This window comes from Bufo gargarizans, chromosome 2, assembly GCF_014858855.1.
Source record: "Bufo gargarizans isolate SCDJY-AF-19 chromosome 2, ASM1485885v1, whole genome shotgun sequence".
NCBI lineage: Eukaryota > Metazoa > Chordata > Amphibia > Anura > Bufonidae > Bufo > Bufo gargarizans.
Window position 1 is genome coordinate 398,311,845 of NC_058081.1, and position 144,179 is coordinate 398,456,023.

The following is a 144,179-nucleotide window of genomic DNA, read 5'->3' on the forward strand; positions in this document are numbered from 1 at the left end:
TGCGACCGGGCCCCTAAGTCAGGGGGGCCCACAGGGCCCCCCAGGAGAGACGGAGTAGAGCCCTGACTCATGGAGTGCTCGCCTCTGACGGGGCCGGGCAGGAAGTACAGTGACAATGCCGGGCCCCGTCTGAGCGCTCTTCAAACAAGTACTGTATAATATGAGCGGGGGAGGGGAGCGCAGAGGCAAAGGGGGGTGCGCACACTCACACAGACACCCGGCAGTTCTTGTCACTGCCGGCCGGGCTGTATCCAGAGTGAAGCAGGGCTCCAGCACTCCCCCTGCTGGCCGCACATCGCGCTGCTGGCTGTGGGAGGAGCGCTGAAAGACCGGGAATGAGTGTGGGAGCACGTCATCAAGTACTCAGGTAAGCATTTGTTTTTTTTTTGTTTTTTTCCCCCTAAAGCTGCAGACTGGGGGAGGGGGGAAGGAAGAAAGGCACAGATGATGATGCCCCCTGCTCAGTGTGTGGTTCCCTCCCTAGTGCTGATGATAATGATGATGGTGCCCCCTGTGCAGTGTGTGACTCCCTTTCTGGCACTGATGATGGTGGGCTTCTCTAATCTGGCATAACTGCTGTTAGGTGGCACATATCTGGGCATCACTACTATGAAGGGACACATATCTGGTATAACTACTGTAAGGGGCACATATCTGGGCATAACTACTGTGAGGGGGCACATATCTGGCTACAACTACTGTGAGGGGCACATATCTGGGCATCGCTACTATAAAGGGACACATATCTGGTATAACTACTGTGAAGGGCACATATCTGGGCATAACTACTGTGAGGGGGCACATATCTGGGCATAACTACTGTGAGGGGGCACATATCTGGGCATAACTACTGTGAGGGGCACATATCTGGGCATAACTACTGTGAGGGGGCACATATCTGGGCATAATTACTGTGAGGGGGCACATATCTGGGCATAACTACTGTGAGGGGGCACATATCTGGGCATAACTACTGTGAGGGGGCACATATCTGGGCATAACTACTGTGAGGGGGCACATATCTGGGCATAACTACTGTGAGGGGGCACATATCTGGGCATAACTACTGTGAGGGGCACATATCTGGGCATAACTACTGTGAGGGGGCACATATCTGGGCATAACTACTGTGAGGGGGCACATATCTGGGCATCGCTACTATGAAGGGACACATATCTGGAATAACTACTGTGAGGGGCACATATCGGAATATCTTCAGTGAGGGGGCACATATCTGGCTACAACTACTGTGAGGGGGCACATATTTGGGCATCGCTACTATGAAGGGGAACATATCTGGGCATAACTACTGTGAGGGGGCACATATCTTGGCATAACTACTGTGAGGGGACACATATCTGGGCATAACTACTGTGAGGGGGCACATATCTGGGCATAATTACTGTGAGGGGGCACATATCTGGGCATCGCTACTATGAAGGGACACATATCTGGTATAACTACTGTGAGGGGGCACATATCTGGATATAACTACTGTGAGGGGGGCACATATCTGGGCATAACTGCTGTGAGGGGCCACAAGAAGGACATAACTTTTGTGAAGGGGCCACAAGGTGGGCATTAGTACTGTGAGTGGCCACAATGTGGGCATTAGTACTATGTAGCAGCATTTAGGGGAAATGTCCTAGATTACCCTACTATACATTGGCATGGCTCAGTCTACCAGGCGAGCACACCGCCCACTGCTGGTTATTTCACAGGGGCAGTCACCATCCCTTCCTTATGTGATTATTCTTTTTTTCTCTATCACCGCAGGGACCTTGTTTTGGATCCAGTGGACATCACGCCGACGCCAGCGACACCCTGGATGAGGTAGGACCAGATTTTATTAGGACTGGGTGAGTGTAGCCTTGCATTGGGCTTAGTGTAAAAAAAAATTGCAGCCTCTTTGTAAAAATTGGGGGGGCCCGATTCAAGTTTTGCACTGGGGCCCATAACAGTCTAGTTACGCCCCTGGGAGGACATCAAACCTATTGCAAAACACTTTAGTAATTGTCATGCATGTAAGCCTAGACTTTTGAAGGTGAGGGGAATTGACTGTATTAGAACGGATCTCCGTGCAAGGGATATATCCTAAAGACTGGCCCAGTTTCTCTGCGTTTCTATGACCATCTGGACCACCTACTGTGGCTCCATTGTTTTTAATGTTATGACTATTTTTAACGTTTATTCTTCTTTTCTTCTCTTTCCTTCCTTTTACAGGTTGCATTAGGCCTGGTATCATCAGGCCCTTCCCTGAAAAGACCATCCTGTCATCATGGCACAGTTTTATCAGTGGGGATTCTCTCAAGTGGGCACATTCCATGTCATTTTTAATTGATGTCTGTATATTATGCTTCGGCTATATAAGACAGGGGGACATGTTGATTGAGTGGCAATCTGCATCCCTGTAGAGCCTTATTGGGCGAGGTTTCTTGTACTCGCATGGATCATTATTCACCCCCTTTCCTTTTTTTTCTTCTTTTCTCACATTCAACATCAGTCCCCCATCTTCCTCTACACCTTCATGGTTTGGACTTTGGCCCACGATTTACTTATGTTAGTATGTACACGTTATCACACTTATGAGGGTATATATTCATCACATTCATTATATTTATTTTGCGTGTTTTTTTGTAGTCCTTTATTAGTCATATTATTTCTCTATTTTTTTCACTCACACACTTTTCATGCACATCACTTTTTTCACTTATTATCACTTTTGTGGTGGTGAAATAATATATATATTTCATACACAGACATTTTATTCCCCATCACTATTTAGTCAACATATCTTATTAACTGATATCCTTCTCATTTATTCATTTTTCATTAATCATTACTTATTTTAATCTACCCATTTTTCATCAATTATGCAGCTTTTTCACTCCTCACTGGCCCTAGAATATATAATTAGAGTACTATTACCAGTTTTAGAACTATTTATTGAAGTATGGAGAACTTATTATCCATGTCCTTTTACACTAATAACTATATTTCTTGTGTTCTACCATGAAATACAGCTCCATGTGCACTATGTATTTAATTATTTATTATTATTCTGTATTCATGTATTATGATTTCTATTTATTTATTATGTATTGTGAGATTTTGTACAGCGTATTCATTGTATATATTTTAATAGTAATTGATGTGCACAATGAACATGTATATACCCTGTAAACATTGTCACTCTCTATAGGCGATGTCCAGGAGAGGGGGTAAAATATGTTAAGAAGACTTATACGTGAAGACAGGTGGAATGGTATCAGTAGAGAGCGCTTGCTCGCTCGTATTTTCTTCCCCTGTGATGTGTGCACATGATGTACGAGATGATGCGTGGCACCTCCCACCTGGCGTCTTGACATGAGACGTGACATGTCATGGGCGGTAGGGGATGACGCCGGCTGGGGGCAGGATCATGTGCCGGATCGCGTCCATCAGGTCCTTGCCGCCGAACATCCAGGTGATTAAAATACTATAATGAATGAGAGATTGGTAATGCAACCTGATTGGAGGGTCGACTTTTATAATCACATGATCCAGGGTGATGGCGCTACCCCCTGACGAAGGCACGCCGAAACGTGCGTTGGGGTAACGCTATCCTGGTCTGTATACACTAGCTCCTCTGGTGAGTCTCTTCTGTACACGGCTACTACTATTCCTATATGGTTAGCGGTCTGTAGATGGTATGTTCCCGCTTTGGGCTCTACATGCTACTGTGTAATTGCAGTCTAGACTGCTGCTGTTATTTTTTGGCAGTGACTTTACCGTCTTACACAGAGATATTTATTTCTGTGTATTATATGAGACTCGGCCATATCTATACAGATTTTATAAGTGTTGATGATTACACTAAGTGTACCACTGGGATGGTGATTTTCTTGCTGCTACCTTTTTAAATATAACGTCCTTTATGTATGTATTTATGTCACTTAATAAAGCATATATTTTTTTCATTTGTACCTGTGGGCTTCAGTTTTTGTAGGTCTTTGTTTTGTATAGGAGCTGGTTCTCTTCTATATTTTCTAAATGTTGGCCCCCTTATTTTGCTGCAGCATTTGTTGCACGTACTTACTGTAGTTTGGGCATGGGGACCAGCGTTGGTCTTACATCGGTATTAATTTGTTGTTAACAGTGCAGTGTGCTGTGTATATAGTGTATACAGTGCAGTGAGCTGTGTATACAGTGCAATGAACTGTGTATATAGTGTTGCATACCATGCAGTGAGCTGTGTATATACTGTTGTACACTGTGCAGCGAACTGTGTATATAATGTTGTATACTGTGCAGTAAGCTGTCTATATAGTGTATACAGTGCAGTGAACTGTGTACATAATGTTGTATACTGTGCAGTGAGCTGTCTATATAGTGTATACTGTGCAGCAAACTGTGTATATAATGTTGTATACTGTGCAGTAAGCTGTCTATATAGTGTATACAGTGCAGTGAACTGTGTATATAATGTATACTGTGCAGTAAGCTGTCTATATAGTGTATACAGTGCAGTGAACTGTGTATATAATGTTGTATACTGTGCAGTGAGCTGTCTATATAGTGTATACTGTGCAGCAAACTGTGTATATAATGTTGTATACTGTGCAGTAAGCTGTCTATATAGTGTATACTGTGCAGCAAACTGTGTATATAATGTTGTATACTGTGCAGTAAGCTGTCTATATAGTGTATACAGTGCAGTGAACTGTGTATATAATGTTGTATACTGTGCAGTAAGCTGTCTATATAGTGTATACAGTGCAGTGAACTGTGTATATAATGTTGTATACTGTGCAGTGAGCTGTCTATATAGTGTATACTGTGCAGCAAACTGTGTATATAATGTTGTATACTGTGCAGTAAGCTGTCTATATAGTGTATACAGTGCAGTGAACTGTGTATATAATGTTGTATACTGTGCAGTGAGCTGTCTATATAGTGTATACTGTGCAGCAAACTGTGTATATAATGTTGTATACTGTGCAGTGAGCTGTCTATATAGTGTTGTATACAGTGCAGTGGGCTGTGTATAGTGTAGTGTACTTGTGTACAGTGTTGTGTGCATACTTATTGTGTGCAGTACAGCTGTGTATAGTGTGTGCACTGTACATAGTTTTGTTTACAGTGTAGTGTTGTATACAGTAGCATTGTATGCACTAGGCTATCTGTGTACAGTGTGTATAGTGTTTTATGCAGTAGTGTGTGGCCACTTTAAGTTCCCAGTCTGCCCCTGGCAGTGTATATAGTATTGTATACAGTAGTGTTATGTGCAGTACAGCTAGCTGTGTAGAGTGTATATAGTGTTGTGTACTGTGTATATAGTGTTGCATACAGTCGTGCTGTGTAGTGTATATAGTGTTGTACACAGTAGTGTTGTATGCAGTGCAGCTAGCTGTGTACAGTGTATATAGTGTTGTGTATAGTGCTGTATACAGTAGTGGTGTGTATATAGTGTTGTGTACAGTATATATAGTGTTATGTGTATAGTGTTGTATACTGTAGTGTCGTGTGCAGTGCAGCTAACTTTGTACAGTGTTGTATACAGTAGTGTGCAGTACAGCTAGCAGTGTACATAGTGTTGTGTGCAGTGTGTATGGTGCTGTATACAGTAGTGTTGTATACAGTAGTGTGTGCAGTACAGCTGTGTACAGTGTATATATTGTTGTGTACTGTATATATAGTGTTGTGTATAGTGTTGTATATAGTAGTGCTGTGTGCAGTGTATATAGTGTTGTGTACAGTAGTGTACAGTGCAGCTAGCTGTGTACAGTATATAGTGTTGTATACAGTAGTGTGCAGTACAGCTAGCTGTGTACAGTGTATATAGTGTTGTGTACTGTGTATAGTGCTGTATACAGTAGTGCTGTGTATATAGTGGTGTATATAGTGTTGTATACAGTAGTGTGCAGTTCAGCTAGCTGTGTACAGTATATAGTGCTGTGTGTGTATAGTGTTGTATACAGTAGTGTTGTGTGGAGTGCAGCTAGCATTGTACAGTGTGTATAGTGTTGTATAGAATAGTGTGCAGCACAGCTAGCAGTATACAGTGTGTATAGTGTTGTATACAGTAGTGTTGTGTGCAGTACAGCTAGCTGTGTACAGTGCATATTGTGTTGTGTACTGTGTATATAGTGTTGTATACAGTAGTGCTGTGTATATATAGTGTTGTGTACAGTAGTGTGCAGTGCAGCTAGCTGTGTACAGTATTTAGTGTTGTATACAGTACTGTGCAGTGCATCTAGCTGTGTACAGTATATAGTGTTGTATACAGTAGTTCTGTGTATATAGTGTTGTATACTATAGTGTGCAGTGCAGCTAGCTGTGTACAGTGTATATAGTGCTATGTACAGTGTGTATAGTGTTGTATACAGTAGTGTGCATTCAAGCTAGCTGTGTACAGTGTACATAGTGTTATGTGCAGTGTGTACAGTGTTGTATACTATAATGTGCAGTGCAGCTAGCTGTGTACAGTGTATATAGTGTTGTGTACTGTGTATATAGTGTTGTATACAGTAGCGCTGTGTACAGTGTATATAGTGTTGTATACTATAGTGTGCAGTGCAGCTAGCTGTGCACAGTGTATATAGTGTTGTGAACAGTGTGTATACAGTAGAGTGCATTCAAGCTAGTTGTGTACAGTGTACATAGTGTTATGTGTAGTGTGTACGGTGTTGTATACTATAGTGTGCAGTGTAGCTAGCTGTGCAAAGTGTATATAGTGTTGTGTACAGTGTGTATACTGTAGTGCTGTGTACAGTGTATATAGTGTTGTATACTATAGTGTGCAGTGCAGCTAGCTGTGTACAGTGTATATAGTGTTGTGTACAGTGTATATAGTGTTGTGTACTGTGTATATAGTGTTGTATACAGTAGTGCTGTGTACAGTGTATATAGTGTTGTATACTATAGTGTGCAGTGCAGCTGGCTGTGTACAGTGTATATAGTGTTGTGTGCAGTGTGTTGTATACAGTAGTGTGCATTCAAGCTAGCTGTGTACAGTGTACATAGTGTTGTATACTATAGTGTGCAGTGCAGCTAGCTGTGTACAGTGTACATAGTGTTATGTGCAGTGTGTACGGTGTTGTATACTATAGTGTGCAGTGAAGCTAGCTGTGTACATAGTGTTATGTGCAGTGTGTATGGTGTTGTATACTATAGTGTGCAGTGCAGCTAGCTGTGTACATAGTGTTATGTGCAGTGTGTACAGTGTTGTATACTATAGTGTGCAGTGCAGCTAGCTGTGTACAGTGTACATAGTGTTGTATACTATAGTGTGCAGTGCAGCTAGCTGTGTACATAGTGTTATGTGCAGTGTGTTGTATACTATAGTGTGCAGTGCAGCTAGCTGTGTACAGTGTACATAGTGTTATGTGCAGTGTGTACGGTGTTGTATACTATAGTGTGCAGTGCAGCTAGCTGTGTACAGTGTACAAAGTGTTGTATACTATAGTGTGCAGTGCAGCTAGCTGTGTACGGTGTACATAGTGTTATGTGCAGTGTGTACGGTGTTGTATACTATAGTGTGCAGTGCAGCTAGCTGTGTACAGTGTACAAAGTGTTGTATACTATAGTGTGCAGTGCAGCTAGCTGTGTACAGTGTACATAGTGTTGTATACTATAGTGTGCAGTGCAGCTAGCTGTGTACAGTGTACATAGTGTTGTATACTATAGTGTGCAGTGCAGCTAGCTGTTTACAGTGTACATAGTGTTGTATACTATAGTGTGCAGTGCAGCTAGCTGTGTACAGTGTACATAGTGTTGTATACTATAGTGTGCAGTGCAGCTAGCTGTGTACAGTGTACATAGTGTTGTATACTATAGTGTGCAGTGCAGCTAGCTGTGTACAGTGTACATAGTGTTGTATACTATAGTGTGCAGTGCAGCTAGCTGTGCAGTTTCCAGGCCAGTCAGCCGTCGGTCAGTCTCCTCCTCGCTGAGCTCTCTCCGCCCTCCACAGGGCAGTGTTTTCATCTCTCTGTATCATTCTCGCCATCTGCTCTCCTCAGCCGTCGCCGCTGTGCTCTCTCCGTTCTCGGCTTTCCTCTTGGCCTCTGTCCGGGTCCAGCAGACATGTCCGAGCAGAGCAGCAGTCGATACCAGCAGGTATGCATGCGGAGGGGCGGGAGGTCGCTAGGCGAGCCTCGGGGATGAGCCGCCACGTACTAGGCCTCAGCGCTGTGAGTGCAGCCTGACTCCCGGAAACCAAGGGACGCGTTCTGCCCCGTCTGCGGGGACAGCACCGTGCCCCGTGCCCCGTGCCCCGTGCCATATGTGTGTATATACGGAGGCCTGAGTGCAGTCCTCATATACCCAGAGCCTTCATGTTCTATGTGTACACCATAGGTGCTGCTGATCATGTGTCCATGACCTGACGGGGATCCCCATAGACCACACGTTGTGGTGCCTGCTCCCATCCGTCACATGCTGCCTGCTACGTGTGGTGGTCTGTAGTGACAGTATGTATGTGGAGAGCTATGTATGCTGCCTGCTACGTGTGGTGGTCTGTAGTGACAGTATGTATGTGGAGAGCTATGTATGCTGCCTGCTACGTGTGGTGGTCTGTAGTGACAGTATGTATGTGGAGAGCTATGTATGCTGCCTGCTACGTGTGGTGGTCTGTAGTGACAGTATGTATGTGGAGAGCTATGTATGCTGCCTGCTACGTGTGGTGGTCTGTAGTGACAGTATGTATGTGGAGAGCTATGTATGCTGACTGCTACGTGTGGTGGTCTGTAGTGACAGTATGTATGTGGAGAGCTATGTATGCTGCCTGCTACGTGTGGTGGTCTGTAGTGACAGTATGTATGTGGAGAGCTATGTATGCTGCCTGCTACGTGTGGTGGTCTGTAGTGACAGTATGTATGCTGCCTGCTACGTGTGGTGGTCTGTAGTGACAGTATGTATGTGGAGAGCTATGTATGCTGCCTGCTACGTGTGGTGGTCTCTAGTGACAGTATGTATGCTGCCTGCTACGTGTGGTGGTCTGTAGTGACAGTATGTATGTGGAGAGCTATGTATGCTGCCTGCTACGTGTGGTGGTCTGTAGTGACAGTATGTATGTGGAGAGCTATGTATGCTGCCTGCTACGTGTGGTGGTCTGTAGTGACAGTATGTATGTGGAGAGCTATGCATGCTGCCTGCTACGTGTGGTGGTCTGTAGTGACAGTATGTATGTGGAGAGCTATGCATGCTGCCTGCTACGTGTGGTGGTCTGTAGTGACAGTATGTATGTGGAGAGCTATGCATGCTGCCTGCTACGTGTGGTGGTCTGTAGTGACAGTATGTATGTGGAGAGCTATGTATGCTGCCTGCTACGTGTGGTGGTCTGTAGTGACAGTATGTATGTGGAGAGCTATGCATGCTGCCTGCTACGTGTGGTGGTCTGTAGTGACAGTATGTATGTGGAGAGCTATGCATGCTGCCTGCTACGTGTGGTGGTCTGTAGTGACAGTATGTATGTGGAGAGCTATGCATGCTGCCTGCTACGTGTGGTGGTCTGTAGTGACAGTATGTATGTGGAGAGCTATGTATGCTGCCTGCTACGTGTGGTGGTCTGTAGTGACAGTATGTATGCTGCCTGCTACGTGTGGTGGTCTGTAGTGACAGTATGTATGTGGAGAGCTATGTATGCTGCCTGCTACGTGTGGTGGTCTCTAGTGACAGTATGTATGCTGCCTGCTACGTGTGGTGGTCTGTAGTGACAGTATGTATGTGGAGAGCTATGTATGCTGCCTGCTACGTGTGGTGGTCTGTAGTGACAGTATGTATGTGGAGAGCTATGCATGCTGCCTGCTACGTGTGGTGGTCTGTAGTGACAGTATGTATGTGGAGAGCTATGTATGCTGCCTGCTACGTGTGGTGGTCTGTAGTGACAGTATGTATGTGGAGAGCTATGTATGCTGCCTGCTACGTGTGGTGGTCTGTAGTGACAGTATGTATGTGGAGAGCTATGTATGCTGCCTGCTACGTGTGGTGGTCTGTAGTGACAGTATGTATGTGGAGAGCTATGTATGCTGCCTGCTACGTGTGGTGGTCTGTAGTGACAGTATGTATGCTGCCTGCTACGTGTGGTGGTCTGTAGTGACAGTATGTATGCTGCCTGCTACGTGTGGTGGTCTGTAGTGACAGTATGTATGTGGAGAGCTATGTATGCTGCCTGCTACGTGTGGTGGTCTCTAGTGACAGTATGTATGCTGCCTGCTACGTGTGGTGGTCTGTAGTGACAGTATGTATGTGGAGAGCTATGTATGCTGCCTGCTACGTGTGGTGGTCTGTAGTGACAGTATGTATGTGGAGAGCTATGCATGCTGCCTGCTACGTGTGGTGGTCTGTAGTGACAGTATGTATGTGGAGAGCTATGCATGCTGCCTGCTACGTGTGGTGGTCTGTAGTGACAGTATGTATGTGGAGAGCTATGTATGCTGCCTGCTACGTGTGGTGGTCTGTAGTGACAGTATGTATGTGGAGAGCTATGCATGCTGCCTGCTACGTGTGGTGGTCTGTAGTGACAGTATGTATGTGGAGAGCTATGTATGCTGCCTGCTACGTGTGGTGGTCTGTAGTGACAGTATGTATGTGGAGAGCTATGTATGCTGCCTGCTACGTGTGGTGGTCTGTAGTGACAGTATGTATGTGGAGAGCTATGTATGCTGACTGCTACGTGTGGTGGTCTGTAGTGACAGTATGTATGTGGAGAGCTATGTATGCTGCCTGCTACGTGTGGTGGTCTGTAGTGACAGTATGTATGTGGAGAGCTATGTATGCTGCCTGCTACGTGTGGTGGTCTGTAGTGACAGTATGTATGCTGCCTGCTACGTGTGGTGGTCTGTAGTGACAGTATGTATGTGGAGAGCTATGTATGCTGCCTGCTACGTGTGGTGGTCTCTAGTGACAGTATGTATGCTGCCTGCTACGTGTGGTGGTCTGTAGTGACAGTATGTATGTGGAGAGCTATGTATGCTGCCTGCTACGTGTGGTGGTCTGTAGTGACAGTATGTATGTGGAGAGCTATGTATGCTGCCTGCTACGTGTGGTGGTCTGTAGTGACAGTATGTATGTGGAGAGCTATGCATGCTGCCTGCTACGTGTGGTGGTCTGTAGTGACAGTATGTATGTGGAGAGCTATGCATGCTGCCTGCTACGTGTGGTGGTCTGTAGTGACAGTATGTATGTGGAGAGCTATGCATGCTGCCTGCTACGTGTGGTGGTCTGTAGTGACAGTATGTATGTGGAGAGCTATGTATGCTGCCTGCTACGTGTGGTGGTCTGTAGTGACAGTATGTATGTGGAGAGCTATGCATGCTGCCTGCTACGTGTGGTGGTCTGTAGTGACAGTATGTATGTGGAGAGCTATGCATGCTGCCTGCTACGTGTGGTGGTCTGTAGTGACAGTATGTATGTGGAGAGCTATGCATGCTGCCTGCTACGTGTGGTGGTCTGTAGTGACAGTATGTATGTGGAGAGCTATGTATGCTGCCTGCTACGTGTGGTGGTCTGTAGTGACAGTATGTATGCTGCCTGCTACGTGTGGTGGTCTGTAGTGACAGTATGTATGTGGAGAGCTATGTATGCTGCCTGCTACGTGTGGTGGTCTCTAGTGACAGTATGTATGCTGCCTGCTACGTGTGGTGGTCTGTAGTGACAGTATGTATGTGGAGAGCTATGTATGCTGCCTGCTACGTGTGGTGGTCTGTAGTGACAGTATGTATGTGGAGAGCTATGCATGCTGCCTGCTACGTGTGGTGGTCTGTAGTGACAGTATGTATGTGGAGAGCTATGAATGCTGCCTGCTACGTGTGGTGGTCTGTAGTGACAGTATGTATGTGGAGAGCTATGTATGCTGCCTGCTACGTGTGGTGGTCTGTAGTGACAGTATGTATGTGGAGAGCTATGCATGCTGCCTGCTACGTGTGGTGGTCTGTAGTGACAGTATGTATGTGGAGAGCTATGCATGCTGCCTGCTACGTGTGGTGGTCTGTAGTGACAGTATGTATGTGGAGAGCTATGTATGCTGCCTGCTACGTGTGGTGGTCTGTAGTGACAGTATGTATGTGGAGAGCTATGTATGTTGCCTGCTACGTGTGGTGGTCTCTAGTGACAGTATGTATGTGGAGAGCTATGTATGCTGCCTGCTATGTGTGGTGGTCTGTAGTGACAGTATGTATGCTGCCCGCTATGTGTGGTGGTCTGTAGTGACAGTATGTATGTGGAGAGCTATGTATGCTGCCTGCTACGTGTGGTGGTCTGTAGTGACAGTATGTATGTGGAGAGCTATGTATGCTGCCTGCTACGTGTGGTGGTCTGTAGTGACAGTATGTATGCTGCCTGCTAGGTGTGGTGGTCTGTAGTGACAGTATGTATGTGGAGAGCTATGTATGCTGCCTGCTACGTGTGGTGGTCTCTAGTGACAGTATGTATGCTGCCTGCTACGTGTGGTGGTCTGTAGTGACAGTATGTATGTGGAGAGCTATGTATGCTGCCTGCTACGTGTGGTGGTCTGTAGTGACAGTATGTATGTGGAGAGCTATGTATGCTGCCTGCTACGTGTGGTGGTCTGTAGTGACAGTATGTATGCTGCCTGCTAGGTGTGGTGGTCTGTAGTGACAGTATGTATGTGGAGAGCTATGTATGCTGCCTGCTACGTGTGGTGGTCTCTAGTGACAGTATGTATGCTGCCTGCTACGTGTGGTGGTCTGTAGTGACAGTATGTATGTGGAGAGCTATGTATGCTGCCTGCTACGTGTGGTGGTCTGTAGTGACAGTATGTATGTGGAGAGCTATGTATGCTGCCTGCTACGTGTGGTGGTCTGTAGTGACAGTATGTATGCTGCCTGCTACGTGTGGTGGTCTGTAGTGACAGTATGTATGTGGAGAGCTATGTATGCTGCCTGCTACGTGTGGTGGTCTCTAGTGACAGTATGTATGCTGCCTGCTACGTGTGGTGGTCTGTAGTGACAGTATGTATGTGGAGAGCTATGTATGCTGCCTGCTACGTGTGGTGGTCTGTAGTGACAGTATGTATGTGGAGAGCTATGTATGCTGCCTGCTACGTGTGGTGGTCTGTAGTGACAGTATGTATGTGGAGAGCTATGTATGCTGCCTGCTACGTGTGGTGGTCTGTAGTGACAGTATGTATGCTGCCTGCTACGTGTGGTGGTCTGTAGTGACAGTATGTATGTGGAGAGCTATGTATGCTGCCTGCTACGTGTGGTGGTCTCTAGTGACAGTATGTATGCTGCCTGCTACGTGTGGTGGTCTGTAGTGACAGTATGTATGTGGAGAGCTATGTATGCTGCCTAGCTACTAAATAAAACGCTATTGACTGAAGTGCTGTGGATTTCTCTACATTGCTGTTTCTTGTGGCAAGGTCACAGCCCATATATCAGCCATCAGTCATTGTATAGGCCCTGACTGCACACAGGACTGATAATATCCTATATGTACCCCATATATCAACCATCAGTCATTGTATGGTACCCAGCTATGAGCTAGATAAGGGTAGGTTCACATGCAGGATTATGTCTGCATATTCCATAGCAGAAAGCACTGTGCTGTGGGTTTCCATGCGGAACTGCTCTAGTTTTAGCTCAAATGAATGGCGTTAAACCGGGGTCAGGGTCCCTCTACGGTCTTGCAAGGGGTCCTGTACCTTCTTGGTGCGGTCTTGAAAACTGCGTGGCAAAAACATTTGGGCGCATGAACTGTGGTTTTAGTGCAGATTCAGCCAGTTTTTTTCCCACTGATTCCGTGCTGAAATCCACAAACCCCAAATTCTCCGTAAAACCTACCCTAAGGGCTCCGTGCCTGTATTGTGGACTGCCAACGACGAGTCCGCAATATACGGGCACCCCGTGGTGCAGATGTGGAAGCACTGACTTGAATGAGTCTGTGATCCACAAGATATGGCTGAAGATAGGGCACATATCTTTTGCTGAGTGGAGGCGTTCAGTATTGTCCTAACAGTATCTGATTATTGAGGGGTCCGAGTCCAGGCACCCCCGGCAATCAGCTGTGTCACAGCATACCAAGCACAGTGCCACTGCCATACATTATTATGGCACTGGGCTGCAAATAGGTCATGTGACTAACGAACGTGACATCAGTGGCCTATGAAGAGACTGCACTGAAATACCATTGCCTCTCCAAACAGCTGATTGGTGGGGGTGCTGGCAGTCGGAGCCCCACCAATCAAATATTGATGGCCTGTTCTGAGTATAGACTGGACAGCCCCTTTAAGGACGAAGACTGGTTGAAGTTGAACATTATACCCGCGTTACGTTCTCCATGATGGATACACCTTGTATGTGGCGTCGGAGGTTTATATAGTGCCAGCTTATTCTCTTTAGCCTCATGTTTTCCTCGTGATCTCTAGGGATTTTTTTCCTATAAATAATTAATATCACTTTGCTTATACTGATGGCCATTATTATGACCACCCTAGTAATATGAGATTTAGCCTGCATATCTCTTCCAAGGCTATTATTTTCCCCGTAATTTGTGACAATTAGTAGATTTTGTCTCGGTAAGAGTATTCAGACTACATCTGGCCACGAGAACACCGCGCTCCCACCGTAATTATATAATTTGTCCATGCTTGATTGCAGATGCATTAACCGTCCATATGCATTGCCCTGTATTGTGGTACAGAGTTGCCATTTTTAGTCACCTTGTCCCCCAAAAGATGTCACTGGATGTGAGAGGTATGTGGTGCAGTATTCACCTATATGTAGTGCTGGCTCACTACTGTGGCCTGCGTCTCATCTTCTCTGTCAAGTCCTTTTTTTAATTATATGCATTTTAAATTTGGCGACTAAATGTTTTAGTTTAGGAGCAATGGAAATACAGAACTTAAGGCATACGGAGTACCTTCCGTTTTTTTTTTGGCGGATCCATTGAAATGAATGGTTCCGTATACGGAACGCAAAAAACACAACGTCTACGGGGGGTAAAAAAAGTTTTTGTGCAAGAGACCTTTTCCTGACGTTCATCAGGCAGTGCAGCAATGCTTTATTAGTGGCTCTGAGAGGGCAGCTGGAGCATTTGGCGTACTGCTGTGAAGATGCGGATGACGGGGGGGCTCCTGCAGTGGGTCTCGATCTTCACACTGAGGAGCCTGGCAGGGTAAGTGGCCTTGCTGGGCAGTGGGGTCCCTGATGTTGCAGTGGTTGGCAGTGGGCTTTAGCGGAGGTCCCAGTGCTGAGACCCCCCCCCCCCCCCCCGCTTATATCTATAGCAAGCAGTCTGAAGTGCTCAGCAGGGCGCTGCTTCTCTCTGCCGAGCACTGTACTGGAGTCTCAAGTCTATGGGGATTTCTTCATCATCTCAGCAGTGAGGAGAAGTAGCGCTCTGTTGAGCACTTCAGACTGCTTGCTATAGAGATCAGCGGGGGTCTCGGTGCTAAGACCCCTTCTATCAACACTTTTTTGATATGCATATAAAGTGTCAAAAAGCGTAGTAATAGTAAATGTATAATGATGGACAGGAGGCCGTGGGGGTGGGGGGTCTGGATTGAATGTAGGCAGGCTATTATAGCTAAATGATAAAGTGCATGGAAGATATATACTATATTGGACTGTAGTATTCAGGGCAACTTGCCGTGTTGGCACTTTGTGATAAATAAGTGGGATTTGGGTTACAGATTGGGCACTTGGTCTCTATAAGGTACACCATCACTGATATAGGACATAACATACTGGGCAGTATAGATGTGAATAAAGCATTTGAGGTGAGATAGAGGAATCATTCCTGTGCTGTCTGGTCTCTACTCTTCCTGTCTCCCCCTCATCTCATCATAGACTTCAATAGGAAAGTGCCATCTAATTCTTCAGTGAGCAAGCAGCCTATCTTAGGATCCTTTCACACATCAGTGTTTGGTCAGTGATTGTGAGCCAAAACCAGGTGCGGCTCTAAACACAGAACAGGTACAAATATTTTCATTGTACCTTATCGCTGTCTAGCTTCCTCTCCTGGTTTTGGCTCACAATTACTGATCAAACACTCATGGACCCCTTTATAAATGAAGCTGAGAATCAATAGATCAGTGCATGGCGTGTGGATATGTGATCCATGGATTTTTTTTCTCCAGTTTGGCACTGTTAAACTAATGTGTGAAAAAACGGACAAAACATACCTGGTCCTGAAGACCGAAATTACCCTGGTCCTGAACCGGATAAGAATGTGAGGGGCTCCACGTGGCTCTGCGATTGGGTCTGACTGTATTTTAGTGGCTTGGTTAAATTGTAATGGCCTTGGCTGCCAGGCAGTCTTCTGGTGGGTGCAGGGTTTATCATATCCCGTACTGCAGTCCGGGAAGCTATCTTCTCTGCTGCTGTGACTATGTAGTCGTGGAAGCTGATTTTAATTGGAATTGTAATGATCTCATAGACCTATAATTACAGCAAACAGCAGGGATCGCCTCATAACCTCAGCAGCAGTCAGTGCTGTGAGGAAATGGTTGGTGACTTATCTGCATGAAATAAATTCCATATCTGGAAATTACCTTTCACTAATAAAAAAATAAAAAAAAGTAAGGGAACCCTTTGAACTAACTGGTTGTCTGCATTGATTACTAATAGGAGGGTGCAGTGATCTCCTCCACAGTATGAGGACAAGGGATGGCTATTGCGATCATGGATTTGCATTGTTTGTGGGTAGCAGATCGCTGTTTAGACAGCACAATCTGCCGACCAGAAACAATAATTTATGTGCCTGCACGAACTACAGGATCACCCGATGAACAAGCGTTTCGCTCGTTCATCTGGTGGTTGGCGGAACATTTAGGGTCCATTCACACATCAGCAAAATTAGTCCGGATCCGTTCTGCAACTTTGCGCAACCGATCCGGGCCCATTCGTTTTCAATGGGCACCCAAATCGCAAAGCGAATAAACGCCCCCGGTATTGTTGCTGTCCAAACTAACTACAAGTATTTACCCAAAACTAGACTCAGAACAGCATAAATAATAGAAACACAAAATCTTTTATTGGACATACACTTGTATAAAATGTAGACATCCGTATTAGGGCTGCAGCTAACGATTTTTTGAATAATCGATTAGTTGCCGATTAATTTCTACGATTAATCGGGAAAAACCACAAAATTACAAAACAGAGAGGTTTATATGATCTTACTTGAAAAATTATGTTCAAAGGCCATATTAAAACAAATTGTGGACGACACTATTATGGGGGATCTGTGGACGACACTATTATGGGGGATCTGTGGACGACACTATTATGGGGGATCTGTGGACGACACTATTATGGGGGATCTGTGGACGACACTATTATGGGGGATCTGTGGACGACACTATTATGGGGGATCTGTGGACGACACTGTTATGGGGGATCTGTGGACGACACTGTTATGGGGGATCTGTGGACGACACTGTTATGGGGGATCTGTGGACGACACTGTTATGGGGGATCTGTGGACGACACTGTTATGGGGGATCTGTGGACGACACTGTTATGGGGGATCTGTGGACGACACGGTTATGGGGGATCTGTGGACGACACTGTTATGGGGGATCTGTGGACGACACTGTTATGGGGGATCTGTGGACGGCGCAGTTATGGAGAGGGGGATCTGTGGACGGCGCAGTTATGGAGAGGGGGATCTGTGGACGGCGCAGTTATGGAGAGGGGGATCTGTGGACGGCGCAGTTATGGAGAGGGGGATCTGTAGGTGCCGCTGTTATGGAGAGGGGGATCTGTAGGTGCCGCTGTTATGGAGAGGTGGAACTGTGGATGGCGCTGTTATGGAGAGGGGGATATGTGCACTGTTATGGGCATAACAGTGCACAGATCCCCCTTCCCATAGCAGTGCCATACACAGACCCCCCCTCCTCCCCATAACAGTGCTATACACAGACCCCCCTCCCCATAGCAGTGCCATAGACAGATCCTCCCCACTCCCCATAGCAGTGCTATACACAGACCCCCCTCCCCATAGCAGTGCCATAGACAGATCCTCCCCCCTCCCCATAGCAGTGCTATACACAGACCCCCCTCCCCATAGCAGTGCCATAGACAGATCCTCCCCCCCCCCTCCCCATAACAGCCCCGGCCCCGATGCTTGCATCTTTATTTTACCTTTTTACAATGACGCTCCTGTAACAGCCAGGCAGAGCGGACGGCGGCGTAACGTCACTCAATCACGTGACGCACCTGCTCCGCCCACTTCATGAATGAAGGAGGCGGAGCAGGCGTGTCACGTGAGTGAGTGACGTTACGCCGCCGTCCGCTCTGCCTGGCTGTTACAGGAGCGTCATTGTAAAAAGGTAAAATAAAGATGCAGCGACCGCCCGCCCGCCCGAATAGCAACGAATCGGCGATTATTCGATAACTGGATTCGTCGACAACGAATCCAGTTATCGAATATAATCGATTACATCGATTAATCGTTGCAGCCCTAATCCGTATACATAAGCAACATTAAATCACACAGGATGATCTCCACAGGTCTGTCACATTATATTACATATAGCTTTGCAATGAGAATTCCCAAGCTATGAGGAAAGGTAATCAATCACAGCCCTCAGTCAATATATATACATATAAAGTGCATAGTGCCTCAGCTAAAAAATGACATAGAGGAAATACATGCAGTAAAGGTAAATACAGACCAAACAGTCCTGGATCCCAACAGGTGTTTCACGGTCGCTTTCTCAAGGCCATAATCAACAACCTGATCAACTCTATGTGACAGAGATGTGTTGCACTGCGTGAGGCAAATGGTGGCCACACCAGATACTAGGATTCGATCTATATTGTTCTTTTTAGAGCCGATACTGATAATCTGTGAACTTTCAGGCCGATAGTCGATAATTTATGATATTCTGTGAATTTTCATTTTTGGAAAAAAAAAAATCCTACACAAATCGGCTGAAAATTTAGGTTTATTGTTATATGTTTTTCATTATACTTAATATTTTTTTTTATTTTTTTTATACTAACTTTTAGCCCCCTTAGGGACTAGAACCCTTGTCCTATTCACCCTGATAGAGCTCTATCAGGGTGAAAAGGACTTCACACTCTCCCTGCTGCTCTGTGTAGCCGACTATAGCAGCCAGGGCTTCAGTAGCGTCCTGGCTGCCATGGTAACCGATCGGAGCCCCAGGATTACACTGCTGGGGCTCCGATGGGAACTGCCACTGAAGAGGAGGGGACCCTGTGGCCACTGCCACCAATGATTAATACTGGGGGGCTTGGGGGGGGGGGGGGGAAAGGTTTCACGCACAGCGCCACCAATGTTTTTAATACTGGGGTTGGGGAGGGGGGCGCACTGCACCACCAGTGAAGATAACTCTCTCATTAATTCATATACAGGAGGCGGGAGCTGGCTGCAGAATCACATAGAGGTTAACTACGGCAGATCGCAGCTACTTGTCATGGAGGTCGGGAGCCGGCTATGTGATTCTGCAGCCAGCTCCTGCCTGTTTCAGATCTTTGATTTCAGCTCATGCAAAATGGGAGCAAAACCGAAAGTGTTGCGTTTATATTTTTGTTCAGTGTATGTAACTGGGTGGGAGGAGCTATGAACTAACTGGGTGCTGGAGTAGTGGCAGAGGAAGGAGAATTGCATCTTCCTAAGCCATGAGATGTCACCGTGCAGCGGTCACATGGCCTAGTTGCTGTTCAGCCATATTGAAGTGAATGGGGCTGAGCTGCAATACCAGGCACAGCAATTATACAAAAAATATTATAGTGCTAATGCTACGCTTATTTATAAAGTGAGATGCTTGGCAAATGCATTTTGTTAGGACCCGTCTAACAGAGATCGCCTTGACGTTCGGCAGACGGGCTCAGATGGTTTTGTACAAAATGCATTTGCCAAGCATCTCACTTTATAAATAAGCGTAGCATTAGCACTATAATATTTCTTGTGACTATGGCATTATTGCATTGTTGTACTTTATCTGGTATGCAGGTTGCTGTTGCATTGTCTTTTTTTTTTCTATATCCTGAGGATAGGTCATTAATACTAATTCCTGAATAACCCCTTTAAGGCTAAGTCTACACGACGACATTTGTCGCGCGACAGATAGGGCGCAACATTTGTTGCACTAATGTCGCGTGACAATTTTTATAATGGCAGTCTATGGTGTCGCACTGCAACATGCGACATGCTGCGACATACTGCGACGCAACAGTCGCAGAAAATCCCTTTGAGATGGTGTTTTCTGCGACTGTTGCGTCGCAGTCGCAGCATGTTGCATGTTGCAGTGCGACACCATAGACTGCCATTATAAAAATTGTCACGCGACATTAGTGCAACAAAATTTGTTGCGCGACAAATGTCGTTGTGTAGACCTAGCCTAAAGTCTGGATGCTGATCTGACCCTTTCAAAACACAAATGTTCTTCTTTTTCAAACATTGGTTGATTTATTTGTGTGTTTTGGCTCCTTGTTTTGTTGCATCACCCAAAATCTTCAGCTTGAGGTCATGGCCTGCTGCCATTACATTCTCCTGTAAAATGTTTTGATCCACCTTAGAATTCATTCTTCTCTCTGATCATATGGTGTCCAGACGTGGAGGCAGCAAAATGGCTTCAAACCACGATGCTCCCTCCACCATCGTGCTTTACAGTTGGGATGAGGTTTTGGATGTTGCCAGTCTTCTTTTTCATCCAAACCTTGTTTTGTGCAGTTGTGCTAAAAAGTTCCATTTTTGTTTCATCTGTTCTTAGAACATTTCCGAGAAGCATTGTCTCGTGGTCTTAGGCAAACTTGAGACAGGCAACAATGTTTTTTTTTGGACAACAGCAGCGTCTTTTCACAACCACCATTCTTGTTCACTGTTTTTCTAATAGTGGGCATATGACGAGAGGTTTTTGCTAGTGATGAGTGAACTTCATGTTTTGAAGTTGGATTTTCTGGCAATTCCATTATGGATTCCGTTACCACGGACCATAAGGGAGTTCTCTGAGTGAAGCCTTTAGAGGCATTCAGTCATAATATAAGTCTATGGGCAGCATAACGGATCCGTCTGGTTTCTGTTATGCAGGACAGGACGCCGAACTAGTACTTCAAAACATGAAGTCGCTCATCCATAATTTTTGCAGGTTGCCAAGGCCTCTGTAGGTCCTGTTACCTTTGGGTTCTTTCTCACTTTTTCAGGATTGCCTGTTGTGATCTTACTAGTACACCCACTCCTAGAGAGGAGCAACAGTCATCGGTTTATAGATAATTTGTCTAACTGCCGATTTTATGTACGTCCTGGTCTTTAGCAATTCTTTCATAGCCTTATCCACTTCTATCCATCACCTCTTTTGAAATATGTTTTGCATCTAGTATTTTGCGGACAAGGATAGGCATTGTTACAATGGATCCGCCAAAAAAACTGATGCCATACGGATGTCATCTATTTTTTTATTTGCGGTCTGCAAAACACATATGGTCGTGTGCATGTAGGCTAGGGCTGCACGATAAAGGAATTTTGTGTGATTGCGATTAGGGCCCTAAAAATTGCGATACGATATGCAATGCGATATTTTAAAGGAATTGTGCTAGAGGTCTATTTGCTTGGATTTTCCCATATGAGCCGCTGACGCGGCTGGGTATGATATAGTTGTGGGGGATCTGTGGAGGACGCCGTGTTCTGGGGGATCTGTGGAGGGCGCCGTGTTCTGGGGGATCTGTGGAGGGCGCCGTGTTGTGGGGGATCTGTGGAGGACGCTGTGTTGTGGAGGACGCCGTGTTGTGGGGGATCTGTGGAGGACGCCGTGTTGTGGAGGACGCCGTGTTGTGGGGGATCTGTGGAGGACGCCGTGTTGTGGGGGATCTGTGGAGGACGCCGTGTTGTGGGGGATCTGTGGAGGACGCCGTGTTGTGGGGGATCTGTGGAGGACGCCGTGTTGTGGGGGATCTGTGGAGGACGCCGTGTTGTGGGGGATCTGTGGAGGACGCCGTGTTGTGGGGGATCTGTGGAGGACGCCGTGTTGTGGGGGATCTGTGGAGGACGCCGTGTTGTGGGGGATCTGTGGAGGACGCCGTGTTGTGGGGGATCTGTGGAGGACGCCGTGTTGTGGGGGATCTGTGGAGGACGCCGTGTTGTGGGGGATCTGTGGAGGACGCCGTGTTGTGGGGGATCTGTGGAGGACGCCGTGTTGTGGGGGATCTGTGGAGGACGCCGTGTTGTGGGGGATCTGTGGAGGACGCCGTGTTGTGGGGGATCTGTGGAGGACGCCGTGTTGTGGGGGATCTGTGGAGGACGCCGTGTTGTGGGGGATCTGTGGAGGACGCCGTGTTGTGGGGGATCTGTGGAGGACGCCGTGTTGTGGGGGATCTGTGGAGGACGCCGTGTTGTGGGGGATCTGTGGAGGACGCCGTGTTGTGGGGGATCTGTGGAGGACGCCGTGTTGTGGGGGATCTGTGGAGGACGCCGTGTTGTGGGGGATCTGTGGAGGACGCCGTGTTGTGGGGGATCTGTGGAGGACGCCGTGTTGTGGGGATCTGTGGAGGACGCCGTGTTGTGGGGGATCTGTGGAGGACGCCGTGTTGTGGGGGATCTGTGGAGGACGCCGTGTTGTGGGGGATCTGTGGAGGACGCCGTGTTGTGGGGGATCTGTGGAGGACGCCGTGTTGTGGGGGATCTGTGGAGGACGCCGTGTTGTGGGGGATCTGTGGAGGACGCCGTGTTGTGGGGGATCTGTGGAGGACGCCGTGTTGTGGGGGATCTGTGGAGGACGCCGTGTTGTGGGGGATCTGTGGAGGACGCCGTGTTGTGGGGGATCTGTGGAGGACGCCGTGTTGTGGGGGATCTGTGGAGGACGCCGTGTTGTGGGGGATCTGTGGAGGACGCCGTGTTGTGGGGGATCTGTGGAGGACGCCGTGTTGTGGGGGATCTGTGGAGGACGCCGTGTTGTGGGGGATCTGTGGAGGACGCCGTGTTGTGGGGGATCTGTGGAGGACGCCGTGTTGTGGGGGATCTGTGGAGGACGCCGTGTTGTGGGGGATCTGTGGAGGACGCCGTGTTGTGGGGGATCTGTGGAGGACGCCGTGTTGTGGGGGATCTGTGGAGGACGCCGTGTTGTGGGGGATCTGTGGAGGACGCCGTGTTGTGGGGGATCTGTGGAGGACGCCGTGTTGTGGGGGATCTGTGGAGGACGCCGTGTTGTGGGGGATCTGTGGAGGACGCCGTGTTGTGGGGGATCTGTGGAGGACGCCGTGTTGTGGGGGATCTGTGGAGGACGCCGTGTTGTGGGGGATCTGTGGAGGACGCCGTGTTGTGGGGGATCTGTGGAGGACGCCGTGTTGTGGGGGATCTGTGGAGGACGCCGTGTTGTGGGGGATCTGTGGAGGACGCCGTGTTGTGGGGGATCTGTGGAGGACGCCGTGTTGTGGGGGATCTGTGGAGGACGCCGTGTTGTGGGGGATCTGTGGAGGACGCCGTGTTGTGGGGGATCTGTGGAGGACGCCGTGTTGTGGGGGATCTGTGGAGGACGCCGTGTTGTGGGGGATCTGTGGAGGACGCCGTGTTGTGGGGGATCTGTGGAGGACGCCGTGTTGTGGGGGATCTGTGGAGGACGCCGTGTTGTGGGGGATCTGTGGAGGACGCCGTGTTGTGGGGGATCTGTGGAGGACGCCGTGTTGTGGGGGATCTGTGGAGGACGCCGTGTCTGTGGGCCTGTGGGGGATCTGTGGAGGACGCCGTGTTGTGGGGGATCTGTGGAGGACGCCGTGTTGTGGGGGATCTGTGGAGGACGCCGTGTTGTGGGGGATCTGTGGAGGACGCCGTGTTGTGGGGGATCTGTGGAGGACGCCGTGTTGTGGGGGATCTGTGGAGGACGCCGTGTTGTGGGGGATCTGTGGAGGACGCCGTGTTGTGGGGGATCTGTGGAGGACGCCGTGTTGTGGGGGATCTGTGGAGGACGCCGTGTTGTGGGGGATCTGTGGAGGACGCCGTGTTGTGGGGGATCTGTGGAGGACGCCGTGTTGTGGGGGATCTGTGGAGGACGCCGTGTTGTGGGGGATCTGTGGAGGACGCCGTGTTGGGGATTGTGGGACCGGTGGGGATCTGTGGAGGACGCCGTGTTGTGGGGGATCTGTGGAGGACGCCGTGTTGTGGGGGATCTGTGGAGGACGCCGTGTTGTGGGGGATCTGTGGAGGACGCCGTGTTGTGGGGGATCTGTGGAGGACGCCGTGTTGTGGGGGATCTGTGGAGGACGCCGTGTTGTGGGGGATCTGTGGAGGACGCCGTGTTGTGGGGGATCTGTGGAGGACGCCGTGTTGTGGGGGATCTGTGGAGGACGCCGTGTTGTGGGGGATCTGTGGAGGACGCCGTGTTGTGGGGGATCTGTGGAGGACGCCGTGTTGTGGGGGATCTGTGGAGGACGCCGTGTTGTGGGGGATCTGTGGAGGACGCCGTGTTGTGGGGGATCTGTGGAGGACGCCGTGTTGTGGGGGATCTGTGGAGGACGCCGTGTTGTGGGGGATCTGTGGAGGACGCCGTGTTGTGGGGGATCTGTGGAGGACGCCGTGTTGTGGGGGATCTGTGGAGGACGCCGTGTTGTGGGGGATCTGTGGAGGACGCCGTGTTGTGGGGGATCTGTGGAGGACGCCGTGTTGTGGGGGATCTGTGGAGGACGCCGTGTTGTGGGGGATCTGTGGAGGACGCCGTGTTGTGGGGGATCTGTGGAGGACGCCGTGTTTGTGGGGGATCTGTGGAGGACGCCGTGTTGTGGGGGATCTGTGGAGGACGCCGTGTTGTGGGGGATCTGTGGAGGACGCCGTGTTGTGGGGGATCTGTGGAGGACGCCGTGTTGTGGGGGGATCTGTGGAGGACGCCGTGTTGTGGGGGATCTGTGGAGGACGCCGTGTTGTGGGGGATCTGTGGAGGACGCCGTGTTGTGGGGGATCTGTGGAGGACGCCGTGTTGTGGGGGATCTGTGGAGGACGCCGTGTTGTGGGGGATCTGTGGAGGACGCCGTGTTGTGGGGGATCTGTGGAGGACGCCGTGTTGTGGGGGATCTGTGGAGGACGCCGTGTTGTGGGGGATCTGTGGAGGACGCCGTGTTGTGGGGGATCTGTGGAGGACGCCGTGTTGTGGGGGATCTGTGGAGGACGCCGTGTTGTGGGGGATCTGTGGAGGACGCCGTGTTGTGGGGGATCTGTGGAGGACGCCGTGTTGTGGGGGATCTGTGGAGGACGCCGTGTTGTGGGGGATCTGTGGAGGACGCCGTGTTGTGGGGGATCTGTGGAGGACGCCGTGTTGTGGGGGATCTGTGGAGGACGCCGTGTTGTGGGGGATCTGTGGAGGACGCCGTGTTGTGGGGGATCTGTGGAGGACGCCGTGTTGTGGGGGATCTGTGGAGGACGCCGTGTTGTGGGGGATCTGTGGAGGACGCCGTGTTGTGGGGGATCTGTGGAGGACGCCGTGTTGTGGGGGATCTGTGGAGGACGCCGTGTTGTGGGGGATCTGTGGAGGACGCCGTGTTGTGGGGGATCTGTGGAGGACGCCGTGTTGTGGGGGATCTGTGGAGGACGCCGTGTTATAGGGGTTGTGTGGAGGACACATAGGGCCATGAGGGGGGCCAGCTTAAGACATATAGCATCTTATGCTGGTCCCCCTCATGTGTCCTAAACTGGGCACATAACTGCCTTTTGCGTGTAAGGTGTTTTACTAGTGTGTGTGTGGGTGAAACAATCTCTCTCCTAACAGGTCCGGCCTCTGTACTCACTATGAATGCACTGCTCTGCAGCGAGCGGCAGCGAGGTGGCCGGCCGGCGCGTGACTGACGTCACTTAGTAACGCTCCTGCTTCCTGAAGTGGGAGGAGCGTTACTAAGTGACGTCAGTCACGCGCCGGCCGGCCACCTCGCTGCCGCTCGCTGCAGAGCATTGCATTCATAGTGAGTACAGAGGCCGGACACACACACTAGTAAAACACTTTACATGCAAAGGGCAGTTATGTGCGCGGGGCCCCTTTTATATATAATCGCGGCATTTTCAGGTCGGCCAAATCGCCATATCGCATTTGCCGAATATCGCGATTCGATTATTTTTTCGATTTATCGTGCAGCCCTAATGTTCAGCAACATCAATACAGAAGCTGACACAGCAATATCAAGACATGTGAGACAGTATCACGCGGGTGACCCCAAATGCTTATTTTTTTTGGGTGTCTGTAAGAAAACACTTGGCCTGAGAAGAGGTAAACTTGATAAGACTCCTCCTGCAAGAAGAAACTAAGTGGATTTACAGACTAGATAGTCTGAGACTGAAAGGGCTAAATGAAGGTTTTACATTTTCTCCCTATTTATAGATTATTTCACTTAGTGCGTCAGTAGCCATTATGCTTGTATTCCATTATTCTGTTTACCTATTCCTCATATATGCAAGTGAGCCCTTTGAAACCAGTAGCATGAGGTTTGGTGATAAGAAGAGGCGTATATATGTGTGTGTATGTAATATATATGCGCAGTGGGGATCCCTCAGTCTCGTCAATTCCTAAGTCAGTGCGTATTGCATTCTCACGCTGCGCCTGACCAGAGTACCTCCCCCTCCGCTCTGTGATTGGAGGTGTTCCATATGCCAGTAAGAACGCTCCAGTGCACGCCTCCTCTGTCAATACTGGAGCGCTATTAATGGTCATCTCGTTTATCGATCAGGATTAAGTGGATATTTATAGGGCGTCAGTGTCGTTTGTGCCAGCGATGCTAGTCAGTCAGAAAGTTTAATACCGAGCTAACAAGTGTGATTCTGATAATCAGTCCCTGCATGACCAGTCAGATAGTCAGTCTCCACACTAACCAGTATGAGCCAGGAAGATATGGCTCTCAGCGGTCAGAAAAATAACTGATCACGAGTATAGTTACATCTGTGCAACAATACAGCCTGGACCGCAGTGGCTCCCTGTGACGACCGGCCGTCTGCGATGATACGCTGGCTTGCGTTCCAGCGTGGAACGCAGCGACCGCCTGTGTTACACTGGCTTGCGCTCCAGCGTGGAACGCAGTGGCCGCCGGGCCTTCTGTGACTCCGCCCACTTACCGCCCGGGCCTTAAATAGTAGACAGGTGCTAAGCAGGGTGTTCCACTAATGGAGTGCGCACCCTGCTAGCTCCATTGCATCTGAGGACTCTGTCCACATATCCAAATCTGGATACCTAACAACATCGTGAAGGACTGTCTACCTTCTTGCCACAGGCTTCTAGCCAGGACCAACTAACCGCAAGTATATGGCTGTTACCTGCTCTAATTAATGTCCTGGAACTCAGAGTGGGGTGGTTACTGCTGGTGTGAGGCTATACTCCCAATTCAACTCTAAACCGTGGACATGCTATACTAACTCTGAACCTATGGCATACTATATACTAAACTGAGGACATGCTATACTAACTGAACCTACTGCATAGTATATACTAAACTGTGGACATGCTATACTAACTCTGAACCTACTGCATAGTATATACCAAACTGAGGACATGCTATACTAACTCTGAACCTACTGCATAGTGTATACTAAACTGTGGACATGCTATACTAACTCTGAACCTATGGCATACTATATACTAAACTGAGGACATGCTATACTAACTGAACCTACTGCATAGTATATACTAAACTGTGGACATGCTATACTAACTCTGAACCTACTGCATAGTATATACCAAACTGAGGACATGCTATACTAACTCTGAACCTACTGCATAGTGTATACTAAACTGTGGACATGCTATACTAACTCTGAACCTATGGCATACTATATACTAAACTGAGGACATGCTATACTAACTGAACCTACTGCATAGTATATACTAAACTGTGGACATGCTATACTAACTCTGAACCTACTGCATAGTATATACTAAACTGAGGACATGCTATACTAACTCTGAACCTACTGCATACTATATACTAAACTGAGGACATGCTATACTAACTCTGAACCTACTGCATAGTATATACTAAACTGTGGACATGCTATACTAACTCTGAACCTACTGCATAGTATATACTAAACTGAGGACATGCTATACTAACTCTGAACCTACTGCATAGTATATACTAACTGAGGACATGCTATACTAACTGAACCTACTGCATAGTATATACTAAACTGAGGACATGCTATACTAACTGAACCTACTGCATAGTATATACTAAACTGTGGACATGCTATACTAACTCTGAACCTACTGCATAGTATATACTAAACTGTGGACATGCTATACTAACTCTGAACCTACTGCATAGTATATACTAAACTGAGGACATGCTATACTAACTCTGAACCTACTGCATAGTATATACTAAACTGAGGACATGCTATACTAACTCTGAACCTACTGCATACTATATACTAAACTGAGGACATGCTATACTAACTGAACCTACTGCATAGTATATACTAAACTGTGGACATGCTATACTAACTCTGAACCTACTGCATAGTATATACCAAACTGAGGACATGCTATACTAACTGAACCTACTGCATAGTATATACTAAACTGTGGACATGCTATACTAACTCTGAACCTACTGCATAGTATATACTAAACTGAGGACATGCTATACTAACTCTGAACCTATGGCATACTATATACTAAACTGAGGACATGCTATACTAACTCTGAACCTACTGCATACTATATACTAAACTGAGGACATGCTATACTAACTCTGAACCTACTGCATAGTATATACTAAACTGTGGACATGCTATACTAACTCTGAACCTACTGCATAGTATATACTAAACTGAGGACATGCTATACTAACTCTGAACCTATGGCATACTATATACTAAACTGTGGACATGCTATATACTAACTCTGAACCTACTGCATACTATATACTAAACTGTGGACATGCTATATACTAACTCTGAACCTACTGCATACTATATACTAAACTGAGGACATGCTATATACTAACTCTGAACCTACTGCATAGTATATACTAAACTGTGGACATGCTATACTAACTCTGAACCTACTGCATAGTATATACTAAACTGAGGACATGCTATACTAACTCTGAACCTATGGCATACTATATACTAAACTGAGGACATGCTATACTAACTCTGAACCTACTGCATAGTATATACTAAACTGAGGACATGCTATACTAACTGAACCTATGGCATACTATATACTAAACTGAGGACATGCTATACTAACTCTGAACCTACTGCATAGTATATACTAAACTGAGGACATGCTATACTAACTCTGAACCTATGGCATACTATATACTAAACTGAGGACATGCTATACTAACTCTGAACCTACTGCATAGTATATACTAAACTGAGGACATGCTATACTAACTGAACCTATGGCATACTATATACTAAACTGAGGACATGCTATACTAACTCTGAACCTACTGCATAGTATATACTAAACTGAGGACATGCTATACTAACTCTGAACCTACTGCATAGTATATACTAAACTGTGGACATGCTATACTAACTCTGAACCTACTGCATAGTATATACTAAACTGAGGACATGCTATACTAACTCTGAACCTATGGCATACTATATACTAAACTGAGGACATGCTATACTAACTCTGAACCTACTGCATAGTATATACTAAACTGTGGACATGCTATACTAACTCTGAACCTACTGCATAGTATATACTAAACTGTGGACATGCTATACTAACTCTGAACCTACTGCATAGTATATACCAAACTGTGGACATGCTATACTAACTCTTAACCTACTGCATAGTATATACTAAACTGTGGACATGCTATACTAACTCTGAACCTATGGCATACTATATACTAAACTGAGGACATGCTATACTAACCCTGAACCTACTGCATAGTATATACCAAACTGAGGACATGCTATACTAACTCTGAACCTATGGCATACTATATACTAAACTGAGGACATGCTATACTAACTCTGAACCTACTGCATAGTATATACCAAACTGAGGACATGCTATACTAACTCTGAACCTACTGCATAGTGTATACTAAACTGTGGACATGCTATACTAACTCTGAACCTATGGCATACTATATACTAAACTGAGGACATGCTATACTAACTGAACCTACTGCATAGTATATACTAAACTGTGGACATGCTATACTAACTCTGAACCTACTGCATAGTATATACTAAACTGAGGACATGCTATACTAACTCTGAACCTACTGCATACTATATACTAAACTGAGGACATGCTATACTAACTGAACCTACTGCATAGTATATACTAAACTGTGGACATGCTATACTAACTCTGAACCTACTGCATAGTATATACTAAACTGTGGACATGCTATACTAACTCTGAACCTACTGCATAGTATATACTAAACTGAGGACATGCTATACTAACTCTGAACCTACTGCATACTATATACTAAACTGAGGACATGCTATACTAACTGAACCTACTGCATAGTATATACTAAACTGTGGACATGCTATACTAACTCTGAACCTACTGCATAGTATATACCAAACTGAGGACATGCTATACTAACTGAACCTACTGCATAGTATATACTAAACTGTGGACATGCTATACTAACTCTGAACCTACTGCATAGTATATACCAAACTGAGGACATGCTATACTAACTGAACCTACTGCATAGTATATACTAAACTGTGGACATGCTATACTAACTCTGAACCTACTGCATGGTATATACTAAACTGAGGACATGCTATACTAACTCTGAACCTATGGCATACTATATACTAAACTGAGGACATGCTATACTAACTCTGAACCTACTGCATACTATATACTAAACTGAGGACATGCTATACTAACTCTGAACCTACTGCATAGTATATACTAAACTGTGGACATGCTATACTAACTCTGAACCTACTGCATAGTATATACTAAACTGAGGACATGCTATACTAACTCTGAACCTATGGCATACTATATACTAAACTGTGGACATGCTATACTAACTCTGAACCTACTGCATACTATATACTAAACTGAGGACATGCTATACTAAGGCCCCTTTCACACGGGCGAGATTTCCGTGCGGGTGCGATGCGTGAGTTGAACGCATTGCACCCGCACTGAATCCTGACCCATTCATTTCTATGGGGCTGTTCACATGAGCGGTGATTTTCACGCAACACTTATGCGTTGCGTGAAAATCGCAGCATGTTCTATATTCTGCGTTTTTCACGTAACGCAGGTCCCATAGAAATGAATGGGGTTGCGTGAAAATCGCAAGCATCCGCAAGCAAGTGCGGATGCGGTGCGATTTTCACGCATGGGTTCTAGGTGACAGTCTATTCACTGTATTATTTTCCCTTATAACATGGTTATAAGGGAAAATAATAGCATTCTGACTACAGAATGCTTAGTATAATAGTGCTGGGAGGGTTAAAAAAAATAAAAAAGTTAACTCACCTTATCCCCATGATCGCCTAGTTCCCGGTCGGTCTCTTCTTTAGCTGTGACTAAAGGACCTGTGGTGATGTCAGATCACATGCTCCATCACCATGGTGATGGACCATGTGATTGGAGCATGTGATCTGACATCACCAAAGGTCATTCAGCCCAAGCCCACAGCTAAAGAAGAGACCGACCGGGAACTACACGATCATGGGGATAAGGTGAGTTAACGTTTTTATTTTTTTTTAACCCTTCCAGCGCTATTATACTAAGCATTCTGTATTCAGAATGCTATTATTTTCCCTTATAACCATGTTATAAGGGAAAATAATAGAATCTTCAGAACATCAATCCCAAGCCCGAACTTCTGTGAAGAAGTTCGGGTTTGGGTACCAAACATGCGCGATTTTTCTCACGCGAGTGCAAAACGCATTACAATGTTTTGCACTCGCGCGGAAAAATCGCGGGTGTTTCCGCAACGCACCCGCACATTTTTCCGCAACGCCCGTGTGAAACCAGCCTAACTCTGAACCTACTGCATAGTATATACTAAACTGTGGACATGCTATACTAACTCTGAACCTACTGCATAGTATATACTAAACTGAGGACATGCTATACTAACTCTGAACCTATGGCATACTATATACTAAACTGAGGACATGCTATACTAACTCTGAACCTACTGCATAGTATATACTAAACTGTGGACATGCTATACTAACTCTGAACCTACTGCATAGTATATACTAAACTGAGGACATGCTATACTAACTGAACCTATGGCATACTATATACTAAACTGAGGACATGCTATACTAACTCTGAACCTACTGCATAGTATATACTAAACTGAGGACATGCTATACTAACTCTGAACCTACTGCATAGTATATACTAAACTGTGGACATGCTATACTAACTCTGAACCTACTGCATAGTATATACTAAACTGAGGACATGCTATACTAACTCTGAACCTATGGCATACTATATACTAAACTGAGGACATGCTATACTAACCCTGAACCTACTGCATAGTATATACCAAACTGAGGACATGCTATACTAACTCTGAACCTATGGCATACTATATACTAAACTGAGGACATGCTATACTAACTCTGAACCTACTGCATAGTATATACCAAACTGTGGACATGCTATACTAACTCTGAACCTACTGCATAGTATATACCAAACTGTGGACATGCTATACTAACTCTGAACCTACTGCATAGTATATACTAAACTGTGGACATGCTATACTTTTTTTTTTTTTTTTTTTAAATTTTATTGGGAAAACTACAAAACATTTACAATAAAAAATTTATTACAGTCTCTCAATTCTTAGTAACCCAAGTGATTATATGTGCGTATATTCCACTCATCTTTTCAAAATATTTAGAAAACCCTCCCCTCCCTCCCTCCCAGTTTGTGGTGCGTCAAAGTAGGACCCTTATATATAAAACAACTTGATCTCAGCTAACCAGACCTCCAACCACCCCATATCCTGGTCCATTGATATTCATTTTCCCTCCGTCTGTATAAAATTTTTTCGTAGTTCATTACCTTATCAATTAAATTTATCCATGTGTTTTTGTTTGGAGTAGATCGGGCAAACCAGGTGCGGCTGATCAAAACTCTAGCCAACATCAATACTCTACTCAAAAAAAATCTTTTGATACTTATGATTTTTTAATTTGGAGAGATCATTGAGAATAAATACTTGTGGTTCAAAAGGAATTCGAATTTTTAGTTTACACATAATATAGTTATTGATACCGTTCCAGTAGTTTATAAGTTCTGGACAGGTCCATATCATATGGAGAAAGTCTGCTCCTACAGTGTCACATTTGGGACAGTTGGACGTGTCTCTTAACCCACATTTGTTCATCCACAATGGAGTAATATATAATCTGTGGCAGATATAAAATTGTATCAGGACATGGTTAAAGTTCTGGGATAGTGAAGATAGATTCCCAAAAATATTATCCCACCCTTCTATTTGTACATTCGGACAGTCCACCTCCCACGCTTTTTGTCCTGGTGAGTGTATGTCACTAAACCGTGCTTTAAGTAATAACTTATATATATTTGAAATTTTTATTCTGGAATGTGTACCTCCTACCCAATCATTCAGAAAGGATACATTATCTATATCCAACAGCCGCTTATCATCCAAGCTGGATAACACAGAACGCAATTGGAAATACCTAAACCATGAAAGATTTTTTAAATTTTGTATCATTTCTATATAGGATTTAATTTCTCTATCTTTAACTACCTGTGAGATATATAAAATTTTATTCTTCTGCCAAAATGTGTCAGCTGCAATTTCATCCAGCCTTTGTAAATACAAATTATGCCAAAGAGGCGTAAATGTAAGTGAACCCTTAACTTTCAACCATGTCCTAGTTGTAGCCCACACCTTAAGGAGTAGTTTTATAGTCTCTCTGTAGCCTTGCTCATAGCTCTTCAATAGGCCAGATTCCAACAAGGAAAAAATATTATTGTGGGCATGACTATTTACCAACTTCCCCAGTAGTGCGCTATGCTCTGATTCATAGCACCTCAATAGCTGGGCTGCAATAAAGTATCCCTTAAAGTAGGGGAGATTTAAACCCCCGCACTCCACTGATCTATACAAATACTCCAACTTAATTCGAACTCGCTTTCTTCCCCATATTAAATCATTAATTAGTCTCTCTATAAGTTTAAAATGTTTGTCTTGTATCCAAATAGGTGTATTCCTGAGCACATAGAGCAATTGTGGTAATATCACCATTTTGACTAGTGAAACTCGATCAGCTCTAGATAGGGGAAGTTTCAGCCAAATTCCTATTTTAGCTCTGATCTTTACTATTATGGGGATCAAATTAAGTTCTACAAAATTTTCGACCCGAGGCGATATCGTCAAACCCAAATATTGAAAAGTATCAACAATATCCAACTGTGTAACAGGAATCTCTTTCTGTGGTAGGGGGTCTATTGGAAGCAGACTAGTCTTGGTCCAGTTTATAAGAAGACCAGAAACCTCACCAAATAATTTAACCATTTGAATAATCCTAGGGAGAGTGGTTTCCGTATGATCTATAAAAAACAGAACATCGTCTGCATATAGTGAGATACGATCTTGTGTTCCTAGCGTACCAAATCCTTTGATCTGATCGTCCTGCCTAATGGCCATCGCAAGGGGTTCGATATATATATCAAATAATAAGGGAGATAGTGGGCAACCCTGACGGGTGCCTCTGTTTAACTCGATACTGCTACTCAAAATTCCATTAAGACTCAATTTAGCCCTTGGAGATCCATACAATAGCCTAAGAGTACGTATAAACCTCTCTCCAAAGCCCATCCTAGCAAGAACCTTCCAGAGGAAACGCCACTCCACCCTGTCAAAGGCCTTAGAGGCATCTAATGACAGGATGGAGCGGGCGGTCCCCCCAGGGGCCTGGATATTAGAAAAGAGCCGGTGTAGATTATAATGTGTACCCTTATTTTTAATGAAACCGCTCTGATCCGGATGGACTATGGAGGAGATGACCCCAGAGAGCCTTGTAGCAAGGACCCTCGCCAAAAGCTTTACATCTGCATTAAGCAGTGAAATTGGTCTGTAAGATTCTAAATCTAGAGGGTCCTTGCCTTTTTTTGGAATTAGTATCACTGTAGCCTCCATCATTGAATCTGGCAACCTCCCATCCTCCATTGATTCAGTAAAGACCTCCAGTAATCTAGGAAAAATACAGTCCCCATATTTGCTATAAAATTCATATGGAAGCCCGTCTGAACCAGGAGTAGAATTAGGTGAACATAATTTAATAGCTCCCTCAAGTTCCTTAATTGAGACCTCCAGTTCTAATGCTTTCTTTTGGTTCTCAGTAATAGTTGAAAAGTTAATCCTATCTAGGTAGAGATCTATCTTATCGTCTGTAATATTAGAATCAGCCTTATACATATCAAGAAAATAATCAAAAAAGGCCTTCTCCACCGGACCCTGACCAGTAACTGTTCTACCATCCCTCACTCGAACCTTCTCTATATGTTTTTTAGGTTGTTGATTGGAGATTACTCTGGAGAGTAGCCTACCGGGTCGCCCAGAATCAGTAAAATATTTTTGCCCTTTAAAGAAAAGATTCTGTTGAGCTTTATCCAGTAAAAAATTAGCATATATTTGTGTGGCTTTTTGCATATTTTCCCTATTTTTCTCAATCTTATTTATATGGAAGGATTCTGTCGCTAAGATCACATGTTTCTCTAGATTTTTCTGTTTTTTTCCATATTCTCTTCTAAGATTCGTGATATTACTAACCATCAATCCCCTCATGTACGCCTTAAAGGTATCCCATACCACTTGAATTTTTGCTGAGCCGTCGTTGATATCCCAGAATCGGCCTATTTCATTTCGAATTATTTCATGTGTCTTTATGACTGATAGCCAGTAAGGGTTTAGTCTAAAGGGAGGTTTTGATATATATCTATCCTGAGAGAAGCATAATTCAAGTACTAACGGGGAGTGATCAGATATTGACCTTGTTTCATATTTCATTCGTTTTATCAATTTCATATATTTGCTATTTATCAGTACTAGGTCAATTCTAGACAATGATTTACCTGCTTTACTAAAACATGAAAAAACCCTTTTCCCCTGTCCCAGATATTCCCAAGCGTCCTCAAATCCAGCCTCCAGGCAGAACCGTGCGAGGGGGGACCCCTGGACCGTACTGTCACCCCTAGCACTCATAGAGACCCTATCACGTAAAGGATCGATAACACAATTAAAATCACCAATAATCAATGTTGGACATTCTGGCCATTTATCCATGAATAATAGAAGAGAGTTAAGAACCAGAAGAGAAAATGGCGGAGGGATATAGACAAAGGCCAAAATACATAACTCTCCCCCTAACCTGCAATATAGAAAAATAAATCTTCCCTGTTGGTCAACAGAGGATGCCTCACAAACGAAGTCAATAAGTCTATGTATCAACACCGTAACACCTCTCGAGTAATTGGAGAGGGTAGAATGATACGTATGCACAGCCCATCCCCTGTCGACCACTCTAGTGGTCTCCTCAGTAAGATGGGTCTCGAGCAAACATACTATTGCTGGTAGATGGGCCTGAGTCAAGTCAAAAACCGCTTGTCTCTTACCTCTTTCCCCCAAACCACGTACATTCCAAGAAAAAATTCTAATCATCGTCATCAACAATGCATAGTATATACCAAACTGTGGACATGCTATACTAACTCTGAACCTATGGCATACTATATACTAAACTGAGGACATGCTATACTAACCCTGAACCTACTGCATAGTATATACCAAACTGTGGACATGCTATACTAACTCTGAACCTACTGCATAGTATATACCAAACTGTGGACATGCTATACTAACTCTGAACCTACTGCATAGTATATACCAAACTGTGGACATGCTATACAAACTCTGAACCTACTGCATAGTATATACTAAACTGAGGACATGCTATACTAACTCTGAACCTACTGCATAGTATATACCAAACTGAGGACATGCTATACTAACTCTGAACCTATGGCATACTATATACTAAACTGAGGACATGCTATACTAACCCTGAACCTACTGCATAGTATATACCAAACTGTGGACATGCTATACTAACTCTGAACCTACTGCATAGTGTATACTAAACTGTGGACATGCTATACTAACTCTGAACCTATGGCATACTATATACTAAACTGTGGACATGCTATACTAACTCTGAACCTACTGCATAGTATATACTAAACTGTGGACATGCTATACTAACTCTGAACCTATGGCATACTATATACTAAACTGAGGACATGCTATACTAACCCTGAACCTACTGCATAGTATATACCAAACTGTGGACATGCTATACTAACTCTGAACCTACTGCATAGTATATACCAAACTGTGGACATGCTATACTAACTCTGAACCTACTGCATAGTATATACCAAACTGTGGACATGCTATACAAACTCTGAACCTACTGCATAGTATATACTAAACTGAGGACATGCTATACTAACTCTGAACCTACTGCATAGTATATACCAAACTGAGGACATGCTATACTAACTCTGAACCTATGGCATACTATATACTAAACTGAGGACATGCTATACTAACCCTGAACCTACTGCATAGTATATACCAAACTGTGGACATGCTATACTAACTCTGAACCTACTGCATAGTGTATACTAAACTGTGGACATGCTATACTAACTCTGAACCTATGGCATACTATATACTAAACTGTGGACATGCTATACTAACGCTGAACCTACTGCATAGTATATACTAAACTGAGGACATGCTATACTAACTCTGAACCTACTGCATAGTATATATCAAACTGTGGACATGCTATACTAACTCTGAACCTATGGCATACTATATACTAAACTGAGGACATGCTATACTAACCCTGAACCTACTGCATAGTATATACCAAACTGTGGACATGCTATACTAACTCTGAACCTACTGCATAGTATATACCAAACTGTGGACATGCTATACTAACTCTGAACCTACTGCATAGTATATACCAAACTGAGGACATGCTATACTAACTCTGAACCTATGGCATACTATATACTAAACTGAGGACATGCTATACTAACTCTGAACCTACTGCATAGTATATACTAAACTGTGGACATGCTATACTAACTCTGAACCTACTGCATAGTATATACCAAACTGTGGACATGCTATACTAACTCTGAACCTATGGCATACTATATACTAAACTGAGGACATGCTATACTAACCCTGAACCTACTGCATAGTATATACCAAACTGTGGACATGCTATACTAACTCTGAACCTACTGCATAGTATATACCAAACTGTGGACATGCTATACTAACTCTGAACCTACTGCATAGTATATACCAAACTGTGGACATGCTATACAAACTCTGAACCTACTGCATAGTATATACCAAACTGAGGACATGCTATACTAACTCTGAACCTATGGCATACTATATACTAAACTGAGGACATGCTATACTAACCCTGAACCTACTGCATAGTATATACCAAACTGTGGACATGCTATACTAACTCTGAACCTACTGCATAGTGTATACTAAACTGTGGACATGCTATACTAACTCTGAACCTATGGCATACTATATACTAAACTGTGGACATGCTATACTAACTCTGAACCTACTGCATAGTATATACTAAACTGAGGACATGCTATACTAACTCTGAACCTACTGCATAGTATATACCAAACTGAGGACATGCTATACTAACGCTGAACCTACTGCATAGTATATACTAAACTGTGGACATGCTATACTAACCCTGAACCTACTGCATAGTATATACCAAACTGTGGACATGCTATACTAACTCTGAACCTACTGCATAGTATATACCAAACTGAGGACATGCTATACTAACTCTGAACCTATGGCATACTATATACTAAACTGAGGACATGCTATACTAACCCTGAACCTACTGCATAGTATATACCAAACTGTGGACATGCTATACTAACTCTGAACCTACTGCATAGTGTATACTAAACTGTGGACATGCTATACTAACTCTGAACCTATGGCATACTATATACTAAACTGTGGACATGCTATACTAACTCTGAACCTACTGCATAGTATATATCAAACTGTGGACATGCTATACTAACTCTGAACCTACTGCATAGTATATACTAAACTGTGGACATGCTATACTAACCCTGAACCTACTGCATAGTATATACCAAACTGTGGACATGCTATACTAACTCTGAAACTATGGCATACTATATACTAAACCAGGGCTCGACAAATCCCGGGCGCCAGGTCGCCATGGCGACCAGGAATTTGGTCCTGGCGCCTTGGGTATTTGCCATGGCATGAAAATATAATGCAAAATAGGCCCAGCACTCCAGCAGCCAGACGGGCGCAGTATCTCTAAGTTCACAGTAGACGCGGCGTCACGCACGAGTCCGTGTCTGGTAGGTCCGCCCCTCCCGCTTCCCGCCACAGACAACAGTAAAGAGGATCGCTACTGCCTCAGGCTCACTGCAGTTAAGAGGACCGCTACTCGCACAGTCTGTCCTGGTCCTTCCTTACCGCTTCCCCTGTGTTCTAATGGGCCCCTTACACAGTCCATGTTCCGCTGGCAGTCACAGTCCCTGCTTGCAGCCTAGAGCGCTTCTGTCCGCTAGGTGCTGGTTGATTTGCTAGCTAGCCGTGCACCCAGCAGAGGAACTTGAGCCGGCTGTGCTGCGGGACTATTGTTGCTGCTGGCCTTGCTGTGACCTGACCTGACTGCCGTGACTGCGAACCAGCATCACCCTCCAGACACCAGTCATCCTGCAGAGAGAGTGACTTATCGTCTCCTCCAGGATTCAGTTTGTTTGAAGATCTACTCTGCCTGCCGCTATGCCACACAGCAACAGCAAGTGCACAGTAAGTTAGCAGCAGTGTGCACTGAAATGCCAAAGTTCAGAGTTGGGGGCAGACAGCAGGCACAGTCCATATGGAGGGGCTAAGGTGGCACTGGCACAGTTCATAAAGGGGGGCTATGGTGGCACCTCCTTATGAACTGTGCTTGCTGTCTGCTTATGTGCACCAAGCCACCACTATTTTGAACTGTGCTTGCCGCTGTGCTGCCTATTATATAGTGTGACACCATAGCCGCCTTCCCTCCCATACAGCTTTAGGCTCCATTCACACGTCCGCAAAATGTGTCCGCATCCGTTCCGCAATTTTGCGGAACAGGTGCAGACCCATTCATTCTTTATGGGGACGGAATGGATGCGGACAGCACACAGTGTGCTGTCCGCATCCGAATTTGCCGTCTGCAACTACGCAAAAAGATAGAGCATGTCCTATTCTTGTCCGTAGCTTGCGGACAAGAATAGGCATTTCTATGGGGGTGACGGGCTGGTGTGTTGCGGACCTGCAATTCGCTGGTCCGCAACACACCACGGACGTGTGAATGCAGCCTTATGAGGTTAAAAAAAAAAACTGGCTCCTAACCTTTTTAGCTGGCTCCTAGATTCAAAGGAAATTTGTCGAGCCCTGTACTAAACTGAGGACATGCTATACTAACCCTGAACCTACTGCATAGTATATACCAAACTGTGGACATGCTATACTAACTCTGAACCTACTGTATAGTATATACTAAACTGTGGACATTCTATACTAACTCTGAACCTACTGCATAGTATATACTAAACTGAGGACATGCTATACTAACCCTGAACCTACTGCATAGTATATACCAAACTGTGGACATGCTATATACTAACTCTGAAGCTATTGCATACTAGATGCTAGCTCTGAACTCTGCACTAGCTTATACTAACTCGTGACTCCTGTAATTCTGGGAGTCCCTCCTTGCCATCAGTAAAACTAATTGGATGGATAGCGGTAAATGATTTTGTTACCCCAAACTCTCCGCCTAAGACTGAGAGTGACGCCTGGGGTACATACTGAGTAACCGCGAATCCCACAGCCAAACACAAGGGTGGTGGGATAATGGTGGATGTCCATTGCTTCCGCAGTTGAGATCCTAACTGATCAACTAGGTGCGTTACAATCTGTTACTGTAGGGGAATCTGGGAGGTTGTAGTCAATAAGTGCAGGGGTGTGATTAAAGAATTCTTTTTGTTTGTCTTTTTAATAAAAATTTTAAAACGTTTTATCTTTAGGTGACTTGAACATGCACTCATCAGATCGCTTTTGCCATGGACTGCAGTGGTTTGTTATTTCAGTCTATGGGATTATTGATGTTTGCCTGTTGAGCCCTGTCTGAAGCAGGTTTCTATAGGAACTTTGCCATAGTGGCCCAAGAGCCTACTGAGCACATCCCGCATCTGGTAAATAACCCTCCAGATACCATGGTTGCAATTAACCATGGCTTCTGAGAAATCTGCACTTTCCTATCCGGTTAAATAAATCAAAGAAAACAACAGGAATGCAAACTAGACACAATGTATGCACTTTTAGAATCTATTAAAGGGAACCATTTTTCTAATGTTTGTGAGTAAAAATGTGGGGTGAACGAGGCCTAAGTGCATGTAGATGGCTGCACTTGTACTTTCCTTGGTTTAAGTTAAGTACATGTATAGCCTGGCAATGAGCAGTAAATTGATTGCAGTTACTATAGTCTGTCCTCCCCCGTCTGAGCACCCTAAGGCCCCTTTCACACCAGCGAGTTTTCCGTTTTCTATTGTGTCAGAGGAAACGGATCCGTCCCCATTGACTTACATTGTGTGTCAGGACAGATCCCTCTTGCTCCGCACCACATCGTGGACAGAAAAACGCTACTTGCAGCGTTATTCTGTCCGCAATGGGAGCACAACCAAACGGAACGGAATACATTCTGGTGCGTTCCGTTTTGTCCCCATTGACAATGAATGGGGACGAAACTGAAGCGTTTTCTTCCGCCATTGAGAGCTTATGATGGATCTCAATAGCGGAATTTAAAACGCACATGTGAAAGTAGCCTAAATTAGGTGCATGTCTGGCCCTGTGTGCTCCAGAAAGTCCAAAGCTATGAGACTGCACGGTTTCTGCCATAAGTTCTAATGTCATGCCCCCATTTCACAAAAGTGGTGAGCCCATAAAGTTGTACATTTTTTGCACAAATGGTACTTATGTAAAGAATTTAAATTTTTTATTTATTAATTTTTTTTACATCACATTTCTGACACATGGGATTGATAAATTCCCAACATGAGTTTTTGTTTTTGTTGCTGATTAAAAAGCTGTTTATTTTTTAGCATTTCATAGTTTTTTTTGTTTGTTTTTTAACACAATAGATTAGTATTTTTTTCCTTTACGTCTATAGAGAAGTCAGTGTGGAAGGAAGCCAGAAATATGGTATATGTAGAGCATGTTATGCTTTGAAACTAAAAGAATCATAGAAACGCTCAAAAAGGACAGGAAAAAAGCTTTGTAGTTCGTTTTATGAAATACTATACTATAAAGTTTGTTTGGTTGTATTAGAACCTGTTTTATTCATCTCTCCACAAAAGCCAGGTAACATCTTGACAAAGGGCAACTTGATATAATTCAGCAGGTCGGGAAACACTGAATCACTATCTCTGGCGTTCTGAAGAAATCCCATGCACCATAACAAACAAAACCGCTAAGTGTCCCTCCATCTGTAATTTCATTATATTCACATTTCAAACTGTGTTCTTCAGTGCTAGTAAAGTGGTAAATCAGTACTGGATATATTTCCAGACTTTGCTGTATAAGGGTCCATTCACACGTCCATTCACAAATTGCGGATTCGCAAAACACGGACACCGGCAATGTGCAGTCGCCGGCACTCTCATAGAAAATGCCTTTTCTTGTCCGCAATTGCGGACAAGAATAGGACATGTTCTTTTTTTTTTGCGGAATGGAAATGCGGATGCGGACAGCACATTCCTGCCCATTGAAAATGAATGGGTCCACACCTGTTCAGCAAAATTGTGGAACGGATGCGGACCCATTTTGAGGACGTGTGAATGGACCCTTCAAGGCTCCAGATGGCGACCAAAATGGTCGCAAATGCAACTTAAAATTGCTTTGTAGTCTTGTCGCCATTTGCGCCTAGACCAGCCGCTGCTCTGCCTGTCACACACTAATAACTGACATGGCACGTGCTACTGTCAGCGCGTGCCATGTTCTTCTCCACAGCACAGGGTAGAAGGAGGCAGTCCCTCCCCCCTGCACCGCTGCTGCCACCAGTAGGCTGTTAGAAGCGAGGAGGAGGGGAGCGGCTGTGGCCACTGCGCCACCAATAAATATTGTCTATGCTTAATACAAACGCAGGCTGCGCTAGGGGTGGCGGCCATATCCCATACCCGGCACCCAGCCTCTGACTGTGCGCTGCAATCTGCCGCAATTAACCCCTCAGATGCAGCACCCGAGGGGTTAATAGCGGCGGATCGCAGCGCACAGTCATAGAGGCTGGGTGCCGGGTATGGGATATGGCTGGCACCAGCAGCGCAGCCTGCGTTTGTATGAAGTATAAACTATATTCATTGGTGGCGCAGTGCACCAAACACCCCCCCCAGTATTATAAAGCAGAATCATTGGTGGCGCAGTGCGCCCCCAACCCCCTCAAGTATTATTATCATTGGCAGTGGCTGTTCCGATCGGAGCCCCAGCAGTGTAATCCTGGGCCTCCGATCGGTTACCATGGTAGCCAGACGCTATTGAGGCCCTGGCTACCATGGTAGGCTCCCTGCTGCTGTGTGTACTATGTACAGAGTAGCAGGGAGAGTGTGAAGTCCTGTTCACCTTAATAGAGCTCTATCAGGGTGAATAGGACAAGGGATGAAAGAGCCCAGGTTCTAGACCCTAAGGGGGGAAAATAGTTATTAACTAAAAAGTAAAAAAAACAAAAAAAAAAACACACCAAAATATTACGTTTAAATCACCCCCTTGCCCAATTTTACATAAAAAATATATAAACAATAAAAAAAATTACATATCGCCAGTCCTGAAAAAGTGCGAACTATAAAAATATTTTGAAATATCTCCTATGCAGTGAACGCCGTAACAGGAAAAAAAAAAAAAAAAAAAAATTGCAATTTGCCCTTTTTTTTGTCACCTTGTCCCGACAAAAATTAGGTTAGGATTGTTCTATTTTGGTCCAGACGTTCCATAAAATGTGGAATGCACTCAGCTTTTTTTGGTGTTTTATTATTTTTCACGTGGTATCGAGTACCGCAATACTTTTTGTGGTGTTGAAATAGTCACAATTTTGGTATTGTGACAACAAGATATGTGTTTTTTTGTTTGTTTGTTTTTAGTATACCGTAATTATATGTACTTTAAATTTGGCTCCTAAATTTTTCAGGTTAGGAGCCAATGGCTCCTTGATATTTTTTTTTGTCTGGAGCCCTGATCCTTTTAGAGGGAGCAGCGCACAAAAACGCTGGATATAGAAAAGCTAGGCTATAAATAGTTGTCCACACTAATCTCCCAGCAGCCAGATATCCCCACCAGCAGGGCTTGGCAGCTATCCATTTACAGCTACAGAGTTACTTTGTCCTTTGGCAGGGTTCTGCCTTGTTGTGCTACTCGGAAGCAAGAAATCTGCTAAAGCCAACCTCATTAGATCTGTGTGAACAGGCCCTTGTTGTTTATAACCGTCCTGTGTGTGTGTGTGTGTGTGTGTATATATATATATATATATATATATATATATATTTGTATTGAGAAATTCTTTTTGCTTTCCTCTTTTGTCAGGCTCTACATATAGACCCTGATTTATCATACCTTCACTCCAGAATTCTGGCATCAAAAAGTCGCAAAATAGGGCTTTCTTTTTAGACTCGCTTGCACAAAATTTTGTGACTTTTTGCTTTTTTACACCACTGACTCCAGTTTTGTAATATGGGTGGAAAAGTGGGTGTGGTTAGCTATGGTAATGAGTTTCATTTCAGATTTATCACTGTGACTTTTTTTAAAAGTCGCAATCTGACTCCAGGAGGAGGGTGGAGTAGGAAAACTGGAGTAGCTTCTCTAGACAGAAGCGTTAGGTTTTAGTACAAGCCAAATTTATCAAACAACCGGTGACATTTGATAAATGTACTCCAAAGCAGACTCAAGCAAAAGTGACTTCCAATATTCTCCTCATGATCAATTCCCCCCATAGTGTGTGTCTGTATATATGTGTGTGTGTGTGTGTGTGTGTATATATATAATATATATTCATATATATATCACTGAGCAAGCACTCTATAGGGTCGATGTTGAGGAGGGTGAGGAAAGTGAACTAGCTGGGTAACAGTTAGAAAGCGGTGTAGAGGGAAGAGTGCCAGGGAGGCTAGCCCTGATCTGTCAACCCCAACAAGTTTGCACGTTTGGCAGATGAGGGGGATGTCTGTTCAGAGAGTGCACTGCTGCAGCCGGACACTTCCTCTGCCAATCAGGGGAATGTCAGCTCCAGTAAGCAGAGGACCTGGAGAGCAGGGCAGGTGAGGGAGGTGCTATTATTGGGAGACTTAATTATTAGGGGTACATATAGGGCAATCTGTCACAAAGACCAGGATCGTCAAACGGTGTGTTGTCTTCATGGCGCTCGAGTTCGACAAATCAGGTTGACAGATTACTGGGAGGGGCTGGAGAAGATCCAGCGGTCATGGTCCATATCGGAACCAATGACAAAGTTAGAGGTAGGTGGAGTTTCCTTAAAAAATGATTTCAGGGATTTAGGTCAAAAGCTTAGGGAAAGGACCTCAAATGTAGTATTTTCCGAAATACTGCCTGTACCACGAGCCACACAAAAAAGTCAGCGGGAGATTAACAAGTGGCTAAAGAAGTGGTGTAGAAAGGAGAGTTTGGGTTCCTGGAGAACTGGGCCGACTTCTGTTGGCTACAGGCTCTATCGTAGGGACGGGCTGCACCTCAATGGGGAAGGGGCAGCTGTGTTGGAGGAGTGTTTAAACTAGGGACCGGGGGGGGGGGGAGGGTAATTACATTATAGGAGGGGAAGATAGTGCAGATAGAGACCAGGGGCAAGGTAATGGGACTGGGGGGAGAAATGGAAGGAGAGACTAGAACAGCTCAGAAGGAAAAGTGTAGGATACAAAATATACATAAACCTCTTAAATGTGTGTATGTATACTAATGCCAGAAGCCTGACTAATAAAACTGGTGAACTGGAATTAGTGATGTGTGAGGAGGACTATGATATAGTGGGAATAACTGAGACATGGCTAGATGATAGCTATGACTGGGTGGTTAATGTACAGGGTTACAGTCTGAAAGGATCGCCAAAACCGGAGAGGGTGAGGGGTTTGCCTTTATGTAAAGTCCTGTTTTAAAGCCCACAGTCCGAGAAGATATAAGTGAGGGACGTGAACATGTGGAGTCACTCTGGGTAGAAATACATGGAGGCAAAAACAATAATTAATTATTAATAGGAGTTTATTATAAACCACCCAATATACCAGAGTCCACAGAAAATCTACTACTAAACGAGATAGACAAGGCGGCAAATCATAATGAGGTGGTTATTATGGGGGACTTCAGCTACCCAGATATAGACTGGGAAACTGAAACTTGTACATCTCATAAAAGAAACAGATTCTTGGCAATAACCAAAGACCAACTGGTTCAGGACCCGACTAGAGGGACGGCCATACTGGACTTAGTATTAACCAATAGACCTGACAAAACAGATATGCAGGTCGGGGGATAACCTTCCAATTATCATTCAAAAGTGTTTCTTCAGGGAGGAACAAAAATAACAAACTTCAAAAAAGCAAAATTTGGCCAACTAAGAGAGGCCTAAATAACTGGGACAAAGTCCTCAAAAATAAAAATACAGCCACAAAATGGGATAATGGGATATTTTTTTTAAAGCATCCTAAATGCAAATTGTGAGAGGTACATACCTTATGGAAATAAAAGGTTAACCTCTTCCGGACACATGACGTACCAGTACATTTTCCCCAAATAAAGTAAAAAAAAAAAATAGACATATTGGTTATCGCCGCGTCCGTATCGACTGGCTCTATAAACCTATCACGTGACCTCAGATGAACACCGTAATTTTTTTTGTCACCTTACATCACAAAAAGTACAACAGTAAGCTATCAAAAAAGCATATGCCCAATAGTACCAATCTAACAGTCACCTCATCCCGCAAAAAATGAGCCCCTACCTAAGACAATCGCCCAAAAACTGAAAAATCTATGGCTCAGAATATGGAGACACTAAAACATCATTTAAAAAAAGAAAAAAGCTGTTATTGTGTAAAAATTACATAAATAAAAAAAAGTGTACATATTAGGTATCGCCGCGTCCGTATAGACCGTCTATAAAAATATCACATGACCTAACCCCTCAGGTGAACATCGTAAAAAAAATAAAAACGGTGTAAAAAAAAAAAGCCAGATGGCATACATCCTCGTATCCTAAAAGAATTAAGTAATGGCATAGCCAGACCCTTATTTCGCCTCAGCTTCGTCTTGCACCTCCCGACGAAGCTGAGGCGAAACGCGCGTCGAGGTTCCTATCCTGACCTGTGCCTGCTGTTTTCACCACCCATCATGTCTTATGGTATTCTAATGCTTTGATTTCTATTTGTAGTCATTTGCTGGGCTCCTGTATATCCTTTATTATAAGGTTTTGTGCATTATTATCTTCTCTCCCTCCATTGCTAGATTCTAGCGTCTGCTTTATTTTTCCTTAACTGCATTTTGAGTTGAGCTTTGCCTAGTGGTTAATGTACCAGGGTGATGACCATATGCTTTTACTTCACAATAGCAGCATCATTAGTGCTACTTTATGTGGAATCACCCTAATATACACCATCGGCATACTTGACATGTCCTCCATCTTTTGGTGGGTAGCAGCGGCATAGGCCGGTGGATTGCGGGATCCAGTTTCCTGCTGGTTCTTCATTTTTTGGGTAGTTCTAATATTTTATAAATCATGATATATTTATTACAATTAAATAAATTATATTTTTGGAATATTTTGGGCATTCTTTTGTTGTTTGTTCTTTAACAACATTATAGGTTTGTATGGTTTCTTATCCCTTGCCCTGACTAATAGTTTGTTCATTGAGGCGTTCTTTTTGGCTCTATAAAGTAATAACTGGGAATGGGGGGGGGGGGGGGGGGAGAGATACAGTACTCTGAAAGATTATCAACATTGGGGTTATTCACTTTAGAAAGAAGACTACTGAGGGGAGATGTAATTACTATGTATAAATATATCAGGGGTCCGTACAGAGATCTATCCCGTCATCTATTTATTCCCAAGACTGTGACTGTGATTTGTACACAAACATAGAAAAGGATTCTTTACGGTAAGAGCAGTGAGACTATGGAACTCTCTGCCTGAGGAGGTGGTGATGGTGAGTACAATAAAGGAATTCAAGAGGGCCTGGGTGTATTTCTGGAGCGTAATAATATTACAGGCTATAGCTACTAGAGAGAGATGGTTGATCCAGGAATTTATTCTGATTGCCTGATTGGAGTCGGGAAGGATTTTTTTTCCCCTTAAGGGAGGAAAATTGGCTTCTACCTCACTTTTTATTTATTTTTTGCCTTCTCTCGATCAACTTGCAGGATAACAGGCCGAACTGGATGGACAGATGTCTTTTTTCAGCCTTATATACAATGTTACTATGTTACACACACAAGTGTTTGGTTGTAGGTCCTTTTGTAGCATTTGCATGTTACGACTCAGTGGTGAGCTACACACACCAGTGAGGATTTTCATGTAGAAATTCATTTTCACCAGTGTTAAAAGGATTTGTCCGCTTTTTGGAGGAACCTGGACAACACAAAGGATTCACCTGCAATAAAGAAGTGATCAACCTGGCAGACCCACTTCGGTTCTTCCCGGCGGGTTCTGTTTATCCGGCTGCAGCTGTCAAGTCATGTCGACAACATGTTACTGCTGCAACCAATCACTGGCTTCTGCTTTCCTCTTTTGTCTCGCCAGGCTTTACATATAGTAAATCTATATATAATGGCAAGTATAAGTAATGATCACTTCTTTATTGCAGGCAGATCCCTTGTGTTGTCTAGTTTCTTCCTAAAACATCCCCTTTAAGTGATCATTTTATTGTTGATGATATTAGGTACTGTTCACACTGCAGTCATGGTGTGGCTTGCCTGTTTGGCTTGGCCGAGCATGCATGTTTCCTCACTGGAGAAAAGGAAATAAATAAAAAGCAGCCAGACAGCTATGGCAGTAGCTTACCAAGAACAAAAGGTTTGGGCATGTTGAAATCCAACTGCCCAATCCTTCTTTCCCTCGGAATCTGCCATCAATGAAGTCAGGACGCCCCAGTACACGTTAGATATTTGGCTAATCTAACAACATCTCCTCAATGGTGTATGCCCTGGTGAAGAGTAGGTAGAATTTATTCCGGATAGCGCCTTACAATATGTTACATGTTTTCTGTCTCCGTTAGGCAGCAACAACACGTCCAGTTATATATACAGTATATCTGTATACAAAGGGAACACTGTTACATCTACCTAGTGTGGGGTTCACACATACTTCACTTTTCTACAAATATCCGATATGACACCTTTCCAGTGAGATGATTAGCACCTCACTGTAGATGCGAGGCCTGGCAGGCGTGGGGCAAAGTTATGTCACAGCTTGCAGGAATCTATGTATAGGGAAGTTGCTTATTAAGACCTCATGCACATGACTGTATTTTTGTTCCTCATCTGATCTACATTTTTTGTGGATCGAATGTGGGCCCATTAATTTCAATGGGGCAGCAAAAAATGCAGACGGTGGTGTGTTGTCAGCATCTGTGTGTCCATGCCTCATAGAGTATGTCCTATACTTATTTGTTTTGCAGACAAGCATAGGACATTTCTACTGAAAGAAATAAAATGGTGGCTGGTGTTCGTGTTATGTGGATCCGCTGTTTGTGGACTGGAAAACACATACGTTCATGTGCATGATGTCTAAATAATATGGTACATTTCATACCTTTTAAGCAGGTAAAGTGTATGAGGGCCGTTTACAAAGGCCGGCATTTTACTCCGGTCTTTGCTTCCCATTTGTGCTGTCGAAGGATTCGCCTCATTTATGCCGAGGTGTGCACCTTCGGCAGCCCGTACGCCTAGTGTAAAAACTACTCCAGCCCCTGACTGGAGATTTTTTTTTTTGGGAACATTTACACCTGTTTCCAGGTTTCTTGCGTTGTGAAGATCCGGCAGGCAGTTCCATCGCCGGAACTGCCTGCCAGATCCGGAAATCCATGTGCAAACAGATAGCATTTGTAGATGGAGCCGGATGCGGATGAAACACCGGATCCGTGTCTCTGGTGTCATCCGGAAAAACGTATTCAGTATTTTTTTTTTTTACATCTTTAAAGGTCTGCGCATGCACCGGATCCATTTCCAGAACACTTGGTGCCGGATTCGGCATTGATGCATTTCAATGGAAAATATTGCAGGACTTGGCATTCCGGAATTTTGGACGGAGAAAATACGGCAGCATGCTGAACTGAAGACATCCTGATGCATACTGAATGGATTGCTCTCCGTTCAGAATGCATTAGGTTAAAACTGAGTAGGTTTTTTTTCCTGTATAGAGCCCCTAGGACTTAACTCGATACCGGAAAAGAATAACGCTAGTGTGAAAGTACCCTTAGTGAATTTGTTGGCCAGGCCTGGTCCCCGTCATGCCCCTGCTATTCCCTCCTTACTCCGAAGTGGCTAGGATGATGTAAAGATGCTCATGTGACAAAATATTTTGACATTGACGTTTAAAAAGTTGCAAAACTGGATCTTAAGAGAGACTTTTTTTTAATGCCAAAAAGTGGTGTACACATTTTTGTAAATGGCCCAATCCCATGTTTCGATGGCCATGTGGAAATCATTGAGCCAGCATAATGGGGCACTGCCTACAGAAGAGTGCCAAGCGTCGGTTTCTACTAATCAGACATTTATGATATTAAATGTTTTTTCTGGGTGTTTAACATTGATGCCCTATCTGTAGGGTGTCTGGCTCCTGACACCCCTGCAGTTTGAGGAGGCTGTGGCGCTCTGGTGAGTGAATGGGGCTAGGTTATAAAAAGCACAGCTGCTATACAATGGATGACGTTGTGCTTAGTAAGCTGCGGGGGTGGCAGAGCCAGACCTCCACCGATCAGATATTGATGACCTCCATATAGAAAAGCGCAGAAATTCTTCTTGTACGTGTACATATATTCATGTTTCTTGCCGCTGCTGCGGAAGTGAATTAACCTGTTCATGATTCCACTGTGCTGCTCGACACCCTTTATGGCCCCCACTTGACTTTGTGCATTTCTAGCTGTGTCTTTGCATATAAATGAGGAGCAGAACCTTATCCATACCCTTTCATGGAAAGTGCTGCTTTTGGGTTGCGCCACATATATCCTGATTCTTCTGCCATTTTGTAGCTTCATTTTCTTTTTATCAATGATGCCCATTATTTTTCCAAGATCTCTTTTGCAATGCTGCTTCCGCATGGTTTTCCTCCATGTTATGCTGCCTCATCTGACTAACATTAACGTATTTGGTGGAAATGCCTCAGATTAGATAATGTAAGGGATGATGAAACAGGTTCTTGATGTACGGCTTCTGTTGTGTTACCAGCTAAGTGCTCTCAGATGAAATTCTCAGATTACTGAATAATATATAAGATGCCACAGCTCTGCAGGGAGGAATGGGTTAAAGTGCAAATGCTGCTGCCACTTTTAAAGAGAACCGGTTGTGGAAAAGCATCATGTTAGAAAACTCAGTAGAATTGTAAGAAAATAATGTGATTTTAAAGTATAACGGCCATATTTTTTTTGGGGGGGGGGGGGGGGGGGGGAAGTATTGGATTGTGGTGATTAATATCTCCTTGGTGGCCCTATTTCAACTTTTCACTGTGTATTCAATTAACCCTTAATTCCACATTTTTGTTCCCTGTACTGCCTACTTTTACCTGTGCTTAAAATTGGGTTGCTAGGCATGGTCCGTCTATGTGTTGAAGGACGCAGAAGCAGGCTGTGTGCAAGGTCACATTACTGACAGCCAGGGACTGAAGGTAAATGATTAAAGCCAGGTCCTCTCCAGCAGCTGATAACAGTGCCTGGGCTGTGTGCACTTCTCCCTGTCCCTGCGCTTGGCAGACGCTCCCTCACTCAGCAGAGCTGGAGAATGCAGAGTGGAAGCAGCGCAGACCAGGGAAGGGAGATCTGCTGTCTGCTCAGTGTATAAATGAAAGCAACATGTGGTAATAGGACCCCTTTATGCTGCAGGAGATTAACCCTTTAGGGGGGGGGGGTGGCTCTGGTTACTGACACTTTTGGGGGGCTATTGTTACTGGCTAGTGAGGGCAGACAGGATTAGCCTCAGGGTGAGGGCAGTGGCGGCCATCTTAACTGAATAGGGAAATTGCAGTTTTATGCAGACTGGTTGCTAAGGGCTGAATCTTATTAAATATGGGGTAAGTCAGTCTAATAGTAACTGATTCTGGAATATCATGTTAATAGTAACTACATATGTGAAAATTGAAATTGGGGTCTAAGTGTGACAGTTATCCTTTAAGTCAATTTAGGCCTGTTTCACACTTGCATTGTTGTTTTCCGGTAATGTGAACCGGCAAAGATTCTCAATACTGAAATGAAACAAAACAGAAACAGTCACTCAGAATTGAGAAAGCTCGTTGGAATTACGAGTGAAATGTTTTCAAGAAATCTACAGTAAATCCAGTTGTCTTGATTTATTCTTTACAGATAAAACAGAAACAGATCAGTCAATAAATACATTGAAAGTCAATGGGTGACAGATCCGTCACCTTTGACTTACATTGTTCTCAGTGACCGATCCGTTTTTCCATCTTTATGTCCGGTCACAAAACGGAATGCTGCCGGAACGGAAGACATCCTGATGTGTCCTGACTGGATCTCTTTCCATTCAGATGCATGAGGACTAAACGGAAACTTTTTTCCTGGTTTTGAGATTCTCTGCCAGATGTCAATACCGGAAAACGGCGCAAGTTTGAAAGTAGCCTTATATATGATATCCTTTTGGCGGTATTCATGTGTTCTCATTTTCTACTATATATTCCGTATATAGCACATCCACAATCATTGGTGCTCACTGTACAATGGGCCCTATTTATAGTTATTGGGGTCCACTGGGTTCTGCCGAGGTCATATTAATGGGACTAATAGCTCTGCATGCAGTTCTGCTTTACCTGTAAATTGAGTGGAATATACGCTAAAGCATCTAGGGCAGATGTGAATGGAGCCTTAGGCCCTTTTCACACAAGCGAGTTTTCCGCACAGGTGCAATGCGTGACGTGAACGCATTGCACCCGCACTGAATCCTGACCCATTCATTTCAATGGGTATGTGTACATGAGTGTTGTTTTTCACACATCACTTGTGCATTGCATGAAAAACGCAGCATGTTCTATATTCTGCGTTTTTCACGTAGCCCTGGCCCTATAGAATTGAATGAGACTTCAGTGAAAAACGCAGTTCATCCTGAAGTAAGTGCGGAACGCGATGCGTTTTTCACTAATGGTTGCTAAGAGATGATGTTTGTAAACCTTCAGTTTTTTATTACACACGTGAAAAACGCATTGCACCCGTGTGGAAAACAACTGAATGCAATCGCAGACAAAACTGACTGAACTTGCTTGCAAAATGGTGCGAGTTTCACTGAACGCACCTGGACCTAATCTGTCACGCTCGTGTGAAAGGGGCCTTCTACATACATGTGCATTATTCTAGGGTGCTCCTACATGAGGATGTTCATTCCCGATCATTGCCCTCTAATCTGAGCTGCCGTTACATGTACCGCGATCATCCTTATCACTTGTCCCTATACAGATCCATTATTTACACCGAGTGATGTGCTGCTGACAAATGAAGATACAGTTTGGTGCAGCGTGAACAATAATGATCATTGAGTGTTTGATGGATGGTTTGTGGGGTGATCAGCAGCACCTATACATTCAGGGGTCAATTATCAGGAATATGTGGTCATAGTAATGTTCATTCCCAATGAGTACCCAATTCTTGGCCCATGTCAAAAGGCCCTTGAATTCGGTCTAAAGTTTTCTGCATGATGATGCCCTGCTAGGAAGTTATCCAGAGTTGACAAAAATGAAGGCAATTTTTATCAACAAATCTTTACTCCAAAAATGATTTATCTAAGGCTACTTTCGCACTTGCATTGTTTGATTCCGGCAGGCAGTTCCGTTGCAAACGCATGTCATTTTTTCTGACTGATCAGGATCCTGATCAGTCTGAAAAATGCCTGATCAGTCAGAAAAATGCATTGCAATGCCGGATCCGTTTTTCCGGTGTCATCAGGCAAAACGGATCCGGTATTAATTTTTTTTCTCATTTTTAAAGGTCTGCGCATGCATGAAAAAAAATGCCAGATCCGGCATTCGGGCAAGTCTTCTTCTTTTTTTTTTCCGCCGGAGATAAAACCGTAGCATGCTGCGGTTTTCTCTTTTGCCTGATCAGTCAAAATGACTGAACTGAAGACACCCTGATGCATGCTGAATGTATTACTCTCCATTCAGAATGCATGGGGATATGCCTGATCAGTTCTTTTCCGGTATAGAGCCCCTGTGACGGAACTCTATGCCGGAAAAGAAAAACGTTAGTGTGAAAGTAGCCTAATTCTCTTTTGCATACTGATATCCGACTTGTCACTGAAAACAAAAAACCCTATTTCAGTTTATAATGTATCTCCCTCTCTTAGCTTCTTTCTGCATATAAAGGGTACATTCACAACATACACGGTCAGTTTTTCATGGCCTTTTTGCATCAGTTTTAAAGTTCTTTTTTGTTTTTGTTTTTTAATTCCAACTCCTGCAGTGCCCACAGTATATATTAAGGACGACCCCCCATCCCACATAATGCCCTCTTATTATAAACCTGAGTTCAGGAAATTGTTTTTTTTATAGTACGTACAAATTTATGATGTTTTTGTGCGAAGTCTCACGAGACTTTGTGAAGACATAACTTCGGCTCATCGCAGCCAAACAAAGTTTTATGCGGATAGACTTTGTTCATCCCTAGTCGTATGCGTGCAAGTAGATAAGGTGAGTTCGTTTTTTATTTTATTTAACCCCGAAAGGCCGTTTTTCCCTAGTGTATCTGTTAAACAGTTGTTAGACAGTTGCACTTCTGTCTAAACAGCCTTAAAACCAGTCCCGTTGCTTTCAATGGGATCCGCCTGGCCGTGAAACAACACAGATAGGACGCGTCCTCTTTTTTTTGATAGCCGCTATTCACTGGACATTAAAGAAAAAACCATAGACTGCAATAGTTCTAAACATTTTTCCCTGTCATTTTTTTTTTTATATAAACTTTTATTTTATTTTTTTTAGTTATCATACAAAAAGATACATGACAATATACCATTTACAATGCAATAAGATCCAAGTGTCCGTCAGTTCTAGTCCATAAAGCATAGTTAAATATGATTTCATGCAAATACCCATAATTAAATAGATATTGACCAAACTCAGATAGAGGTCTCTCTGCCTGAGGGGGAAGCAGGACCCACCCGGCATTGAAGGGTTTAGAATTACAGATAGAAGGAGACATCTTATTTATTATAATTATCTCTATACTGGGAGGGAGCATAGGCCCGAGGCCCGGGGGGCCCGCCAAGCAGCGAACACGCACCTGCCACGGCCTCTCTCAGACGTAAGCAAGCGCCACGGACAGGACCAAGACCCGTGGGGCGAGTCCTCTGATGCACACCTATCCCATCTGGGGCAGGCTCATAGCGATCTTTAATCGCACCCTTCCATAGAACCGGAGAAGAACAAAAGGGGGTCCAGCAGTCTTCTATCCCAGTGGTATAAAACCCACTCCCAGGATTTCCTGCCTCATCCCCATAAAGTTGGATTAAATGATAATAGCCTGTTTAAGCATGACTCGCATGGGTTCACCGCGGTATCTCGTGAAGAGAGGACACAATCAAAGTGTCACTCAACAATCTCCAGCACTTGAGAAGACAAGAAAAAAACGTAACCAGCCAGCACTGTCTCATTAAGAGAACCGTGCCCAGCATAAACTCCAGTTCATTAAGAAGGGACAAATGACGGGACCCAAACCACACCCGAGTCAGCTCACTGCCCGTGGTAGAAACTCACGTCCAAGAGAAAAAGCCGCATCCCGGGTCACACCCGATGCCCAGACCCCCCAAGGTCCTGAGCCCCGAACCCTCACCAGAATATTAGTCCATAATTTAGATTAATCAAGAATTAACCAATATCCAATGCCGGTAAGTCCTGCCAGCCCCCGGCATTTCAAAAGATGCTCCATTATAGCTTCACATTCTGCATTAATACATTGCATACAAACAAAAAGCCGGACAAATTGGATCTTCCCCCAGCAAATCCCCTACCATACCCCCCCCCCCTCCCCCCACCTTGCAGAGAAAAAAAAAAAAAAAAAAAAGATATATATATATTTAAATTAGTTGATCATATCCCAGTCTTTCCACAATTTATCCCACTTTAAGTAGGAGCCTCGTTGTTTATGCAAGATCTTCTCGTAACTTTTCACCTTCTCAACCAGACCCAACCAGTTATTACAATCTGGAGCGGAGGGGCAAAACCATGCTCTAGAAATGAGAAGCCTGGCCAGAAACATCACCTTAATCAACAATCGACCATTTGCGGGTTGATAATTAACCTCCGATAAATCTCCCAGAACCCATATCCTGGGAGTGAAGGGAACCACAATGTTGAGTTTACGAGCCAGGTTGGTTTGAACCGATCTCCAGTACCTGCTCACCATTGGGCAATCCCAGAACAGATGTAGATGATCTGCCTCGGGTTCACCACAGCGTGGGCAGCCAGAGGAGGTACTAAGTCCTCTCCTATATAACCATATAGGTGTCACATATATTTTGTGCAAAATATTGAATTGTACCACAATGTGATTAAAATTGTGCGAGACCAATGTTAAGCTTTCCCCTATATTCTCCCAGTTCGGAGAGCCCGTCGCTGAGAGCGAGGATGACCAGGCTCTCTGTCCTGGTGAAAGAACGTCAGAAAAAAACTTCTTCATTAAGTGTCTATAACAGTGAGATACTTTAATTCTCGTGACTATTTTCTTGGAAATTAAATCGTGTAAAAATTCTGGAGTTTCTATAATAAAAAGATAGCGATTCACAGTGCTAGAAAGTGCTGACCTTAATTGAAAATATGCATACCAAGCCACCTCACCTAAATTTGCCCCTTGCTTTAAATCCGCAAGGGACAAGATGTGTCCACCACTGACCACTTGATGCAGGTACTGAATATTCTTGGTCCTCCAATACTGGCTGCAACTCAGGTCATTTAAATTCAAAAGCTTTGGATTGTGCCACAATGGAGTACAAATAAGTGATGCCCCAACTCCACACCAGTTCCTTATAATTCGCCAAGACTTTATAGCCATTCTGCAGAAGAGTGTATACCCACTCACTGCATTTAGTAAATAGTCAGACTCAAGTACTGCAAAGAAATCTGCAAAGCCTGAGTCTTTCACCACCCTGCTGCAGAACTGGCTATTTTCCCATTCATTAAACAAGCAGAGTTGGGAGGCCACAAAGTACCCCCTAAAGTAGGGGAGGTTAAGACCTCCCCGATTATAGGGCATAGAAAAATAGAGTACCTTCAGTCTCACACGCTTCCTCCCCCATATTAAGTCATTAAGCATCCGCTCTATCAATCTAAAGTACTTATCTACAATCCATACAGGCGAGTTGCGCAAGATGTATAGAACCTGGGGCAGCACCACCATTTTTATTAATGAAATTCTGTCGGCTCTCGCCGACAGAATTTTTTGCCAAATCTTTATTTTAACCCTCAGCTTTATCAACAGAGGGAGCAGATTGAGTTGAAGATATTCCTGTGGTTTGGCAGAAACTGTTATACCCAGGTACTTTATTGAATCTGAGATCGTTAGCTGGTTGTACCGTTCGCCCCGCAGTTCATCTATGGGGAGGAGAACGGTCTTATCCCAGTTGATCTCGAGACCGGAAGGACCGGAAAAGAGACCAACCAGGTCCATTATGCGAGGAAGAGTCGTATCTGTCTGATGCATAAAAATCAAGATATCGTCTGCATATAATGATACTCGATCCTGATTCCCCATTGTACCAAAACCGGCCACCCTCGGATCCAGCCTAATACTAGCCGCTAGGGGTTCAATGTAAATATTAAATAACAGAGGGGAAAGAGGACAACCCTGACGGGTGCCTCTTCCTAATATAAAGCTCTCTGTAATCATATCATTGATCCTTATCCTAGCGACTGGGGAGTTATATAGGAGCTGTACCATCGCCAAGAATCTTGGGCCAAAGCCCATTTTTTTCATCACCTCCCAGAGAAAGGTCCACTCCACCCTGTCGAAGGCTTTAGTAGCATCCAACGACAGGATGGAGCGGGCGCCACTCCCCGGGGACTGAATATTCATAAATAACCTATGCAAGTTATGATGGGTGCCCCTTCTTGGCATAAAACCATTTTGATCTGGATGAATAATAGTGGAAATAACCCGCGAGAGCCTCCTAGCCAAAATTTTTGATAGTAGCTTAACATCGGTATTTAATAAAGAAATTGGTCTATAGGAGCTCAATTCTGCCGGGTCATTTTTCCCTGTCATTTGAATGAGGCCTAATAGTACCTGAGCAACTAATCACCATTCAGAAAGTGTGTGTGTCATACAGCATGTCTGGTGGGGACAGTGAGGCATGTATTATTTGAGGGGCAAAGGGCATTTGTTTTTATTTTTTTCTAATTTTATTTAGTTTATTTTTTGCAGATTTGACTTAGTCTTTATTTTCTTATGGAGGCACAGGTTAGCAGAGGAACAAATGATCTTCTGTCCCCTACGCCCCCTCTGCTCAGGGCATCCCAGAGATATTGCTATTGACATCGCAGGTTTCTGTAGCAACCACCTGAATGCAGAAGCAGCGCTTCCACATTCCGAAATGCATTGCTTAATAGGAGCGCTGTGCTCAGGAACATGGCTTCTGGCATAGAAACTGTGGCCCATTTAATTCATTTGGCATGAGTGGGAAGGGGTTAAGCAAACCTGTCTCATTCAACAAGCTGCTCTGTTTGTGGGCAACAATGCCAAGCTGATATATAACATGTAATTGATTTCAATATCTTATTCTGGGCTTAGAAATTGAGTGTTCACAATGCTACTTGTCATTGACAGCCCTCGAAAACTCCCAGAGAACTGTCTTATTCTCATTATGTCCGGGTGCAGAACTTCAGGCAAGATGGCTGCCTATTGAAATTAGCTGTGAATGCTTTATGCTCACTGATGTCTTTAATTGCAGTTACAGAATGAAGAAGACCCTGTAGAAAACCCTCAGGCAACACCCGATGCTCCACCTCCATACAGCAGCATTGCTGGAGAGAATGCAGGTGAATAAAATAAAAAATGTCATAGTAATTACTGGCCATCAAAATGTCTAAAGAGATTAAAAAAAGAAAAGAAAGGGGATCGCCTTTAAAGCCCTTACACAGCATACAGACCAGGAGACACAAGCATTAGTACAAAAAGTGTAATCATTGTGATTTCATCTTGCTGCCCCAGAAAGCAAATAATGGTATCCGGACCTAATAGAATTTTTCACAACTGTGGATTTATTAACCGGTTATTAAAATAAGGGTTGTAAAATTCCGAGCAGAACGCTAGGTCGGATCAGCTATTCTGCTGGCGTCAATCTGTATTCCAATAGGAAGGCAGAACTGGTTGAAGACCCTGACCTATGCTTTATACAGAATTCAATCCTATGACGTACTTCCCTAGACATATTAAAGGAAAAACGAGAAACCATGCTCAATAACTCTGCATTGACACGGAGTGCTACACCTAAAGGGAACCTGTCACTAATGCCGAGCAATCTGCGGGCAGCATGTTATAGAGCAGGAGGAGCTGAGCAGATTGGGGTGTAGTTTTATGGGAAAAGTCAGTAAAACTTGTCATTTTTAAAACTCATTGTATTGAACAGGTAAAAATGGTACAGACAATTCTGTCAGCAATGTCATGACATACATGACAGAATCAATAAAAGGTATTTTATGATATGCAAAATCGCACATTAACCACAATGACAGTAGAAAATGTGAGCCACATAACAAACGTAAGCGACATAGGAAGAAACTGAGTAATACATTAAGCACACAAATTGCAGTGATAACCAAAAGACCGTTGTGTCTCCAGTAGTAGATTTGAATAGTCAATGGTCACGAAGAGACATATTGTATTGGAGTCTTAAAGGGAATCAGAAAATTACATATTGTTTAAATCATGTTTTTATGAACATTTTGCAAATAATTTTTGGTGCTCATTTTTCATTGTCCACGTCAGTATCTATATAGACAAAAAAAAAAAAAAATCCTGCAGTTTTCGAACTGTCCACTAAGCCTATTAATAGGCACTACTTGTTGGCCCATACAGATCACTTTACCACAGTTATCTCCTCATCACAGGCATGTTTACAATGACTGATAGCATCTCTGTGTACAGATAACACATGATTCACCATTCACAATAGGTGAATCTCACAAGTCAGTAAGGTCCCCTCCTGATCATTGTATCTATGGCCCATGGGGCTGCCGTAAAGCAATTCTTCAAATACATTCTAAATGCTGTAAAGAACATCTCGGACAAGATGGCCGCCCCCATAATCATTTTCGGAAAAATAGAATAAAATTAAATCTATAATCATAAATTAAAAACAAATTTCAAAAAAGGATATGTGTTGCTGTCTGGTTTTAACTGGCAGAAAAAAAAATTGGTAACACATTCCCTTTTAAGTATGAAGAGACTGAAGGAGCGAGGACCTGATAGAACTGAAGGCATGTGGTTAGTATAGAGTAAGGGGCTAATCACACCCTGCACCCCAAACCTTTTGGCATTTTGAGGGGCATTTCCTATGTTTAAATGTAATTTGCTCAAAAGGTATAACAGAGTTAATAATGACTTTCCATTTAGAAATAGTTAGGGGGCGGGGATCCAGCAACCTTAATGCAGTGGTCTCTAATGAGGAGTACACATAAGGCCAATCGCAAAACTTGTGACCAATCACTGATAACACCTCCCTGTGAACAACTATTAGTGACTGACTGCTATCTGTGTACACACTTACACAGTGTATGCTATCAATCAGTGATAACACCTCCCCCGTGTACGACGATCAGTGACTGACAGCTATCTATGTATACACACTTACACAGAAAATATCAATAACTGATAACACCTCCCCTGTGTACAACTATCAGTGCCTAACAGCTATATATACACACTTACACAGAGAATGCTATAAATCACTGATAACACCTCCCCTGTGTACAACTATCAATGACCGACCGCTATCTATGTATACACACTTACACAGAAAATATCAATAACTGATAACACCTCCCCTGTGTACAACTATCAGTGACTGACAGCTATCTATGTAATCACACTTACACAGAGAATACTATCAATCACTGATAACACTTCCCTTGTGTACAACTATCAATGACTGACAGCTATCTATGTATACACACTTACACAGAGAATGCTATCAATCACTGATAACACCTCCCTTGTGTACAACTATCAATGACTGACAGCTATCTATGTATACACACTTACACAGAGAATGCTATAAATCACTGATAACACCTCCCCTGTGTACAAGTATCAGTGACTGACAGCTATCCATGTATACACACTTACACAGAGAATACTATCAATCACTGATAAAACCTCCCTTGTGTACAACTATCAGTAACTGACAGCTATCTATGTATACACACTTACACAGAGAATACTATCAATCGCTGATAACACCTCCCCCGTGTACAACTATCAGTGACTGATAGCTATCTATGTATACACACTTACACAGAGAATGCTGTTAATCACTGATAACACCTTTCCTGTGTACAACTATCAGTGACTAACAGCTATCTATGTACACACACCTAGGGTGCTTTAACACTTATGGAAATTTGAATGCACCTTACACAGAAAATGCTATTAATCACTGAATATTTTCTCACAAAACTATATATCAATTTGCTCAGTTTCTTTAGCTCTATAACATGCTGCCTGCAAAGTCCTCTTTTAATTTACCATTGGTGAAAATTGGAGTGTTGTATTCAATTTTCAGCTCTTATTACTTACTGTAGTGGTGGCACTTCACATTAATGACACCTTTTATTTGACTGCATGACATACTTTAAAATGGCTTTTATCTATTGGCATGAATGTACTAATATTGTGTTTATTAAAAGAAATTGTTTCCTTTTATTTTATCACAGCATTTTTTGACTACAAAGATGAGCCTGGATTTCCCAAACCACCATCATACAATGTGGCAACATCGCTCCCTAGTTATGATGAAGCAGAGAGGACTAAGGCAGAAGCCACAATACCCCTGGTTACTGGAAGAGTAAGTCTCATGTTCTAATCCTTTCTTGTACTGGCTCATAGTTTCTAGAATTCTGAATATCTGGAATCGTTATACAATACAATACTCCTATCAGATATTTGCTGCTTTGGTTGAATCAGCAAAATGCGGCGTGAATTTGTCATTGATATAGCCCAGTAGCACCACAGGTTCCAGGAGGCTCCTCCCTGCACAACATGGTTCGTGCAGAGGGGATCAGCCCTTGGTCTTTTTTTTGCCAGCGAAGCCAAGAGAACAGGAACAGATTTTCCATGTGCTCCACATGTTGAACTGAAGGTACTTAAAATTGGAAATTTACTTAAAGGGGTTGTCCTACCAATAATAGTCTACAGTTTTCAAACCAGAACCTGGATCTGAATACTTTTGTTATTGCATGTAATTAAAATTTTAGCATAGACACTGAGTTAGGCTACTTTCACACTATTGTTTCTATTTTCTGGTATTAAGATCCGTCATAGGATCTAAGTACCGGAGAAAAACGCTTCCATTTTGTCCCCATTCATTGTCAAGTGGGACAAAACTTAACTGAACAGAACGGAGTGCTGCAGAATGCATTCCTTTCCGTTTGGTTGCGTTCTCATTTTGGAGAGCAAACCGTAGCAAGCTGCAGTTTTCTTTCGGTCATAGGATGCGGAGCAAGACGGATCCATCATGACCCACAATTCAAGTCAATGGGGACTGAGTCGTTTAACTCTGATACAATAGAAAACAGATCTGTCCCCCATTGACTTTCAATGGAGTTCATGACTGATCCGTCTTGGCTATGATAAAGACAATACAACCAGATCAGTTTATTACGGATGCAGACGGTTGTATTATCAGCAACGGAAGCGATTTTACTGATCCCTGCCGGATCCAGTAAAAACACTAGTGTGAAAGTAGCCTTATTCAATAAAAGGTATCTGTATTGCACGACCTGCCGTTTCTTCTTTTTTCTTTCTTTGACCTGCTCACTGAGAAGGCCGCACATGCTCAGTTTGACCCTTCAACTGCATCCTGAGCTGTGATAGGCAGAGCATGGACACACCCCCTGAGCTGCAATACAAAAGACACTCCTCTTAAGCTGTCCATTTGATATAAATCTAGCAGAGCAATCTCTGGATCCATGTGAGGTACAGGACTGATTCAAGGTTTGCTAGAAAGAGATTGTCATGTACTATATGATTTTGATTATATTACTCATGGGATAACCCCTTTAAAACAATACTAACATGGAAGATATACTAATCCTAGACAGGCTGTCTAGATATCCACCAGATTTATCACAGGAGCTCAGGCTGGATGATAAATGTGGTCTAGGGACAGACACTTTTGGCAACTTTATACCAATGATTGGTTAGTTTACTTTGTAACAGAATTTTATTTGGGCAATGTCCCTTTCCCACAAAGCCATGCCCCTTTATGGCCATTTATGCCCCCCTTGTCAATTTCGGTTCAGTAAATGCTTCTAAAGCTTTAATCGCCAAATTGCAGCAAATTTTGTGACATTTACAAGCAGGTCTAGATGCATTCACATTAGTAAATATACGCAAATTGGCTTTAAAATCAGTCTATATTCTTTTGGGTAGGGCAAAAATAGGCATTAACGTCAATGTTTAATTATATGCCCTCTCTGTACAGTCAGAGTACATAGCAGTGAGGAGGCCTAATAGAAATATAGAAAATTTGGCATGTTGAATTTCAACATGATCCCCAATCCAGTTGTTCTTCCATAACCCACTCAAAAATACATGCCTTTTTGGCCAACTGTTATATCTCATGTGTTTGTCCGGCTTCAGGATTTTGTATCAGATTTAAACAAAAGGACACCCTCAGTAGCACTTTGTTCTTGAAACCCTTAAATGCCCAGATCATCCACGCCTCCCCTGTGGATTCCCCTATAGAGAGCACCTATACTCCAGTAGTGATGCAGCCTCCATTGCATGTTGAACATTTGTTGCACTCTTTTTCCCTTGAAATCTTCTGCGCTCCCTCAGCTCAGAGAAAGACTGGATACTTTTGATGATTTCTTTCCTCTATCACTGGAGGTATGACAAGTCCTTTTTTTACACATGGCATAATGCCTGCTAGTTCTGTAGAGCTTTTTATGTGTAGCTGTAGAGAATTCAGTGTCTTTTAGCCTGCAGCAGTGTTGGTTTAGTAACCCTATATAAGGACATAGTACTATATTCGTTAGTAAAAGTTGTAAAGATTGTCATTTTACTCTAAGGGTCCATTCACATGTCCGCATGTGTTTTGCGGATTCGCAAAACACGGACACCAACAATGTGCGTTCCGCACATCGCATGCACTCTCATAGAAAATGCCTTTTCTTGTCCGCAATTGCAGACAAAAATAGGACATGTTTTTTTTTTTTTTTTTTTGCGGATCCGGAAGTGCGGATGTGGACAGCACATTCCAGCCCCATTGAAAATGAATGGGTCCGCAAAATTGCGGACCCATTTTGCAGTCGTGTGAATGGACCCTTAGATGACAAGTGGTATACATCAGCTTTCTCAGACAATAAAGAGGTTGTATGGTTACTAGATAATAGCAAGGAAGAAAGCCTTTCTTATAATAGCATAATCCCAGGCTAAACTGGGGAATGGAGCTAGAAACTGCACAACTTTATCAAGATTGGCGTTTTATATATCAGTCTTTAGCTACTTTGCGCTGTAGTGAGATGCGCCTAATTTATTCAGAGGCAAACACATCAAATTACACTAAATTTGCTGGGTCACAGAAGGCCACTCTCCCTCACACTAAGCCCTTTTCAGAAATGTGGCAAGTTTGGTGTAAAAGTGCAAAAAGTTTCACATTTTTGGGTAGAAATAATGTGCACCAACATTGTGTGCACAAAAGTCCTAGAAATGATGTGGTAAATTCCCCTATGTGCTCCGTGGCAAATAATATAGTGTGCAAGCTGCAAGAATTAAGTTTAGCTGTCCTGGCCAAACCCCCCCCCTAAACAAATTGTCTAAATAGTTAACGTGTTGAGTTACCATTTGGCATAATTTTGTTGCATCTTGTAAAGTCACGGCAATTTTTGATAAGCCAAACCCCCGGAAAAAGTATCTAAAAAAAAAAAAAACCTTAACAAATGTGGGGTATGCTATGTTTGCCAGAATTTCAGCACATTTTGTTTAAAAACCTGCCCTAATGATCTTATTGGAATTTTTCGGCTGCTCACATAGTTTGTGCCAGCAAAATCGCTTGCTGCTTGAGGAGCAGATTATGATAGATTGCATTAATAGTCGCTCCTTCACCCCCTCATGATCACTGAACAAAAGTAATAGGGAGTGCAGAAAAATTTCCATATCTTTGATTGGCGCTTGTTATGGGCAGTTCAAAAGGAGAGTGGTTAAAGGGGTTCTCTGGGCTTTTAATAATGAAATATCCTCAGGACAGGTGATCAATATACGATCGGCAGGGGTCCAACACAAGGCACCCTGCCAATCAGCTGTATGAAGGGATGGCTCTGATATTGATGACTGATATCTGATATTGATAACTTGTCGTGAGGATAGGTCATCCGTATTAAAGGGGGTTGTCCGGGTTCAGAGCTGAACCCAGACATACCTCCATTTTCACCCAGGCAGCGCCCCTGAGTCTCCTGACGCTAAATCGCGCAGGGCAAAGGCATTTTTCTGGCGTTCCAGTGACGAACCGTGCTCTCCATGGGGCTGGTGACATCACCGGCACTGATGGGTGGGCTTTAGCGCTGCCCTAGCCTGTAAAAGCCACGAGGAGTGGTGAGGAGGATGAATATGAATGGCATGTCTAGTGCACCCGATAAATGATGCCACATGTGCCATTATCATAAACTGGTGTTGACATCTCCATTGGATCCCCATTTTGTTCTAATACATAACTTTTTATATGTGGCAGGATGACGATTTTGTGGCAAGGGATGATTTTGATGATGCAGACCAGCTCAGGATAGGAAACGATGGAATATTTATGCTCACGTTTTTTAGTAAGTATATTAATTAAAATGTAACCACCTTCTTCCTGTCCCCGAGTCCCCTCTCTGAATGGACTGACTCTCTACAGCTCCATTCAGACGGCACTCGGGGACCCCGTTCTTGCTGGGGGTCCCAGTGATTATACCCCAAGCCATCTGACATTTATCACCTATTCAGGGACTGTGACTTTGCAGCAGCCAGACATTAGCAGACTTGCATCCCAGAGATCCAGCACGACTGCTGTTTCACATCACATGCAACACTTAATTCAGGCGATTCTGCATCCAGGAGGCCCCGGATTGAAGCGTCAGTTGTGATGTGAAATGGCTGCTGGGCTAGATCTCTGGGGAGGAAGCCACTAATGTTTGACTGCTGCAAAGTGTTTTTTAATGGACTGATGTGAATATGGAGGAAAAAAATAATACAGATGGTGAGTGCTGAGCAATTTGTTCTCTATTTGGGCAATGAGCGCTGCATTAGTGTCTGTCTCCATTGGGGTTATCTAATACTAATAAGAATGTAGTGCTGATCTGCTCTTGTCTTCTAAAGACTGGGCACAGTACTGCAGCCTGTGATGGCTACCTGCAAACTGGTGTAGGTTTATGCACCAAAACATCATGTGTTTCCTACCATTTTTGGTGCAAATTTGATGCTGTTTTTCCACTGATCTTCCCCTTCCATTAAAAGGGGTGAAATCCGCACCTAAAATCGCAATCACAATTCACATGCTGCAGACTTCAAAATCCACATGGCAGGTCAATTTCTGCATGAAACAAAAAAGCGTAGTTTACATAACATTTGTCTAATCTCATACTTTGCTGGTACTGTATTACGCTGCGTTTTTTCTGTACGAGAATCCACACAGAAAAATCACATTTAATCTGCAATGTGTGCAGGTAGCCTAATGGTAACCCCCATGGACCCCATTATAGTGAGACTGATATGACTCATCCAGGCTTCCGATTTGTGTTCCTAGAGAATGGGGTCCCAGAGTGCCCTGCCTGAGTGGAATGGTAGTGGGCATGTTGGTCCACTGCTCCCTTCACTTCTATGGGACTGATGTAGGTGACATGTCAGCCCCATAGAAATAAATTTAGTGGTGGACTGGCATGCTCACTACTGCTCCATTCAGACAGAGGACTTTGAAACCCCCATTCTTGGGATCACTGGGAGTCCAAATGTATAGAGGTGATAAATGACGTTTGTTGGATAGTCCCTTTAATTACTAATATTTAAAGGGGTTTTGGGAATTAACAAGGATGAGGGTTTCCCCCAGAATCAGTGCCACACCCGCCATTGGCAGTGTCTGGTATTGTAGTTCAGCTGCTTTCTAGTGAATGGGTTGAACTACAATAGGACACAGCCCATGGACAGGTGTGCTAATTTTTCTGAAATAAAAAAGCAGCTCCTTAACCCTGTACACCCCCTTTAAGCAAACAAGGTAATAACATTGCTTATCATAAAACCTAATGTAACAAGTGTGCGTTTCTCTTTAACAGTGGCGTTCCTGTTTAACTGGATTGGATTCTTCCTCTCATTCTGTCTTACAACTTCAGCAGCAGGAAGGTATGGGGCCATTTCTGGATTTGGCCTCTCCTTGATTAAATGGATCTTAATTGTCCGAGTAAGTATTTTCTCATCCGATGGCTAAAGCCAAAGGACTGTTACCTGGAGTCACGTTAACAAATGCAGCACCTCATTGATAGTTGTCACAAGTTTACATAGAATATTCATCCCTGCTCTTCTGCCTTCTGGATTTTACTGATGACAGTTTTGGTGACACATCCAGAAGATAATTAACACGTTAATACATTGGCATTAAATTAACTTTCAGCCAATCATAGCTCACAGGTGTCATCCAGATATTTGGAGAATGGTAGATATAATTTCCTCTATGCAAATAAGGGGAAATAATAAACCCTTGAGTCACATCATTAGATGGATAAATATTTCAATCATATAAAGTAATTGGCTGACACAATAATCTCAATAGCATGTGTTTGCTCCATAAAGAAAGTGTTAGAACCACTACAGTAGCACGTGGTCTATGCTGCTGTCAGCCAACATTGTGTGGTCTGTGCAGTCAACCTTTAGGGCTCATGCACACAACCATTCTTGGTCCTCTAAGGGTACTTTCACACTAGCGTTTTTCTTTTCCGGCATAGAGTTCCGTCCTAGGGGCTCTATACTGGAAAAGAACTGATCAGTTTTATCCCTATGCATTTTGAATGGAGAGCAATCCATTCAGGATGTCTTCAGTTCAGTCTTTTTGACTGTTCAGGATGGCGATAATACCGCAGCATGCTACGGTTTTATCTCCAGCCCAAAAAACTGAACACTTGCCTGAATGCCGGCATTTTTTTCCATAGGAATGTACTAGTGCCGGATCCGGCATTCAAAATACCTTCATGCGCAGACCGGAAAAAATGTGGAAAAAAAAATAAATGCCAGATCTGTTTTTCCGGATGACACCGGAAAGACAGATCCGGCATTTCAATGCATTTGTAAGACGGATCAGGATCCTGATCAGTCTTACAAATGCAATCAGTTTTGCATACGTTTTGACGGATCTGCTTGCCAGATCACTCTGCCGCAAGTGTGAAAGTACCCTTAAACACGGCTCGTGTGTTGGCCGCATCTCCCATCATCATGTGAGTACAGTACAATAGACCCACAGTCAGATGGGAACTCGCTGGATCATAAAACACTTTGATGCGGTGAGTTTGGGTTAGAGTCGTCGCCATCGGAGATGCGGCTGGCCCTCGGGCTGTGTTTCCACGACCGAGCACGGTTGTATGCACAAGCCCTTATGTGTGAGGATCTATGCCGTGCAAGAGGGTGGTCTCTTGAGTGCTGTGTCCCCATTCATGGTGGATACTAATGGTGAGGCTAGTCCTAGGCTGCTGTTCCCAGTGCTGAAAGGGTTGGGCCCCCGGGTCCAAACAGTGACACCTTTGACTTTACCACACTGTATCACTGACAAAAATCTATAGTATAGAAAAGTACAAAAATGGCTATCACAGAGATTTCCAGCGCCAAACTTGAGCTATTTAAGGTCCCATCACTAACATACGAGTGCGCCTTATTACATCAGGATGCCATTACCATGCTGTTTACATCAATGATGCCTTTTGGATTATTTCATTTTGGTCCCCTGATGAACCATAGCAGGGTCACTGTAGGTGACGGCGAGGGCTTAGCCACCGAGGGGTGGGGTCGCCCTTTTCGGGGAGTGTACTCCACCTGTAGGCAGGGGTAGTGGATTGAAGGATTCATCAGGGAAAGATTTTCTCCACCCTCTCCGGACCTCACTTCTCGTTTATTGAAGCATCCAATCCCTCGGTCTCCAAAACTAAGTTTTTGCATCTGCAATTTCGTGGATAATCCTTCACCACGTCTAAAGTAAGGCTCTGCTTTTCAGTTGTGGCATAATACGCTATGAATTATTGTATACATTGTGGGGTATTATTTTATTACCAATGAAGTAAAAGTCAAGTTTTAGAAGAAAAGCCATTAGTTTACCACACTGTTATCAAAATCTGTATGTACAGATACAAGGCCTAAGAATAAACATTATATATGTCAGCGGACAGATGTATAACCTGTACTTTAGGCTGATTTCATCACCAGCATTACAGATCAAAGTTAACAGATTTAGCAGGGTGAATACTGAATGATTGCCTGTTGACAGACTGCAAAAAATCCAACATGGCAAGATTTTCTGTTTAAAGTGACCATCCAACTCATGGAAGACTGGGGTCGAACAGAACATTCTCCTGGTGTCCTCATCTTCATCTTTTCAGCTGCCTATCCACCAATTTCAGGGCTCCTCTTCAGCCTTCCAAGATGGCTGCACCGCTTGTGGAACTATCTGGAACTTACGGTGCATTTAGTTGCCTACGACACTTCCTGCTGCCCTCTGATTGGCCAGCCCTACTCATGTGAGCAGTGCTACCCAATCCAAGAACAAGGCTAAACCAGCAGAAAGTGGCTTGGGCTACCAGCATCAGCAGCGCTTCCATCTTGTATGACAGACATAGAGCCCAGGAATTGGGAGATATCTGCAACTGAAAGGATAAAAAAAAGGAGGACATTGGGTAAGTGTTCTATTCGTTCCCAGCTAATATGACTTTTTGTTCTCAAACTTAAGGGTAACTTTAATGGTTGTTTCTCATTCTAGTTAATCACCTGAAATGGTGGAAAGCTGGCTGTTGTAGACAAACTTTTTCCCCCCTACGCCTTTCTGTTTACAGCAATCTGCTTTCCTTTGTAATGGACTTGATATAATGGTCAGGTCTGACCTCTACTGGTGAAGTCAAGAATTGCATGGCGTCCTACTGTGCTTTAGTATGAGTACAATGTATGCGTATACATATATCCATATGTGCTAATAAGGAAAATCTTCTATTGAAAGTGTGTTATCCCTTGCGTCAAATGATGGCTACATGCTATGTTTATATTTTCCTACACAGTTTTCTACTTACTTTCCTGGATATTTTGATGGACAGTACTGGCTCTGGTGGGTGTTCCTGGTACTGGGTAAGTATGTAATGTTTGTTTTGCAGAAAATAAATCAGTCTAAGGCTACTTTCACATTTGTGGCACTGTGGTCCAGCCACCAGTTCCAGCAGAGAATGACGGGAAGCGGCCAGACACAAACGGCAGCACAAGAGAAGCAGTTTGTGTCTGACCGATTGTCTGCATATTTGCCGGGTGGAACTCTGCCAGATCCCATTATAGTTAATGGGGCTGGTGGGCTGGTTGATCTCTGCCAAAACAGCCTGTTGGAATCCATGCTGCAGATGTGAAACTTGTCTAAGGGTTTTGTCACACTTGCTGAATGACACCATCTTTTTGCAGTGCAGCCTATTATAGCCCAGCAAAATTGTGTGGGATTTACTGTGAATTTCCATGGTGTTGCGATGCTCTTTTTAGTTGCATTGCTGCTAGAGGTGGAACAAGTTCTTTTAGCTTGTTCCTTTTTCAGATGCCCTGCTGTCAAAACTACATTGTAAAACTATGACAGTTGGCTGTGCGAAAGCACCCATGACCATGCACACATTTCTCACTTGTTTTTGGAGTGGGGTCACAAATCTGCAGTAATTTTAGTCAGAATAATGCCAACATAAGCTGTGAACTAAATAAAATTGGTCGGTCTCACAATGCACTTAGTCATACACTTATTTTAAACTCATATCTCATCACTTTTTAATCACAAAATGAATGTGATTGTGCATTGTGAGACATCCACGTTTTATTTTATTTTATTGTATTGAATTATTTGGAAATTGCTATATTAGTGAGCAACCCTTTTTGTAGTTTTAGAATTTAAAATCCAAATAATGTGCCATCAAAAATAAGGTGTCTGGTTTTACCCATTTTTGCAGTTGATAATTTGATTGTGTCCTGTGTCCAAAAATGTACAGAAAGGGGTTTTGTCACTTCAGCAAATGGCATTTATTATGTAGAGACATTTAATACAAGGCACTTACTAATGTATTGTTGTTATCCATATTGCTTTCTTTGCTGGCTTGATTCATGTGTCCATCACATTATACACTGCTCGTTTCCATGGTCATGACCACACTGCAGTCCAGCAGCAGTGGCTGTGCTTGCACACTATGCCTAAAGAAGGGACAAGTTTAAAAAAAAGATGTGCACTGCTACTTATTGTTTATCAATTTCTGGCTTTGAAATAGTAATAATGCATGCCCAACTATCAGCTTGCTCAAGACTATGGCAGCTTCACTACTGACCTGTACTATATGGTCCACACCATGCTGATCCCTACACTATTATCATAATGATGGTGAAATACCTCTGGAGCCTTCAACAATATAGAGCTACTCACAGTGACTGGCATATTAGTTATGTTGCATAAAATATAATCTCACATACATACAATATTCCTTCCAGGTTTCCTCTTGTTTCTTAGAGGCTTCATTAATTATGCCAAGGTTCGAAAGATGCCAGAAAACTTCTCCACTCTTCCCAGAACCAGGGTTCTCTTTATTTATTAAAGGTAAGATATCAGAATGGTCTTATCCTGTAGTTAATAGTCAGACCCCTACAATCCAGACACTTATCACCTATCTTATGCATAGGTGATAATTCTGAGACAACCCCTTTAGCCCCTTCCTGACCTCTGATAGATTTTATAAAAAAAAAAAAATATATATATATATATATATATACAGTACAGACCAAAAGTTTGGACACACCTTCTCATTCAAAGAGTTTTCTTTATTTTCATGACTATGAAAATTGTAGATTCACACTGAAGGCATCAAAACTATGAATTAACACATGTGGAATTATATACATAACAAAAAAGTGTGAAACAACTGAACATATATCATATTCTAGGTTCTTCAAAGTAGCCACCTTTTGCTTTGATTTCTTCTTTGCACACTCTTGGCATTCTCTTGATGAGCTTCAAGAGGTAGTCACCTGAAATGGTCTTCCAACAGTCTTGAAGGAGTTCCCAGAGATGCTTAGCACTTGTTGGCCCTTTTGCCTTCACTCTGCGGTCCAGCTCACCCCAAACCATCTCGATTGGGTTCTTGTCCGGTGACTGTGGAGGCCAGGTCATCTGGCGCAGCACCCCATCACTCTCCTTCATGGTCAAATAGCCCTTACACAGCCTGGAGGTGCGTTTGGGGTCATTGTCCTGTTGAAAAATAAATGATGGTCCAACTAAACGCAAACCGGATGGAATAGCATGCCGCTGCAAGATGCTGTGGTAGCCATGCTGGTTCAGTATGCCTTCAATTTTGAATAAATCCCCAACAGTGTCACCAGCAAAGCACCCCCACACCATCACACCTCCTACTCCATGCTTCACAGTGGGAACCAGGCATGTAGAGTCCATCCGTTCACCTTTTCTGCGTCGCACAAAGACACGGTGGTTGTAACCAAAGATCTCAAATTTGGACTCATCAGACCAAAGCACAGATTTCCACTGGTCTAATGTCCATTCCTTGTGTTCTTTAGCCCAAACAAGTCTCTTCTGCTTGTTACCTGTCCTTAGCAGTGGTTTCCTAGCAGATATTCTACCATGAAGACCTGATTCACACAGTCTCCTCTTTAACAGTTGTTCTAGAGATGTGTCTGCTGCTAGAACTCTGTGTGGCATTGACCTGGTCTCTAATCTGAGCTGCTGTTAACCTGCGATTTCTGAGGCTGGTGACTCGGATGAACTTATCCTCCGCAGCAGAGGTGACTCTTGGTCTTCCTTTCCTGGGGCGGTCCGCATGTGAGCCAGTTTCTTTGTAGCGCTTGATGGTTTTTGTGACTGCACTTGGGGACACTTTCAAAGTTTTCCCAATTTTTCAGACAGACTGACTGACCGACCTTCATTTCTTAAAGTAATGATGGCCACTCGTTTTTCTTTACTTAGCTGTTTTGATGCCTTCAGTGTGAATCTACAGTTTTCAATAGTCATGAAAATAAAGAAAACTCTTTGAATGAGAAGGTGTGTCCAAACTTTTGGTCTGTACTGTATGTATATATGTATGTGTATGTGTATGTGTGTGTGTGTGTGTGTGTGTGTGTGTGTGTGTGTGTATATATATATATATATATAATATATATATATATATAATATATATAGTCATAATCTAGGGTATGGTAGGTGCGCGTCCCACCGCTGGTACCCGCACCTATATCGTGAACGTAGACCCTCAAGGTGGTGGCTGGAGGACTCCGGTCCAGCCACCACCAAGCCGGCTCCCCATAGAAGGGAGTGGGAGCGTACCGTACATGCATGGCCCCCCGCCCCCATTCATTTCTATAGGGGCGACGGAAATAGCCTTCACTTGCTGGGTTCCGTTCTCTGTATAAGAAGATAATGGGGGTATATCCTAGCGATATGCCTCCATTGTCCATGATGAGACAAACGCTTTAATCTCCCCCCCCCCCCCCAAAAAGTGAGCAAAAAGTACACACTCCAAAGCCCCACAAAAAAAAATGAGCCTTCACACTACTCCATAGACGGAAATATAGAAGTCAAAATATATTGAAAGTCAAAATATAAAGTTTAAATATTAAAACAAGAAAAACTATATAAATGTGTTATCTCTGTAACCATACTGACCTGGAGAATGAAGTTAACAGCTCCCACTACATTAAATGCAATAGTAAGGCTAGGTCTACACAACGACATGTGGGCATAGGGCACAACTACATGGCGATATTTTGTTGCACCAATGTCGCACGGCAATTTTTATAATGATAGTCTATGATGTCGCACTGCGACGCGACAGTCACAGAAAAATCAATTTTGAATGGTTTTTTTGCGACTGTCACGTCAGTCGTCGCAGTGTGACACCATAGACTATCATTATAAAAATTGTCGCGCGACATTGGTGCAACAAAATGTTGCGCAACAAATGTTGTGTAGACCTAGCCTAAATGGTGCCCTTGTCTCGCAGAAAACAATCCCACGGAAAAAAAAAAAAGTTATAGCTCCAGGAAGGCAGGGAGTAAAAAAAACAAAAATGGAAAATCACAGGGCATTGAAGCAAACTTCATCCACTGCAGACCTGGTCAAGAGATTCTGCTATTGTTCAGAGCAAATACCAGAATGGGGAGGAAATGTTCTTTGAGTGATCTTGACAGTGCAATAATTGCTGGTACTATACAGACTGGTTTCAGCATCTCAGAAACTAGTGACCGCATGGGATTTTCATGCTCTGAAGCAAAACAAAAACATTATGTGAGCACCAGATCCCAGGGAGGAGATCACTTTGTAAATAAGACAAGTTGCCTGGTTTCTTCTGCAGATGGTTTAAAATTTGGTGGAAATCTCTGTTGCAGATTCCATTAAAATGCTTGGCAAAATAGCACAACGTGCTGCACTAGTTTGTCTAGTAAAATGCCAGGCTTCATAACCGAAACCTGGGGCACCCTATTATAGTCTGTTTTACAGTGAGTTCAGAGATCCAAGAATAAGATGGAATTAAAGAGTTTACGAAGTGTCATTAAATACATAAAACAGAAAAACAACCCACATACATAGTAAAAAAACAATCACTCTGACCTGTGTTCACTGGGTCGACTCCTGTCGACCGTCCTAGCAGTGCACAGGCCCATAGCCGACACACAGTCATGGTGAAATGTCTTGTAACTAGGGCTGCTGCTATCGACTATTTTGGTAATTCAGCATTCTATCGATTAATCTGACGATTAATCAAGTACTCTAATAACGAAAAAACTAATTAAAAGAATGTTGTTCTTTATAAAAACTAATCAGCCCCCCATGCCATCAGCTTGTGAAATGTGAAAACGTAAAGATATGTTGTAGCCTTCAAGAAACCCTGTCAAACATGTCAGCATTTCATGAACTGTTTCATAACTTAACGTAGAAGACAATCAAGAGGAACAACTTCATCTCTACCCGAAGCTTCATAGCATCTTGGTGGTCAGATGGATTACATATGTATTGTTTGATGGCCTGGCATGTTGACGCTCACCGAGGAGGTTGCCCTTGGCATTGAGATGAAGACCACATTAAAGAAGACACTATATTGCCATGTCCTTAGATATTACGGATATGATGGATGGACAGATTTAGAGAGCCAATCCTTCTTATACCATGGCACTAAGGCATAAGCTGTGGAGCAGCATAATGCCTGGTAGATGCCAGCTACCACAATAAGCTGCATAACCCGCATACCGCTGTAAACTATTATGGAGCCCTGATCCCACATGTACAACAGAAAGCCAGGGCATAAAGTGCCACCTAGAAGGCTCGCCCTTTCCTCTGCACCATCCTGTCATCCTTCCCGTGCCTGCACATGGTACCAGCAGTGGCTGGCATTACTTGGTACACAACCCCTGCTCCCCAGGCTCCTCATTTTTTCCTGATTCTGCTTGAATTTAGGATCTGCTGGCTCCTTGCCCGCCACTCCGATCTAACCTGCCCGCATCCGTGCCCCTGCCATGCGTCCACAGTCGGTCCTTCTACTCATGGATCTCCCCCTTGATCTGCTCGGACGGCCAGTTCAGTGTGCCCTTGGCTTCCCGCAGTGCCCTCTTATGTTCCTCCCGGATCCAGGTGAGGCGACCCCTGTCTTCTTCATTCTGCAGCCCAGGACCAAAGGGGGTGAGCTGCGGGGGCTGCTAGAAAAAAACACTCCACTCAGCAGCTTGGGGGAGCCGGGGAGGAAGAAGGCCCCGAAACACAAGGCGATGAAGCTGCTGAACACCAAAAGGAGCACAAACTTCTCAGTCAGCCGAAATACTGAGAGCTTCCATTCCGTGGGCCCAACCAGTGCAAACCATAAACTTATCCAGGGGCCAGTTAGCCCCCTGCTCCACTACCCTTCCCCAGCGGGGACACACTGAAAGGCAGCAGACTGCCGACCGGCATGGCAGCTGGACGCGCGCACAAAGTTTCCCTTAGCGGAGTGCGGAACGGGCCGGCGGGTGACCACGGAGCGGTGAGTAATAGCAAGCGCTTCACTCCCGCTCCGTGGTCACATGACACAAACGAATCCTCGTTTTAAAAAAAATTGTCGAATTACTTCATTCAATTGCGTAATAGTTTCAGCCCTACTTCGAACATCTGTCTTTACGGATGGTCCATCTGAGCTTAAAGCTCTTTGCTACATGACCTAACATTTATACCTTCTGCCCCTTAAGATGTTTCCCAGAGTGCACTACGCATGTCCTCTGAGTTCCTCATTCAGGTATGTGGCCTGGTGGTCTTCTGACACATAACATTAAAGGACCCCTTTACATGGGCTGACAATTGAACAGATTATCACTAATGAGCGTTACTAGTAAAGTTCGTTAACGATGATCTGGCGGTTTAAATACACCGCTGATTAACCGATGAACAAACGAAAGACTTGTTCATCAGGTAATTGGATATTTTGTGCAGCACAAAAGATCGTTTCCCAGTGGCAGATCATGCTGTGTAAACACGACCTGCTTCCGGGAAACAACAAGACAGTATGAGGAAGAGCAATGGCATTAGGGATCACTCCTCCCCATACTCTGGAGGAGCTCACTACATGTAAATGCATCGGTCTCCTCCGCTAGCGATCAGCAGAATGTTGAGAAGCAACGCTTCCTTCCTGACAATCTGCTAGATCGTCTTCCTGTGTAAAGGGACCTTTAAGACTTTGTATGTGCTACATAGTTAACTAACTCACTACATTAAACAATAATTAAAGGGAAAGAACCACCTTAAAATTGCCATTCTAATACATGGTCACTGGGGTCCATCCGGTGTAATTTATTCGATTCACATGATGGATCCAGCCCTGCTGTTTTTGTTTTTCATTTTTCTGTTCCTAGAATGAAACAGAAAATCAGAAACTACTAGTGCACATGTGAAAGTAGCCTTAAACACTTAAAAGATGTGTTTGTCCTTGGACACGTGCTGAATATGCTGAATATACATGGATCTTTGACATTAATTATATTTAATGGACATTCTGAGAGGGAATCAAAAAACACCAAAGGGCACAATCTCCGATTCAGTGAAACCTCTCTTAAAGACCACCTCTTTGAAACCACTCCTTGTAAAGATGTTAAATTTTTCACAAACTAAGCCTACTTTCACATCTGCATCATTGCTATACGGTTTTGAAATCCGGCAGGGGATCTCAAAACCACAGCAAAATGCTTCCGTCTTAATAATACAACCGGCTGCAGCATCCGACATCATTGACTTGCATGGCTTTTGGTACTGGATCTGGCTTGTTCAGTTTCCCATGCCGCACACAAAAGCGCTGCTTGCGGCGATTGTGTCCGGCATGGGAACAAAACAAACAGGAACGGAAAGAGTTCTGGTCCACTCCGTTCCGGTTTGTTAAATTTTGTCCCCATTTACAATGAATGGGGACAAAACGGAAGCGTTGTGCTGTGGTTTTGAGAGCCTGTGCCGGATTTCAGACCTGGATAGCTAAACGCAGATGTGAAAGTAGTCTAAGCATACTGTCCTTCTTTAAGAGGACTGCCCCAGAAGACCTTTGGGTTGTCATCTCAGAAAGATTTCATTGTCTGTATCTAACATGTTTTGTCTGATCTACAATAGAAATGTAATAATTCATTGTGGGACATTTTATTATTTTTTTTTCTCAAAGGGTTTGTCTCACTTCAGCAAATAGCATTTATTATGTAAATTATGTTAGTACAAGCCAATTACTACTGTATTCCTATTGTCCATATTGTCTCCTTTGCTGGCTGAATTCATTTATCCCCTACGCCCATGACAGCAACCTTGAGAGACCGCCTCCATCCAGGACAGGAAACGGGAAACCCCTGTGGAGAGCTTTAAAGCAGGGACCTTGCCCCTATAGCACCAGTTTTTTTTCTGTTTCCTGTCCTATGGATAGGACAGTCTGTGGAATGCAAAGGTTAAGGCTACAGGAGCCCCTGACTTGGTGTGCATATAGGGGTTACCTGGTGCGGCATAAGTCTCCACTAGGAGCCGCTTAGGAAGACTGGGCAATCCTTCTAGGTCCTGGACTAGTGTTGGGCGGACATTCCTGGGCAGTCTGAGAGGGTTCCTGGCGCGGCGTGCGTGTATGTACCGGAAGTCGCATGTTGGGACTTCCGGTATTTGGAACGTATGCATTCTGAGGTGGAATGCATACTGGAAGCCGGAAGGCTTCCGGTTTTGGCAGCATGGGAACGCCGTCAGGGACCAGGGCTTGGGGTTTTTAAACCCTGTACTTTCTAAAGCGTGCTGCCAGAAGGATCCCAGCCAGCCTGAGTGTGTGTGTGTGTGTGCATGCCCTAAATGGAAAACACTCTCATTATCTGGTGTTATGGAAGAAGAGAGTAATCAGCACTCTGATGCCATGAAGACAGACTGGTATTCCTGGTGGGGTAGGGGAGTTTGGTCCCCATCCTTTTGCTTTCTTCTAGCGTGTAATGGGGCTTATTCTCTTGTTTGTTATGAAATACCAAAGAGGGCCCTAGAAAAGCTATGCCTAAGACTAAAGGAAAGGTGTGTGCAGTATGCAAGAAAAAACTTGCTCCCTCCTGGTCCAAATTACTGTCAGCATTGTGTGAACAAAGTAGTTGAGGATTAAGAAGTTGAGGATGAATCCCCTTCCCTGCTTCAGAGTATCAAGGACATTGTTAAATCTGAAGTCTCAGATTCTATGAAAGCGTTTAAAAAATGCCTCCCTGCCTCTGCAATGGGCAAACAGAGTCACGTTAATGTGATCTCAGATTTAGAATCCTCTGATTAAAAACGAACAGGGAGAGGTCCTGGGTGATTTAAGTTCTTCCTCGGCTGAAGAATCCTCCAGTAGACCCCTATTTTCCCGAGAGGATACGGATTCCTTACTTAAAGCGATCAGAGCCACAATGAAAATAGATGAGACTAGGGAGCAGAAGTCGGTCTAAGACATTATGTTTGGGGACTTGGGACATAAGCATCCTAGGGTCTACCCATTAAATGATAATATTAACTATCTAAGAGTGGATGAAGCCTGATTAAAAAGTTTTAAGTGTAAAGAAGAAATATCCCTTCAATGGTAAATCCTATAGGCCTCCAAAATTAGACGCCCCGCTAGCCAAATTCTCAAAAAGAGCTGTCTTACCGTTTGAAGACCTTGGTACATGAAATAATCCGATGGAAAAAAGGGCAGAGGTCTATCTCAAGAAAGTGTGGGAGGCTTCTACCCAGGCCCTATTATCATGTTGCAATTCATGCAGATTTTCAAAAAATCCTCAGGGTTGCAGAAGAAGGTCAAATAACTCATCTACAATACAGAGCTCTTACTTTTGGCATATGCCAGGCCCCCAGACTTTTCACAAAGTTAATGGCAGAGGTGATAGCCCACATAAGAGAAAAATACATTTTAATTATTCCCTATTTAGACGATCTCTTGGTGGTAGCAGAATTAGTAAATCAGTAAATCTTCTCGTTTTTTTTAGAAGTGATAAAAATTCTTCAAAGGCTCAGTTGGCAGTTAAGTTGGGGAAAAATCAAATATGGTCCACTCTCAGAACTGTGTCTTCCTGGGATTAATCCTGGACTCTGTACAACAGCGATGTATCCTCCCTCATCACAAGATATCTCGCCTAGGGCAGGACATTCAGGCTCTGGTAGCCTCAAAGAGACAAACCATCAGACGGCATGTCTGTCTTAGGCAGGATGACCTCAACAATCCCAGCTGTCAGTTGGTCCCATTTTTATTCCAGGATGCTTTAGTGGCAAATCCTGAAGGAATGGAAGGATTCATTGTCCCCTCTGGATGTACCTCTTTCCCCTCACTCCTCAAGTATTACAGTCCCTAACCTGGTGGCAGGATCCTGCAAACTTATCTTGGGGGTTTCCATAGGATCTACAAGAAGAGATAATGACTACCACCGACTCCAGTCCCACCGGGTGGGGGGTATTTTGTCAATGGGCAGTCTGCAGGGAGTCTGGAGTCTAGGGGACAGTCAGGATTCACAAAATGTGAGAGAATTAAGAGCTGTTTTTCTAGCCCTGAAGGGGCTTCTACCCAAGCTTACAGGAAAAGGGGTAAAAATCTTTTTGGACAATACTACCATAGTATCCTACCTGAAGAGGCAGGGGGGTACCAAATCAGAAGATCTAATGGCCTTAACAGTGGAAATCTTTTCTCTGATTATGCCTCTTGTTCCCTTTTATCATTGCGGTGCACCTAAAAGGATCAGAAAAAAAGGTGGCAGATTTTTTAAGCAGAAACCACCTAGACCAAGGAGAGTCTTGCCTGAATCAAGAGCTCTTTGATCAAATTGTCCAGCTTTGGGGTCATCCCCGGGTAGATTTGTTTGCTACCATGCAGAACAGCAAATGCAAACGTTTCTTTTCCCTAAACCCAAACGATCTTCCTTTAGGGCTAGACGCTTTTTCTCTTCCGTGGCTGTATCATTTTCTGTACGCTTTTCCTCTGCTAAGACTACTCCCGAGAGTGTTACAGAAGCTGAGGCAGGAACAGACAAGGCTTATTCTCATTGCCCCTTTCTGGCCAAGGAGGACCTGGTTCACTTGGCTGAGAAAGCTGTCCCTCACAGATCCCTGGATTCTTCCGTTAAGACAGGACCTTTTATTTTAGGGGTCGGTATTTCATCCGGAAGTGAAAAGCCTTCATCTAGCAGCTTAGTTTTTGAGAGGAAGATCTTAAAACATAGGGGCTTGTCAGATGAGGTTATTTCAACCCTTTTATCCTGCAGGAAAACAGTAACCTCTTCCATTTACCTTTATAATTCGGAAAGCTTTCTTAAACGTCTCTAATGTCCATATTGATCCTATAGGTCCTCGACCTATGTCTAGGGTTCTGGATTTTCTACAAGAAGTCCTAAAGAAAAACGTAAGACCTAGCACTCTTAAAGTCCAAGTTTCTGCCTTTTTTGACTCCCCTATTGCAAATCATCCCTGGATTAGGCGTTTTTTGGGGGGACGTTAGTAGGATTAAACTCTTGAATAAATCTTCAGTTCCCCCGTGGGATCTAAATTTAGTCTTGTCTAGGATGATGGAGCCTCCTTTCGGACCCTTACAGGATTTTTCTGTTAGAATTCTATCCTTTAAGACAGCCTGCCTTGTTGCTATTACATCAGCAAGGAGAGTTGGAGAGATTTCTGCTTTCTTGGCATCTCCTCCCTATACTAATATTCTGGAGGATAGACTTCTAATTAGACCAGATCCTTTGTTCCTTCCCAAGGTGGTTTCACAGTTTCATAGATCTCAAGACTTCCTTCTTTCCTTATGTCAATCCCCGAAAACTGAGAAAGAAAGGATGCTCCATTCCCCATACGTCAGGGGGTGCCTCTCTGAATATTTGAAAGTTACTAGTCACTTGAGAATATCTTCTAGGCTGTTTGTGCAGTTTGGAGGAAGGAGTAAGGCAGAACATGTAGAACAAAAAATAGAAGATGTCCCATTCTTGTCCGCAGACACGGACAAGAAAAGGGATTTCTATTATAGTGCTGGTTATGTGCGGTCTGCAAAATGCAGAACGCACATGGCCGATGTGCGTGTTTTGCGGATCCGCAATTTTTAACCAGTTGTGGATGTGTAAATGGACCCTAAATATGGAGTTGGGCTAATTTTGTGGCTGTAACAGACGGCATTCTTTCATGGAGGCTTTCTACAAGTAAGACTCTGTGGACATTTGTGTCCATTGAGCCCCAAGAGCATTTGTAGGATCAGACACTTATTTGATGTTTGATGAGAAGGTCTAACTTAGTCATGCATCTAATTTATCCCAAAGGTGTTCAATATATTTAAGGTTTGACTCTGCATAGGCTACTTGGGTTGCTCCACACCAAACTCCTCAAACCATGTCTTTATGGACCTCGCTTTGTGCACAGGGGCACAGTCTTGCTGGAACAGAAGAAGGCTGTCTCCAAGTTGAAAACAACAATTGTTTAAAATGTTTCCCTTCACTGGAAATAAAATGTCTAGACTAAAAACTGACAAAGCTTTATACAGGGTGACCCACAAAAAAGGAGCCCGCCTCCAATATCTCCAAATCAAACTGCCTAATAGTAAATCTGTGTTAGTTGTCCATAGCAACCAATCAGTTGCCCATAGCAAACAATCATTTTGAAAAGTGTTTTTAGGCTTGTTTCCTGACACAGTGCTTGTGCTGATATCTTCTATAGGCAACTTTGTGGAGAGTAATGCACCAGAGGAAAGGTGATCTATACGCGCCACACATTTTAGTGGTCTTGCTCATTGAGTCAGCGTGGTCTACAGCTTTGGCTTGTAGATGCCTTCACTTCACCATTTATAGCACTTACAGATGACTTTCAAAAACGGACTTTCGGCATCCTAAAATCACTTAGCTCATCAGTATTACCAATACTAATACCAGTCTATGGGTATTTCATTGCTGCGTGCTTGCATTTTTTGCACTTGTTTTCAATGAACGCAGGTAAAACATGTACATGTCCCATTTGGTCATATAGTTATGATCTTCATCCTGATTTGACTTGAGGCAATTCTTAACTTTTTGTTAAACACAAAGAAGAAATTGAGCCCAAAATGTGACAATAAACTCTGAAGATGTAGTGGGTGCAAGCTCAAGGCGACCCGCCTCCAAGGACTCAGGATGGCAGCAGAAGAGAAACAGCACTTGAATCATAATTTGCGTTCATTCACCCATGTTTCAGCTTCTCAATGCAGCCATTTTTAAGCAATGAATGAATGTCAGCGCCAAACTGTATCAATAGCCCATCTAATTCATCCAACGATTAATGTGTGTTAAAATAAAATACATAGAAAAAAAATATGATATTGATATGGTATCAATAAAACTAAAGATTTTCCCACAAAAAATTAGCCCCCACACAGCCGTGTAGACATAACTATAAAAAAAAGTTGGGGGGGGGGGGGTTAGAATATGGGCATGTAAAAAAATAAAATAAAAAATTCAAAGTTTTTTTTAATTTCTTTTCAGTATTAGAACATAAAAAAACTACACATGTGTGGAAACGTAATTAGGGATGGACAGGTCAGTTCACTCACTGGGTCAGTACAATTACAACTATGGATGAGCGAATTTACTTTGGATGAAACATCCAAAGTTGATTCACATAAAACTTTGTTTCAATACTGTATAGAGCAAGTGCTCCATACAGTATTAGAATGTATTGACTCAGATGAGCCGAAGTTATTACTTCTAAGTGGTACCTTGGAACCGAACCCGAGTTCGGGAAATTGTTTTTTACAGTACAAATTAATGAAGTTATTAATTTATGAAGTAAAAACTTTCGGCTCATCAGAGCCAATACATTCTAATACTGTACGGAGCGGTCGCTCCGTACATTATTGACATGAAGTTTTATGCGAAGCAATTAGCTCATCCCTAGTTGTAATTGTACTGACCCAGAGACTGAAGGTCACAGGTCAGTTTTGCCACATAGGGAAAGCTGTAGGGACAAGACCAGTACAACTATGTCAGAATGGCAATTTTGTTTCTAATTCCGCTGCATTTGGAATGTATTTTTCACTTCCCACTACATAGTATGCAGTATTAAATGGTGGCATTATAAAGTACAACTTGTCCCGCAAAAAACAAGCCCTCCTTCAGCTATGTGAATGGAAAAATGAAAAAGTTATGGCTCCAAGAAGACGGGGAAGAAAAATTAAAGCGCAAAAATCGCTGGTATCCAAGTGGCTAAACTGTGCTCAGCACTCTTTAGCTCAAAATATTAAAGGAACCCTTCTAGTAACTTGGAACATTTTGTCCTATGTTATGTGACTTCACTTATGTCAGCCATGATGCCAGGTGACACATACCCTTCACTACGCCATATGTGCTCTGCATAAGGGGAAGTGGATGCTATTATTGGTGTGACTCTATATGCGTTTTTCATTGCAGTGTTTTTATCCCTGCCTTCCTGCCTCTACAGAAATCCCACGCCTACTGACGGACGGCAATGGCACCTGCAGGAAGAGCGTTCCAACCATCAAAGAGAGAAAAAATATCTGCTGTATAAAGAAATGAAAGAAGTCCTTTAAAATAACTAAACATCCATAGGCAATGTTACTGTCCAAAGGAAGAAGAAGATTAGCATTTCCTTTTGTTTTTAGGTGTAAACTTTGAATAGTTTTTGCAGAATTTTGTTGTTATTCTTCTGGAATCATTAGTGGCTACTGTTTAAATCAAAGCTATTGCAATCAAGTTTGTGAAGTACTAATAAAGCCTTATATATTGTTTGTAAAATACCGGGAGAACATTGACCTGCACTCCTTCTGCCAGCAGAGGGCAGTCTAACTCTGTCTTGTTTTTCCATAGTCTTCATTCAACTGCCGTAGAGATGTTTTTCGTGTATTGTATTGTGTTCTGCTTTGGGAAGTATAAAAGGCCTTAGACATTGACATATAGTTCTTAATTTTGCAGTGCAATTTCTAGATTACACTAGATTTGTTTTTTGCAAATGAAGAATATTAGGAATTAAGACACACTATTCCTAGATCTCCATATAGGCATTCACATTAAATTGTTACCTGTCATTTCAGCACAGTGGACTAACCATATGCAACCTTTCAATTTGCTACTTGGCACGCCAGATATCATGAGAGGTTTCAAACTCGTGAATGTTTTACAAATGGTGGCCTCTGTTGTATACAGGTACAGTTTAAATGTGGGGCTATTAAACCCAAGATGAGCTACTGAAATTCTGCGAGTCCCGCATGAATCATTGTCAACTCAAGATATGTCTTTATTGATACGTTCTTGTTTCTTTAGTTCATGACCGTGCGAGTGAACTAACAATAGCTCCGTTATAGACCTCAAATAAAGAATTGTTTTCTTAAAGGGAGTTTAGTCTGTTAAAAAAAAATAGTGGCTATATGTGCAGAGATTGTAAATATCTACTTGCATATATTGGAAGACATGCACAGATGTAGCAAATGTTAATTCGGCACTTACAGCTAAAATACACAGTTGCAGCAAACTTTAATATAACTTTTCAACAGCTTTTGCTGTGTTAATTGTTGAATTAAAGCAGCGGTCTAGGCCTGATGTACTTACCATATATATATATATATCATGCTCCATTTTATGATTTGCAGCATGTTTTCAGATAACATTAGTAGAGAATGCACTGGTCGTTTTTACCACTGCAAGGCTGGAATCACACCTGTACTTTTTGGTGCCATTTTTTGAGTCAAGCTTGGGGGTGAATACAAAAGAGACGCTTATCGGTCTTCTTTAGTAATTTCTTTTTGGATCAACTTCTGGCTTTGGCTCAGAAAACTCCGGCTATTGTGATTCAGCGTGATATAAGAAAGGAAATAGACAACTGCTGCATGTAATATTTAGCTAAGAGGAAGTTCCCAATTGTTTGCTTTTGTCTATAGTGCACCCAATGAATCATTTTTCTTTTATGTCAATGGCAACTGATGACTTGTGGAACATATGATAAAACTGGATGAACTGAAAGTAGCCAGTGGGCTGCACTATGATAGCCCAAAAGCTTGACTATTCAAACTGGAATCTAATCCATACAAATGTTTTAATAAGAATCATGCTGAAAAACCATACAAGTGGAAACCCCTTACAAGAGTACATATTTAATGAGGAAATCCAGCAAAAATGATCTCATGACATGTCATATGGAGAAATATATGGCCTTGGGCCTCCACTAATTTCTGGAAAGAAATAGTTGTCACCACTAGAGCAACCAGTTCCTTTATATAGTGTTGCCATGAGAGCTTTCCAGTGATGCAACAAGAGGTTTGGCTCTTCTGGATTTGGAGGATGTCTGAGCTCTAAGATGCTACTGATGTGATCTGATAGGTCTCCATGACTTGTCAGAAGATCACTTCCAGGTTGGTTTCTCCTTTAAGTATAAATGATCCTTTTCTAATCTTCTCTGGTAATAAGATGTTACAAATGCCACTGTCAATTTGCATATTAATATATGGTTGAAGCACCCATGGTTAGAGAACCAATATTCTTGAATTTATGGTATCTCATGTCTATAATGCTAACTGTATTGATGGATGTGCTTTCTCGAATACTGGTTCTTCTGTATTTTCCAAGACCTACATGTTAAAATTAGATGTTTAAGTTATCAAGTAACTTATTGTGTAGAAAAGCCATGACTTTGCAGTTCTAGTCAGCAAATTATTTTCAGCCAAAAAATGGAGGTAGACTGTTGAATGAATGTGATACTACAAATGTATGGTATTATATGGCAGTCGCCAACAGAAAAAGATAGCATCTCTACTCAAGGTACACTCTGCTGTCCTTGGCTTTAGTCGGCACATTGGGACCTGACATACCCAATCAACCTGGGAAATAACTAGCTGGATGTACTTTTTATTTAACATGGGGTCCAGCTGTCTATTATCGATTGGGTGGGTGATACATTACCTACATGTACTTTCATGTGCTTTTAAAGTCTGTAAGCAAAGCATTGCATTGCATTTTGTGTAGACTGATATGCACCTTTATTTGCCATGAGGCAATTCACTTTAAAATTTTACTATGTTAAAAGTGTAAATATAGCAGAACATTAATAAATGTCACTTATGTAGCAGTTCTCTGTGTACACTTATTAATGTGTTTGAGTGAATGGGCCGTCATCTGAGGCAAAACATGCTTTTCATTTCTGACATTTTCTCAACTTGTATGCCCTTCAATTAAATTAGATATACTGAGTGAGTAAGCCTTGTGGGAAAATCAGAGCTAGTTGGTGCATGCTGCCATTTTCTCGATACGGACCTTGATGGTTTGTGCAGAAAATTGTACATGTGAATTTGACCCATAGTGGGTCATTGTTCAGTATAGGTGTTTTATCTGCCTGCTAGTTTGGAACAAGTGTGTCCTTGTTGCATTTGATAAACATAGAAATAATTTGTATCCTTTCACACAGTGCCGTTTTTACATGTTTTTCTCCCCTTGCCTAAGGGTACTTTCACGCTAGCATTATTCTTTTCCGGTATTGAGTTCCGTCCTAGGGGCTCAATACCGGAAAATAACTGATCAGTTTTATCCTAATGCATTCTGAATGGAGAGCAATCCGTTCAGGATGGACCAGGATGTCTTCAGTTCAGTCTTTTTGACCTTTCAGGACGGCGATAATACTGCAGCATGCTGCGGTTTTATCTCCGTCCAAAATTTCGGAACACTTGCCTGAATGCCGGATCCGCCATTTTTTCCCCATTGAAATGCATTCATGCCGGATCCAGCCCAGAGTGTTCCAGCAAAACGGATCAAGCATTGCGGTCTGCGCAAGCTCAGACTGCAAAAAATGTGAAAATGCATTAATGCCCCGAGTGTTCCGGAAAAACGTCATATTTTTATTTTTTTTTTCACAATTTTTGTGGTCTCAGCATGCGCAGACCACAATGCTGGATCCGTTTTGCCGGAACACTCCGGATGACACCAGAGAGACGGATCCGGCATTTCAATGCATTTGTCATACAGATTAGGATCCTGATCCGTCTGACAAAAGCCATCAGTTTGCATACGTTTTGACGGATCCGGCAGGCAGTTCTGGTGACAGAACTGCCTGCCGGAATCCTCTGCCGCAAGTGTGAAAGTACCCTAAGACAGGAAACCTGTTTAAAAGTTTTAGGACCTCCTGGTGTGGAGATCCTAAAACCAGAGAGCCTACTACTTACTATGCTATAGAGGACAGCTTTCAGGAGGTTCCTGCAATGTAACCCCGGTGGCCTGAAATGGCTGCTAGTCTGTGGTCCATCCCTCCCTCCCTCCCTCCACAGGCCAAGTGTGAATGCCTGGGATCCAGAATCAGAGTACAGGTATTGCCTTTAGCATTATTACAGGTGTGTCTCCTTTCATTTGGTGATCATGAACAGAGATGAGGGTCTCTTGACATGGCACACATTTGGTTGAGCACCTGTGTTATGTAAGAAGGTTGTAACTAGTAGGGAGAAAGAAAAGGGAGAGTATACTGTGTCACCTTGGCATGCTTTAAGGGACCTCAAATAATTTTCACCCGATCCGCATTACCACTTTTTCTGCATATGAATAAAGTTAAGAAAAACTTGCACAATAATCCTGCGGTAAGTTCAGTTCCTAAGTAAATGCAGGCTCCTTGGTCAATATCTGCAATTCAGTCCCCAGAGCATTCATTTTCCACTTTGATCTCCTCCTAGATCCAAGTCAAGGACACAAGCAGGAAACCCAATAGTGAAATACTGCCACTTTGGGATAAAAAGCCACATGTTTTTATTACACTCACACAGATAAAATCATGTACATGGGAACGATCCCACGGACAGCTGATAAGCTGCAATGCGGCTGATCATTATCTCAAAGGTATGGCTAGCTTTAGTCTAGTTATTAAAAGTCTTTCTAGAGATCCTTTCAAGCCTCTGTAAGCTATTGCTATGAAGCTTCTGACCCTTAAAGACATTTTCCACCAAAAACATATCCCCTATCTAAAACATAAGGGGTGTGTCTTATTGGTGCCTTTCACGAGAACAGGGGTACTGTGTTCCCCTATGTAGATGGACCAGTGGTCATGCATGTCCATTACCACTCAACTTTTATAGGATTGTCCATCACCTCAGCCAAGAGATTATGGAAAATAAAGACTCTTTCCATAGGATCATGACCCTACTGTTCTTCCAAAATTAGCTTCTCATTTCCATCATTCCCAAAAAGGCATCTTATTTTCTCTCTAGGGTGTTGTCATGAGAGAGGCTGTAAATTATAATTATGTAATTTATAAAATGATAATATAATTTCCTAATGGTAATTTGATTTGATCAATCCCAGGACAGACAGGGCCCCTTCATTTCTACCCTCTTATCTTTTCCTTGGTGTGCTGGTTGTTCACAAGCAGTAAAACAAGTATCTATATGTAATCTAAAACGTTGGGGCCTACAAGTTCTATGTATGTAATCCACATTAAAGAGGTTTTCCAGACCCTGATATTGATGACCTATGCTCAGGATAGGTCATTAATATCCGATTGGTGATGGTCTGACACCCGGCACTCTTGCCGATCAGCTGTTCACTGCAGCCTCAAGCGCTGGAACTAGCACTGTGACTGTAACAGGGAGCACAGCTCCATTCAGAGTGTAGTGGCCGTACTGGATTACTGTAGCTCCGTTCCCACTGAACGGAATGGGAGCTAAGCTACAAGAACCCAGCACAGCCACTACACTTTGAAGCTGAGCTTCCTGTTCCATTCACAGTGCTCGTTCCAGAGGCTGCAGTGAACAGCTGATCAGTGGGGGTGAAAGGTGTTGGACCCTTACCCACTGAGGACAGGTAATCAATATTAGGAACCTGGAAAACGCCTTTAACCCCCTTAAGGACCGGGCCATTTTTCACCTTAAGGACCAGACTGATTTTTGCAAATCTGACATGTCCCTTTATGTGGTGATAACTTTAAAATGCTTTTCACTTATCCAGGCCATTCTGAGATTGTTTTCTCGTCATATATTGTACTTCATGACAGTGGTAAATTTGAATCAAAATATTTCATTTTTATTTATAAAATATTATAAAATTTGGAAGAATTCGCAACTTTCCAAATTTCAATTTCTCGCCTTTTAAAACCGATAGTGATACCTCCTAAAATTATTACTTTACATTTCCCATATCTCTACTTTATGTTTGGATAATTTTTTGAATGCCATTTTATTTTTTGGGGACGTTAGAAAGCTTATAAGTTTAGAAGCAAATCTTGAAATTTTTCAGAACATTTCCAAAACCCACTTTTTAAGGACCAGTTCAGGTCTGAAGTCACTTTGTGAGGATTACATAAGGATTACATAATAGAAACCACCCAAAAATGACCCCATTTTAGAAACTACACCCCTCAAGGTATTAAAAAACTGATTTTACAAATGTTGTTAACCCTTTAGGTGTTCCACGAGAATTATAGGAAAATTGAGAATTTCACTTTTTTGGCAGATTTTCCATTACATTTTTTTTTTTTCTGCTAACAAAGCAAAGGTTAACAGCCAAACAAAACTCAATATTTATTGCCCTGATTCTGTAGTTTACAGAAACACCCCATATGTGGTCAAAAACTGCTGTATGGCCACACGGCAGGGCGCAGAAGGAAATTAACGCCATATGGTTTTTGGAGGGCATATTTCACTGGGATAATTTTAACTGTCACATTTGAAGACCCCTAGAGATGCACCCCTCGAGTAGAAACTACAGAAAAAGTGACCCCATTTTGGAAACTACTGGATAAAGTGGCAGTTTTGTTGGTACTATTTTAGGTTACCGATTTTTGGTTGCTCTATATTACACTTTTTGTAAGGCAAGGTAACAAAAAGCAGTTTTGCCACAGTTTTTTATATTTTTTGTTATATACAACGTTCATCTGACAGGTTAGAACATGAGCTATTTTTATAGAGCAGGTTGTTACGGATGTGACAATACCAAATATGACTAAATTTTTTTGGTTGTTTGTTTCAGTTTTACATAATAAAGCATTTTTGAAAAAAATGATTTTTTTGGTCTCTCCATATTCTGAAAGCCAAAAATTTTTTGGGTGCGAATGTCTTATGTAAGGGCTCATTTTTTTCAGTATTAGATGACTCTTTGATTGGTACAATTTTGTGGTGCATATGACTTTTTGATAGCTTGCTATTACACTTTGTGATGTTAGGTGATAAAATGGCTTTTTGACACTGTTTATATATATATATATATATATATATATATATATATATATATATATATATATATATATATATATATATATATATATATATATATTTCTACCGTGTTCACCTGAGGTTTTTTTTTGGGGGGGGGGGGATGATTCTCTTAGGTAGGGTATAATTTTTTTCCGGGATGAGATGGTTTGATTGGTACAATTTTGGGATGCATATGACTTTTTGATCGCTTGCTATCACACTTGTTTTTTGATCGCTTGCTATTACACTTTTTGTGATGTTAGGTGATAAAATAGCTTTTTGACACTGTTTTTATGTTTTTATATATATATTTTTCTACCGTGTTCACCTGAGGGTTTGTTTTTTTTTTTGGGGGGGGGGGGGGGGGGAATGATTCTCTTAGGTAAGGTATACATTTTTTCTCTTAGGTAGGAGATGGTTTGATTGGTACAATTTTGGGGTGCATATTTTTTTTGATCGCTTTCTATTACACTTTTTGTGATGTAAGGTGACCCAAAAAATAGCTTTTTTGACACTTTTTTTTATGGTGTTCATCTGAGGGGTTAGGTCATGTGGTATTTTTAGAGAGCAGGTTTTTATGGACGCTGCGATACCTAATATGTACATTTTAACACAATAAAAGCATTGCCTGAGAGCCATAATTTCTTTTTTTTTTGTTTAGTTTTTGGGGCGATTGCCCTATGTATGGGCTCGTTTTTTGCGGGATAAGGTGACGCTTATATTGGTATTTTGGGGGCATACGCCTTTTTGATCGCTTGGTGTTGCACTTTTAGTGATGTAAGGTGACAAAAATGGCTTTTTTGCATTCTTTATTTTTTATGGTGTATCGGACGGGGTGGATCACGTGATATATTTATAGAGCCGGTCGTTACCGATGCGGTGATACCCAATATGTGCGGTTTTTCTCTCCTTTTTTTTTCCTTATAAAATCAGGGGAAAGGGGCGTTTTATATATTTTTTCTTTTACTACTGTCCCACTCTGGGATTTCAACTTTTGGGGGTCTGGTCCCCTCTGCAATGCATTACAATACATCTGTATTGTAATGCATTGACTGTTCCTGTACTACAGTGAGTAGTACACAAATAGGTTGCCTAGGAGACCCAGCCTGAGGCTGGATCTCCTCGGCACCCGTAGAAGACAGGTCTCGATGCCGTGCAGGGCATTGGGCAGCCTCTGCACGGCATCGGGCTGCCTTGTCACGCATTGGGTCCCCGCCACAGCAGCGCGGGGACTTGATGCGCTGCTTCACCCGCCACAAACCACTTCTATTTTGCGGTCAGGGCGGTCCGCGGCATAGAAGGTGTTAATCCGCCGGCATCACTGTAAACAGAGATGCTGGCGGATACAGCAGGGGCCCGGCTACTAGGGACTGCCGGACCCCTGCAGTGATCGGGCGCGCACCGCTCCGGTGCCCGCCCCATCATCCCGCCGTGCATGTACGGCGGAATGCATTCTGGCAATGCATCGGATCAAGGATATCTAATTATTTTTAAAAAAAATTATCTTTTTAGCCTAAAGCAGGAGTGGATCCTACAAAGGAGATAATTTGTTTGTTGGATCCAATCCTAGTTTCAACTAACATAAACACAAACCAAACAACATCAAAACTGTAATTTATGAACACGCGTATCAGAAGTCCAAAATGATAACACTGAATAGACAGACTAAAATTCTGTGGAATATGAGGTATTTGGTCTAAACACCTAACACAGAAAATAATTAATGGGTGAAGGTAAAATAACACCTAATATGCAATGGGGAGATTAATTAAAGAGAATCTGTCATCTCCAAAACACCCCCAAACTAGAGTAAGGGCTGTATAGTGTAAGTGACGCTGAGTCCGGTTATGTGTTTATCTTCATACACTCATTCTGACGCTGTGCTCTTACAAACCAGCAGTAAAGTGCATTTAGAGGACTCAATTTTGAGTCCTTTCCATTATGTGTGGGAACACAATGTCGGAATGAAGATAAAAATTACATAACCGGATCGCTGCCAAAGGTACTTAAACTAAGTAAAGTAAAGTAGTTTTTCCTTTTCAATAAATTAGCAAAGATTTATAACATTCTATTTTCGCTTGTCATTATGGGATATTGAGTGCAGAATGATGGGGGGAATTTGAACTTTTTATTTTAGCACAAGGCCCAACATAACAAAATGTGAAACAAGGAAAGGGGTCTGATGACTTTCTGAATGCACTATATAAGAGTATATACGTTCACAGGGGCTAATGAGCCATGGTACATTCTGTCCTCCATATACTATATGCTGCAGTGGTGTTTCTGCTTGCTGAGACAGTCCCTAAATGCATAAGATGCTGGAGGAGAACATACAGTCAGGTCCATAAATATTGGGACATTGGCACAATTCTAAAAATTTTTGCTCCATACACTACTACAATGGATTTGAAATGAAACGAACAAGATGTGCTTTAACTGCAGACTGTCAGCTTTAATTTGATGGTTTTTACATCCAAATCAGGTGAACGGTGTAGGAATTACAACAATTTGCATTTGTCCTACTTGTTAAGGCACCAAACGTAATGAGACAAATGGCTTCTCAGCTGTTCCATGGCCAGGTGTGTGTTATTCCCTCATTATCCCAATTGCAATGAGCAGATAAAAGGTCCAAAGTTCATTTCAAGTGTGCTATTTGCATTTGGAATCTGTTGCTGTCAACTGTCAAAATGAGATCCAAAGAGCTGTCACTATCAGTGAAGCAAGCCATCATTAGGCTGAAAAAACTAAACAAACCCATCAAAGAGAAAAACATAAGGCGTGGCCAAAACAACTGTTTGGAACATTCTGCAAAAGAAGGAACGCACCCGTGAGCTCAGCAACACCGGAAGACCATGGAAAACAACTGTGGTGGATGACCGAAGAATTCTTTCCCTGGTGAAGAAAACACCCTTCACAACAGTTGGCCAGATCAAGAACACTCTCCAGGAGGTAGGTGTATGTGTGTCAAAGTCAACAATCAAGAGAAGACTTCACCAGAGTGAATACACAGGGTTCACCACAAGATGTAAACCATTGGTGAGCCTCAAAAACAGTAAGGCCAGATTAGAGTTTGCCAAACGACATCTAAAAAAGCCTTCACAGTTCTGGAACAACATCCTATGGACAGATGAGACCAAGATCAACTTGTACCAGAGTGATGGGAAGAGAAGAGTATGGAGAAGGAAAGGAACTGCAACCAAGTATTAAAAAGTCAAAGTTTGATTTATGATTATGATTTTGTCCCATTACTTTTGGTCCCTTAACAAGTGGGAGGCACATATGCAAACTGTTGTAATTCCTACACTGTTCACCTGATTTGGATGTAAATATAAGCTCAAGTTAAAGCACATCTTGTTTGTTTCATTGAAAATCCATTGTGGTGGTATATAGAGCCAACAATGTTAGAATTGTGTTGATGTCCCAATATTTATGGACCTGACTGCCTGCAAATGAGCAGGTAAGTGCACATACCTGAGCAACTCTGGAGTCCTGAACTGGGATCTGATGCAGCTCTGGGGTTGTTGGTAGATTTGCAGTATCATGTCTGGTGGGCACTAAGAAGAGAATTCCTGAGAAGAGAAAAGACGGGAGTAATCCTGGTTATTATGGATGAGCCCACTTGTGTTTTCAAGTTCAGCGTACAAGGTTCGGGTTATCTAAGAATTCTATTATAGATTCCGCTAAGGCTACTTTCACACTGGCGTTTTGGCTTTCAGTTTGCGAGATCCGTTCAGGGCTCTCACAAGCCGTCCAAAACGGATCAGTTTTGCCCTAATGCATTCTGAATAGAAAAGGATCCGCTCAGAATGCATCAGTCCAAAATGCCTGATCAGTGGTCGGAATGCCAGATCCGGCATTAATTCCCATTGACTTGCATTAGTGCCGGATCCGGCATTGCAGAACAACTGAAGGACGGATCCGTGAAAAAGACTGCAAGACGGATCTGTCCATCCGCATGACAAGCGGAGAGACGTATCCGTTCTTGCAATGCATTTGTAGGCGGATCCACACATGGATCCGTCTACAAATGCTGTCAGTTGTCACACTGATCGGCGGATCAAGCAGGCAGCTCCGACGACGGAACTGCCTGGCGGATCCAACTAACGCTAGTGTGAAAGTATCCTAACACGGACCATAACTTACGGTCTGTGGTAGCGGAATCCATAAGAGAATTCTTAGGTAACCCTAACCTTGTACACCGATCTTGAAAACACAAGTTCGCTCAACACTACTGATTATGAAACTGATAGGATGATTGCAAAGCTTTTGAGAAGACCATGAGCAGATTGCATCTAAACACTTGTGAGAAACTATAGGGAGAAATCAAGTTAGATCCAACTTTTAAGTTATGTTTCTGGATTTTATAGTCTGTGATGGGTGGTCAGTCTATTTTTTTTAAATCACAATTAATCAGTTTCAACTTCCATTTTGTTATTCTTTTATTTTGTTGTGTTTTATTACATAGGTAATACTGTATGAATCTATCCCTTATAATGCCACACCTTCCTTTGCTGTTTAATCTGCTATGCCATGCAGAAAATGGTGGTGGGTGTTGTAGAAGTCTAGTAATGGCTACCCAGTCAAGGCTTGTTGTTGTAGGATATGAACCCTGGCACACTCCTTTTTCTTCTCAAAGTTTTCCCTACCAGCACTTAATGAAAAACAATATGATCCCTTTACAACTCCCCGGATGTATCTCATGTGCCTCGCCTAGTGAAAAGTGTTATTTTGGTGTGCACAGCCAAGGTATCTTTTACACCTGGAGGCTGTGTTTGCTCACAGAAGCTGTTAACAAAGGTCGCCAAGGTTGTCGTACTAACCAAATTCGTATGGGAATCAAATAAAAGATTAAAAGCTATGTTTTCTTAACTATGTTTGTCTTTCTGCTTTGTTTGTGTCTTGTGTATTTTCGGTATCTCAATTGAGTGAGTACAGGAAACCACACCTACAGATGATGTCATTTGGGACACCTTCTCTAGCAAAACAAAGTGTGTTAATTATCTGTGCTCATTCTGAACCTTAGAAACTGCAATAAAGGTGCACTGGACCACATCCACAATTTTATATGTTAACTATACTAATTCAACTACTTATTTTTGGTGGGTATTGTACTTTCACATTATGGTAAGTCAAATAGCCTTTCCTTTTTTAAACAAGAGTTAGGAGGTCATCAAGTAACTGGCTTAGAGGCATTTAACATCTGGTGCTAGATATCCACTCCACAGTCCTCTCCGGCTCCTTTAAAAGAGTTGTCTCACTTCAGCAAATAGCATTTATTATGTAGAGGAAAGTAATACAAGGTTTGACACTGAATCGGTAATACAAGTTACGTTTCACAGTTAAATCATATTCACAATAATACAAGCCACTTACTAATGTATCATTATTATCCATATTGCTTCCTTTGCTGGCTGAATTCATTTTTTTTATCACATCATGCACGCTCGTCCAGCAGCGGTGGCCGTGCATGCACACACTAGAAAAAATTACTAGCCTATGTGCGCTACTACAGTCCCACGAATGATGGATTGCAGGATGGTCATAACCATGAATACGAGCAGTGTATAATATGATGGGGGAAAAAATGAATCAAGCCAGCAAAGGAGGCAATATGGACAATCGCAGTACATTAGTAAGTAACTTTCTCTACATGATAAATGCCACTTGCTGACGTGAGACGACCCACTTTAAGGGCTCTTACATGAGCGGATCCCGTGCGTGGAATCCACTGTGTGAAAGAGTGCCAAGCTCTGTTTCGGACAGCAGAGACAGAACATTAACATGATTGATAATACTCTTTGCCTCTCTGACCTTTTTACTGCAAAATTACAGTGAAAACTTTCTCGCTGTGTTTTTGTAGTAAAAAGATCACAAAGAGGCATGGAGCATTATTAATCATTTTAATGCTCCATGTCTCTGCTGTCTGGAACAGGGCTTGGCACACACGCAGCAGATTACCCGCACAGCATCCAATCGTGTGAAAGAGCCAGAGGCATAGCTAAAGGCTAATGGGCCCTGGTGCAAGAGTTCAGCTTGGGCCCCCATTCCCTTAGTGCTTGTTGGCAAGGGACAGGGTAGCACATAGCCTTCCTGCTGCCAGAGGCAAACATTGAAAGCAGGGGTGTAGCTAACGGCTCATGGGCCCTGGTGCAAGAGTTCACCTTGGACCCCCCTTCCCTCAGTGCTTTGTGTGTCTTCTTATGCAGCACAACGGTCTTTGGGCCCCCTCGGGCTCCTGGGCCCGGTAGCAACTGCTACCTCTGCACCCCCTATAGCTACGCCCATGATTGAAAGGGCACCCCCTCATGCCAAATTCTTGACCTAACATCTTCCCTCTAGCCAGAGGTGTAAATTGACCAGCATGCACTTTCTATAATGCCAGTGTCTTATGTGGCACAAGGGTTTTTGGGCCCCCTCAAGCTCCTGGGCCCGGTAGTGACTGCTACCTCTGTACCCCCTATAGCTACTCCCCTGGAAAGAGCCCTAACCCCTTCCCACATGTAGGTGTATCTGTACATCCAGATTGCAGCATAATTTCTGCAATTGGGAGTACAGTTATGCCCTCACTCTTAGCAGACTGGACTCTCTGTTCTCTCCAACAGAGGAGAAATGGGAACTGCTGGCAAGGGACCAATCAGAGTGGTCCCTTGTCAGCGATTGCTCTAAATGGTTAGTCTTTATAGACAAACCAATCAGAGCATGTATGTTGTTTGCAGGCTTTGATCTCCAGCAGCTATGGCTCTGACACCCCACTGTGCCACCCTTTTTCCTTCCCCCATACACATTAAGAACTTGAAAGGAGCCGCTGCCATCAGCAGCGGGTGTCAACTGTAATGGCGGTCATCAGGGTGAATGTCAGTGTAAAATATGAGTATTGCAGAGTATAGTACAGCCATCAGCCCCACTGGCTCTTCAAGATACAAGTGGGGCACTATATATATATATATTTCAACTACAAATAGGAAAAAGAGGCTACAATTAGCACGAGCTCACCAAAATTGGACTGTTGAAGACTGGAAAAATGTTGCCTGGTCTGATGAGTCTCGATTTCTGTTGAGACATTCAAATGGTAGAGTCCAAATTTGGTGTAAACAGAATGAGAACATGTATCCATCATGCCTTATTGTCACTGTGCAGGCTGGTGGTGATGGTGTAATGATGTGGGGGATGTTTTCTGGGCACACTTTAGGCCCCTTAGTGCCAATTGGCCATTGTTTAAATGCCACGGGCTACCTGAGCATTGTTTCTGACCATGTCCATCCCTTCGTGACCATCATGTACCTATCCTCTGATGGCTACTTCCAGCAGGATAATGCACCATGTCACAAAGCTCGAATCATTTCAAATTGTTTTCTTGAACATGACAATGAGTTTACTGTACTAAAATGGCCCCCACAGTCACCAGATCTCAACCCAATAGAGCATCTTTGGGATGTGGTGGAACGGGAGCTTCGTGCCCTGGATGTGCATCCCTCAAATCTCCATCAACTGCAAGATGCTATCCTATCAATATGGGCCAAGATTTCTAAAGAATACTATCAGCACCTTTTTGAATCAATGCCACGTAGAATTAAGGTAGTTCTGAAGGCAAAAAGGGGTCCAACACCGTATTAGTATGGTGTTCCTAATAATTCTTTAGGTGAGTGTATGTGTGTATAATATATATATATATATATATATATATATATATATATATATATATAGAAAAAACAGGCGGCACCACCCTTCGTATATGGGTGCAAAATCCAAGGACGGCAGCAGGTGCTTACCCCGTATTGTAGATACAAAAATTGGACTGCACTCCCAGCAATTCGTGAAGAAAATCTTAGTTTATTCACCCATCTATGGCAAAGCGACGTTTCGGCTCCAACTGAGCCTTTCTCAAGCTTGAGAAAGGCTCAGTTGGAGCCGAAACGTCGCTTTGCCATAGATGGGTGAATAAACTAAGATTTTCTTCACGAATTGCTGGGAGTGCAGTCCAATTTTTGTGTATATATATATATATATATATATATATATATATATATATATATATATATATATATATATATATATATATATATATATATATATATATATGGATTTCAATAAAAAAATTGCCTTTTCCCATATCAATTCATTTATAATTGATTAAAACATTAAAAAAAGGACACATACAGTGAGGAACAGAAGTATTTGAACACCCTGCAAAGTTCTCCCACTTATGAAATAATGGAGGGGTCTTAAATTCAGATTGTAGATGCGTTCCAACTCTGAGAGAATTTATAAACAAATCAGGCAATCACATTGTATGATTTTTAAATAATTTATTTGTCTTGCACTGCTGAACATAAGTATTTGAAGACCTGAGAAACAGCAAGAATTCTGGCTCTCAAAGACCTGTTACTGTTCCTTTAAAAAGTCCACCTCTACGCCACTCATTAATCTAACTTAGTAGCCCCTGTCTGAGCTCTTTAAAGACACCTGTCCACCACACAGTCAGTCAGACTCCAACTACTACCATGGGGAAGGCCAAAGAGCTGTCAAAAGACAACAGACAAAATTGTGGACCTCCAAAAGGCTGGAAAGGGCTACGGGGCAATTGCCAAGCAGCTTGGGGAAAATAGATCAACTGTTGGAGCAATTGTTAAAAAATGGAATAGGCTAAAGGCGACTGTCGGTCTTCCTTGGACTGGGGCTCCATGCAAGATCTCACCTCGTGGGGTATCACTGATGATAATAAAGGTGAGGAATTAGCTGAGAACTACAAGGGAGGAGCTGGCCAATGACATGAAGAGAGCTGGGACCACAGTTTCAAAGGTCACTATTGGTAGAACACTACGCTGTCTTGGTTTCAAATCATGCATTGCACGGAAGGTTCCCCTGCTCAAGTCATCACATGTCCAGGCCTGTGTGAAGTTTGCCAATGACCATCTGGATGATCCAGAGGAGGCATGGGAGAAAGTCATGTGGTCAGATGAGACCAAAGTAGAACTTTTTGGTCTAAACTTCACTCGTCGTGTTTGGAGAAGAATGAGTTGCATCCCAAGAACACCATCCCTATTGTGAAGCATGGGGGTGGTAACATCGTGCTTTGGGGGTGCTTTTCTGCGAAGGGGACAGGGCGACTGCACTGTATTAAGGAGAGGATGAATGGGGCCATTTATTGTGAGATTTTGAGCAACAACCTCCTTCCCTCAATCAGAGCATTGAAGATGGGTCGTGCCTGGGTCTTCCAACATGACAACGACCCAAAGCATATAGCCAGGATAACCAAGGAGTGGCTCCGTAAGAAGCATATCAAGGTTCTGGAGTGGCCTAGCCAGTCTCCAGACCTAAATCCAATAGAACTTCTTTGGAGGGAGCTGAAACTCTGTGTTGCTCAGCGACCGCCCCAAAACCTGACAGATCTAGAGGAGATCTGTGTAGAGGAGTGGGCCAAAATCCCTGTTGAAGTGTGTGCAAACCTGTTCAAGAACTACAGGACACATTTGACCTCTGTAATTGCAAACAAAGTCTTCTGTACCAAATATTAACATTGATTTTCTCAGGTGTTCAAATAGTGCAAGACAAGTAAATTCTTTAAAAATCATATGATTTTGTAATTTCCAGATTTTTTTTTTAAATTCGGTCTCTGAGTGGGAATGCACCTACAATGTGAATTTCAAACCCCTCCATGATTTCTAAAATCGCAGGGTGTTTAAATACTTCTGTTCCTCTCTGTAATTGGTATTGCTGCATCTGTAACGACCTGGACCATAACAGGATCACATTACTTATCATTAAAAGCCATATGTATCCAAAGGGGTACCAATAAAAACTATAGCCCGTTCCACAAGAAGCAAGCCTTCAGACAGCTGTTTGCTGAAATATAAAGATGTTAGTATATGACTTAATTAAAAAAAAGTGAGTTATGCTGCAAAAGTAGTAAAACATGAAAAACGAAATAAATTCAGTATAGTCATAACCGTATCAACCAATAAATCAAAGTTATCATATCATATATACCGCCTTAGAAACCATATGAAAAATAAAAATAACTGACAGAATTGCTAATTTTGCCCACCTTACCTCCTAAAAAATGATATAAAAAGCGATGTACCCCAAAATGGCACCAATAAAAACTATAGCCCGTTCCACAAAACATAAACCCTCACACAGTTACACTGGTGAAAAAATAAATGTTAATGATGTTGGTATATGGTGATGCAAAATATAACTTATTTTTAATAAAAAGGGATTTTATGTTGCAAAAGTAGTAAAACATAAAAAAACTTATATAAATTTGGTATCACCATAACTGTATCAACCCAAAGAATAAAATTTGCATATCATATATGCAGCATGAGGAACCCCATAAAAAATACTGATAGAATTGCAATTTTTGCCCACTTCTAGAGTTGAGCGAACACCTGGATGTTCGGGTTCGAGAAGTTCGGCCGAACATCCCGGAAATGTTCGGGTTCGGGATCCGAACCCGATCCGAACTTCGTCCCGAACCCGAACCCCATTGAAGTCAATGGGGACCCGAACTTTTCGGCACTAAAAAGGCTGTAAAACAGCCCAGGAAAGAGCTAGAGGGCTGCAAAAGGCAGCAACATGTAGGTAAATCCCCTGCAAACAAATGTGGATAGGGAAATGAATTAAAATAAAAATTAAATAAATAAAAATTAACCAAAATCAATTGGAGAGAGGTTCCATAGCAGAGAATCTGGCTTCCCGTCACCCACCACTGGAACAGTCCATTCTCAGATATTTAGGCCCCGGCACCCAGGCAGAGGAGAGAGGTCCCGTAACAGAGAATCTGTCTTCATGTCAGCAGAGAATTAGTCTGCATGTCATAGCAGAGAATGAGGCTTCACGTCAGCCACCACTGCAACAGTCCATTGGCATATATTTAGGCCTAGCACACAGGCAGAGCAGAGAGGTCCCGTAACAGAGAATCTGGCTTCATGTCAGCAGAGAATCAGTCTGCATGTCATAGCAGAGAATGAGGCTTCACGTCACCCACCACTGCAACAGTCCATTGGCATATATTTAGGCCTAGCACACAGGCAGAGCAGAGAGGTCCCGTAACAGACAATCTGGCTTCATGTCAGCAGAGAATCAGTCTGCATGTCATAGCAGAGAATCAGGCTTCACGTCAGCCACCACTGCAACAGTCCATTGGCATAAATTTAGGCCCAGCACCCAGGCAGAGGAGGGAGGTCCCGTAACAGAGAATCTGTCTTCATGTCAGCAGAGAATCAGTCTGCATGTCATAGCAGAGAATGAGGCTTCACGTCAGCCACCACTGCAACAGTCCATTGGCATATATTTAGGCCTAGCACACAGGCAGAGGAGAGGTTCATTCAACTTTGGGTAGCCTCGCAATATAATGGTAAAATGAAAATAAAAATAGGATTGAATGAGGAAGTGCCCTGGAGTCCAATAATATATGGTTATGGGGAGGTAGTTAATGTCTAATCTGGACAAGGGACGGACAGGTCCTGTGGGATCCATGCCTGGTTCATTTTTATGAACGTCAGCTTGTCCACATTGGCTGTAGACAGGCGGCTGCGTTTGTCTGTAATGACGCCCCCTGCCGTGCTGAATACACGTTCAGACAAAACGCTGGCTGCCGGGCAGGCCAGCACCTCCAAGGCATAAAAGGCTAGCTCTGGCCACGTGGACAATTTAGAGACCCAGAAGTTGAATGGGGCCGAACCATCAGTCAGTACGTGGAGGGGTGTGCACACGTACTGTTCCACCATGTTAGTGAAATGTTGCCTCCTGCTAACACGTTGCGTATCAGGTGGTGGTGCAGTTAGCTGTGGCGTGTTGACAAAAGTTTTCCACATCTCTGCCATGCTAACCCTGCCCTCAGAGGAGCTGGCCGTGACACAGCTGCCTTGGCGACCTCTTGCTCCTCCTCTGCCTTGGCCTTGGGCTTCCACTTGTTCCCCTGTGACATTTGGGAATGCTCTCAGTAGCGCGTCTACCAACGTGCGCTTGTACTCGCGCATCTTCCTATCACGCTCCAGTGCAGGAAGTAAGGTGGGCACATTGTCTTTGTAGCGTGGATCCAGCAGGGTGGCAACCCAGTAGTCCGCACAGGTTAAAATGTGGGCAACTCTGCTGTCGTTGCGCAGGCACTGCAGCATGTAGTCGCTCATGTGTGCCAGGCTGCCCAGGGGTAAGGACAAGCTGTCCTCTGTGGGAGGCGTATCGTCATCGTCCTGCCTTTCCCCCCAGCCACGCACCAGTGATGGACCCGAGCTGCGTTGGGTGCCACCCCGCTGTGACCATGCTTCATCCTCATCCTCCTCCACCTCCTCCTCATCCTCGTCCTCCTCGTCCTCCAGTAGTGGGCCCTGGCTGGCCACATTTGTACCTGGCCTCTGCTGTTGCCAAAAACCTCCCTCTGAGTCACTTCGAAGAGACTGGCCTGAAAGTGCTAAAAATGACCCCTCTTCCTCCTCCTCCTCCTCCTCCTCCTGGGCCACCTCCTCTTCCATCATCGCCCTAAGTGTTTTCTCAAGGAGACATAGAAGTGGTATTGTAACGCTGATAACGGTGTCATCGCCACTGGCCATGTTGGTGGAGTACTCGAAACAGCGCAACAGGGCACACAGGTCTCGCATGGAGGCCCAGTCATTGGTGGTGAAGTGGTGCTGTTCTGTAGTGCGACTGACCCGTGCGTGCTGCAGCTGAAACTCCACTATGGCCTGCTGCTGCTCGCACAGTCTGTCCAGCATGTGCAAGGTGGAGTTCCACCTGGTGGGCACGTCGCATATGAGGCGGTGAGCGGGAAGGCCGAAGTTACGCTGTAGCGCAGACAGGCGAGCAGCAGCAGGATGTGAACGCCGGAAGCGCGAACAGACGGCCCGCACTTTATGCAGCAGCTCTGACATGTCGGGGTAGTTGTGAATGAACTTCTGCACCACCAAATTCAGCACATGCGCCAAGCAAGGGATGTGCGTCAAATTGGCTAGTCCCAGAGCTGCAACGAGATTTCGCCCATTATCACACACCACCAGGCCGGGCTTGAGGCTCACCGGCAGCAACCACTCGTCGGTCTGTTGTTCTATACCCCGCCACAACTCCTGTGCGGTGTGGGGCCTGTCCCCCAAACATATGAGTTTCAGAATGGCCTGCTGACGTTTACCCCGGGCTGTGCTGAAGTTGGTGGTGAAGGTGTGTGGCTGACTGGATGAGCAGGTGGAAGAAGAGGAGGAGGAAGCCGAGAAGGAGGAGGTGGCAACAGGAGGCAAAGAATGTTGCCCTGCGATCCTTGGCGGCGGAAGGACGTGCGCCAAACAGCTCTCCGCCTGGGGCCCAGCTGCCACTACATTTACCCAGTGTGCAGTTAGGGAGATATAGCGTCCCTGGCCGTGCTTACTGGTCCACGTATCTGTGGTTAGGTGGACCTTGCCACAGATGGCGTTGCGCAGTGCACACTTGATTTTATCGGATACTTGGTTGTGCAGGGAAGGCACGGCTCTCTTGGAGAAGTAGTGCCGGCTGGGAACAACATACTGTGGGACAGCAAGCTACATGAGCTGTTTGAAGCTGTCTGTGTCCACCAGCCTAAATGACAGCATTTCATAGGCCAGTAGTTTAGAAATGCTGGCATTCAGGGCCAGGGATCGAGGGTGGCTGGTGGGAATTTACGCTTTCTATCAAATGTTTGTGAGATGGAGAGCTGAACGCTGGCGTGTGACATGGTTGAGACGCTTGGTGACGGAGGTGGTGGTGGTGGTGTTGGTGGTACATCCCCTGTTTGCTGGGCGGCAGGTGCCAACGTTCCTCCAGAGGCGGAGGAAGAGGCCGAGGCGGCAGCAGCAGAATAGGCCGAGGCGGCAGCAGCAGAAGAGGTAGCAGGGGGAGCCTGAGTGACTTCCTTGGTTTTAAGGTGTTTACTCCACTGCAGTTCATGCTTTGCATGCAGGTGCCTGGTCATGCAGGTTGTGCTCAGGTTCAGAACGTTAATGCCTCGCTTCAGGCTCTGATGGCACAGCGTGCAAACCACTCGGGTCTTGTCGTCAGCACATTGTTTGAAGAAGTGCCATGCCAGGGAACTCCTTGAAGCTGCCTTTGGGGTGCTCGGTCCCAGATGGCGGCGGTCAGTAGCAGGCGGAGTCTCTTGGCGGCGGGTGTTCTGCTTTTGCCCACTGCTCCCTCTTTTGCTACGCTGTTGGCTCGGTCTCACCACTGCCTCTTCCTCCGAACTGTGAAAGTCAGTGGCACGACCTTCATTCCATGTGGGGTCTAGGACCTCATCGTCCCCTGCATCGTCTTCCACCCAGTCTTGATCCCTGACCTCCTGTTCAGTCTGCACACTGCAGAAAGACGCAGCAGTTGGCACCTGTGTTTCGTCATCATCAGAGACATGCTGAGGTGGTATTCCCATGTCCTCATCATCAGGAAACATAAGTGGTTGTGCGTCAGTGCATTCTATGTCTTTCACCGCTGGGGAAGGGCTAGGTGGATGCCCTTGGGAAACCCTGCCAGCGGAGTCTTCAAACAGCATAAGAGACTGCTGCATAACTTGAGGCTGAGACAGTTTCCCTGGTATGCATGGGGGTGATGTGACAGACTGATGGGGTTGGTTTTCAGGCGCCATCTGTGCGCTTTCTGCAGAAGACTGGGTGGGAGATAATGTGAACGTGCTGGATCCACTGTCGGCCACCCAATTGACTAATGCCTGTACCTGCTCAGGCCTTACCATCCTTAGAACGGCATTGGGCCCCACCATATATCGCTGTAAATTCTGGCGGCTACTGGGACCTGAGGTAGTTGGTACACTAGGACGTGTGGATGTGGCAGAACGGCCACGTCCTCTCCCAGCACCAGAGGGTCCACTAACACCACCACGACCATGTCCACGTCCGCGTCCCTTACTAGATGTTTTTCTCATTGTTATGGTTCACCACAACAACAAATATATTATTTGGCCCAATGTATTGTATTCAAATTCAGCGGGATATAAATTTGAGGCCTAGTATTTAGGCGCTGGGTGACCGGTATGGATTTAGTGACAGAATTAGACTTGGAAATGCACAGAAGCGTGTGTGTGAAGTTATTCTGAATGACCCTATGTGCACCTTCAATATGATCTACCCTTTTAGGGATAGATTTCAAATAGCTCTGATATAGCAGAAACGACTAAATTATGAAATTGCTAAATTGGGAATTGTATTTCAACCCAGAACAAAAAATGTGCTTTGACGGACACTAAATAACTCGCCCAGCTACAGCACTAGGGACAGATTTAGCTGGATATAAATTTGAGGCCTAGTATTTAGGCGCTGGGTGACAGGTATGGGTTTAGTGCCAGAATTAGACTTGGAAATACACAGTAGCGGGTGTGTGTGAAGTTATTCTGAATGACCCAATGTGCACCTTGAATATTATATACCCTTTTAGGGATAGATTTCAAATAGCTCTGATATAGCAGAAACCACTAAATTATGAAATTGCTAAATTGGGAATTGTATTTCAACCCAGAACAAGAAATGTGCTTGAACGGACACTAAATAACTCGCCCAGCTACAGCACTAGGGACAGATTTAGCTGGATATAAATTTGAGGCCTAGTATTTAGGCGCTGGGTGACAGGTATGGGTTTAGTGCCAGAATTAGACTTGGAAATACACAGTAGCGGGTGTGTGTGAAGTTATTCTGAATGACCCAATGTGCACCTTGAATATTATATACCCTTTTAGGGATAGATTTCAAATAGCTCTGATATAGCAGAAACCACTAAATTATGAAATTGCTAAATTGGGAATTGTATTTCAACCCAGAACAAGAAATGTGCTTGAACGGACACTAAATAACTCGCCCAGCTACAGCACTAAGGACAGATTTAGCGGGATATAAATTTGAGGCCTAGTATTTAGGCGCTGGGTGACCGGTATGGATTTAGTGACAGAATTAGACTGGGATATGGCCAAAAAATAAACAGACTATTGCTGGTTAAATGCACTTGGTGTGACAGCTTCACCCTGATGTAGGCTTTAGCCAAAAAACAACCACACCATTGAGGGTTAAATGCACTTGGTGACAGGCGCAGCTTGCCCCTGATTTAGTATATGGCCAAAAAATGAACAGACTATTGCTGGTTAAATGCACTTGGTGTGACAGCTTCACCCTGATGTAGGCTTTAGCCAAAAAACAACCACACCATTGAGGGTTAAATGCACTTGGTGACAGGCGCAGCTTGCCCCTGATTTTGTATATGGCCAAAAAATGAACAGACTATTGCTGGTTAAATGCACTTGGTGTGACAGCTTCACCCTGATGTAGGCTTTAGCCAAAAAACAACCACACCATTGAGGGTTAAATGCACTTGGTCGCAGCTTGTGCTGGCGCACCACAAGACACAAAATGGCCGCCGATCACCCCAGAAAAATGTGACTGACAAACGGTCTGGGCAGCCTAAAAACAGTGAGCAATTGAGGATCAGCAGCTCAATGATCCACAGCTGCAGATCGATCAGTTAATCAAGTCCTTTGGAGGAGTTAATCTGCCTAATCTCGCCCTACTGTCGCAGCCGCAACCTCTCCCTACGCTAATCAGAGCAGAGTGACGGGCGGCGCTATGTGACTCCAGCTTAAATAGAGGCTGGGTCACATGGTGCTCTGGCCAATCACAGCCATGCCAATAGTAGGCATGGCTGTGATGGCCTCTTGGGGCAAGTAGTATGACGCTTGTTGATTGGCTGCTTTGCAGCCTTTCAAAAAGCGCCAAGAAAGCGTCACAAAAGCGCGAAGAAAGCGACGAACACCGAACCCGAACCCGGACTTTTACGAAAATGTCCGGGTTCGGGTCCGTGTCACGGACACCCCAAAATTCGGTACGAACCCGAACTATACAGTTCGAGTTCGCTCATCCCTACCCACTTCACCTTCTAAAAAATTGTATAAAAAAACTATTTAAAAGTCATTTGTACCCTAAAATGGAACCAGAAAAAACCGACATCAACTCATCCAACAAAAAACAAGCCCTCACACGGCTCAATTAACAAAAAAATTGAAATGTTATGGCCCCTAAAACAATTTCAGCAAATTCCATGTTAGAAAATCCAGATGCCGCTCCGTCCCTTCTGAGCCCTGCTATGTCCCCAAAGAGCAGTTTACAACCTCATATGGGGTGTTGCCATATTCAGGAAAAAAATTATGACAAATTGTGGGGTGCTTTTTCTCCTGTTAAAATAAAATGTCATTTTTTATTTTCAGAGCCAAATGTTCCTAAATTCTGTGAAATGCTTGTTGTGTCAAATCACTCACTGCACCCCTTGATCAAATCAATGTAGGGGGTGTAGTTTCCAAAATGGGGTCACTTTTTTGGATCAGAATATAATAGTTTAAGTTGGTGAAGTGAAATTAGAAAAATATATAAATAAAACTATTGTTTAGAAATAGAAAACAGAAAATTGGCATGTGCGTATGCATTCACCCTCTTTATTAGGAAGCCCATAAAAAGCTCTGGTGCCACCAATTACCTTCAGAAGTCACATAACTAGTGAAATGATATCCATCTGTGTACAATATAAGTGTCACATGATCTGTCATTACATATACACACCTTTTTTTTTAAAGGCCCCAGAGGCTGCAACACCTAAGCAAGAGGCATCACTAACCAAACACTGCCATGAAGACCAAGGAACTCTCCAAACAAGTTAGGGACAATGTTGTTGAGAAGTACAAGTCATGGTTAGGTTATAAAAAAAAATAGGTAAATCTTTGATGATCCCCAGGAGCACCATCAAATCTATCATAACCAAACGGAAAGAACATGGCACAACAGCAAACCTGCCAAGAGACAGCCGCCCAGCATAACTCACGGACCGGGCAAGGAGGGGATTTATCCGAGAGGCAGCACAGAGACCTAAGGTAACCCTGGAGGAGCTGCAGAGTTCCACAGCAGAGACTGGAGTATCTGTACATAGGATGACAATAAGCTGCACGCTCCATAGAGTTGGGCTTTATGGCAGAGTGGCCAGAAGAAACCATTACTTTCAGCAAAAAAACAAAAAGCCATGTTGTGAGTTTGTGAAAAGGCATGTGGGAAACTCCCAAAATGTATGGAGGAAGGTGCTCTGCTCTGATGAGACTAAAATTTAACTTTTCGGCCATCAAAGAAAACGCTATGTCTGGCGGAAACCCTACACATCACATCACCCAAAGCACACCATCCCCACAGTGAAACATGGTGGTGGCAGCATCATGCTGTGGGGATGTTTTTCAGCATTCGGGACTGGGAAACTGGTCAGTGTTGAGGTAAAGATGGACCGGGATATTCTTGAGCAAAGTCTGTGCGTGATTTGAGGCTAGGACGGATGTTCACCTTCCAGCAGGACAATGACCCCAAACACACTGCTAAAGAAACACTTGAGTGGTTTAAGGGGAAACATGTAAATGTATTGGAATGGCCTAGTCAAAGCCCAGATCTCAATCCAATAGAAAATCTGTCAGACTTAAAGATTGCTGTTCACAACTGCAAACCATCCAACTTGAAGGAGCTGTTTTGGAGGAATGGGCGAAAATCCCAGTGGTAAGATGTGGCAAGCTCATAGAGACGTATCCAAAGTGACTGCAGCAAAATTTGGCTCTACAATGTATTGACTTCAGGGGGGTGAATAGTTATGCACATGGACTTTTTCTGTTATTTTGTCCTATTTGTTGTTTGCTTCACAATAAATAAAAAAACATCTGCAAAGTTGTGGGCATATGTTCTGTAAATTAAATGATGCAAATCCTCAAACAATCCATGTTAATTCCAGGTTGTGAGCACCAAAATACGAAAAAAGTCAAGGGGTGTGTGTGTGTGAATACTTTTGCAAGGCACTTTATATTGATTATTGACAGCCCATCCCTGATTACACAGTGAGATGAGCTGCTGATAATTGTAAACCTTTCATCCTGATAAAATATGCAAATCAGCCTACAAACGAGCGATTCCTTGTTTATCAACTGATCAGCGGCACTATGATACCGGCCAGATATAAGATATGAGCACTCCTATGAACACTGTTTCCCAGTAATTGTCCCGAATATTGTGCTGCAGCATCTCCCCTGAAACCGAAGAGTTATACTTACCTTCTCCCTGCCTCTCTGGTTCTCTGCACTGTCTCCATCTTCCAGTCCCCGCGCTGGCCATGGTCACATGCACCTCTCCAGCCAGTGACTGGCTTCAGCGGTGATGTGGCCACAAGCAGTATGTCACTTTCACACTCGCGTTTTGTGTGGATCTGTCTTGTATCTGCACAGATGGATCCGCACCAATAATGCAAATCCGTTTGCATTATTCATTAAAAAAAAAGTCTGCAAAATGGATCCATCTTGACTTGCATTGAAAGTCAATAGGGGACGGATCCGTTTTCAATTGCACTATATTATGTCAGTGAAAAACGGATGCGTCCCCGTTGACTTACATTGTAATTCTAAACGGATCCGTTTGGCTCTGCATAGTCAGACGGTCACCAAAACACTGCAAGCTGTGTTTTAGTGACCGTCTAAATAACACAACGCAGACCAAACACAGCCAATTTGATGCATTCTGAACGGATCCTTATCTATTCAGAATGCATTGGGGCTGAACTGATCCGTTTTGGGCCACTTGTTAGAGCCCTGAAACGGATCTCACAAGTGGACCCAGAAACGCTATGATTTTACCGGAAAAGTGTCAACATTTCTTTCCATCCTGCCTCCTATTCATAAGTCAGCATTTTCCTTCACTGCAGAGGCCGGTGTAGCGTTATACTACCCTACCTCGTGAGATTTCCCTACCTCCTGACTTCCTGTCGCACGGCTAATGACGTGAGGAGGCGTTCCTGAGTTTTGTCGATCTGTGCATGCGCAAACCGACAGTTTATGGAAAATCTCAGCGCAGTTGAGCTTTACACCGGACACTGCGCATGTGCAGGAGAGCCTCAGTAGGGAAATATTACGGCCCAGTGCGCAAGCACGGCTAGCTACGGCCGACGCATGCGCAGTGTCCCGGTGTGAAGCTGAACTTCGCTGAGATTTTCCATAAACTGTCGGTTTGCGCATGCGCAGATCGTCAAAACTCAGGAACGCCTCCTCACGTCATTAGCAGTGCGACGGGAAGTCAGGAGGTAGGGAAATCTGACGAAGTAGGGTAATGTAACGCTACACCGGCGCTCACTGGTTATTACCACCTCCTGCCGTTATAGGGGCCCTGCAATAACCAGTAAGCGCTTTAACTTACTATTGGGGAAGGAGCTCATTGGCTAACCCTTTAATGACCAGGTTTGAAAAGGCCTTAATGACCAGACACTTTTTTGTGATTTAGCACAAGTGGTTAAAGTGACTTCAGAACTGAATTGGTCCTTAAAAAAGACATCTTTAAAAATGTATTCCAAAATTCTAAGCCTTCTAATGTCCTAAAAAAAATATTAGAAAAATGATGGCAACATAAAGTAGACATATAGGGAATGTTACTATTTTATGAGGTATCACTATCTTAGGGTACTTTCACACATGCGTTTTTTTTCTTTTCCGGCATAGAGTTATGTCCTATGGGCTCTATACTGGAAAATAACTCAGTTTTATTCCTATGCATTCTGAATGGAGAGCATTTCGTTCAGGATGCATCAGGATGTCTTCAGTTCAGTCTTTTTGACTGATCAGGATGGCAAGAATACCGTAGAACGCTACTTTTTTATCTCCGGCTAAAAAAACGGAATACTTGCCGGTATGCCGGATCCAGCATTTTTTTTATATAGGAATGTATTAGTCCCGGATCTGGCATTCAAAGTACCATAATGCCGGAACAGTCCTTCCGGTCTGCGCATGTGCAGACTGAAAAAAAGGTGACAAAAATAAATACCGGATCTGTTTTTCCAGAAGACACTGGAAAGACGGAACCAGTATTTCAATGCATTTGTAAGACGGATCAGTCAAACTACAATCAGTTGGCATACGTTTTGCCGAATTCCTCTGCTGCAAGTGTGAAAGTACCCTTAACCTCTTCAGGACACATGACGTACCGGTACGTCATGTTGTCCGGGTACTTAAGGACACAAGACGTACCGGTACGTCATGTATGGTTCCGATCAAATCATTGAGCAGGAACCTAGGCTAAATGCGCCGGGGGGTCCTGTGATCCCCCATGTCGGCGATCGCAGCAAACCGCAGGTCAATTCAGACCTGCGGTTTGCAGCGCTTTTGGCAGTTTCTGATCCCCGCGGTCCCAAATGATTATTATGCCGGCGGGTGGTGCAGGGGGGGTGTTGCGGGCGGTGCGGCAGGCGGGATTGCGATCCTCCGCCCGCCTCCTCTTGAATAATCATTGGTGTGCAGTGGTTATACCAGAGTGTCAGCAATGAGCTGACACTCTGGTATAAACGGCTGACATCTGTGCTGCGATGTCAGCCGTTTAACCCTTTCTTTACCGCGATCTGTACGGACCGCTGTATGGAAAAGGTTAATAACAGTCAGGGAGCTCCCTCTCCCATCAGGGGGGGGGGGGGGGGGGCCTCTGCGCCTTTGCAGCCCCCAGACAGGATGGGGTGACAGAGGGAGGGAGCTCCACTCCTTCCCCTTCCCCGTCTGCTCGGGTTGTGGCAGACGGGGAAGGTTCCCATGGTAACAGGACGTCTTCTCAGCCATCCTGCTGTCCATGGTGCTGAACAGATCTGTGATAAAGACATAGATCTGTTCAGACAGATGTGTGTAAGTGTAAGTAAAATACAGTACAATACGCTATATAGTGTACTGTACTGTATTATACAGACAGACGCACTGGATCTTCAAGAACCAAGTGGGTCTGGGTAAAAAAAAAAAAAAAAAAAAGTAAAAAAGTGAAAAAAAAGTAAAAATCAAAAAACACATTTATCACTGATTAAAAATGAAAAAAACCAAAATTCCCTACACATATTAGGTATCGCTGTGTCCATAATGACCTGATCATGTTACTTTACCAAAACGGTAAACGCCATAAAAATTAAAAATAAAAAACTATGATGAAATTGAAATTTTGCCCACCTTACTTCCCCAAAAAAGGTAATAAAAGTGATCAAAAAAGTCGTATGTACGCCAAAATAGTACCAATCAAATCGTCACCTCATCCCGCAAGAAATGAGACCCTACCTAAGATAATCGTCCAAAAAATGAAAAAACTATGGCTCTCAGAATATGGAGACACTAAAACTAGATTTTTTGTTTTTGTTTCAAAAATTAAATAATTGTGTAAAACTTACATAAATAAAAAAAGCATACATATTAAGCATCTCCGCATCCGCAATAACCTGCTCTATAAAAATATCCCATGACCTAACCTCTCAGATGAATACCGTAAAAAAAAACATCGCAAAAAGTGTAATAGCAAGCGATCAAAAAGTCATACGTACCCCAAAATAGTGCCAATCAAACCGTCGTCTCATCCCGCAAATATCATACCCTACCCAAGATATTTGCCCAAAAACTGAAAAAATTATGGGTCTCAGACCATGGAGACACTAAAACATGATTATTTTTGTTTCAAAAATGAAATCATTGTGTAAAACTTACATAAATAAAAAAAATAGTATACATATTAGGTACCACCGCATCTGTGACAACCTGCTCTGTAAAAATATTACATGATCTAACCCCTCAGGTGAACACCGTAAAAAACAAACAAAAAAAAACAGTGTAAAATAAGCAATTTTTTGTCACCTTTCATCACAAAAAGTGTAATAGCAAGCGATCACAAAGTCATACGCACCCCAAAATAGTGCCAATCAAACCGTCATCTCATCCCACAAAAATTATACCCTACCCAAGATAGTTGCCCAAAAACTGAAAAAACTATGGCTCTCAGACTGGAGACACTAAAACATGATTTTTTTTTCAAAAATGAAATCATTGTGCAAAACTTACATAAATAAAAAAATAGTATACATATTAGGTATCGCCACGTCCGTGACAACCTGCTCTATAAAAATATTACATGATCTAACCTGTCAGATGAATGTTGAAAATAACAAAAAATAAAAACTATGGCAAAACAGCTATTTCTTGTTACCTTGCCTCACAAAAAGTGTAATATAGAGCAACCAAAAATCATATGTATCCTAACTAGTACTAACAATACTGCCACCCTATCCAGTAGTTTCTAAAATGGGGTCACTTTTTTGGAGTTTCTACTCTAGGGGTGCATCAGGGGGGCTTCAAATGGGACATTGTGTAAAAAAAAACGGTCCAGCAAAATCTGCCTTCCAAAACTGTATGGCATTCCTTTCCTTCTTCATCCTGCTGTGTGCCCATACAGCGGTTTACAACCACATATGGGGTGTTTCTGTAAACTACAGAATCAGAGCCAAAAATAGTGAGTTTTGTTTCTGTTAACCCTTGCTTTGTTACTGGAAAAAATGGATTAAAATAGAAAATTTGCCAAAAAATCAAAATTCAGAAATTGTATCACCATTTGCCATTAACTGTTGTGGAACACCTAAAGGGTTAACAACGTTTGTAAAATCAGTTTTGAATACCTTGAGGGGTGTAGTTTTTTAGATGGGTCACTTTTATGGAGTTTCTACTCTATGGGGTGCATCAGGGGGCTTCAAATGGGACATGGTGTCCAAAAAAACAGTCCAGCAAAATCTGTTTTCCAAAAATTATACGGCGCACCTTTGCCTCTATGCCCTACTGTATGCCCGTACAGTAGTTTACAGCCACATATGGGGTGTTTCTGCAAACGACAGAATCGGGGCAATAAATATCATAGGGATCGACCGATTATCGGTTTGGCCGATATTATCGGACGATATTCCTGTTTTTGCAAGTTATCGGTATCGGCATCTAAACTGCCGATACCCCCGATAATGCTTACGCCGCCCACCGCACGCGCCTGCCCGAAGTCTGAGTCCGGCCATGTCTTTTCGGCTGCCAGTGCCACTGCCAACTATCGCGGGAGTACAGGAGAGACTACGCTTGTGGGTGTGCCTGCCTGCAACGTGCCGAACGGAACTCCAGAGCAGATGCTGACGTCATTGGAGGTGGTCAGTGTGTAGGCAGAGGCGAGAACCAGAGTGCCTGTGGCTGCCACTATTACAGTCTACACTCTATACAGTTGTGCCATGATAAAATAAATACGTGCGCCGTCATGTTACCTACAATCCGAATCTGAATCACCGACCTTATATACCTCAGGCTCATATACTATTATACAGTGTGTTTGTACATGTATTCTATACCTCGACCGTTCTACATCATACACAGTGCCACATTATATAGTATGTAATTGTATTGTAATGTGTGTATGATCTAGTATGAGGTATATATAATACATATAACACACTGTATATGTGTTATATGAGGTATATAACACAGTATATGATGGTATACTATTATCAGGTATATAAGGACTCTAAGGAGTGTATGACAGTATGACTGAGGTATATGATATATAACACTGTATATGTGCAATATAATGAGGTATATAAGGACTCCTTATATACCTCATTATATTACACACATACAGTGTGTTATTATATCATATACCTCGCTCATACTACATCATACACTCCTTAGAGTCCTTATATACCTGATAATAGTATACCTATACATAACACATACTGTGTTATATATACCTCATGCTATTATACATATACAGTGTGTTATATATGTACAAACCGGATTCCCAAAAAGTTGGGACACTATACAAATCGTGAATAAAAACTGAATGCAATGATGTAGAGGTGCCAACTTCTAATATTTTATTCAGAATAGAACATAAATCACGGAACAAAAGTTTAAACTGAGAAAATGTACCATTTTAAGGGAAAAATATATTGAATCAGAATTTCATGGTGTCAACAAATCCCCAAAAAATTGGGACAAGGCCATTTTCACCACTGTGGCATCTCCCCTTCTTCTTACAACACGCAACAGACGTCTGGGGACTGAGGAGACCAGTTTCTCAAGTTTAGGCCTCATGCACACGACAGTTTTTTTTCACGGCCCGCAAAAACGGGGTCCGTGGGTCCGTGATCCGTGACCGTTTTTTCGTCCGTGGGTCTTCCTTGATTTTTGGAGGATCCACGGACATGAAAAAAAAGTCATTTTGGTGTCCGCCTGGCCGTGCGGAGCCAAACGGATCCGTCCTGAATTACAATGCAAGTCAATGGGGACGGATCCGTTTGATGTTGACACAATATGGTGCCATTTCAAACGGATCCGTCCCCATTGACTTTCAATGTAAAGTCTGGAGTTCTGTTATACCATCGGATTGGAGTTTTCTCCAATCCGATGGTATATTTTAACTTGTAGCGTCCCCATCACCATGGGAACGCCTCTATGTTAGAATATACTGTCGGATATGAGCTACATCGTGAAACTCATTTCCGACAGTATATTCTAACACAGAGGCGTTCCCATGGTGATGGAGACGCTTCAGGTTAGAATATACAAAAAAACTGTGTACATGACTGCCCCCTGCTGCCTGGCAGGTGCTGCCAGGCAGCAGGGGGCAGACCCCCCCCCCTGTTGTTAACTCGTTGGTGGCCAGTGTGCGCACCCCCCTCCCTCCCTCTATTGTTTTAATACATTGGGGCCAGTGTGCGCGCGCCCCCCAACCCCCCCTCTATTATTTTAATACATTGGGGCCAGTGTGCGCGCGCCCCCCAACCCCCCCTCTATTATTTTAATACATTGGGGCCAGTGTGCGCGCGCCCCCCCAACCCCCCCCCTCCCTCCCTCTATTGTTTTAATACATTGGGGCCAGTGTGCGCGCGCCCCCCCAACCCCCCCTCCCTCCCTCTCTCTATTGTTTTAATACATTGGGGCCAGTGTGCGCACCCCCCCAACCCCCCCCCCCCCTCCCTCCCTCTATTGTAATCATCATCGGTGGCAGCGGAGTAGAAGATTTTCATACTTACCTGCTTCTTGCTGCTGCGATGTCTGCGTCCGGCCGGGAGCTCCTCCTACTGGTAAGTGACAGCAATGCGCCGCACAGACCTGTCACTTACCAGTAGGAGGAGCTCCCGGCCGGACGCAGACATCGCAGCAGCAAGAAGCAGGTAAGTATGAAAATCTTCTACTCCGCTGCCACCGATGATGATTACAATAGAGGGAGGGAGGGGGGGGGTTGGGGGGGTGCGCACACTGGCCCCAATATATTAAAACAATAGAGGGAGGGAGGGGGGGTTGGGGGGGCGCGCGCACACTGGCCCCAATGTATTAAAACAATAGAGGGAGGGAGGGGGGGTTGGGGGGGCGCGCGCACACTGGCCCCAATGTATTAAAACAATAGAGGGAGGGAGGGGGGGTTGGGGGGGCGCGCGCACACTGGCCCCAATGTATTAAAACAATAGAGGGAGGGAGGGGGGGTTGGGGGGGGGCGCGCACACTGGCCCCAATGTATTAAAACAATAGAGGGAGGGAGGGAGGGGGGTGCGCACACTGGCCACCAACGAGTTAACAACAGGGGAGGGGGGGGGGCCGCACAATGATATTCAAACTGGGGAGGGGGGGGGGTCTGCCCCCTGCTGCCTGGCAGCCCTGATCTCTTACAGGGGGATATGATGGGGTTAATTGTACTATCATATCCCCCTGTAAGAGATCGGGTGCTGCCAGGCAGCAGGGGGGAGTCTTGTACAAAGTTTGCAGTGTATTCTAACTAGAAGCGTCCCCATCACCATGGGAACGCTTCTGTGTTAGAATATACTGTCGGAAATGAGTTTTCACGAAGTGAAAACTTAGATCAGAAAAAGCTTTTATGCAGACGGATCTTCGGATCCGTCTGTATGAAACTAAAACCTACGGCCACGGATCACGGACACGGATGCCAATCTTGTGTGCATCCGTGTTCTTTCACGGACCCATTGACTTGAATGGGCCCGTGAACCGTTGGCCGTGAAAAAAATAGGACAGGTCATATTTTTTTCACGGCCAGGAAACACGGCTCACGGATGCGGCTGCCAAACGGTGCATTTTCCGATTTTTCCACGGACCCATTGAAAGTCAATGGGTCCGTGAAAAAAAACGGAAAACGGCACAACGGCCACGGATGCACACAACGGTCGTGTGCATGAGGCCTTAGAAATAGGAATACTCTCCCATTCTTGTCTAATACAGGTTTCTAACTGTTCAATCGTCTTGGGCCTTCTTTGTTGCACCTTCCTCTTTATGATGCGCCAAATGTTCTCTATAGGTGAAAGATCTGGACTGCAGACTGGCCATTTCAGTACCCGGATCCTTCTCCTACGCAGCCATGATGTTGTGATTGATGCAGAATGTGGTCTGGCATTATCTTGTTGAAAAATGCAGGGTCTTCCCTGAAAGAGATGACGTCTGGATGGGAGCATATGTTGTTCTAGAACCTGAATATATTTTTCTGCATTGATGGTGCCTTTCCAGACATGCAAGCTGCCCATGCCACACGCACTCATGCAACCCCATACCATCAGAGATGCAGGCTTCTGAACTGAGCGTTGATAACAACTTGGGTTGTCCTTGTCCTCTTTGGTCCGGATGACATGGCGTCCCAGATTTCCAAAAAGAACTTTAAATCGTGACTCGTCTGACCACAGAACAATCTTCCATTTTGCCACACTCCATTTTAAATGATCCCTGGCCCAGTGAAAACGCCTGAGCTTGTGGATCTTGCTTAGAAATGGCTTTTTCTTTGCACTGTAGAGTTTCAGCTGGCAACGGCGGATTGTGTTCACTGACAATGGTTTCTGGAAGTATTCCTGAGCCCATTCTGTGATTTCCTTTACAGAAGCATTCCTGTTTGTGGTGCAGTGTTGTTTAAGGGCCCGGAGATCACGGGCATCCAGTATGGTTTTACGGCCTTGACCCTTACGCACAGAGATTGTTCCAGATTCTCTGAATCTTCGGATGATGTTATGCACAGTTGATGATGATAGATGCAAAGTCTTTGCAATTTTTCGCTGTGTAACATCTTTCTGATATTGCTCCACTATCTTTCTGCGCAACATTGTGGGAATTGGTGATCCTCTACCCATCTTGGCTTCTGAGAGACACTGCCACTCTGAGAAGCTCTTTTTATACCCAATCATGTTGCCAATTGACCTAATTAGTGTTAATTGGTCTTCCAGCTCTTCGTTATGCTCACATTTACTTTTTCCAGCCTCTTATTGCTACTTGTCCCAACTTTTGGGGGATTTGTTGACACCGTGAAAATTTGATTCAACGTATTTTTCCTTTAAAATTATACATTTACTCAGAATAAATGTTTGATCTGTCATCTACATTCTATTGCAAATAAAATATTGACATTTGCAATCTCCACATCATTGCATCCAGTTTTTATTCACAATTTGTTTAGTGTCCCAACTTTTTTGGGAATCCGGTTTGTATTTCTCTTCAATACACCCCGTAAATGGCTGAAGTACAATGTAATTTCACTGCAGAACAGCAATTAAGACGTATTTTTCCTATTTCTACACCCTCAAAAAAGAAATATAACAATCACAATTCACCGCAGAACGACTAATAGGACGTACATATATTTCCTTTTTATGCACCACGTAAATGGCTGTAGTAACATGTTACTTCACTGCTGAAGGGCAATTAAGACATATATTTCTTTCTTCTGACTAATGAACTCCCCCCGAAAAAAAATATACCAACCACAATTCACTGCAGAAGGTCAATTAAGACTTATTTTTTTTTTCCTATTTCTACACCCCAAAAAAAGAAATCTAACGATCACAATTCACCACAGTACGGCTTATGGGATGTACGTATATTTCCTTTTTATACACCACGTAAATGGCTGTAGTACAATGTAACTTCACCACTGAACACCAATTATGACATATATTTTTTCCTTTTTTTCCTATTTCAACACCCCCAAAAAAGAAATATGACAATCACAATTCACCACAGAACGGCTAATGGGACATACGTACAGTATATTTGCTTTTAATACATCATGTAAATGGCTGTAGTACAATGTTACTTCACCGCTGAAAGGCAATTAAGACATATATATTTTTTTCTGATTAAACTCCCACCCCCAAAAAAAATATTATAATCAAACTTCATCGCAGAATGGCAATTAAAACTTATTCTTTTTCCTATTACTACACCCCAAGCAAAGAAATATAACAATCACAGTACACTGCAGAACGGCTAATGGGACATACATATATTTCCTTTTAATACACCACATAAATGGCCATGACATTTATGACATATATATATTTTTTACTTTTCTTTCCTATTAATACACCCCCCAAAAAAAAGTAAAACCATGTAAAATCAACGCAGAACGGCTAATAGGATATATGTATCTTTCCTATTAATACACCCTATAAATGGCTCTATCACACAGAACTTGCACCCCAATCACAAGCAAGGTTTGATGGAATTAGCAAACAACCTCAAAGCAGCAGTATAACACCAATTAAGATCCCCAATTAGTGCAGCAAAGTGTAATAGAATTGCTCCTATTACCCAGGCTGTACACTCTCCTATTGCATCCTGTTCTCCTTTTATAGCGTAGATGATGCCTCCCTATCCTTTTCCTACACCTTGAATAATCTTTCCCTGAACTTGTAAATAGTTTTTTTTAGTACAATAAAGTCCTTCCTATCACTGTCCCTAGCGCTTACTGACATCTCTCGCTGCACTAAGTACACTGGAAAATGGCAGAATCCAAGATGACTGGGGCTATTTATAGGGCTGTGACATCACAGGGGCTGGCTGCTGATTGGCTGCATGCATGGCATTGTGGGTGATCCCTCGTTCCCAGAGTTCCTTGTTCCATGTCCTTACACGTGCAGCAGCCATTTTATGAAAAAATGTGATTCGTTACTACGAAGTGTGAGGAAATTCAGATTCGGTGCAAATCAAATTTTTCCTGAAATTCGAATCGAATTCCACTTTGTCAACTTCGATTCGCTCATCTCTAATGGTCACCCATCCATCACATTTTCGTCTTTCTGGGGTTACAAAATCCCCATTCTGTGAACATACAGTGGCCCCAGAGATGGAACAATGTTAGTACTTAGACATCTTGGGTCTCATGATTCATGCAGTATCAGCAGCCATCACACACAAACAGGTCTGTGCCCAGATCATTGCCGGCTGTACAGAATGGCATTGCTTGCCACATGACCCCCAAATTGTGTTCTTCTGATCTAACAGTTTGTATTTGCAGTTTCTGTATGTATATAATTCATAAACACTGTTTGTGGATATAACATACTGTATTGCAACTAAAATACTTTTTATTGTTTCTCTTATATTATACACTGTATCTACGGGGGTGTCTTTATCAGCTAGAAAAGTGTTGGTATAGTGACAGTGTTTTTATAATCCATCTTCAATATGCTACTAAACCCTGAAAACACAGTATAACTATATGATGCAGAGCCTAAGCCTGCCTCTGGTCTCCCTGTCTCAGCCTCTGCCTCTGCCTCATTAAAGGTGTAAAAGAGCTCACTAAAACTAATGTGACTCTGCAGTATAAATGCTGGTAGGAGTGTTCCCTCCTAACTTCCTAGTGTGTCTCCATTTAGAGCTGGGAGGGTCAGCACTGACAGTAAGTATACAGGAACATAGTACAGTTACTGTTAGCACTGATCACTGTCTCTGCCTTCCCAGTGTATCTCTGTTCAGCAGAGTGGGGCTGTGGTGTTCATCACTGAAAATATGTGTACTATGTTCCTGTATACTTACTGTCAGGGCTGAATGCTGCAAACCTGCTTCCACACAATAAAACAGACCAGTTTACCTCCCCAGATTCCACACAAGCATAATGAAGCTGCAACTTCAATCCTCATAAGGCGGTTCACTGCTCCACTCCGAATCGGTATTGGACTCGCCATCCAATTAAAGAAAGGCTATATATGGTTCTCTGCACTTTATAAACAGTAAAAAAAAATCCTGCTGTTGGTGCTAAAAATATTACGTGTTTCGGATGACCTAAATCAGGGGTGTCAAACTCAAATTCATTGGGGGCCGCATCAGCAGTTTGGTCATCATAGTCACTAATCAACACACTTTAGTATTAGACTATTTGACTGCAAAGGATGGAGGTATGTGTCAGGTAGTAGGTACTGCATGCTGCCATTATATCGATCCACAAGGTAATCTACAGGTAAAAGCTGGTTTGGAAAAGATGAGTGAGATACGTGATGAATGGCTAGAGGCTCACAGTGCAGATAAGTCAACATGGTGGTCTGACACTTTCTCATTCCTTAATCCCAGTAACTGGTTCAAGGGAATTAGTGGATGGACGATGGGAATAATTCAGGGAATATTACAGATAGCCCTAATATTGATGGTAATCTACATATTTATCAAAGTTGTTGTTTCCTGCATTAACCGCATCACCAACAGAAAGAAGCCTGCTGAGGAAACCATACTACTTCTCTATGAACAAATGGCTAGCACCGCAATAGATGTGGATGTGATTCCTGCATTCCCGACACCCCCGTCTTCTCCAACTCCCGCTGATGAAGCTCCTCCTCTACCCAGGCCTGAAGATCCAAGAGATTATGAGAATTAGGGACAAATGAATCCCAGGGTATTACCAGAAGTCCGCTCAATCGGGAACTTATTCACAAGGGATAAGTTGTCGCCACTGTGGGTGAAGAGGATACGAATGGTATGCCAGGGGATTCGCTAGGTTTAGGGAAAGTCTACAATCAAGTCTACAATCAAGTCTACAAGGGGGGACTGTTGTGGAATCATATATCTAGTATCAAATGTATACTTGCTTGTATTATATCTAACAGTTTGCTTAACAAAATGGCCCCTGAAGTAGCAGCCAGCTCCCTTAATAATCCCTTACTAATCACTTTATGATATTGAAATTGCTGACATAGTGCTGACTTTTGCTAAAGTATGGAGTGATAATGTGATACGTTATCATGGGACTTAGTAATGTGACAATTAGATCATCAAATTAGCCGAGTCATAAAGTTCCTCTTTTTCTGCTATAAGAAATCATGTAATCTGATTAATAAACAGGACATCTAGCATTGACTTCTCTGTGACAGTCTGTGTGTGATCTCTCTCGAGGCGTACGTATGCCAATCATTTTATACCATTCGGAGCAATACATCAACTCTTTCCTGGCTATTGGGGTCAGATCCGGTTGTATCGGACTTATGGGGGATCTATGGGTGACACTTATGGGGGATCTGTGGGTGACACTTATGGGGGATCTGTGGGTGACACTTATGGGGGATCTGTGGGTGACACTTATGGGGGATCTGTGGGTGGCTCTTATGGGGGATCTGTGTATGACAGTTATGGGGGGGGATCTGTGGATGACACATATATAGCATCTTATGCTATGTGTCATCCACAGATCCCCTCCATAAGTGTCCCTGTAGTGAATGACCCTCAATACACGGGCTAGGGGCCGGCATCTGCTTTTATAATGACAGCGGGGCCCGTGCAGTGACTATTCTACTACACGGGCCCCGCTCACTGTATAATCGTATCTCTAATAGTTACCGTATGTATATAATCGCATAAGGAGCGCTGTGTATTACCGGTACTTACAACTACAAGCGCTCGCCGAGAGGAGGGAGGAGGCAGGCCGGGAGGACACTGCCAGCGCCCATCCTCCCAGCCTGCCTCCTCCCTCCTCTCGGCGAGCGCTTGTATTTGTACCGGTAATACACAGCGCTCCTTATGCGATTTATTATCACTTCCTGCAGGGGCCGCCTGCAGGAAGTGATAATAAAAGGTGAAGGCCGGCAGCCGGCGGCGGCTACGCGGGCCACCTGACGAGGTCTGGCGGGCCGGATTCGGCCCGCGGGCCTTGTGTTTGACACCCGTGACCTAAATCATGGCAGAGTCTACATAATGTGCAAAGTCCAATTTAAAATGCTTAATCCCACCCACTCACTTCTTAATCTGTGTATTTATCCTCTCTTTATGTAGACCTCGTCCTCTATCTTCCTAGAGCTAACCAGAGACACAATGGGAAGTTAGCGGTGAGTGCTTCTGCCAGCCATCAGCAGTAGCGGCAGATTAACTGCAAGCAGGCATCTCACATTAGTCTTAGGGAACTCTATTACCTATCTAGGAAGGCAGAGCTGGGGTACGGAGGCCGAAAAGAGTGTCATGGTAGAATTTTTGTATGATCCATAAACAAGGGATCTAGCCAAATCTAAAAATTTAGGGGTAAAAGAATGAGAAGTATTTGAGTCTTCATCCACCTCTTCTAACTTCCAAATGGCAGAAGACCCTCTCTTTATTAGCAAAGCCCTGGGTGTTACCTATAAAACCTAAAAATACAAATGAGCCAATAGGATTGTGGTGAAACCAACCTCGCCACTGGGTTTTGGAGGGGCCTGGTTGCCAGCCTCTTGCCCCAGGATTATGGCCCATACTAACTTTGAAGGAGAAGACAGACCAGCTGCACAGCTTAAATCTGCGGAACTGTTTTGGACAGAAAAACCATGAGTACAGCCAGGCCCAAGAGACTTTTACAACTAATTTGTGCTATGTTGGGATGTTAAATGTCTATGTGTATTGTAAAGTGTGGGACTTTGTATACATTGAGTAGTGAGGTCTGTTCCATTGTCTCTCTGTGTGTATTGGCGATTGCCCTCTGTTCTGAGAGATAATTGAATTACAACTCGGTTGTCTCCAGGACAGAGGACATTGTATATTCTCCTGCCTGTGATGATTATGTTGACCATGGTGTACCATGATTATATCACAGGCAGAGGGGAGGATTCTATGTGGGTTGTAGCCTTTGTGTTATTGGTAATTGTATTTTGTTGATTGCGTCTCAGACAATGCCATTGTGTTGGTTAATTGCGCCTCAGACAATGCCAGTGTGTTATTTAATTGCGTCAAAGACAATGCTCATTGTATTTTGTTAATTGCGTTACAGACAGAGGGAAGGGGGTTTTGTGTACAATTGGTGGGGAGGTTTCAATACTGTAAATGCATGTGATTGGCTAAAATATAAACTGTCCCAGTCTTCTACAAGGGGCCCAGGGGGAGTGTCCCTTACTAGGAGACCTGCATAAAAGGCTGAAAAATAACCCATTAAAGAGTTCCTGTTTTACAGTCAACATAGAGCCTCGTCTCATGTGTGTGGCGATTGCTATAAGCTGAAGATTTGCTATACTCCCCTGGCTATAACTACTAGCTCTTGTAAGAGCTGTTCCTGGCTCCTGTGGTGGTTTTGGTGTAGAGCGGAGTGCTGATCGTGATCGTCAATGATCGTGATCGTCAATCACTTAAATGTTTGGTGAAATCAAATCGAAGAAAATAACAGTAGAACTCAGGGCTATGTTTAGTAGTGAAAGTAAGAGCATTTTCACACGCACAATGCAAAGGGAACGCAAGGGATTGGGACTGAACAGCTGTGTAGCCGTACAAAAATCACTAATCAGTGAGGCAAACCAGGGAGCATAAAGATTGGTCTCTGGAGCAATGGAACAAGGTCATGTGGTCTGATGAGTCCAGATTTATCCTGTTTCAGAGTGATGAGCGCATCAGGGTAAGAAGAGAGGCAGATGAAGTGATGCACCCATCATGCCTAATACCTACTGTACAAGCCTGTGGGCAGTGCTATGATCTGGGGTTGCTGCAGTTGGTCAGGTCTATGTTCAGCAACAGTATGTGCTCCAAGAATGAGGTCAGCTGACTACCTGAACATACTGAATGATCAGGTTATTCCATCAATGGATTTTTTTCTTCCCTGATGGCACGGGCATATTCCAAGATGACAATGCCAGGATTTATCGGGCTCAAATTATGAAAGAGTGGTTCAGGGAGCATGAGACATCATTTTCACACATGGATTGGCCACCACAGAATCCAGAGCTTAACCCCATTGAGAATCTTTGGGATGTGCTGGAGAAGGCTTTGCGCAGCAGTCAGACTCTACCATCATCAATGCAAGATCTTGGAGAAAAATTAGTGCAACACCGGATAGAAATAAATCTTGTAACATTGCAGAAGCTTATCAAAACAATGCCACAGCGAATGTGTGCCGTAATCAAAGCTAAAGGCTTTTTTTTTTGGTGGAGACTTTTTCTTTGGACAGGCGGTGTATATCCACATAGTGTACATCTGGACGCAATTTGAATATACCAGGCGGGAAAACCTAAACAGAGGAATTCCTTTGTCTAGATGTTCCCTCTATAGCTTTTATACCAAATATTGCAACCCAGCTATATCCAAGATTTAATTATATAATTATATTTAAAATAATTCTACTATATCATTGGGATAGGGAGAGCAGAGGCAAGCTGAGAAACCTGCCTCTGCTTCCTACAGTTATCCAGTGTCTTCAGTATTTAGTAGAATGCTTAAGATTGATTCTCCTTCGCAACATTCAGTTAGAGGGTTGCTAATAGGAGACTTTACATACAGTTTTCTAAAAATTAACACATTTCCCTAATAAAGTGTATTCTAAAAATACTCTAAAAATGAAATGACAGTTACACTTTAAGTTTGTTAATGTTGTCTGGCCGTAATTAAAATAAGAAAAGTGTAAGATTAAATAAAATAAAAAAAGTCATACTCACCTCCACCGATGCCCTGCTACTCCCGTTACAACACTTTATACTTTCCAACATTCTCTGGTTCTTGTTCGCTCTCAGCGTCTGCTCAGGTCGCATTGATGACTCTCCTCAGCCAGTGATTGGCTGAGCAAACATTTACTGTGTGTCAAGTGAGACTAAGAAGTTTGGGAAGGGGAGTGGCGGGATCATTAAAGGTAGTATTGAACACACCCTAATCGGGGGTCGACATGGCCCAATTTTCAGGCAGATCATTGGAGACAAACGTTCCTACGAATGCTCGTTCCTGATAATCTGCCTGTCTGAAGATGCAGTGAAATGCATCGGGTGAAACAGTTCTTCATGCAGGCAAATGGATTATCACTTCTGGGCAGCAGATCATGCTATCTAAACACCACTCTGCTGCCCAGAAACAATGTAGCAGATTGAGGACTAGCAATCGCAGTAGCAATCGCTGGTCTCAAACTGTGAAGGTATACCCCCACTTAATAAGCAGACAGTTGTGATAATTGGCTGTTCCTCTGGCCATGTAAATTCACCATAAGGATCCTAAGTAAGTACTGCAAGACCTACAATTCTGATTTTGGTTGAGGTTAGGTTAAGATTTTTGATGATAAACTGACGCCATCCCACCTCCCGCCAGGCCACAATCAATATAATTAGTAGCAAAAGTAAACCTTTGATGTCCACTGCTAGAGGGTTAGAAACCTCCCCAGATATATTTTCCCATTCCAATGCAAATAGGATTTGGATTTTCAGTAGTGCATAAATTGGTAGCACATCAAGGATCTTGACTCATTGTAATGAATGTCCAAGCACTGCTCATGTAGGTGCAAGATAAAATTGCTTTTAACAACTTTACTCCTTTAATCCCTGCGTTGAAACATCACTGTTTCTTTGAAATGGGTAAGTGAAGCATGCCATCCTTGGAGTAATGGGTTTAAGAGGGACTTTACAGGGGTTTTGTTGCTACAGTCCCCATGAGGTATCTTGATTTCCCTGCCAGAAAGAATATGTATAGTTTAGACTTGTAGTCTTCTCTAGAGAACCCTGATTGAATATTTGTCACTTCACTGCGCTACATCCGTGACTCTGACGCCCGTTTCCAGGCAAATTCACTACAAATTAGACAGGTGATTTAATCCTATCATAGGTTGTGAGGCCTCCAATTCATAGCTGGGAAATATGAGGCTGTAGTTGACACTTGCTGCAATCAAACTCTGTGTCATATGGATAAAATATATATTTCACCTTTCAGAAGAAATGTACATAACATTTAACATGACTGATTTGTAAAAAAAAAAAAAGCTGAAATATATTTATGCCAACATGATTGGAAAACTGTATATATAGTGCTTATACTATAGTTATAGAATGTACTAAAGAGAACTTGTCACCAGGAGCATACAAATCATTGGGCCCTTATGCCCCATCCCTAGCCCCTCCCACAACCTTTCCATTGCCCCCCTACTACCCACCCCTGGCTCGTGAACTGTGCCTGCTGCTGCATATTATATGGTTTTCCATACCCCTACAAACTGTACCTGCTGCTTATTATAGTGTATCATACCCCCCCATGAACTGTGCATGCTGCTATGTATTATATAATGTACTATACCCCAATGAGCAGTGCCTGCTGCTGTGTATTGTGTAGTATACTGTACTCCCCACCCCATGAACTATTCCTGCTGTTGTATATTATATAGTATGCCATACCCCCCATGAAATGTACCTGCTTCTTATTATATACAGTAGTATGCCATAATCCTCACCCCATGAACTATGCCTGCTGCTGTGTATTATATAGTGAATCATACCCCCATGATCTGTGCCTGATGCTGTGTATTGTATAATATACCCAACCCCATCCTATGAGCTGTGCTGCTGCATCATATTATATAGTACTGTTCTGCTCCTACATATTATATAGTGTACCATACCCTTATGAACTGTGTCTGATGCTGCGTATTTTATAGTTTGCCATACCCCCTATGAACTGTGCTTGCTACTGCATATTATATAGTGTATAGCGGTAGATCCTTTTCGGCTCAAGGGGCCAGATTTTGGAACCACCTACCTCTGGCCCTGAAAATGATTCCCAGTCTTCTCTCATTCAGACGTGCACTGAAAACCTTACTTTTCAAACAGGCGTTTGATCTTCCTATATAACACTTATTTGGTTTATATAATTTTGGGGGGGTTTCTTAAATCTTAGTCTATAAATTCACGGTTGGTAATGTTCTTTTATTTTAAAGATACTTTTTCCCCACGTTTATTAAATTGTTTTCTTCACATTCTCTATATTTCGTCTGAACCCTTTGAACCTTGAGATCCCCCTACCTTCCTCCCCTTTTTCTTGACTCTCCATTTGATAAGTGCTAGGAAATTGGTCTCTGGAATAGGCGCCTTATTCTCTAGGCCTTTGTGGCCAATGGCAAAGTGTCATGCCTTCTTTTTTTCCTCCATGTTGAATTAGTCAGCTAAGCGCATCGAGGCCCGAACGGTAAGACTGCGTGTACACAAGACTATACATCATCATCATCATCAGTGTGCCATACCCTCCATGAACTGTGTCTGGCTGCCTGCTGCTGCTTATTATATAGTGTTCCATACACCCCCTCCTCCATCATGAATTGTGCCTGTACAGTACCCCAGCACAACTGGAGGTATTTACAATTGCTTTGTATTGTTTATAATGTTAATGTAATGCACCTTGTACTCAGTATGTTCCACCATGAACTAGGCGTGGCCTGAACTAACAATACTGGTGAAGCCCTCTCTGGAGCTGGCTCCTCAACCTGGTTCCAGATCATTTCAGTTAGAGTAGTTGTGAGAAGGGTGGAGGTAGGGCAGACATGATGTGCTCCTCTCCCCCAGTATTCAGCTGCAAGCCCTGGAACTTTCTATATCACCAAGAGTTCCAATAAATGAAAGAGAGGAAGTTTTGTAGGAGGATTTGTATGGCCAGCAAGTAACACAGCTTGATGTGTTCCAGACCCTGCTGCTGCAAAGGGATAACTTGTTAAGACACCGTATGCACTCCCAGATTAGTGGACACTACAGCCACAGTTTCCAGATTATAATTACTAGCCAGGAAGAGTAATTAGAGGGCTATTGCTACAAACTACTTGCTCATGCTTTGAGTTCTGGGAGGAATTTGCACTGCTGGATGTACGACAACTCCTACTGTACACGCAGTAAAGAGAGACTTTTGGTCTCTGACTCTTAACACCACAAGCTGGGCATTGCATTTCCATCATGTGCCTTACTTAGCAACAACATAGACATCCCTGAACTACCATCAGGCAGGGAGCTCACATCTATAGGGATTTCTCTGAGGGGACACAGGATGCCCTCCTTCACTGCACCAACCTCAGGGAGCGACAGCCTGAGGGAGTACACTGTGACACATCATAATCAGGGCCTCTACCGCTCCCATCCTCTGCTCCGGCTCCTCATGTGCTCGGATATTTCTGGCAGTTCCATAGCAGTGAATGGAGTGGTGGCCGTGTGTGCGCAGTGCACTGTCCATTCACCACTATAGAACTTAGGAAAATAGTCACATGCGCTCACTGTTTAACTAATTCATGATAGTTGCTGTACAGCTGTGACTTTAAAAATGGCAACTGCTTGCGAGTGCAGCGGGTGCCATTGCTGCTTTTTTACCCAGCAGACACCAAGGGCTAATATCTGCGATGACACTGATCCTAGACAGTTAACCCCACACATATTGTGGTCAGTCATCTGAGGTGGCTTTCACCATGAGAGCTGTGCTCCGCTGAAGAATAGCTTCTCTGTGCTGAGATCTGGGAAGCTGTTCAATCGTGGGGTATATTCCAATGTAGGCCTGCAGGTGGCAGCATTGCAATGGAATATACTGAATTTCCTATGCAATAATGTAGTACATTAATGTATAGGGAAAGCATCTGATGATTGCACATTCAGGTCCCCTGGGGTAGGGGTGTTAAAAAAAAAAAAGTTAAAAAAAGTAAAAAGAAAAATGAAAATTCAAATAACCCCACTTTCCCCTGTGATAAATATAAATAACAAAAAATAAACATTGTATGTACTACTGCATCCTAAAATGCCACTACTATTAAAATACAATGGCATCCAAAAGTCCAAATTACTGTTACTGTGAACAGATCTATAAATGAATAAAGTTAAAGACGACGTCCTTGCATAAGTCTTCCAGTTCTGTGTGATTCCTGGGCTGTCTTGCATGCACTGCTCTTTTGAGATCTGTCAACAGATTTTCAATGATGTTCAGAACAGGGGACTGTGAGGACCATGGTAAAACTTTCAACTTGCGCCTTTTGAGGTAGTCTATTGTGGATTTTGAAGTGTGTTTAGGATCATTACCCATTTGTAGAAGCCATCTTCTTTTCAACTTCAGCTAGTTTACAGTTGGTGTTATGTTTGCTTCCAGAATTTCGTTGAATCCATGCTTCCCTCTACCATGAAATGTTCCCCCAGGCCAATAGCTGCAACACAACCCCAAAGCATGACTGATTCGCCCCCCCCCCCCCCCCCTTGCTTAATGGTTGGAGAGGTTTTCTTTTCATGAAATTCTGTTCCCTTTTTTCTCCAAACATACCTTTGCTCATTGTAGCCAAAGAGTTCTATTTTAACCTCATCGGTCCACAGGACTTGTTTCCAAAATGCATGAGGCTTGTTTAGGTGCTCTTACGCAAACTTCTGACTCAGAATTTTGTGGCGAGAATGCAGGAGAAGTCTTCTTCTAATGACTATTCCATGAAGGCCATATTTTTGCAGATGTCGCTGAGCAGAATGTACCACAACTCCAGTCTGCTTAATCTTCCCGAAGGAGTTTTGCAGTCAAGTGGGGGGTTCTGATTTCCCTTTCTAGCAATCCTACGAAAAGCTGTCTCTGAAATTTTTCTCGGTCGTCCAGACCTTCTCTTGACCTCCACTGTTCCTGCTAACTGCCATTACTTAATTGAATTTGAACTGAGGAAATGGCAACCTGAAAACACTTTTCTATCTTCTTATAGCCTTCTCCTGCTTTGTTGGCCTCAACCATTTTCATTTTCAGACTGTTAGGCAGCTGCTTAGAAGAACCCATGGCTGGTTATGCCTCATTCACACATCAGTGTTTTCCATCAGTGATTATGAGCCAAAACCAGGTGTGGCTCTAAACACAGAACAGGTGAAAATCTTTTCCTTATACCTTATGTTTATGTCGGCTCCAATCCTGGTTTGGCTCACAGTCACTGATGAAAATCACTGACCAAAACACTAACGTGTAAATGAGGCTTTAGAGGAGTCTGGGTATTTATAAAGCTTAGAAATTTGCTTCACCTGGCCTTTCCTAACGATGATTGTGACAAGCCTTAACCCTAACAGGCCTCAAAGTTATCTGAAATTTCCTTGAGTTCTCATACTTTTGCAAGGTACTCTTTCCTTTTTGCACTAAAATTGTACAAAACCAAAATAATACACTGATATTGCTTAAAATGTTGAAAAGTATGTTTGTGTACTTTGACACTAGCATTTTTATTTCCCGGTATTAAGTTCCGTCACAGGGGCTCAATACCAGAAAAAACACAAAGGAAAACTGGACAAATATGGTATTATTGTAATCGTACTGACCCAGAGAAGATCACATGAGAAACCTGTAGCTACACAAATTAAAGTTGGAACACAGAAACATTACCTGTTCCACATTCAGTATGCACAGATACCCAGTGACATTGATTTACAGAATGAGGTGATGTCCAGGCTTACCCAGGTATTAAGAAAAAACTATGAATAGAGATATAAGGCAAAAATGGTTTTAAAACATCTCCTGAACCCATTTATTGAACAATAGGACTACATCAGGTGAATAAATATATCTATCATGTGGAAAACTGTGGCTTAATGCCTTGTGAAATAGTGATGGATCTATCCAAAAAACGTGGGTCATTCTTAGCTTCACTTTGAAAGATTAAGACTATAATTTGCATAATCTCCGATAATCTGGAGAGAAATACACCTATAATACGCAGGAGACGATAAGCCACCATGGCCAATCAAAACACAATGCAACTTTTAATTATACAGCAGTCAAACTAAACAACAATAGCCAATTGTTTCTCTGTCTACTGCACTCGCCTTTGATATTGATGACTCACCCAGCCTCATATATATTAGTGTTAAAAAAAAATAGTAATCCAACATCATTAATCTGATACGAAGGATCATGGATCAGTTTGCATATATTCAAAATACTGGAGGAGATCATGTTCCCCTATGCCGAAGAAGAAATGCCCCTGAAATGGGTGTTTAAACGTGACAATGACCCAAAGCACATCAGTAAGTAAACATCTTAGTTACAGACAAACAGGATTGAGGTAATGGAGTGGCCAGCCTAATCTCCTGACCTCAATCCCATAAAGAACCTGTGGGGTGACATAAAAAATGGGGTCTATGAGGCAAACCCCAAAAATGCAGAAGGACTGTGGAATGTAGACCAAATGTCCTGGACTGTTCAGAGGTGCCAGAAGTTGGTCGACTCAATACAACACAGATATCAAGTAGTTTTAATAAAAAGTGGTTATGCCATTAAATATTAGTTCAGTAATTCGAAGTAAAGTGAAATCTCAAACATTGTTTCAATTTATACATTCAATTTTTGAGTTTTTAAAGAAATTGAATTTTTGACTTTTTAAATAACTATATTCCTTTTTCTTTACTTTTCGGGATTAACACAAACGGGATCAATTGTGTTATTGCTTTCATTTGGATTTGAATGTTTTGTATTTCTAGTGCATTTGCATTTATGGAAATAAAAGTCATTATAATGATTTTGCGATTTATTTGCCTTTCATAAAATTAGGGATTTATTGGACATACCAATATGGAAATTAAGGATTTATTGGACATACCAAAATGGAAATTTTGACCAAGTACTTGTTGGACAATCGAATAGCATTCTGTTAATACTTGCTGTATAGCAGTCTCCGTAATCTATGAGTTAAAGAAACACTAAACTAGAAATGAATAATGAAAGTAAACAGAAGTTAATCTTGCTCACACTGTTGCATGCAGAAAATGCTGCAGATTGACAAATAGTCTTGTAGAAATCCTGCAGCGAACACAAGGGTTATTCTCCTGCTAACTGTGTAGCGGCTATGGTGGCCGACTTAGCCAAGTCTGCAGGAAGTAAGAATACTTGTCCTACTGAATACAGAGCAGAGGAGGGAGGCCCCTATTCCAGATAGTTATTTTACACCCAGAAACAGGAAAGTGAGGTGGGGATATATGGATGATCTCCTGGGATGCACAGAGAAAAATGAATTCGATATTCCTTAATTTTAATTGTAACAAGACAAAATATGGCCATAGGATATTTGCTACATTTAATGTCCCTTTAAAGAGGTTGCCTCATGAAGACAACCCTGTCTATTTGCCCCATTAGAGGATGGGGACCCTTGACTGAGACCCCTCTCTATAAGCCAGAACAGAGAATAAAACCAGCTGACTCAGGTCATCCATGTATTATATGGATAGTAATTTCATCTGAATTACTGCCATTTAATGGTAATAGGAGTTTAACCTATAATAACTAACAATATACAGTAGTATATTGTTCAAAACCAGCAAAATAGGTTAATCACTGTAATTCACAGAACTAAAGTGAAATGATGAATGGTATGCAAACTGATGTTTGTTAAGGAGGCTCCCAGTGTTCAAACAGAGCTGGTGGGAAGTATGATCAACCATATCATGGTCTTATCTATGACATGTTTAGTCACATACATTCATCATTCACTTGAATCTTCCTGGCCACAGCCATACCTGCTGAAAATACTTCATGACAGTAAAGTCACTATTGTGTTCTTAACTAGGGACAACCTCCACATTCCAATTATGAGGCTTTACTATTAGTGTAATGATAGGGTGTGGTATTCTCAGGTGCTTGTGTACATATGAAGAACACATGGGAAATGAGAAGAAATCACATATTGCTAACACCATGAGAAATGCACACTTCCGTCTTATTATTAGAGCAGTTTTGCCTGGAGTGACAAAACAATAAATTTGGATTATATCACAGTATGCTCCTTATTCCAAAATTAATTAGAGGGAGCATAAACCCTTTTTCATTTCAGCTTTTTAATATAAGTGCATTTGTATGTGAATGGGTGGGGATAGCTGTCAGTACAAAGAATGCAAGAGGGTTTTCAGGATCAGCAACTCAGCTTTTATGTTTTTCACACATGCAATGCCTTTGTTTTTTTAACTTACTGTTTTGGATTTGTGCTACAATGTCATCACAAAATGTGCAGTCCTAGAGAAGACAGCACCACCACAGTGTAAACCATTCTGTCTAGTTTAAACCCTTAAGGATACGGCCATATTTCACCTTAAGGACCGGGCCATTTTTTGCAAATCTGACCAGTGTCACTTTATGCGGTGATAACTTTAAAATTCTTTTACTTATCCAGGCCATTCTGAGATTGTTTTTTCGTCACATATTGTACTTCATGACACTGGTAAAATGAAGTTAAAAAAAATCATTTTTATTTATTAAAAAATACCAAATTTACCAAAATTGTGGAAAAATTTGCAAATTTCCAAGTTTCAATTTCTCTACTTCTATAATACACAGTAATACCTCCAAAAATAGCTATTACTTTACATTCCCCATATGTCTACTTCATGTTTGGATCATTTTGGGAATGCTATTTTAGTTTTTGATGGACTGGTTTATTTACGACATGTAGAAACATAGAACATAGAAACATAGAATGTGTCGGCAGATAAGAAGCATTTGGCCCATCTAGTCTGCCCAATATACTAAGTACTATGAATAGCCCTTGGCCCTATCTTATATGAAGGATGGCCTTATGCCTATCCCATGCATGCTTAAACTCCTTCACTGCAGCTACCACTTCTGCAGGAAGGCTAGTCCATGCATCCACTACTCTCTCAGTAAAGTAATACTTCCTGATATTACTTTTAAACCTTTGCCTCTCTAATTTAAAACTATGTCTTCTTGTAGCAGTTTTTCTTCTTTTAAATATTCTCTCCTCTTTTACCTTGTTGATTCCCTTTATGTATTTAAAAGTTTCTATCATATCCCCTCTGTCTCATCTTTCTTCCAAGCTATACATGTTAAGGTCCTTTAATCTTTCCTGGTAAGTTTTATCCTACAATCCATGTGCTAGTTTAGTAGCTCTTCTCTGAACTCTCTCCAAAGTATCAATATCCTTCTGGAGATATGGTCTCCAGTACTGCGCACAATATTCCAAAGGAGGTCTCACTAGTGCTCTGTAGAGCGGCATGAGCACCTCCCTCTTTCTACTGGTAATTCCTCTCCCTATACACCCAAGCATTCTGCTAGCATTTCCTGCTGCTCTATGACATTGTCTGCCTACCTTAAAGTCTGAAATAATGACCCCTAAATCCCTTTTCTCAGATACTGAGGTTAGGACTGTATCACTGATTTTATATTTTGCTCTTGGGTTTTTATGCCCCAGGTGCATTATCTTGCACTTATCAAAAATAACATTTTAGTTGCCAGATTTTTGACCATTCCTCTAGTTTTCCTAAATCCTTTTCCATTTGGTGTATCCCTCCAGGAACATCAACCCTGTTACAAATCTTTGTGTCATCAGCAAAAATACACACCTTACCATCGAAGCCTTCTGCAATTTCGCTGATAAAGATATTAAACAATATGGGTCCCAGAACAGATCCCTGAGGTACCCCACTGGTAACAAGACCAAGGTCTGAATATACTCCATTGACTACAACACTCTGTTGTCTGTCCCTCAGCCACTGCCTAATCCATTTAACAATATGGGAGTCCAAGCCCAAAGACTGTAATTTATCGATAAGCCTTCTATGTGGGACAGAATCAAAAGCCTTACTAAAGTCTAAATAAGTGATGTCTACTGCACCTCCACCATCTATTATTTTAGTCACCCAATCAAAAAAATCAATACGATTAGTCTGACATGTTCTCCCTGAAGTAAACCCATGCTGTTTTTCATCTTGTCCATTCACACGTCCGTTTTTTCTTTCCTGATCTGTTCCGTTTTTCCAGGAACAGATCAGGACCAGATCTGGACCCATTCATTTTCAATGGGTCCTGGAAAAAAATCGGACAGCACAATGTGTGCTGTCCGTTTCCGTTGTTCCGTTCCGCATGTCCGTTTAAATATAAAACATGTCCTATTATGTTCCTGAAAAATCGGATCCTGGTACAATGCAAAGTCAATGGTTCCGCAAAAAACGGAAGATATTCGGATGTCATTCCGTATGTCATCCGTTTTTTGCGGATTCCGTTCCTGGAAATTAAATCCTGCCCACAGAAACCAAAGGGGAAGGGCTTGGCAGAGCTGGATCATCTTTTTTTTGAATCTGACTGGATAGAAAAGTTGACAAGATGCCAGTCTATGATGTGGAGCGTTTAATTACCCTGATAGAAGAGCGGCCCAACCTATGGGATACGCGATTGGACTCCTACCATGACCGAGTCCTGAAGGATAGGTCCTGGGAAGAGATCGCTCAGGAATTAGATGGGGAATTTTCCAAAGCAGACTCAAAGAAGCGGCACATCATCAGTGAGTAATTTATATATGTATATATGTCTGCTGTCATATTTCTTGTATGAAGTACATGTATTCAGGAATGTGAAAACTATGGCTCTACAAACTACTACTACTCCTCCTATGACGTGCTGTGTAGAGTAGTAGTTTTTCAGCATTTGGAGAGCAGCAGACTGACCATGCTTTCCATATAGCATAAAGATCCAGCTGCATATTCTTGCTTTGTTTGGCTTTGCAAACTATTCAAATCCTTACGTCTTTGAATTTTACTTTGCAAACCTGTGCATAGCAAGGCATTACTACACATCTGCATATGCATGCTTTTTTACTGGTTTGCAAACATTTTAACCCCCCCGTCCTAGATTTTTACTTTGCAAACCTGTGCATAGCAAGTCATTAATATACAGCTGCATATGCATGCTTTTTGCTGGTTTGCAAACATTTTAAGCCCCCAGTCCTAGATTTTTACTTTGCAAACCTATGCATAGCAAGGCATTATTAAACAGCTGCATATGGCTACTTTTTTTGAGGCCTTGCAAACATGTTAACTCCTTAGAGCATGGCTGCTCAAGGTGTGGCCATCCAGCTTTGGACAATCTACAACTCCTAACATGCCATGCTATAGGCTGATAGCTGTCGCCTGTGCAGAAATGCTGGGAGTTGTAGTTTGGAAACAGCATGAGGGCCTGAGGTAGTGCATGCCTGCCTTACAGATAATACAGTAAATTGAGGAGATGAGTGTTTGAATACTGTTTAAATCTCAGATATGTTTTTTTTTTTTTTAATCAGGAAAATTTTAAATATATGTTGTTGTTTTTGTCTTTTTTTACCTAGTCAGCAAAATTAAAAACCGCTGGTACTCGTGCCGCGACCAGTTTAAGCGCGAAATGAATCAGCGGCAAAGAAGTGGCGACGGTTCCTTGGCCAAAAAGCCATATTTGTATACGGCCAACCTCCAGTTCTTGCGCCCAATCATGGAAACTCGACCGTAAGTAATGTTTTTTAAAGATAAAATTTCAATGTCACCTTGATGATTATAGTTTGGTGCCTTCAGGCTACTTTCACACTAGCGTTCGATCGGATCCGTTCTGAACGGATCCAATCATAATAATAACGACGTAGGCTCCGTTCTGAACGGATCCGTCTGCATTATATTCGCAAAAAAAAGATAAGTGTGAAATTAGCCTGAGCGGATCCGTCCAGACTTTTACATTGAAAGTCAATGGGGGACGGATCCGCTTGAAGATTGAGCCATATGGTGTCATCTTCAAGCGGATCCGTCCCCATTGACTTTAGTCTACTTTCACACTAGCGCTTGATCGGATCCGTTCGGAACGGATCCGATTATATTAATGCAGACGGAGGCTCCGTTCAGTACGGATCCGTCTGCATTAATAACTTTGAAAAATGTATAAGTGCGCAAGATGCCTGAGCGGATCCGTTCAGACCTTCAATGTAAAGTCAATGGGGGACGGATCCGCTTGAAGATTGAGCCATATTGTGGCATCTTCAAACGGATCCGTCCCCATTGACTTACATTGTAAGTCTGGACGGATCCGCACGGATCCGCACGCCTCCGCACGGCCAGGCGGACACCCGAACTCTGCAAGCAGCGTTCAGCTGTCCGCCTGTCCGTGCGGAGGCGAGCGGAGCGGAGGCTGAATGCCGCCAGACTGATGCAGTCTGAGCGGATCCGCTCCATTCAGACTGCATTAGGGCTGGACGGCTGCATTCGGGTCCGCTCGTGAGCCCCTTCAAACGGAACTCACGAGCGGACCGACGAACGCTAGTGTGAAAGTAGCCTAAATGTGTACGGATCCTTTTGCAGTTACACAATATGGTGCAATTGTAAACGGATCCATTTCACATCGCCTTTCAATGTAAAGCCAGGAGTCCCTATTAATATACCATTGGATTTGAGTTTTCGCAAATCCAATGGGAATTGTTAACTTGAATCGTTCCCATCACCCTGAGAGAGCCTGTATGTTATAATAAACCAGGCATGCTCAACCTGTGGCCCTCCAGCTGATGCCAAACTACAACTACCAGCATGCCAGAACAGCATACAGCTATCAGCTCACAGCAGTCCAACGTGGGAGTTTTAGTTGGACAATAGCTTGATGGCCGCTGGCTGAGCGTGCCTAGAATATACCATTGGATGTAAGTTTGTTTGTAATAACTCTGAAACTGCTAGACGTTTCCAGGATCAGCATGTTTGTCAAATAATAATCTAATTGGATTTTTTTATTTCCTTGAATAATTAACTTTAATAAAACTTTAAAAATGATTTCTCAGAACCGTGGATAACCTCAGTCAAGACCCGGTTGAAGTGGAAGCGGCTTCTGGACCTTCTTCCAGTGAGAATCCAACTGCCCCTCCATCCTTGGAAGGAACTCCACCGTTGGCAACGGTCACAGAAGGAACGGTCACCCCCGAAAATATTGCTGGGCCACAGCAGATAAACACCCAGCGTCGTGCCTCGGGTAGGCGTAGGGGTCCCCCTCCACCCGATTCTGCTTTAGATACTCGAACCATTGTTGAATCAAGGGTTATGGAGTATTTAAACCAGAATCGTGGTGAGAGTCCTGATGAAACCATGGTGAAAAGTTTGGTGCCCCTACTTAAAAAAGTACCCGAGGAACGAAAAGCTCGGTGTCTATCTGCTGTGGCACTTCTAATGGACCTTTTTGCTGGTCCTCAAGAACCTATTGCGACAGTCCACAATTTGGAGCGGGATCGCGATGAGATGCTCAATTGGAGGCCATTTGGGCAAAGATTTTCTCATCATCCACCCTCATCACAGTATTTTCTTGGAGAAACCTCTACCCAGGGGAGTTACCAAGCTCACCATGGACACCCCAGGTCTTCCGAGGGATCTCGTCCCCAAAGTTCTAATACCGGCCCTTTTACAAGGGAATTGTTTGATCTCTAATTTTATCAAGTTAAAAGAAAAAAAAATTGTTGTTGAATAAATGAGATTTTTCATTTAAATCTGTCTAATAATTTTTATTTACACAATTAAAGATAATAGCATAAAGGTTTTTCAATTAAAGTTCAACACACATTTGGGAAAAATTTAATAGTGAAAAAAAAAAATTATGTGGAGACAAAAGCACAATTCCAAAACACATTTAAACCATTTGTGTTCGGATCGGCTATCAGAAAGGTGTCCCTAACCTATCTAACCCTATCTTCAACAAGCAGTAGAATTGTGCCGTAACTGCTGCTGTAGGGCAGCCTAAAGGGGGCCACCCCTATATGAAGTGACTGTAAGATGGCGTGGGTGGGTGAAATCAGCTGAGCCGTCGTCAGCCTAGGCCTACAGGAGCCTATAAATAGCCTAGTACCCACCCAGCCTGGCCTCACAGGTGCAAGTAAGTAGCCGTGTAATCAGCCTCTCCTCTCACAAATACAGCAAAATACTAGTATTTTGCTTAACACTTGTGTTCGGATCGGCTATCAGAAAGGTGTCCCTAACCTATCTAACCCTATCTTCAACAAGCAGTAGAATTGTGCAGTAACTGCTGCTGTAGGGCAGCCTAAAGGGGCCAAAAAGCATGGACCTTATTTAGAGTAAATATATACATACCATTACGATGCCCGCTTTGAACGCCGAAAACTCCGCCCGATGAAGGTGCGGAATATACCGTACATATCAGCGACTTCTATATACCTTACCTCTTTGTCACGTGCCGTTGTTTTAGGAGGTAGCTAAAGTTGATGTTTTGAAAGAGCGGTCGGTAGTCAGAAACGATTTACCCCTATGTTGACGATCATATGAACGTATTGCAAGAAGGTCTGAACCCGGGAGCTGCGGACTGAAATAACAATGGTGAATGTGATAGAAGACTTAATGAAGTCCAACCATTCGCTAAGGGCCCTGCTCGGACACCAACTATTGCTGGTAGCAAATACTACACCTATACTTATCCCCCAGGCCACTGCTTAAATTATTTCTTATTATTAATAAAGGACCCAAAAACTTAGAGGATGGCATATGCCGCTTAACTCTGATAATGGATCGGGACGTAATCACCTGTAGTCGTGACAGGATTTCGTAATTGCCTGAAGACGTGACAGGACTTATTAACCTGTAGACGTGACAGGATTTCGTAATTGCCTGAAGACGTGACAGGACTTATTAACCTGTAGACGTGACAGGATTTCGTAATCGCCTGTAGTCGTGACAGGACTTATTAACTGCCAGGCGCGAGAGACCCTAATGGCGGGGCCAGGCGTCTGCGAGGGAAGAAATGTAACCTGAAGGAAAGCAGCTATGTTCATTAGGAGAACGGTATCAGAGCGGTGCACTGACTGCCCCCGAGAAAATACTGAGTAACCATGATGTAGCAATGAAAAGAAAAATGCGGCCTTAAGTGGAAGCCGAAGTGATGTATGAACAGGTGGGTGAACGCAGCTCTGGATGTGAGTAGTGCCTGAAACATGGTATGGGCCCAGCTGTGAGCATGAAGAGCACTGTATAACGCAGCTGTGAATGCAATCTGAGCTAACAGGGTATCAATGTTATGCAACAGCAACGCATGAACGCAGCTCTAGTGGTGAACAGAGTATAAATTGTAAATGCAGACACATGGACATAGCTATGAAGGTAACGCCCCCACATAATGCTGCAGGCTTTTTTTTTTTTTTTTTTTTTTTTTTTTTCGGGATGGTCACCACAGCACCACCAAAAGAGAAAAACAAAAAACAAAACATAAACGTGTATCAACATGAACCTTGAAGCAACGACAATAAGGCAACATATAATGCACCTATACCCCAGCACAGAACCGCTGACACATGCGTGCCCATAACATACAGTTTATAGATAAACCACTCTTACCTATAGGAGCATCAGAACTCAAATGCGGGCGCCTCGACTGATCTGCGTGGATCCCCACATGCAGACCCCTGGTATACATACCCCAACTCCTTGCATGTTTGGCGTTACCTACGGATGTGCCCCTGCATGTTAAAAACACACTTTTTTTTTTTTTTTTTTTCCCAATAGAGGAAACCTGCGACCATACCTACACCAGGCACCTGCTAGGCCAACAACTATATGCAATGACCCCCAACAAGCCCCTAGACAGCCGAGCATTCCCTAGACCGTTAGCACCCCGCTCTGCTTTGAACCAGAGTACTGCGCATCGCATGCCGCCCTGTAGGCACCATGCCATCAAATGCAATACCACAGCATTTTTTATTTTTATTTTTTTCCTTACCATTGATATAAAACACAGCGTGCATGACTTGAACCAACTAACAACCCTCATTCAACCGTTTAGCGCCCGACTCTGCTACATCTCAGAGCGCTACATGTCGCGGACCGCAGCGTTGGTCCCGTGCAAACCACTCCGATCCTACCGTGAATACCAGCGCCCTGCTAAGACATTCTGCCATCGCCCAGCCGTAAGGAGCCTCCACACCATGCTGCTGTATCCTAGAGCTGACTCACAGGTAGTGAAATCAGCTGAGCCGTCGTCAGCCTAGGCCTACAGGAGCCTATAAATAGCCTAGTACCCACCCAGCCTGGCCTCACAGGTGCAAGTAAGTAGCCGTGTAATCAGCCTCTCCTCTCACAAATACAGCAAAATACTAGTATTTTGCTTAACACTTATTAATAAATGTTATTTAGAGGTATTTGAAGGTATTTAATACAAAAAAATGTAAAAAAAATTAAAACACTATCACCCAAATTTGATATAATGATAGTCATTTGTCAAATATTAAATACCTCAGCTCGCAAGCCCACGTCAAGGGTCTTCATTATCTTGCGAGTCCCTAAACTAAACTAACAACAGGGGATCTAACTAAACTAAGAAAATGTAAATTTGAATAGTAATTTGGAAACCAGATTCAAGCTGAAATCAACGACTTCCACGGATGGCTTCCAATTGCCACGGTAATGCCCCCTCTGGACTGCTGAAAAAGTCGGCATAGAAATCCCGAACAGCTAGCCCAGCCGTTCCCGGTCTTCCAGTCCGACTGAGATCAAAATTGACTGAAGATGGCACATTTTGACCCAAATCAGCATCAGCGGAGGCATCATGTATCCTGGTGAAGTTGTGCAGCACTACACAAGCCTGTATCACCAGGGTGGCATTGTCCGGATTCATTTGTATGGATGACATGAATACTCTCCACTTACTGGACAGTATTCCAAAAGCGCACTCCACATACCGACGGGCGCGAGTCAATCGATAATTGAAGATACGCTTCCTGTCATCCAGATCGCGTCTAGGGAAGGGCCGCATCAGGTGATGTGACAATGCGAATCCTTCATCTGCCACGATCACAAATGGAGCCGGCGGACCTGCAGATCCGGGTAGTCTTCTTGGCTCTGGCAGGGCAAGCTGGTTTTCACGAAGCCGTTCACCCATTCTGGAAACACTAAAGATGCGGCTGTCTGAAGTGCTCCCGTAGGCCCCGATATCCACAATTACAAACTTGTAGTTACTGTCAACTAAGGCCATCAGCACTACAGAAAAATATTGTTTGTAATTGAAGAACCGGGACCCTGAGTGAGGCGGTTTCTTCACACGGATGTGCTTTCCGTCCAGTGCCCCAATGCAGTTTGGAAACTGCGCGGATTGGAAAAAACCCTCGGCGATACGAAGCCAATCTTCCGCCTTGGGGGTGGGCATCACCGCATCTCTGAGTCGCTGCCATATGACTTTACACGTATGGCAGACAATCCCAGAGATAGTTGAGATCCCTAGCAAAAATTCAAAGTGCAGCGATGCAAACGAATTTCCAGTTGCAAGGAATCTGTGGAAAAAAAAAAAAAGGTTTAGTTCAATTAAAATACACAAAATAT

At 43.4% G+C, this 144,179-nt stretch overlaps 2 protein-coding genes across 3 annotated transcripts in view; one reads left to right on the top strand and one right to left on the bottom strand.

Moving 5' to 3' along the window:
- The first annotated feature begins 7,934 nt into the window (after positions 1-7,934).
- NDFIP1 (Nedd4 family interacting protein 1) lies at positions 7,935-87,256 on the top strand. 2 transcript variants are annotated; one of them, XM_044280851.1, is made up of 8 exons: positions 7,935-8,100; positions 59,192-59,279; positions 62,175-62,305; positions 66,191-66,278; positions 67,767-67,891; positions 70,740-70,806; positions 72,184-72,289; positions 84,589-87,256. In XM_044280851.1, exons 1-7 carry the CDS (start codon positions 8,068-8,070, stop codon positions 72,285-72,287), a joined length of 636 nt encoding a protein of 211 aa, XP_044136786.1. In that variant the 5' UTR covers positions 7,935-8,067; the 3' UTR covers positions 72,288-72,289; positions 84,589-87,256. The 2 variants fall into 2 exon arrangements, with proteins under 2 accessions (XP_044136786.1, XP_044136785.1); XM_044280850.1 differs by having other exon boundaries at positions 84,620-87,256.
- Positions 87,257-143,229: 55,973 nt separating this feature from the next.
- The window catches only part of LOC122925927, a 1,299-nt gene continuing 349 nt past the window's right edge, over positions 143,230-144,179 (bottom strand). The window contains exons 2-3 of the mRNA XM_044277271.1: positions 143,810-144,130; positions 143,230-143,416 (exon numbers count right to left, since the gene is read on the bottom strand). Coding sequence (XP_044133206.1) covers positions 143,230-143,416; positions 143,810-144,130 — 508 coding nt within the window. The remainder of the gene's footprint in view (positions 143,417-143,809; positions 144,131-144,179) is intronic.

What these genes read in the sequence shown, in the direction of transcription:
- NDFIP1 (XM_044280851.1), top strand. Translation starts at nt 8,068, where the DNA reads ATGTCCGAGCAGAGCAGCAGTCGATACCAGCAG. An exon ending in ATTTATGCTCACGTTTTTTA is followed by an intron (nt 66,279 to 67,766) that starts GTAAGTATATTA and finishes TCTCTTTAACAG; the next exon opens with TGGCGTTCCTGTTTAACTGG. An exon ending in AATGGATCTTAATTGTCCGA is followed by an intron (nt 67,892 to 70,739) that starts GTAAGTATTTTC and finishes TTTCCTACACAG; the next exon opens with TTTTCTACTTACTTTCCTGG.